This window comes from Pezoporus occidentalis, unplaced genomic scaffold (assembly GCF_034315485.1).
Source record: "Pezoporus occidentalis ecotype Australia unplaced genomic scaffold, CSIRO_AGI_Poc_V1 ctg167, whole genome shotgun sequence".
Taxonomy (NCBI): Eukaryota; Metazoa; Chordata; class Aves; order Psittaciformes; family Psittacidae; genus Pezoporus; species Pezoporus occidentalis.
In genome coordinates, this window is record NW_026913499.1 from 1,078,693 (window position 1) to 1,217,500 (window position 138,808).

Here is a 138,808-nt window from a genome sequence, read left to right on the forward strand (position 1 = left end):
AGACAGAAGTACAATAGATCTTTACTGAAATGAATACAAACTGCACCTCATGGACAGAACAATATTAGTATTGCTTAGAGGGTCTCACGTGGCATTTCCAGACAAACCTTCCTCAAATCCATTCCAAAAATAACAAAAGACAGCTGTATTTACGGTGAAATAGCTTACAAACATGGAAGATTTTTTCAAAGGTTTCTTTTCTACCTGTGCATTACTTTATTGTTGTAATTAGACATTTTGCCATATATATTTGTTTAAGATGTGCTTAAAAATGAAATATTAAGGTATTAGGGAGAGAAACCATTATTTCAGCACAGGGATAACTATATGCCATAGTTTCAGATCTGCTTGCTTGGCAGAGGGGTTCCATCTTTCTATTGTTCTTCCTACAATGATTTACATTTAATTTTTTGTTTAAATACAAGTTAGTTTCAATCAAATTTGAAAGAGTAATGAAAATATGAAGGCCAGTATCAAAGGAGGGAGGAAAACAGGCACTATTAAGCATTGGGAAGGGTAAGGAAAGAGTGTCAAATCTTTGCTGGCAACAGGAGTAAAATAAAAGAAACACTATTACAGGACTCCATACTTCAGTTTCCAAAAAATAGCTTGATTTTTGTTCTAAAGCAATTTTTTTTTTTTTTTTACTTTTGTCTTCTTACTTCCATATTCACAAGTAAGATTTTTCACTGCAGTCTGTTGCTGTGTCACTCATGGTGGTTTTGGTTAGAGTGAAGAGCAAGTTGCAAGAGGGGAGGAGAGCCTCTGCTTGATTTTGCTGAGTGGTGGACCAGACCCTTTACTCCTCATAGTCCAGTCTCAAACCTCAAGGGAAAACATAATGACCTAGTTCAAGAACACACAATACACTTTTTAGAGCGTTATTAACCCTGAAGATACAAAAAGACACCAGAACAATTTCACATTTTTATGCTAATACACTTACAGAAGTCTAACATACACATTTAGCACTTTACTGACCTTTATCCACGTTCTGAATCAGCTACAAATGCAAGGACCTGATACAGAAAAGGCCTATCACATATCTCCTAACCATTAAATTTCAGCCAGGATTTTCCATTATTTATTTAGCCAAGTTTTTCTAAATTCAAAATTTAGAATTTGCAACAAAAAAGTTCAAAGACACCTTTAGAATCTTATCTTTGATAATAGCTTTAATGAAAGCAAAAAAGCAGAAACATAATATGGTAAATGAAAAGAATAAATGAAAGCTTTTCTGGGCACCTAACCTCAGTTAATAACCTATGACTAGGCTTTTTTTTCCTGGGTTTGAGTCTCAGGTGGAAAAGAGTTAATTCAGCTTTTCACTAAATGTAAATCTGACATGGAGAGTTATCTAGTTTGTTTTATGAGTATGTGTCAAAGAATTAAAAAAAAAAAAGCAGCAGCAACATTCCTGAGGACAAGGGAAAAAAAAAAAAGAATCACATAATTTTGGCAAAATTTACACATACATTCACAAATTTTGGTACTACATCTTATAAGCTAATACTGCACAGAAAGTTTGAGATATATTGGTGAGAGAGCTTTTTCATTTCCTTATTAATTAGGAGTAGGGAGAGGGGGGAAAAGTCATACTATCAGGGTAAAGATCACTTTCAGCATTTTGGGAAGGAGCGAGATGGAAGTGTTGTTATCTTACAAGAAGTTTAGGATACTTTTTTTCCAGAGTAACTGTTGAATTTTTGAAGTGGAGGAATTGCTGAAAAAAGCATAATCTTTTTAGAGCATAAGTCATGAAACTTCAATTAAGTACTTTCAGTCCAGTCTGAACCTCTGCAGTGGTAAGATCTGACAAGGCACTTTGGTGCAGTTACACCAGATTTTGGCACTACCATACAGTCATGCCTGAATAAATCAATGGCATTTATATTTCTGCTTAAAATTATGCTAAAGTGACTTCCCAAATAAAGCCATCATGAACAGAATACTTTGTATGCATTAAATTCATATTATAAACTATTTCCCCTTCTACCTTATTTTTAAGTCTTTATGATGCATTGAAAGTGTACAGTACTTCATCAGCCTTGATATATTAAAATGCCCTCATAAGTTGTATCAAAATAACTTTGTTAAGCATTCTTTACATAGTATAATACTGGTAATGCCTAACAATAGGTGATAGCTTGAATCATAAATGCTTTCCTAAACACGTTAGAATTGGTTTCTAATATTGGATGTTCTGGTCGGATAAGATGCTCCTGCTATAAGGCAATCAGCAGAAATCAGCAATTGGCACAAAAATTACTCTAACAAGAAATTGTGTGGGGTTCCCCCACAGTTCTCCTTTCATTATGCCTTTGTGAACTCTAAAAAAAGAGATTATAGTGAAACTTCACAACTAGGAGAGTCTTAGCAAGAAAGTATTTCCCAGCATTAACCAGAAGTACTTTTAATTCCAAGAGAGATTTGATACTTGAGAAACACGTTCAGATGATATTCTATGCAAGTCAGAATTGAATTCATCAAATATATCCTTTGCAATGGATGCAAACTCTGCCAACCTCAGTTGTGGCACTAAACATGTTCTGCTAATCCTGTTGTGTTTTTTTTTTTTTAATAAGACATATGTAGAGCTATTTACATACAGGAAAACAGAAAAATTATGACAGAGTAAGAAAAAGTTTGTGGGTTTGTTTCTCTTTTAATCCAAACCAGTTTGGGACTGTTCCATTCAAACAATGAAACCACATATCCCAAGCTAGTTCTGAGACCAGAACTGTGTGCGCCACAAGCAGTACTAGAAAGTAATTTTACCACCTACCTTGCAGAGATTTGTGTTGTTGCATATTTACTGTTTTCAGCCTTCTTGGGAGTTTGATTTGATACCCATTTTCTTACCACCATACAGGCTGCTCTTAAGGGCATCTGTACTAAGATACAGTTTTAAATTAAACTATTTATGCCAAACCTAAAATGTATTTAATTTTTAATTGCCAAATTAAACCCATTATCCCTTGTATTCTTTCTCAGAACAGATGCACAGTGCACTTACTCTGCATGCTGACAGGTTTTTGGCTGCTTGTAAATCCTGAATATATTGATCAGTTAAAAATATTCGGATGCTTGCATCCCTCAATTCTGCTTACCACAGCCTTTCTTCCTGGTCAGCTAGGAGAGAACCAGCAATTTTATTATAATGATAAATGACCCTCATAGACAGGTCACTCTTTTTTACCTAAAGCCACAATTTGCTCCTTCCTTTAGGTCACAACCTGATTTTTCAGGGTGACAGATTTATTACTTTCTTTGTGTGCTAAAAAACAAATCACCAACAATTGCTCAAAATACAGTCCTGTCACAATAACTTTGAGCACTTCCCAGCCACAATGATGCAACACACAAGCTTTTTTTCCTGTTTTCAAAGTGGCAAAATTGCTTGTACATTTACCGCAGCTCTTGTACACAGCCATTTGGCAAATTTCATTAAACACATGTCCAAGGTACTCCGTAAAGAATAAAATATTAAAAACTTTATTAAAAAACACAATATAGTCTTTCATAATAAGAGATGCCACTTTGAGTGAGGGTCATAAAAGAATAACTTCAGACTGGCACATGACTGGTCCTGAAGAGCAGCCTTTTGGGTTGAAGTAGTAAAACTAATGTTTGCCAGAAAACAACTGAGCTTTATGGGCACTTCTATCACATCCCCAATATCTGGACCACTGGGAAACTCTGGATTATTTTCCAGTAAAAGCTCTATTTTTCATTTCCTCATGCATCTCCCGGAAGGCTTTTCTGGTAGCTCTGTATAACACAACAGTTTCAGGATACTGATCTCATGCTGTGCCACAGAAACGAAGATGGGTTTTGGATTTGAGTAAAACCCACATCCTTAGTCCTCAAAACCTGGATCCAACTGCAGTTCCCCAAATTGGAAACTCATTATGACTACAGTAAGGCAGTGGAAGAGTACTCAAACAGAATTATATGAGGATTAGTGCCTCCTTTCCAGATTACACACTAAAGGATACTACACTGACCTTCCATAAGCATGGCTGGAAGACGGGTACCAAAACTGGCAACTCAAGGAACAAAGTCATGACTAGTCCTGGAGCAGGAAAGCCTGACCAGAGCCTGCCAGCATAATTTGCCAGTCTATAAGATTGACACACCCATGATCTACACTAGTGCAGGGTCAGTCAGTGTCCTTAGTGTCTGCAATGTATCCACCACACTAATAGCATTTGATTTCTTGTCTTCACCCTCAAAATATTAAGTCCTTCAATGTTCACTATTGGGGCTGGGAGTTGTATCTTACAGGAACACAGGAATGGCCAGAAAACAAGCTAGGCCAAGACTAGGAGGTTTGGCCCAAATATACCAAGTAGAACAGCTGTGACAAAAATAACACTTGTGACAAAAATTACAGCATCTGTGATAACCTTATTTAAAAGAAAAGAAAGAGCTTAAGTAGAAAGCAGTGTGCTTTTTTTTTTTAATGAAAAATCATTTTCTGAAGCAAAAGTTCTCCTGGAGTCTCACATCCATAACGGTCATTCAGATGAAGACACCACACTGTAATCAAAAGAATTTAACTACCTTCCCATCTCCTTCAGGCTTGGTAAAGTACTTATCAATTCATAACTAGCCCCATCCAAAACAAAATCATTATAGCACTTGCTTCTGCCTTCATGTCTTGGTACTGACAGCTAGCAGAACAGGGACATGGGTTGGTTTGGATGCCTGGATGCCAGTTCAACACAGCCAAAACAAAGGAATAGAACAGTACAGACAGGCACACACCTCTATTTCCTCATGTAGCTTGCAAGTAAATGAGTGGTTCTCTTATGAATCTCTTCACTAATCTGCTACCAAAAGCACTTTAATTATATTTCTCGGAGGTCTGCAACATTTGGTTATTTAAGATTCATCATCTACTCTCAGCACCCCTTTAATGTGATGCTGATAAAGGTAATTGTTCTGTCAGGAAAAACACTAAAACATTCATCAAATATCAACAGTTACAAAAATGTTCAAAACATTCCAAAATACATAATTTGGCACAGCTGAACTTTTATAGTGCTGCAACAAAACTACAACCCTATAACCTTACACAGGCAAAACTCCAACTGAGTCCAAGGTGTTTTCACATATAAAGAAAGGGGAAGATAGGCTGTATTTTATAGTCTGTAAACTCCAAAGGCTGGTCTATCCAAACATTTTACGCAGAGTTACAAATCCTGGTTAGTTCAGTTTTTTAGCTCAAAACAATATACTTTTTCTGAGCTATTGTCCTTATACTATGTGATGTTTGAGAAATCATACCATTAAATACACACACTGTAAACCTGCCGGTTAATGCATAATTTAACAGAGCAGCTTTTGATAACCTGTATGCAATACTGTAGAGTTTGTAAGGTAGAAGATATAAGCAAAAGGAAACAAATGAAACAGAACTATTTCATTTAGAAACTAGTTCATCCTTTGGAATGGCTGCCAAATAAGATCATTGGAGTGAATACCATAGCTGAAACTTGTGTAAAAAGACTCTGCAGGAGCAAGTGAGAAAAGGGGGAAAGTGAGCACTCAGAAGTCCAGAGATAAAGCAATTAAGAAAGGCTGAGAAAGAATATCTTGGGCTCAAAGACCTGCTTCAGTCTGTCAATTCAAATGTCATTAAATGCCCAAATATACTGAGCTGGAGAAAGTCCTGATTTTCAGTGAATAACTGACATTATGCCTCAGACTTTTGGATGCAGAAAGAGTCACTTTGGTCCTGTGCAGCTTTTTTATATCTGCGCTTGACTCGCACATGGGGATCCCCCAGTTTCGCACGAGATCTGGCTATAGTGCTCACTTTGTCCTACTACTTGTTTAATATGTAGTTGTTTGCAAGCATGACCCTTTTCTTGCCATTTAACAACATATTTCCCCACTCCTGAGCTTTATCTTGCAATAACCACAAGCACCATCTAGCTGCTTTTAAGGAATTCAGATTGCTCTCCCAGCTGCAGTTTTGTACATACATATGGCTGCCTCCAGCTGGCAGCCCTCCATTTCAGAAGAGCCACATAATGAACACAAGTTATTTCCATTTGTCCCTGATGGTTCTAATAAATTTGTCTTTTCTGAGATGTCTTCAACAAAAGTCTTCCACTAAGTTCCATGCGAGGTTTGTGTAGTAGAATCTTCTTGAGATATGAATGCTCAGGTACAGAGCTATCCATCAAGCTAGCTACACATACCATACTTGTACTCTTTACATGTGAAAAGTATCCTAAAAAAAGGCTAATTATCTTTACAAATACATAATGAATACTATTTTCTCCAAGATGCTTTTTGATTGTTGGTCGAAATTATAAACTTTTCAAGCCTATCCGCTGAAAGAAAAGAACACCAAGTTGGTGATGATTAGCCAGCTTTATTCTATTTACTGAGATAAGGTTTATAACTCTGATATGAGACAAAATTCTCTCAAGACAGCTCACACTAGCCTTTTAGCACAGAAAAGGCATCAAGATACTACAAGATGCTGTCCTATCATGACAGCTGCTGCAGGATAGAGAGACTAAGCAACCAAATAGTAACTAACTCAACTGATCTGTTGTGTCAGTTTATTGTCACTAGGTCACAGAATACTCCTCTTGGCAAGCAATTGTTTTGCAAGCTATAACAAGGCATGAAGTTAAACCTACTGATTTAATTTCACTTGTATTGCCCATATTTGCACAGGTCACATCTGTGACTAGATTTCTTTCACTTCTCAGATACCTAAAAACTGGCAAAAAAAGGGTCAGTTTATTAAACTTCAGATCTTTGTTTTCCCTGCCATCAGGCTAACATGTGAACACCTAAACAAGGTAGTTTAAATTAGTAAGCAAACAAGCCTTCCCACCTACAGTCACCAGAAGGAGAAAAATCTAATTACATGCAAGCTAGTTTGAACATACAAAACTGCAGGGCGCTGCTCACCAGAGTTTGAACAAGCATCTCAAAAGCTCATCTGCCAGGCCCTCTCATGATTACAAGCCGGAACATGCCCATTAGGCTCAGAGCAAAATAAAAATCATACTGTTGTACCAATACAGTGAGAAATGCTAAATTTCCTTGCATGGGTGCCAGCCAACACAGCTGCTAGAACAAAAGTTAATGTTCAGAACAAAACCACCGTGCTGTGACCTCGTTCTGAACATAGCTGCTTGAGCTGAAGGGATGGATAGACAGACAAGAAAAGAGAAGTAGCCATGGGGGCCTGCCCTGCTCCTACCTTTGCTCTGGCTGAAGCAAAACAGTACCTGCTAATTCAGATTAAAGAAATTAATGCCACTGCATGTATGGAAAAAGTTTAAAACAGATTTTCTTCAGTTAAACTTATTTCTGTAGAATTTCAGGAATTAAAAAAAAAACAAAACTGCAAACTAATGTAAACAGAAATAACGCTTAGGAATCACCTAAACACAGGCTTTTCACCAATTTAACTTGCTTAATAAAAACCTTGGGAATTACAGTCATCAGGGGAGCGAAAAGTGCAACTACAGAAACCTAGAGGCAAGGAAAACTATTGGCACAGTTGGATTTTTATTTGCTCCCAGTGAGCCTTCCCCAAAGTTTCTGGTTTTTCCTGTTGACTCTGAGATCACTTCCTTGTAAGGATGAATTTGTGTCTCTCTTTCCTTGGGAATCCAAGACTGACAAAGAAGTCACTGGTTAGAGAAATCTGGCACCCAAAATCATGGGCTTTCCTCACTGATTAGTTTTATACATCAATAAATTCTTAATAGTCTTGCTCATTGCTTCCCTTCCCATTACAAAGCTTTTTGCGGTTTAATTAAATGTTTATGAAGTTGTTTGCAATCTTCAAATCAAGGCCCAAACAGTACTATTCAGTATTAACTTCTAAGACTGTTGATGACAAGGATTTGTCTCAGTTTACCTGTTTCAAAAAAAAAAACACCTTTTGAGACAAGACAGATAAAGTTATACTCACCTCAGTTTAACAATATCAAAATAAGGACCAACATACAAATACCACACATTCCTAAAGCATGTTTTAAACTGCATGTATTGCTGCACTTAGAGTAAAATACGCAATTTGTATTTCTGCAAGAGCCCTTGCAACAGACTCGAACATAAGGGATTTTCACTCATTCTCAGCTGTGACTGTGTGCACAGGGCTACCTAATGCTTAATTCACAGCTGCAATAACACCTTAGAGCAACCCAGCTGCAGAAAATTAAGAGATATTTGCACTATGAATATCAGCTTCTACTTTTGCTACAGCACACACTCCTAGCACTCTCAGTCACCAGGATCCAGCAGGACACACACCATTTGATTGCACAAGACACCTTACATATGTTCTGTGCAGCCAGAATGGTGAAATCCCAGTAGAGAAAGATAAGCAGCAAATGGAAACAGTAGCAGATTTAAATGTGTGCATGCATAATATGAGGCAGCTTTATCAGGGAAGACAGAGGTTTTGGAAGAATACCAAGGAACATACTACTTTCCCTGATCCCAGTTCCCACCACCACCCCCATTTGACTTTTGCATGGTTTCCCTTTAAGGACCTCAGTCAAAAAATGCTGATCTCAAACTTGGGACACACAATCAGTTTCCTTCAAGTATCAAATCACACAAGATACCAAACCATCACGTATTTGCTATAGGCTTTGTGCATACATGGAGCAGTTACCATGGATCAGAAATCACAGTTGCTTATTTCTGAGATGGTATAGTCATATATATCAGAAATTTTAATTTCAGCTTTTATTAAATAGTCTAAAAATCAATTTCTCTGCACAGCTCCTGAGATGTAGCCCAACTAAGTCAAGCTAAATCAGGGTGCTCTTTCTGTGCCTAGCACACTAGTCCAACACTGGCTCCCTTCACTTGAACTCTTTCTGGCTTGCACTGTCTCCTCACAGGTGACTGAGAGCCAGTCTCCCTTTTCCCAGGCAGCAGTAGCAGGCAATATTTACCCCCCTTCAGTGTAACCCTCTCAGACTCTTCTTGCTACAAAGTATGAGTGGACATAGATAACACACCAAGCATGCCATTTTGGAATAACCAAAGAGATAAAATGCACAAGTTACTTAAAGAGCAAGCCATCCAAGATTGCTTTCCCATACCTCGAATGGCACCAGTTGCTCAGACATAATATTAAGTTAAGCTTTATTCTTGGGTCTTCAAACTCCCCCCCACCCTCCACATCAGCTCAGTAAGCACTGAAAAACTTCACACTGGGTAGAACTCTTTTTAATTTTTACCTCCTTAAATCTTCAGTTCTCATCTCTTGACAAAATCTATTTAAACAGGGCTCAACAAGTTAATGGTTAAACTTGTTGTTTGTAGTACCATTAATATAGGTCAAGCAGCACAATAGTTACAACTGCTGAGAGGGAAGGTACATAAAGACACAGTAAGCAGTTCAGGACCTTATTACAACATGTCTATCAAATGCAGGGGTACAAACAATGTGCATGATTCATCAAAAAGATAACTTTTGATGACAGTACACACTGTTCCCTGGAGTCTCTTACACATGGCTCAAAAATTAAAATAGGAAATGTAAACTACACAGACGCATTCTTGCAAATGTATGTTTCAGCACAGCGAGCATTTCTATTCAAAATACCAGATAGACAGTAGTACGAATTCAGCCCTCATTTGCATCACTAAGTACTGAAGAAATCAGCAACAGCTATGACTTTACTCTGCACTTTCTCTCATGTAACCGAGGGGAGAATTTATCCCACCAGGCCCAAGGACACACATTTTTCACTGTGGGATGCACATGCATAATGCTTACAGGAGGGATTACCTTATGCTTTATTCAAGCATACTCAAAAAGACAGACCTCTATGCCTCAAAAAGTTAGTATTTCAGGAATACTGACATTAGGTACTTTTTCAAAATTCATGGCACCGGCAAGCTTCACAACATGGATTACTTATCCTCAGCACCAGTCATTCACTGCCTGCCAGTTCAAATAGACATCATTCCTGCTTAGGCTCCCATGCTCCCTGGCCAAGGTTCCCAAACTGAAGTAAATTCCCAGATGCTCAACTGGAGCAAAACCAGAAAGAATAGCCAAGCCTCAAAACTGACAGAGCCAACCACACGTGTCACTGAGGCACCTCCCTGTTCACAATTATTTCTACCATGATAGCATGTAGAAGCATCAATCAAGTTTGCAATGCGATGTGCATCTTCCTCCATAACCTTTTCCCTGCAGCAAAACCAAACGCGATAAAGCTGGCTTTGCCGACAAAGCATTTTTAAAATACAAATAGCATTACAAACAGTTTCTCCCTTTTAAACTGAAACCCTTACAAAATCCTTTTGCTTCAGTTTATTCATACAGAAGTTCTAGCAGCTGTCATACCAGAAGAAACAGTTCAACTACTGTCAATCTGAGGTAGAGGAATACAGTTGAATTCAGCAAGGTATTTTTCTATGTATAACAAAATACATAACCAATACCAGAAAAACAGAAGTCATTGTAGATTAAAGTTATAATGTGGCTAAGAATTTCTTTCAGACTATTGTGTCTTTTCATCAGCAAAAACTAAAGACAGTTTTCTTCCAGTTATGTCACTGATATAATATTTTGCATTTCTGTGGTACCCATTATCTCTTATTTCAATGAGCTTTATGAACCTTGGACTAGTTCTTCAGCAAATGTGAATCACCTTAGCTTAATACTGACTTTAACAAAACTCTTTTGAATCACGATATCTTAAGAGTGATTAACAGATATTGCACAGTGTTGCAGACAGAAGGAACATTTAACAATAATATGACACTGAAATACAATAGATCTCAGGGGTAATGCTACTAATATTTCATGAGATAAAAACATCCTGTGGAATTGGGATTTTAAACACTGCTTAAAGCTCACCAAAAGCATTCTAACCACCTCATACACGTTATATGCTGTTACGCAGTTCTCATCTGTTTTTTTTTAGCACAAATCATGTCACACAACTAAAAATGCACTTTTAACACTTTTCAAACTAATTCCAGTGCATGTTGTCTATACTACATAACAAAGACAGATCAACAAACTGCTATGCTTTCTTATTATACTCATCCTGTATAGCAGCCCCACATAACGGTTTGGATTATGAAATAGTTTGCTTCAGCACAAATACCAGCATGATAATGGGATTTTTATGCATTCATCTGGACATTTTTTCTATTCTGTATTTCAGGTCATCTCTAATAGCTTCATATATTGCATTTCCTTTACTAGGATGAGATGTGCTTCACTTTATCACAGATGTACAAGAAACCACACTACAGAATAGTTCTCCCCTATTAACAGAGCTGAATCCCTTTTTGTATAGAAACTGCTTATATAAATTAAAACACCTTTGTCTCACACTATTGTTTTTCCTGAACACCAATAAAGATTTAGTTCATTTGATACATAAAAAGAAAAAAAAATTAACACAAATAATAATAAAAAAAACAACAACAAAAAAACCCACAACCTGTCCACAGAAAATTATGAACAAGGAATGTAAGAGTCCATAGAACACGATGTAATTGTTTGAAAACCACATGTGACATGGGAGTAAGGCTGCTTCCTTACATACTGGAGGGATCTCTCTGCCCAGTCATTCAGGAAGCATAAGGTGGAGTTGTGCCCTGCTGATGTTGAGATTTCTAAAGGAAGAAGAAAAGGGCTTCGTCTTCTCCCAGCCATCTCCATTTCACCCTAAGACTGTAGCTGCTGGATTTCAGCTGATAACACTTCATCCCATTTAAATTGAGGAAATAACAAAACACTTACAAATCCAGCAGAAATTGTAAGTCAGCCAAGCTAATTCTATTGGCCTTTCTAAAATATTGTTCCAATTCTGAAGATTTTATACTTTAGTGAATTTCCCCTTCTGTTGTTATGACTGTCCTGTTTAAACAGTTTTAGGATGGATACAACTAAAGTTATTTACATTGCTGAAGTACTTGGCAAAACTTGATAAATCGCTCCAGTTCTGCATTCAGATCTACTTAAACTGGGTTAGCCAGGATAACAATAATTTACCTGGTTTCTACTAAAACATCAATAGATACACATCTGCCAATAATATAGCCCTAGTTTAACATCACACCTCTGTAAAACTGGTGCAAATTGCTGCAAAAAACATTAGGCCATAATAAAAACATTGATATATCCAATGAAATCTAATTCCTTACTAGCAAATCTGTGTGCCCCCTTATGAAGCAGGTGGATGGTCCTGGAAATGTGACACATGCTGTGAAGAAATTCGGACTGCATTAGTAATGTCCTACCTAAAGGCATGTTCACACACCTAGTACCAACTAGGCTTCATCTCCAAGTTATGTACTTTATTAAGGATTCTCCTCTTGTGGGGCATGCTTGAAATATGATAAACCATTCAGAAAACTACAAGTAGCAAACTCTCCTTAACAACAGTTCTGTAACAGGGTAAGACAATAGAGCCTTTGTGCTCTGGAGTGACTCTAGGACGGAATCATGTCACTGTGCTTCAAAATTCTCTAAACAGCTTCTCAGAATAATGGTATAAAAGCAATTGAGGCTTAAGGAGAAGTACAAAGTACCTTACACTGCAGACAGCTTTCAACATTGTGGGTAGTGAAATCACAACAAGATAAAGTGAGGATCACCTCTTTCACTATCTAGCCACTTTGCTCTGTCTGCTTTAAAGATGGTTCTTTTTATCTTCCATAAGCAGAAAGCTGCAGGCTTACAGGTAAAAATCTGTGAAACTCAGGGTTCCCCTGTGCACACAGAGGTCTTGTGTGGAAAGCTCACGTTTCTTGGAAGTTTAATTTTAACATTTTTAACATGTATTTTCTAGTCAGCTGATCCCATAGATTGTTTGGCAGAATCAAAAACATAACCTCAGAAATTCTGGGATGCTTAGATTTTGGGCAGGTTGGAAATGGGATTGTAGTTGTTTTTATAGCAATCAAGGCACAGAAGCTGCTTCACAGATAAGATATGATACCTTCTCATAAAGATTATATAGAACTCAGCCCAATAGACCACCTCCAGATATGATAAATGTGTATTCAATTTTGAAGTTATCACAGTTACCTCCCATGTATGAGTTAGACTTGTTGACATGGCTGTCTGAGCTAAGGCCTTACTCAGTAAATTACCTTTTGCAATAGGATTAGCTTCAAATACCTTAAGAGTCCATTATAAAGCCCCAGAGCTAAAGCTTTTTAGCATTTGCTGTGGCATTTGGGTTTTTTTCTCTGGTTTGTAGGTTTTTTGGTTTGCTTTACGTTGGGGTTTTGTTGTTGTTGTTTGGAGGTTTTTAACAGGACCTTTGTATGTGGCAGAACCACTGAGGCTGTAGTTTCACAAACTGTCCTGCTCAAAGAAAGCTCCTGTGAGACAGGTCTTCCTGCACAGCTGCTTTCAGCATAGACCAGACCAGGAACAGGCCCCAACAGCCTCCAGCATCCAGCGTAGTGAGCAGGATTTGGATACTGAAACATTGTATATTGCAATTTTCCAGCAGAACAAAACTGCGGGGAACCAAATGCCATGTTGCAATTGAGGCAAAAGCTATCAAAGGAGGTGAATAAATGCATACAAGCTCAAAGCTTAAAAGCACTCCTTGTTCTTCCAAAGGACTACAGTGCAAGAATACCACCTCAGATGACTAGCATTGCCTGCTATTTTAGCATTGCACATATTCTTTACTGTACCCTTCTTCTATGCAAAGGAATAATTTCTACTAACAGGAACAATGCTAATACTGCAAGCAGCACAAAAGCGTAACTTGGGAACATCCTCAACATCTGTATTTCAGGAGGTTCGTAGTGCAGGTGCCAAGGTAAGATTTCAGATATATATGGGAAGCAGCAACCACAGGAAAGCTATCACAACAGAAGACAGTGAAGGACCAAGCAAAGACAGAAAAATTAGGTCTAAACTCAAAAGGGAGGGGGGAAATAAGATCAGACAGCAACAGGAAGAGGCAGCAAGAGGTAAAAATGAATGTGCTTGGAGTAACAAAGTGTATTTTATTCATGTTGTGGCAACATTTTAGGCTACAACTTCACTTGCATCCTGCTAGTCCTTAAGCCTGCTGGTACGACAGGATATAAAAATGCCTGACTTCCTGCCAAAATCCTAGAGTCTGTTGCAAAATTACAGAACATTTTATCAACTTTTGAAAATTCAAACAATAATGTCTCAGCTTTTGTCCCTTCTCAATATTTTATGCAGCTACGATGTCAGTGACTTGACCAAAACAGCTCTCATCAGGATAAGTTACAAAAGATCCTAATTCTTTATTTTTATAAAGAAAATGATAGAACTCTTTGGAACCTCCACCAGCTGAAGTCAGTGTCTCTCTAAATTTGTCTGAATTCTGATCTTGTTTCAGAAAGAACTTCCGCCCCATGCGGTCTTCTGTTATTCACTGTTTGCAAATTGTCTCAGTGTCCTCTGGGTAAATAATTGATCCAGTACATTTATTTACTCTAAAATTAATGGGTGCTTGCTCCAAAATTGAAAATTATCACAAGAGAGTATATTTTATAAATTTCAAAACTCTGCTGCTTTAATGAGAGCATTCTATACAGCTTCCGGAGACACAAGGTAAAGATCCAGAAAGGCAAGAAGACACTTCTTTTACAGTCAAATAGGAATGTCTACACTGGCATCCTACTCTCATTATCAGATTGAGAGCCTGCCATGTCGTTAATATGAAATGAAAAATCAATAGTTATTGTTCAGTCATTACCTCCCATCAACTGATGCATGAGTGTCAAACATGGCAGCAAGTCAATGGTAATACAAAGTACAAGGGTTACTTTTCAGAAACAGACTTAAACCACATATAACACATGCTAGGGTCCTAACTTTTCACCTGGATGAACACTCTGTCCCCTCTCGAGGCACAAGCGATCAACCAAGAAGAGCTGTGTGCCCACACAGCCACTACCTATTCTGGAGCTGGTGCAAGCTCTCCACAGGTAAGATCTTCTGAAGGTCAGTGGTGCCCTGTCCAGACACCCCAAAGGGAAAGAGTATGCTCTTATCTGGCCTTCATTGTGAGCTATATGAGCAAAATTGCTTCCCCCTTTATTAAAGAAATGAAAAATCGCAAACTACATAGGGAAAGCCATAAGACAATCAGACTGCTATTTGAAAAGACTCCACATTCTAACTGAAAAGCACACAAAAGTCCCCAGTAAGTCCCTGCATGCATTATAGAAGCAGTTATTGCCCATTCTTAGGAAGGGATAAGGAGAGTACCTACAAAAAGCTGTGAGAGAACACTGAGGGCCAGCTGCCCCCTGAGAGGAGACACACTGAGGGCTAAAGACAGCAACAGCATAAACTCGGTAGGGAACTCACCAACAGAGTATAGTCCTGCTGCACAGGAACTGATAAAGCAGAGTAGAGACAAGTCTTACTGGTGCTCCAGTGGTCATGGGCTGAAGGTAATCAGCAAGGTCAGGAAATCCAAAGAATAACTCAAGAACAAGCCTCCATGCAGCACAGCTCAGGAAATAGACGGTGTTTCCAGCTGCAACTTAAATGAGCCCAGGGCCCCATGGGTGGGGAGTAGGGACTCAGGTGAAGCTGATCAGGACCATTAAAGCCCATTAGTGACCTCCCAGCCCTGGAAAAAAGCTTCTTTTTTTTTTATCACTCTACTATTGCTGTATTGAATACTTATTACTGCGCGTATATATTTGTAACAGTATTTTCCAGAGGTCATGATCAGTTCTTCATCATAATTGTATGGTGTCATGTGGATCACTGAAAAACATTTCAGTCTAGTGGGAGGAAAACAAGAGTAACAGTTTTAGGATGAGAATGTGAGTTCACAGTTAATAAACATACCTGAACATCTGTTCATGTTTCTTGGTGCAGTAGATGTATCCAGAAGCCCTAGCCTGAGACAAATAACTGGGTGTAGGCACTATACAAACAGAAATGGATGAACAGGAGGTAAAGATTTGCATGCAACTGCAGATGCATTAACAGTCTGATTTAAAGCTGCTCTCTGAAAGTCAGGACTAGGCAGAATCTCAGGTGCTACTGTTCTCCCCAGAAGTATAGGCACTCTAATTACAGGGTCACCTGCATTTTTACTGTGGTCTAAACATATAAAACCAGTGTACTGTCTAACAAACTGTGGACACATTCTATAAAAAGATATAAAAACATTAATTAATATGTTGTACTAATCTATTATTCATGTAACTGCACTAGAGAGACTATGTTCTTGAAGGAATGAAGCATTTCTCACATCTTGTCTACTTGTTCCATTTTTTAATAGCTGCAATATTTACAAAGAGTGGTAAATAAAGCCAAGATGACTTGGAAGACAATGATAAAACTGTGTTTCTTCAGTGTTATATATGTTTATGAAATACATCCATTGGACAGCATACATATGGAGTTTTATTGTGAAGTTTATGTCTAAAGTAGTTACAGTTTGGATTTCAGCATATGCCTCCAGAAAACAACCACCTTAAATTTTAAATTGCCAAGAGAAAGACTAATGTTCTGTTTAATTATTAGTACCATAAACCAGAGCAATATTTACCTGCCTATAACAAAGCTTAGGAAAATCCACTTATCTCTCCTGCCAGGTGCTACATTTCTCACAGTTATTAATAAAACTATCAGAAATCCTTATTTCTGAATGGCCTTTACCCCATTTTTCTCTCCTGTCCAGTGTCCTTCCTAATGAAATGTCCTTCTTTCAGCTTTGAAATCAGAACAAATTCTGTACTTGCTCATTGGGAAGATAGAAGGAAGTGGAAGTACTCCTCTTCACCAGGTCAGACCCACTGCTTTAGCATGAAGCCTTAATTACTCCTCACTCCAGCTGGAAGGTGGTCCATCAAGCATACATTACTTGCTGTTGTGCAGTTCATCAGTCTCTAGACATCCTTCTATTCCTGGTTCAATGATTTTCATTAAACAGGCCCCTCTGCTTAGACATGAAATGCCACTCTGAACTGCTTTCATTTGCCAGTCTTTCACCTTTGCTAGCATTCAGCTCATGCTTACTCCATGGTTTCCAGCAAAGCCAGTCTGTGTACAGCATAGCACACATGCAGCTTCCCTCAGGGGTAGAAATTAGCCAGAAACTCAACAGAGTATGCAGACTCTTTTAGGATTTATTTTCCCCAAGTAAGACTTGGTATTCCCATCCTGCCTCAAGCTAAGGTGTTGAGGGCTTTTTGGATTGGGAATGGGTGGGGATGGTAACAGCATCATCCCTGCACATATGTACGTATCTTGAAAACAGAGAATCTAGCTACAAAATTCAAGTTACTAACTTCCACTTAAGATCCACTTTAAAACCTTTTCTTCTCTCCTTCTTCTCTGCTCCTTACAAAGTAATGTATTCCTGATATTTTATTAACAGTGCTCTAAGAAGAAACTGGTTTTTGCTCCTGAGTGCTGTGTGAGATGATGGATGAGTTCACAACACCTGTTACTGCTGCATACGTGGAAGTAATTTCCCCCTCCCTGTTTGAAAGAAATCTGTTCTTTTCTCACCAAGTCAAACACTCTGCTCCTATTTCTAGCAAATATATCCTAGATAAGCTTTGAAAAGATTCCATGAGTAACTAATTAATATAATTTATCTTTGTACACCAATGTTAGATTATTAAAGGAGATATACAAGAAATCAAAATTCAACCTACTTACATAGATAGGCAGATAAACTTGCCTAGATAGCTCTTCTCCCACCAAGAAGTAGTTTTATTTCCCCAGCACAGGGAGCTAGCACTAAATCTGTGTCCCACCAAAGCTCATGCTATTCCTTCTGTTAAGGACTCTGATCCACAAGTGTGCTTCCTTTTGCACAGAGCTGAGATTTCCTCCTGGCCAGTCCTGAAGGTTTCCTGATTGCTCATTTAGCCTAAGAAAGTACTTACAAATGTCTGTATTTACTTCCCCTTCTAGATGTTAATTTATTAGCAGAAATGTTCATTGAAACAAATTTTTTGAAGTAATTATTAGGGAGAAGTCACAGGAAGCAATTTTACACTTCCTACAATACACTATTAATCTCCAAATATGGTTTCTATTAAACCCTGTTCATCCAAACAGAGAACAGAAACGTATGAGGGACTTAAATATTCTGATTAATCAGGAAAAAAAAATTGCATTTTGAACACCCACAAAGAATTCACCATGCTTCTGCTCACCAGAGTTGCACCTGAATATGCTGAAAATCACAAGGGAGGAGTAGCATATGCTGAAATGTAATTTAATGCCATTACATTCTATTACTGAGGTGATAAACATAGCATGTAAAACATATATATGTAAGAAAACAAAACAGGAAATTTAATAGTGCAGTCAGACTGTAAGACTGAACAGGAATTGAGAATCAGCTGATGGGAATAACTTGATTAGAACTTTACATTTCAGTGTTATAATTACTTCACTGAAAAAAAAAAAAACAAAAGGTGAAGATCACCAGATATATCAGATTCTCCTAATTTATTTTACAGAACTGCTGGCGAAAAGGCATAAAACCGTATTTTTAATGCCTTAGTTTTGCATATGTAAAATAATATAAAATTCATGAAGGTGGAGAAAATACACTGAAGCATCCAAAAGAATTTTAAATGCCTGTGGTAGATCAGGAGGAATACTGGAATGACTGAAATGAAGAGAAGTTTTAAAAGAGTGATTTTCAGATCAAAGAACAGAGTTTACAAATCTTTTTCCACCTAAGCAAATCACCAGCTGAAACTGACTGGACTGGTCCCAGGACCAGACAGCTCATGCCTGGTAGGCACCACGCCAGGATCAATGCCACATTTGCCCTGGACTTTCAGTAGAATGAGGATCATGTCCTTCATTTAATGTGTTGTGCTGAACACTCACCTTTTCTGAGATCTATTGACAATAAAGCCAACAATAGCCTGCAATGGCATAGGAACACAACAAGGAACATCCTAGATGCAGCAGAGCGACATCCAAAATGTTACAGGAAAATTACAAAATCCTGACTGACCTCACTAAATTTACACCAACATATACAAGTTGAAGAATAAAACTCTTTGAAAAGGTCACTGTTCATCAGTCCATTTCCAGAGCTTGTTTCTTAACATTCTTACATGCCCAAAAGAAATGCCATTTGTGAAAATGCTCATACAAGAGCTCCTTCTGACTCCGTTTTTGTGGTAAATGGTTGCAAAATAATTTGATGTGCAAGAGTCAAATGAGAGATTGTTGCCAAGCTTTTGAAATCAAGTTCACTTTCTTTGAGGGACATTCGTCTGAGAGACAAACAAGGGACTATTTCATCATACAAGAACTGGCAACAACAAAAAAAAAAGACACTAAATGTTTTTCAATCAATTCTCTTCCTAAAAGACCTGAGACAGAAAAGCATGCATGAAATAATAAAAATACCTTTCAAAAGCCTCGTCTCACTCTCTCGAGGTGAAAATAAAAAGAAGGTGGTGGGGAACACTGAAAACCACTGAGATACAAAATTACTTTCTGTTGCTTCAACCACAATCAGGAAAACCTGCTCTGAGTCAGGTCAGTGGCTGTTTCGCCAGGGCCTTCCACGTGAGAAGCCACAGTTCACGGCAGGGGAGTTGGAACTAAATGACCTTAAGGTCTTTTCCAACCCTAACCATTCTATGATTCTATGATTTGAAGCAAAGTGTTAAGCCATAAATGCTAGTACTTAGCTTCAGTGGTACAACTTGCATGCCTCATTATGTACTTTTTTCAGCTGGGGCCCAAGCATATTGCTGCTAGACCTATCAAGCTGTTGGGTTGAACACAGGCTGATACAGGTTGTCCTGGAGTTTCCCTATGGTTTCTTTTCCCACAGTGGACTAGGTGTAAAAAAAGGCAAAGAAAGTCTGTCTAGTTATGCACCTGGCATACATTCCTCTATCCATGGAGACAAAGTATCAGAAAGGAAAAAAAGAACATTCTTCAGTGACCCTGACATTTGATACTGATGCAAAAAAAGGAAAGGAATGACAGCGTTTGAAGCCAAAAGCATGAAGTTTCTTTATATTTCCTATGATATAATCTCTCTCTCCCCCCACAAACAGCAGATTCCTTTATAGAGATTCTCGTATATGGGCCAACACTGCTCCAGCAATTCTCTGATGACACAGTGGAAAGTTTCTAACCGCAGTATCATTCGCAGCATTTCTTGTTTATTTTATCCCCAGTCCCCAAAGGCATGCTTTTTCTGATGGAAAAAAAAATATTGTTTTCATTATTTATGAATGGAATCGAAAATCTATTTGATGAACAAATGAATTAGAATAGACAAACAAATTCAGGTTTGTACGAAATGTGCTGTAAAAGCTGGCTTCCAGGTTCACTCAGTCTAACCAGATATAAAATATCAGTGACCCTGGAAAAACACTCATAGTATCTATTTAATCAGACTTGTAAATTAATTTCTTTTCCTGTAATAAACAGGAAGATACAGTAACATAGCGTGTTTTGCCTTTAAGGCATTTCATATGCATTGCAAGCCTATAATATTTGCAGCATGGCTGTGAGATAGCTTGGTACAGTTTGCTCACTTTACAAGTATAAAAAGATGAGAGAAACCTGATTTCTGGAAGGTTTTTACAAATTATAGGATTTCACTTGCTGCATGTACCCTAGACAAAATGAGTATTCACGACTGTGACTTACTAGTTGGGTGAACAAATGTCTGATTTATACACTCCAGAATATTAAATAACGCATACAAAATGCATGTGCAGTTGTTTAATTAGAATTTGGAAAACCAGGCCTTACCTCTACAGCCTGCCACCCTTGCTACGAGGTGCTCTACTGAGGGACAGTACTGCACAGACCAAGTGATAATTCAGGGGGCCTACCTGCAAGGCCAAACAGCTGCAGTTTGCCACATCAGCCCCATTTTCAGACCAGCTCTCTAGCTCTCATTCTAGCCAGGAAAAGCACGAAAAGCAGTTCAGTTTGAGCAAGAACTAACCTGTCTGCCACTTGATCATCAAAGTATAACCATCATGACAAAATATATAAAAGAGCATATGCTGCTTTACAGCCCTCTGCAAATTTGAGGAGAAAAAAACTCCCACTGACTTCAAGAGGCTTCAGATCTAGCCCACAGTGGAATAACTTCACTCCATTTTTCAAGAGACTTGAAATATCAAATATCATCTGATTATTCAGGCTTGAGTCTGCTCTCACAAAGTGTATGCAGAATTAATCTACTGGGCTACAGATGCAAAGGCTGCCAGTGTCACTGCCATGCAAGGAAAAGCCACACTGCACTCATGGTGACATGCAGTGCAGTATCACCCAGGGAGCTGTTATGCTCTTGCATTTCCTCTGAAAGCAGAACCTGGCCCACTCACAGCTGAGCTGAAAAATCATCCAGTCATCTACACAACTGCCCACTTTTGTAATAATTATTTACAGCAACACCTTCACCCATTTGACATGCTGTAAATTGGTATTGTGCCTCTCAGCCTTAGAGGTGAGCACAATATTATGTATCACAGTCCTGGGATATCAATGTTTAACCGTACTATAAAGCTTGTTACTGAGAAAGTAGTGTACGCTTTCAGCTGAATGGCTACAACCTGGAGCTAGTCTACAGCTTGAGGACTGGGGCAATAAAATGGTTTTGTCTAACAAACCACCAACAGAGATTTGCTGGTGCTGTTACTCAGAGTGTAAAACCCCAAGCGCATTCAGGACCCTCCTTTAAGGAATTAACGCTTGCTTGTTTTGCTATCCAAAGAGTGTTTACAGAAGCCAAAACAACCATGCCTGCTGTCCACTGTGCAAAGAGGTGATGACATCAAGAAGACAGGTCACAAGTCTGAGTTTATAGTCATTACACTTGCATTGGTATGGCTTTTCATCCACTCAGTATGATCTTATGACCCCACAACTTTACAACCTTCCACTCTCTAGGCTTCATAGCACCTCACCACTCTAGGTTAATCATTTCTCTGCCATTATCTGCCAAGAATTCTTATCTCTTTTGCTGTCACTTTATAACAGGGTCCTCTTATCAAGCTGTACAAAATCACGTGACAGTACCAAACCTATCACAAGTTCCAATTCTTCTGATTAGAGACTATCATGAAATGGGATACACAGTTTACAGCAGGTCACTAATGCTGGAAAAAGTACAGAGTCCACTCAGAGGCACGCTTGTTACTTTCTGAATTCTTGGATATTTTTTGTTGTTGTTGCTCATCGTGCTGACTTTCACTGAAGGTTATTATAGCCTGGGCCTCAAGGCCAGAAAAGCTTGCAGGCTGCACCTCTTTTGTACTAAATGCTGTTCACCTTGCACCCAAGGGTACTGTATATTTACACCTAATAATGTCTTCTGGTTCCCACACAGCCATCATACAGGAATCTATAAAACATGGACTTACATCAGTTGGTAAGTAACAGTTTTCTGTTTTGAAGACTCTGCATAAATATGTTAAACTTTGGTCTGTCCAAACTGAAAAACTCATTACAATTGGGCAAGCCAACAAAACTGATTAATCTGTACAGGTGTTCAGGTGAAAAAGAACTGTATGATACAACATAAAAATGTAAGAAAACATAGGATGATTCAATGAATAACAATTTTCTCCAGAGATAATATGATTATCAAATACATACTCAGATAACTAATGGTATCTTTATCTATTACAATTGCTCATAACTGTGAAATTGTGCATGTGTGAGTGTATAAACACTTGCAAAAAATAGATTTAAATTGCCTCTGGCCTGGCTATTCTTGCTGAAGAAAACCTCGGGAATGTTTTGGGGTCTTTTCTCTGATACACGTCAGACCCAGATTTTTTTATAGCTGGAAATGCAGATATACCATCATTCACTGGGGGCGGGCTGGATAATAAAAGTTGGTTAAGGCTTCAGAACAGTGAGGAAGTGAATACTTTCAGTAGCATACAGGAACAGCACCTACTCCCCACTGGAAAGCCAGGAGGCTTGGGCTGCTCTGGCTTGCAGGCACTAGAGGCATTGTCCAGCAGCTGCCCCAGGCTGTCAGGACTGCAGTGGCTGTGCAGAGCACAACGGGTGCCTGCCTCCGTTGCCTCCCTGCCCTTCTCCTCACACTTCCTATCTCAGCTTATTCTGCTTCTCACCAGACATCGGGAGTGAGGCACCTTTCCTTTGGCAGGGCAATAGCATCCCCTGCCTCATCAGCCTGTGCCCAGGCTGGGGCTGGAGAAGGCTTGCTAAGGGAAACCTCACCTTCACAGAGTGGAAGGCTGTTAAGAGCTGCAGGTTCCACATCCCGTAGTTTTGCAAGGTTGTACCTCAGCACAGCAGTTTAGGATGAAAGAAGGGAGCTTTGGCTCATGTGTGGGAACCAGGACTCACCCTCCAACTCTGGTCCCTAAGCATGTCATCACACAGCAGGCAAGGCATTCACCCTGATGCCGGGTGTGATATGGGCACCTCACCACCAAGGGAGGCTTTGAGACTGTAGGGATGAAAGGTGCAGCAACAGCTGCAGGAAGTAGATTCAAACATAGCTGAAAACTGCTCTTAATCTCCTGGGTGGAGCTGCTGCTTCTCCTGGGGAGGAAAAGGGTGCCCACTGGAAGGGCTCCTACCTTGGACCTGGCCGTGTCCCAGGCAGCTGGCCCCTAGGGATTCCCTTCTCAAGCTCTTCACCTGCTCTATACCTCCACCACAAGAAGGGTGCCCAGCACCATAGTGAGGTTTGATGGATGCAAATGGATGGCTGAAGAACTAATGTCCCACGGATCACACCACTAGACCCAGAGCCACCTGCCTCCTGGCCAGCTGTACCTGGTGGTAGCCCCACTCTGGGAGGGGCTCTCCTTAGAGAGAGTCACAGGTCACTCCAGCAGTGTTGACAAGGTATCCACAACAGCCGGAGGGCACAGGGAGCTTCCAGGCTGTTGGACATGGCTGTGACCAGGGTCAAGCCACACCTGAATCAGGAGAGCTGATCCCATCAAAGCCACAGAGAAGTCAAAGTCAGAGATCCTCTGGTGCTTATCTACAGACATGGGATACTCCTTTACACAGCTCTGACCCCAGAAACATATGGAAAATGGGGGCAAGGACAGCTTCCCAGATGGGCCTTGCTCTCTTGGGCCTTGCTCTGACTTTCCCTTTTTCTGGCTAACAGGAAGGGAAAGGTACTGGAGAAGCCTCTGGTTCTCTGCTCTCAATTGGGTTAGTAAAATAATAATACATCTCAAATATCTGAAGAGTGACCACTTAGATATGGTTTCTCAGGGTGAAAGGCTACAACGCAAGGGGAAGGAAAAATAAGACACTATCAACAAAGTAAGTGCCATTTTCATGGTTTCCAAAAGACTAGCAAGTCTGGGTTCCCTAAAACCTGTGGGTATGAGAAACAGATTGGCAGAAGACACAGGTTAGCAGGCTGCTTCTGTAACTGTACCTCCAAAATACACTTACACGTGTGCTGTATCATGGATATACCAGGACAGATGCACAAAGCATGGCACAGAACAAGGAGGTCTAAATCCTGTGAAACTCTCTAAAATCCTGTGTGCTCTGGGTCAGCGGAAGAATTCTGCCCTTGTGTGGCACTGCATAGTCACAGCCCATGGTGGCATCCCTGAAAAGCACACCTAACTACATTTCAAACTGATCACCATACCTGTAGGGGTTAAACATAAACAGCACTACCCTGAGGGCCTCTGCTTGGAGGTGGGGGAGCCAAATAGGAAGCTGGATTCTGTTCTTATTTACACTTAGAGAGCAATTCTTTGGAAGGAAAACCTGTCCTCCCAGGGTATAAGTACAATGAGCAGCAGGGCCAAGTGTTCTTAAGAGTAAATCCCATCCCTGGCTTTTCACTTCTGTGCAGTCCTTCCCAGCACCTCCTTTGCTTTTTCCTCTCTAGCAGGAGGCCAAGAAGGTGTGATTGTGAGCACCTGCTGCCACAGCCTCCGCAGCCCTCACCCCACCTCAGGCCACTTGCTGTTGGAAGAGGTGCCCTTTTCAGGGAGTGCATGCTTTGCAAAGGTGCACCCAGTGCATTCACCCATATGGGGTTAAGCCAGGTTTTGGTATAAATCAGTGGTGTGTCACAGCAAGAATGACCTAGATTTCTCCCAGCAAAGAGGACCTCATTCAGGTCCCATGAATGCAGACAAGAATCCATGATTTAAATAGCAGTGAATCTGTCACTTGGAGATGAAATATAACCAGCCTGCATTTGGAGTGTGAGTGGGCACTCCACGTTGTTGATACTTGCTTTTGGGTTTACTCTCAGACAGTCAAAGAGGCAGCTGGAAATCACAAAATCTTATTAGTACATCCTATTTCCAGATGAAGAACATCGTATGGACTGATTAATATGTTTATGGATGTGCCATGATCTTTTTCTCCTATCACATTGCAGGGCAATACAAAGCTACTTGACTAGTTTCATTTTTCCTCTAATCAGCCCCTTAGTGTCATCAGGGACACTACGCAATTTTTATAAGCATTAGTTATGTTTATTTAACAAAAATAACTGTTTCATTAACATGAAAAAATAGTTATATAAGAGGAAAAATAATCTCCTTGTAGTTTCTCACTGTGAAATTTTTCAGCTTGTAAAATGCTTACTGCCATCTTAATTTTAACGTATGTCCTCAGGCTGTGTACAGTATTATAATCAGTGCTCTTCAGTTTGCCAAGGTTTGTTTTTACATGTTGTTATTATTATCATCATTATTATTATTACGCATATATAATGAAAGTTTGCATGATTAGCAAAGGCAGCAAATATTATCTTTTAAAGCAAATATTATCTTTTAAAGCTTGGATTAAGATCTTGGCCAGCAATGATGCAGGCAAACCTTCTACAGGAGTGAACGCTTTGGGCTGACTTTTTTATAACAGTGAACTTTTTGCTGTTATTCTTTACTTTTATCAATTTTCTTTCCATTAAATACTTTTCCCATCATTATACTGCCAATGAGCTCTCTACAAAGGGGCCGTATTCACATTCACCCTCTATTTTTTCCAGTTAGTCTGATTTTAAATATCCAGTGCATGAGGCAAAGTAACAATCACGATGCCTTTAGTCCCCAGAGGGAAACCTCCAATGCCGACAAAACGCCTCTAACCACTCGTCCTTGTGGGTAATTTAAAGGTCAGCTCTCAAACTTGTCTTTAAATAGGGTGAAAGGAAAGAATTATCTGCAGCAAGAGCTGTGTTTGGCTGCACTGTGGGGAAAACCATTACAACTTCTCAAGCCAGATTGTTATTATTGTCTAGAGTTTACTCACACATTACACGAGTACATTATACACATTACCTAGATATGCAAGCTTATCTATTAATATATATGAATACAATGAACAGACATGCATATGTACGCAACCCTTATCAAGATTTCTCAGTATAAACTATGCCTAGTTTATATTCTCAGGGTTTGTTTTATGATTTTATGCTTATGTGTTGAGAAATGTTATATGAGATCTATATGTATATATGAGCTTAAACTTTTTCGTGATAAAAATCAGCTATCAAATTATTTTTAAATAAAGTCTTCCAATCTAAAAACATAATTGTTAGAGGGAAGAGGAGGAAGCAGACCTAAAACATCTGGGTTTTTGTTTTTTTTTTTCCACCAACATATCGTCAGTTGCCTCAGCGAAAAGAAAATTCATTTTTAAACCTATCTGTACAGGATAGAGATCAATTACCTCTTACGATACAGACACTAGCCCTGAGCCCTGACAGGAGTCTTTCTTTAGATATAAATATATTCGTTCTCTTCCCAGGCCAAGCTCTAGGGTTTTTAATTATATGTTCCAAAAGGGCAGCACAGGCAGAAACAAAAGAGCCTCATCAGAAGAGTAATAAACTGCCAGTGTTGGAGAGGGACTGTGGGTTCTCGGCCGAGGAGGGGAGAGCCGGTACCGCCCGCAGCGTCCCATCGGCCCAGCCCCGCGGCGACCCCCGCTGGCAGCGCTGCCGGCAGCGCGCACCGCGGAGCACAGGGCGGAGCAGCGGCTCTGCGTCTGGGCAGGCGGCCGCGGAGCCTCTGCTTTCGCGTTCACCGCCTCGCCTCCCAGTAGGAAGGGGGAGCCACCTCCCCCCGCGGCAGGCAGGAGCGATTGGAAGGAGCGCGTTTTCCCGTCGCATCGTTAGCGGCAACAGGTCCAAGCAGTGCAGGGCTAGAAGGCGTTTTCCCCGCGGAGCTCATGTAATTTAACGGGAAAACACACACACACATATCTAACAGAGTTCCTGCTTGCGAAACTGGATCTTAAGTGTCCTAGTGGGTCTAGACTGCCGCGTGGAAAAGGCTGCGGCTCGCTGCTGATGCCATTGACCAGGGAGGTCCCGTCCCCTCGGGCTCCGGGCAGTGCTCACCGCCTCCCCCCGGGCGCACCTCCCCGCTGCCTCATCCCTTCCACGCCTTCCAGGTTGTTCAGTAACATCTCTGCCGAAAAGCTGCCTCCCCGAAGGGAGCAGTGACAGCCCTCCCTGCGCTCCCGTGTGCCGCCCCAGGCCCCGCGGTGCGCCCGGGGCACCGGGCGGGCCGAGGTGAAGCGTTACCACCCCACATCGGTGATTCCCTTAGCAGTAAACGAAAGGCAATCACGGCGGTGCTTCACCACCCACTTGGCCCGGCTCAGTCCGCGCTCCGGAGCCTCCTGTAGTTTCGCACCACGCCGCTGCCAGGTGTTTGTAAGGCAGCAGCGCACACCGGCTTGCGGCAGCAGCTCGGCCGGGCGTGAAATACAGCTTCTCGGGCAATAATTGCCTGCTTGGAAATGGTTCTCTGTGTTGGGCCAGAGAGGATCGACATCTCCGTAAGGCAAAGTGAATGATTCGCAGCAGAAAAAAAAGGCAATAAGCTTTGGAAAGCGATCCTCTGTGGCGGGTGTTCTACTACAGAAAGTATTTCAGCCTAAAGCACACATTCTGATTCGCTGCCAGTGGATAAAAAAAAAAAAAAAAGAAAAAAGAAAAAAAAATAGTATTTTTATGCTTGGGATTGATTAGATTGGGTTGGGTTTTTTTTTAGCTGTCTAGAGGGGCCAGTTTGCTTTCTAAAGCCTGAGCTGGAGGCACTAACAGCCTCCACTCAAAGTAATCCTTAGGAGTTAAAGCAGTATGTCCTCGGCACACTGATGAGAGGAGTCTGTTTGCTACAGGATTTGGAAGGTTTCGACGTACTCCCCCCTTCGCACTGTAGGGGTGAGCTGTTTATAACAAGGTTCGGGGGGGGGGGGGGGGGGAGAGAATATATGAGACGAAAGGGAGGAGAGAAGAGGAGGAAAGAAGATAAAATAAAGGTGATGGGGAAGTGGGGAGGGCAGAATAGAATAGAGCTTGTGTTGGATACACTTTTCCACAGTCTCGAAAAGTTGAGTGTGAGGTGCGCGAGGTGAAGCAGCAAACTCCGGTTACGAACTTTCCCCTCTGCCGAGGGGTCCCGTCCCTGCTGCGCTGCTCCACGACATTGCCCGGAGCAGCCCCGCTCCGTGCCCGCCTGTGCCCGGGGGTGTGCTCGGGGCCATGCCGCTGCGCTGGGGCAAGCTGCGTGGCGGGGACTCCCGCTCCGCGCTCGGCTGCAGGTACCGTTTTCAGTGAGCGATTGATCAGAGCAGTTCTGGGCTGGCGGCAAATGGGAATGCCCAGCGGGAGAGGAAGCGGGGGCAGGATGCGGCATTCTCTCCTCCTTAAATACTTCCCTACAGGTCTTTTTGAGCGGCTCTGGATTTAGACTTCCCAGCAGAAAAGTTACAGCCCTCCATTTAGTTAGTTCTCCAGTTTGCTTCTGTGAAGTCTGTCTTGAACGTTCCCCCCAAAATTTCTCTTTTGCTAGTTTGCAGGGAAGATAAATCAGACTTTCTCTGACACAAAGTTAGAAGGGAGCGTGCTATTTGTTGCTCATGGAGCAGACCCTCCAAGTCGGAAATGTCTCTGCTTAGGAAAAAAGGCTTTGAATTTTGCCCAGGTTCTTTGGTCTCATTGAAACAGTAAGAAATTGGAGCTTGCTTGAAATACCATCACTCAGATCCCTACCTTGAAAACAAAGAGGTGGAAGAAGCTTCAGATTATTTAAAATTAAGCAGTGGGGTTTTTAATGTAAATTTACATACACTTAAACAGGGAAGTATAACATATTCCAGGTCTTGCTCCTTGTACTAATCAAGGCTGCCGGAGGCTCCCCGAGCCATCATGTTTTATAATTATAATTACACGCGTCAATCAAGACCTTCAGGCAAAGTCAGAACAAGGCAGGCAAACTCAGTAGAGAAATCACATTGGAAAAAAAGTTTGGAGAACTCAGTAAGGATCCGAGAAGAGATTAGAAGAAAGGGTAATTAAGGTTGCTCAAGGCAATCGTGAGAGCTAGAACTTCATGTTAAATTAAATGTAGCCACAAGGGACCAGGTATCATTTATAATACGTACTGCCCTAAACTGTTACTTCGGAGAAATGTGGATGTGTAATAGCCACTCCAAAGTATATTCATCCATAGCGATAGCTCGCGGAGTGGCTTTGCGATGCACAGTTTGAATTCTCTCCAAACTCTTCCCCGGCGGAATGCCATTAAGCCCACAAATAGGAGCGAAGAGCCCCAGTAGCAATGCGAGGGCCGTGCCCGAGGGGGAGTGCTGGCCGGGAAAGCCACCCCGGCCCGGGCCCACCCGGCTCCGACTGCGCTCGGACGGTTTTCGCCTGCCCTGTCCGGAAGCGGGCTTTCCTTCCCCGGCTTTCCCCTATAACGCGGGTGCCTTTCCCGAAGCAGCACGAAAGAGCGCGGCGGCACGGAGCGCCCCGGTGGAGCGTCGTCAAACGGCGTGACCCACAGAGTGACGAGCGGGAGGGAAGGGATCGGCTCCTGCCCCGCAGCAGCCCAGCGGGCTGCAGTACCCAGGTTTGGCGGTGTCCTGCAGATGTGTATTAAACTTCGATGGTCTGCAGTAAATGTGCTCTGACAACGCCTCTCCTGCGGGGCAGGGCTGCTAGAAGGCGAAGCTCCTCTGTGAGCTGCCCCCCGCGTCCTCTGGCCACCCATCGGGCCAGCAGTATGCAGAAGCGGCCGGGCCACAGGCCTCGCGGCCCTGACCGGCTCCTGGCGGAGCCCGGAGGAGCGGAGCCGCCGCTGTGCTACGAGCGCCGCTGGTGCTGAGCCATCCGGGCTCGGCTCAGGGCGATGCTACACGGCGACGTCTGAGAAAGGGGTTGCTTTTAACTGGTGTACCTGGAACCAACTTCCCAAGGGCTGAGAGATACTTCTGCCTAGAAACGAGGCCATTCCCTTGGGATGGCTCTCAGCCACCCGCCTTGGCCATCGATCTGGCCGCTCCCACAGCTCGCCATGGTGCTGTCCTAAAACTTATTCGTAGGCGAACTGCTAAATGTGAAATCATAACTTGAGAAATGTGTTGATACAGATTGAGTTCACCTGCTCGCCCTCCCGCTAGAAGGGGAATGGGGAAAAGGTGGGAATGGAAGGAGCCCGAGAGGTCCAAGCCTTTCTACACGTTGGGTCCATACCCAGAGTAGCAAAGCCTGCACAGAGAAGGAGATACACTTTCTGTTCCAGCGGTACTGGTGGTGAGTTGGCTCGGGATCTGCACTGAACTAAGCAAAGGTCCCTTCTTCCATTTACTGGATGTGAAAAGTTTGAAGTTCTATGAAAGAGCACGGTGGAGCCGGCTCTCTGCATTTGGAGGATTTGTCCCACGGCTGGTCACCTCACGATCGTCAGAGGTGTTTAATAGGTTACAAGTGTCCGTTTTCACAAACTTTCTCCCAGCCGATGGGAAACGCTACACCCTGCGATGGGGATAGTTCTGCGCCTCACTTTCAATCGGAAGCAATTTTCAACGCCAAATATTTTCAGCTCTTAATATACACAACGGAGACTGAAGTGTCAGAGGGGTACGGGCAGCCCGGGCGTGGAGCTCGGATGCCTTCAAAGGTGCAAATTCCACTCATCCCACACCACCGAACCTGCGCGCCGTAACGGGAGCGCAGCGGAGCCCCCGGCCGCCCTCGGCGCAGGAAGGGCAGCGGGGCCGGACAGACTCCCTGCCCCGGCCTGGCTCGCAGAGCAACTCGCCCCCCCCCCGGCCGGCCCACGCCGCACAGGGCCGCGGGGCCGGCCGGCTCTCACCGCTGAGGCACCCGCTTGCTAGAAACGACTTATTTGGGACAACTTGGAAACAAGTGCCGCTAGCTGCGCCGTGAGCCGGGAAAGGACGGCTCTTACCCAAGCAGAGGCTCTGCCAGGGCACTGGCTTTTGTGCAAACAATGCAACTGACACAGATTTCGCAAGTTTAGGGGAGGGAAACCCAAACCACCAGAATAGGTACAAGGAGCTCCAGCCCGCTTTTCTCAGGCTCCAGGACTGCGCGACGGCAACGTGGCCGCAAGGGCTGGAGTTCTCCAAGCGCTAGGGTTTCCGCTGTCTACCCCTGCCAGCTCGGAGGGAAGAAGAGGGCCGGTGTCTCCACAGCCGCCGCTGCTCGGACGGGGAGAATTGCTCCTCCGACCTCAAGGAAGCTGGAGCTCATCTGCCCTCATGCAGGGAAGAGCACCACGGGCTGGTGGTCCGTCGGGCTCCGCCGGGGAGAGGAGGGGTGGCTGCACCCCAGGCCCTCACCCCGCCCCCCGCTGTAACAACCGGGCAGGGGTGTATGCGCTGGGCAAGTCTGCGTGATCCTGTGCATGTGTGGGGCGTGTGTGTGCGCGGAGGGTGTTGCTCATCCCGCCTCTGTCTTATTGGCTGCAAGGGCGGTGTGGGGCTCCCCCCTTCGCCAGAGCCCCCAGCACCCTGCAGCCCCCTGGCTCCTGGAGCGCCTCCCCGCGGGTGCGGGGCTAAAGGTCCCGACTCGGCACCACCGCACTTGTAGAGGGGGGAAGAGGGGGAGGAGGAGGAGGAGGAAGAAAGGGAGGAGGGGGTCGGGGGTGGGAACCCTGTCTAGCAGCACCAGCGGTGGCAGAGCGCTCCTGTGCACTGTGCCGCTCCACATGGATCGGGACGCCGGGCTGCCGCCGCGCTGAGCCCCGGCCAGAGTTGCTGCAGGCTCCCGGGGTTCCTCCTTCCTCCCCGGCACCCCCCGGTCTTCCTCCTCCTCCTGTCTTCTCCACCCCCGCCGCCTGCAGCCCGACTAACGCTCCGCGGCTCCTTCAGCCGCGGACACCCGGCGGCTGCTCCCGGTGGCCGGGGCCGCTCCGTGCTCCCGTTGTAACAGGGCAAGGGCTGGCGTGGAGCAGAGGGAGGGAAGAGGAGGAGGAAGAGGCAGCGGCCGCAGAGCGCCCCTTGCTCCAGCTAAATCTGTGCTGCCGTGTCCAGGTGCTGGTGTCGCGGACGGACACGGAGCCCCCAGCCCGGCCCGCAGCCGCCTTGTCATGCTGCCCAAAGTGGAGACGGAGGCCCTGGGACTCGCACGGTCGAATGGGGAACAGGGGCAGATGCCGGAAAACATGCAAGGTAAGGGGGGAAAGGCACGGCGCTCCCACTCTGAGCACTCTCGGGCTCCCTTCAGCAAAGCGCCCCTTCGTCCTGCCAAAAAAGTTTACGGCTGCTGCCTGCGAGCTTCCCCGCCGCCACCTCCGCCCTGCCCCGCGCCCAGTCGAGCCCCTCCTTTTGTGCGCCAACTTCCAGAGTGGCTCGGCCGGGCATCGGGGACCGGGACACCAGCGCCGAAGCTGTGGCAAGGCCCCGGCCGGGAGGTGCAATCGCGGCCGGGGAGCCGTCAAGTATCTGGCTGGCGGGAACAGACGGGTTACAGAAGCCCCGCCGGTCACTGCCCGTAGACACCGGCCCTGCTGTAGATCCGGGGGACTCGGTCTAGTCCCCGGTCATGGCAAAGCTGACTCGAAGTTTATGGCAGGGGGCGTTAAGCGGGAAACTCCTGCCGAGCACCTTCGTGTGCCACACACCTCCCGAAAGGGGTCCCGAGGTCTCTATCCCGCGTGTGCGACGCCCGCAGGCAACATCACATGTGTCAGGGGCAGCGGAGACAAACTTGGCAGTAGACAGCTTTGGGTTCGCGCCCCTGCGGGGTCCTCAGTGAGACAGCGGGATGCCCGAGCTGGGATAGGTCTGGAAATGCCTCTGCGGGGCTGGACGGGGCTGTTCCCGGTGCCCTGCTCCGGGTCGCAGCGCTGCACCCTCTCCCAGGGCCGCCGCGGGGTGTCAGCTCCCTGCCTCGGAGCCGGCCGCCCGGTAAGCGGGCAGTGCCTGCCCCGCCCCGAGCCTCTCCTGGTGCAGAAATTCGCGTCCCCACTGCTCTTTCGAAACTGTCCTTCCTGGGAGTCTGCTGGGAAGCAGAGGCGGGGTGGGACGGCAGCTTCGGAGATGCTGGGGGTGGCCCGCCCACCCCTTTGCTCGCCGTGGAGGTGGCTCCGTACCAGGGCATGGCGCTCGGAAAACCCCTGCTTTCCCACTTGGCTTTTCCTGCGAGGAGGGGGGAACTTTGTCCCAGGGCTGGGCCCTGGAGCCGCGGATGCGAGCAGAGGGGAGGGCTGGGCCCTCCTCCTCCGCCTGCGGTCTCCCCGAATCCGCCCTACGCTGCTGGAAAGCGGCGATCCCCGATCCCTGTCCGCACCGAGGTCGCTCTGGAAACGTTTTCCCGGCTGCCTGCTGGTGGATCAATGTTCCCCGCTTTTTCCGGCAGCTGTCCCGAGCGCCGGGGGCAGCCCCCTTACCCTTACGGAGTGGCGGCCGGTCCGGGGACTTTGGGCGGATTCTGACTGCCCCGGTGCTCCCGAACGGCGGCAGCCGCGAGGTTACCGGCAAATAGGCGACATCCTGAGCGGTGCCGCTGAGATGCCCGGCGCCTCTGGCCTTGGCCAGGAGCCCTATGTGCCTCTAGGCTTGCCGAGCAGATCGGAGGTTTAACAGCAGGGAAGGGGTAGAAAACCAGCCCCGCGGTGAGCGTCGTGGTTTCTTTTTGGGAGTAACCAGAGCGCCTGACTGGGCTCTTTGTGGGGCAACCCGGCTCAAGTGACCGCGCTCTGTACCTTCATTCAGCTTATTTTACCTCCCCGCTCCCCCTGAAGGCCGGCTCCTCCCCGCCTTTTACCCGAGCGGCAGAAACTTCAGGCAGCCCTGGCGCGCACGTTCCGCCCTCCCCTGGTACCGGGGAACGCCGGCTGGGCAGCCCCGACCATATCCCCCGTGGCCGGTGACTCCGGCCAGCCACGTCTCTGCTGACCCGCGGAGAGCCGAAAAGCGTCTCCCCCGACGCCGCGGGAGCGGTGGCTGCGAACCCCGGGGACTCCGGCCACGCAGCCCTCACCATAGGCCCGGCAGCGAGAGAGCGAACTGCCTCCGAGGGCAGGTTGTCACCCCCAGACAACGAGTTTGGGGGCGCGGAGGGCACTGCTTTAACCGGGTTTTGCAAGTAAGTAACTTGCATTTAAAGGCGCGCAAAAGTGCTGGGTCTGTAAGATACAAGTCTAGGCTAAGTAAATATTTGCAGGCTGATATTGAAAGAAAACTTTAAAGGAAACAAACTGAGTTACTTTAAATGCACAAATGACAATCTTTTCGTTCTGCTTTTTTAAAGCTTCCCCCTGATCGTTTTCGGATTTAAATGAATTAATTTACTTGGCGATTCCATAAAGTACGGACTAGGCTAAGAGCACTCAGTAAATATAAATATTTAGAACATAAAATTGAAGAGCTGAGGGGTTTTGTTCCACTTGCTAAGTATGATGTAGATTTGCCGTTGATGAAAAGTTTCACGTCTCAATGCAAGCTATGTTTTTTAAAACTTTTTTTTCCCTCCAATCTGCATTACTTTCTCTCTACGTGAGAACAGTTGCAGAAAATTTGAGCTATTAATGTAGATTCTAATTCAATGTGCTATTTCTCCTTTCCCCAGTGTCTCAGTTTAAAATGGTGAATTACTCTTATGATGAAGACCTTGAGGAACTGTGTCCGGTCTGTGGAGATAAAGTGTCTGGGTACCATTATGGACTTCTCACCTGTGAAAGCTGCAAGGTTCTGTATTGATTACTTCATATAAACACAAGTACAGCCCCCCGCCCCCACCCCCCCCCCAAAAAAAGATCCCTAACTTTCAAATATAAACAGAAAAAATGATAGTTAAATAAACCAGATGCGTAATAATTTGGGTTCTTTGATACTTTTTTGTTATATTCATACAAAAAATTAACCATGGAAAAGCTTTAGGACTTAGATCTTGAAGAAATCTCATCTGCACAGATAGAAACAACTTGGACTGTTATGCATTGTAGTTTTGTCATCGCTTTTCAGCATTTTGCTATTGTGAAGTGTAGTTCTACAACAATTTTCATTCCTACCTGTCCCAAATATGGATTTTATGTGATTTATATACATTCAGAGCATTTCTGTTCCTGGAGGGTAAAGTACAAAAAGTATCCTTTTCCTATAGCGTTGCCAAATCTAATGCAGATTTATAAACATTTTTTTTCATCCTTCAATGTTACAAAGTGCAGTTCTGTGGCTATAATGACTATGCACTTTTTTTTCATACAATCTGTAACTGTCAGAGCTCACTTGACACACAAAGTCAAGTAACTCATGATTTGGTTTAGATTGTTCATTAATTTTGAAAATTAAACATTTGTAAATGCAACTTACCATATTGGAAGATAAATATCTGCATAGTTCTATTATTCTAAAGCGTTTAAATACTTATAATTTATGGCAGCTCAAATTTGTAATGTAAAATTTTTTCAAAGTTCTTTATGGGTATTGAAGTAATGCACTGTAAAGGAAACTCCTTCACCAAAATAATGCATTTAAAAGTACCTAGCTGCATGAAAAACTTAACTTTGCACATTTTATTTGCACTAAAAAATAATGAATGAGAAATGAACAACAAGCACGTATTATGCCTCTAGTGTGCGCCACTGGGGTGCACAGTAGCCAGTCGTACTCTGTATTTCTGTTATCTTTGCAAGTGTCCCTACTTATTTAATGTAAAACTCCTTTACAGAAAAGACTTTAATCATTTTGTAATGATTAAAGAATACAAAAGGAACTGGTCAACCTCACTGTTTCTGCTACGACTGTTAGGGGCACAGGAGACTAAAGCCAGTCTAACAAAACTTTGACATCAGTTTATAGAACACAGCACAGACACAAGATAATCTCCTGGTGGTTTTCTCCTGGGTATATCTCACTGTAATTTAAAATAAATTATGTAACTTTGTAAGTGCTTGAGTGGTGTATGAAAAATAAGTTACAAAGATTTCCATGAAATTAAATTATGAAACACACTATTCAAGTCAAACAGGCTAACTTTTCTGTCTGTCACACAGGGATTCTTTAAGCGAACAGTCCAGAATAACAAAAGGTACACATGTATAGAGAACCAGAATTGCCAGATTGACAAAACACAGAGAAAACGATGCCCTTACTGTCGATTTCAAAAATGTCTAAGCGTTGGAATGAAATTGGAAGGTAAGAGCTACAGTCTTGCTGTATTTTCAACTATACTATAGATTAATTTTGAAAATTATAGGATTATGTATGTTATTACATGCTATTTTGTGTAATAAATGGTATGTATTTATCATCGGTTTAAAAAGATAGTAAAAGGTGAAATTGCCCAGTGAAATTGTTCCTTTATTAAAAACTCTGACTAAAGAGTAAATCACTAACAAGTAGTCAAGACCATAATCTATTTTTCCATAAATTTATGTAATTTAATATTTTATAATTTTAGAGTTTGTGAATGAATGGATCTAGATACGATAGCTTTGTATCTTTTTGAAAAGATTTAATTTAGATTAAACATGAAGTATGCAAGAAATGTCCAGATTAGGGAAAAAAAGTCATTGCTATGGAGAGCGACCTGATTTTATTTATGTTTTATCTAGGTTTGTGTGTATATATATATTTATATGTGTACATATATGTGTGTATTCTCCTGACAATAAGGCAAAAAAAAAAAAAAGGAAACAGAGAAAATGAAGGTTTTTCCTCACACCAACTTGCCTTTGAGATTAAGGAACCAAATAATCTCTAAAGTTGTGTCCTATATTCTTGTGATGCTACACCTGAGATGCTATTACAAATGAAAGAGAATAAGGCATTTTGAAGTATGCTTTTTGACTTCATTTCATTTTCTCATGTACAGAGAACAATGAAAAGTGTACAATACCCTTTGAGATAACTGAAAGAAAATTATCAACTCAAATTTGAGAATCATACAGAGTTCATTCTAACTTTGGTATATAAAATATTAAAACTCAGACATCTCAGCAAATAACATTTCTGCTTCACCAAGGACAAGCTCCTAAATTCCTTAGCCTTACAAATGTACTGAAATGGCATTCACCCTAAATGCTTAACCAGGAAAAATCAGGCCAAGGAGGGAAACCATAAACCACTAAGGCAACCATAAAGGATAAGACCCAATCACCTGAGTCTGGCAAAGGAAAGCTGTTGATAAAACTGAAGATGAACAGAAAAATCAGCCTTCTGCAGTTTGATGGATTCAATACTATTCTATTTGCCCGCAGAACTGAGCTATCACTGACACACTGCACTACACATCCTGAATCACTCCATGGTCTTCCACATTCAAATAGTATAACAAGACATTTGAAATCCTTTTCTTATTGTTGCCATTCAGAATAAGGATAAAATACATTTACCTAGTCCTACTTAACTCCTCTCAACTGCTGACAATGATATAGGACCAAATTTTGCCTTCTGTTATTATACACAATTCACCTTAATTTCTATAGGAGTTGTGCTAAAGCATTTACTAATCCAATTTGGTTCACAGATTTTAACTGCAGAATATCTGGAGGGATATTGTTTAAAGTTAAGTGTATTTACTAGGATGGTGATTTAATGAATTTCCTGCATTTTGCTCAAAATCAACATTCAACAGCAATATTAGCAGCAACGTTTTTACTATAAATTTAAGCAAAGTGCTTGTAGTTTTAAAGATACTCTAGAAAATGCACTTTAGCTTCCTTATCAACACACATACAAATTCTTTTCCTTTGTTTAGAAAATTGGAAGAACATGTGCTTCCATAATTGTAAATACTTGTGACATTTATATGTGTATTTCCCTGATAGTGATATATATAGCCTTAAAGCCTAGTTCATAAATTACCATGGACCAGAAAAATCATTAAACGTTAAAGTCCTTATGATAATGTACAGTATTATGCGTATCTAGCATTCATAATAAATTTTTAATGTTCTACTAATCCCTAAGATAAAAAAGCTCAAGAACTTAACCTCCAGCAATCTCAGCAGTCTCAACATGTCACCAGGCTGTCAAAGGTTCCTCTTTCAATCTAATTGCCATTGGGCAAGGTGGGCTTGGAGAGAGCTCCTTGCTAGTCCATTACATATACACCATGGTGACAGACACTTCTGTGACAGAGACCACCAGTATGACTCCCAAGGCAGCTGTTGAGGTGGATTTGTTTTAATTATTTCTAATTCCAGAGATATTACAAGCCGGAACAGTGTCAATAGTTTCTGTTTCACTTCCATCTTCTGTGTGGAAAGCAGCAAGCTGACAGCTTTCTCTGCACATTCCAACGGCAGCTAAACATTTCTATAGAGCTGTTCACCTCTCCAGAAATCTCTAAGTTTTATACCAACCTGAACAGAATCATCCAAAGGAAGTATTTCCTTTTTGCAAAGAAAAATGTGTTCCCCTTTGTGACTACTGAACATACCACAATTTACATTTCAGATGTTTTGCTGCGGTGGAAGGCAGTAATGGAATGATTATTATGAGACAATGTGGTCCACTGGATACGTCTCAGACAAATTCTGGACATCAGCCCTTGTTTCTTAATGACATAGTAGCTTGACATAAAACTAAATATATATTGAGATCTCCACATGATCCCATAGCAGGTGTGAAATTCCTGTAGCCAAGCATTGTGTTTGTCCCTGTGTCCTAATCAATGTAAAGAAAAGTCCTTTTATGTTAGTAATTTATGCATGTGATATTTAAATTACCAGAAAAAGAGTGGCATTTGTTAAGTAAAAATAAACCTTTTTCTTTAGGAATAAAAGCGCAACTCTGAATTTGGGGAAAAAAAAATTAAAAAAAGAAAAAAAGAAAGAAGAGTTACATTTTTTACATTTCTGCTCTGTCCTAATGTATGTTCCATTAAAGGATGTTGATTCCAAGTTTTAATTGTGAATTACTTCCTCCTCCCCCCTGACAGCTGTACGAGCTGACCGAATGCGTGGCGGTCGAAACAAGTTTGGACCAATGTACAAGAGAGACAGGGCACTGAAGCAGCAGAAGAAAGCTCTTATCCGAGCAAACGGACTTAAACTGGAAGCCATGACTCAGGTGATTCAAGCAATGCCGACTGACCTGACAATATCCTCTGCAATCCAGAACATTCATTCTGCCTCCAAGGGCCTACCTCTGAACCATACTGCCTTGCCTCCTACAGACTATGATAGAAGTCCCTTTGTAACCTCTCCAATTAGTATGACAATGCCACCCCATGGTAGTTTGCAAGGTTACCAAACCTATGGCCATTTTCCAAGCCGTGCTATCAAGTCCGAGTACCCTGACCCTTACACTAGCTCACCAGAGTCAATAATGGGCTACTCATACATGGATAGTTATCAAACAAGCTCACCAGCAAGTATTCCACATCTGATATTGGAACTCCTGAAATGTGAGCCAGATGAGCCGCAAGTCCAAGCTAAGATCATGGCGTATCTTCAGCAAGAGCAAGCAAACAGAAGCAAACATGAGAAGCTCAACACATTCGGGCTTATGTGCAAAATGGCTGACCAAACCCTCTTCTCCATTGTTGAGTGGGCTAGGAGTAGCATCTTTTTTAGAGAACTTAAGGTAGGTAACAATCTTACATTCTATTGTAATTCAATCAAGAAAAAGATTACCATTTGTTACAATGTTGTACTTCAAGGAAAAAAGCATGGTTTTTCTTCCATCTGCCCCATCTCATTGTTAGTCTACTTAGCTTGAAGTAGGCAGACTATTATGAAAAGAAACTTGTAGCTATCTTCCACCTGAGCCTGTAATTAGCTGTAGCAGAGAGATTCAAGTTTCAGTTCAGCTCTTCTGTGCTTTACTATTTATCACAACTGTTATTAACCTCCACAGAGCCTTGCATAAATTTTATTCCTCCCCTGTCAGTACTGCTCACTGTCTGGTTTGCATTCAGAGCTGTAAGCATGCCTCTTCCATCGTTCTACATTAATTTATGTAATTATTTCATTACTTCATTTACCATGGGGGGGGGGGAAGCCATTTCTGTCCATCTCTGTATACTCATTAGACAAATCCATATTTGAAATATTTACTTTCTCAATGAGATACTATTTTGTGCATTCTTGTGTGTCTAGTTAACCGTGAATGCTGAATACTAAGCAGGGTATACACAGAATAGAAAACAAGGAGGAAGAAGAAACCTTAAAGACTCATTTTGGTTTTCATCACCATTGATATATGGGGGATTCCTTTAGTTTAGGCTGGCTACAATGACCTTTAGGTTCTTAATCTTGTTGAAGCACCCAGAAAACACCTATGCACAAGGCTCTGGTGGCCAGAATTCCTCCTATTTACATTTCTCAGATTTTTTTCTTAAGGCAATTTTGTTGTGTGTTGTGGTCAGGTTTGAAATTTTAAGCTAGAAATTTGGGATTGGACAGTAAGAGATAAACTACCACTTTTAACCACTCTCTTGATACAGAAATTTGCTTGGGAATTAATAAAATATCTGTCTCAAAATCCCCTCAAGATGAGCTCATATCACATCTGAATTTCCCTATTATATTGCTAGTTACCAAATCTGTGTCCTACACAGATGTTGTTGTCACGACTCTTTCCTGCTGAAATCTATAAAGTTTTGTGACAACCCATAATTTCTTGCTGACTATTGTCAAGCTAAGGGAAAATAATACAGTATCCAAATACAATTACTGTAGAAGTTCACTGAGAATTGAGTCTACATGAATCGTGAGCACAGAAGTGAGATCCCATTAAAAAGCTGCAGTCAGGATGCTTGTCACAACAGTATTTCTGTCACAACCATAATGATACAGACACATGAAATAACCCCTGATTACAAGAGTATGTGTTGCACACACAACTCAAATTTCTCTCCAGTTTTTCATGAGAATGACCATAGGAACGATTAAACAGTCTATACAAATACAAAGAAGGGAGAAGCTTACTCGGGGGTGGGGGAAATGGATTGGAGAGAGGAAAAGAATGTCATAACTTTGCTATCTAAGTTGTTTACAATTTTATAGCAAGCTATAAGTCATGCTACTCATTTTAAATAACTTAAAAGTTAAAATTTACAATAAGCTATGTTCTAAACAGATTTTTCTACCCATACACTGGTGAGTACTTTAGTCAAGAGTAACCATGTTAAAAATCACTGAGACTTGCAAACCAAGATACTCTTAAGTGTAAGAATTTTGAAATTATCTGCCTTCAAATGCTGTCTCTGATTAAAGTGAATATATTAACAGATATTCAAGCAACATTTACTATTTATGGTTCCATGGCAGATTTTATAAGCATTCAGCATCCTATACTGGGAATAGTTTCAGAGATGGTCTTCACCTCCAACCTCAGCCTGGATTATGTTCTTCAACCAACATGTGTTTACTAGTATGGACACAAAAAACTGCAGAAATTTACTTAAGGAAAATGCTGACCAATTCCTCCTGGCTCTGGATATATATAGACACTACCATGTACATAGAGACTTCTGGAAATATATATATTCTAGAAATCCACTACATATAGCCTTTGGCTAGCAAACTCATTTTCACATATTTTTGGAAGGCATTCTTTTCATCTCATAGTATTTGTACCCTTTACATCTTAGAAACTTAAGAGTTCATACAGTTTCATACGTTCTGGCGTACCCAGATTATTATTATTTCTGCTTAATTGGACAAGATCAGCTAAACTGCATGGTATTCCAGAACAGTAATAAGACACTTGGAAATCCATCTGTGTCTAATATTTAGGGACCAGATTACACAGTTAAGAACTTTAAGCTTCTCAAATTCAAAAAGTGAGGTGCTCAAAGCATGAAAAAAGTGAGGTGCTCAAAACATGAAAAATGCAAGGTGCTCAAAACATGTTTAGCTCAGACTCTACACTTTTAACAGCACTAGGTAACACCATCTCTTTGCAGCTGAGAGGATCACAATTAAATAAAGGGTTTCCAAACCTTTCCTGAACACAGCTCTCTTCTATTCATCCATGGTTTCAGCTCCTTCCAATCAAGGTAGCAAAAGCAGCTATTTCAGGTTGCTACACAGAACATGAATACCTGTGGCAGAGGGAAAAAAACCCAAACACCTAAGGATATGACAGATTTTAAATGCAGAAGAAAAGGAAGAAGTAATTATGATAAAGATGCAACTAGATTTTCAGAACAGCTAAATTTGTTCCCTGCTGATACACAGCTGAGAAGCCTGTATTTGCTTGAGAAGATATTTTTCCTATTATTCCTACTTGTTTAAACTTAACAACTGATTATTGACACATCTTTCAGATAAGACAGGTGCATTAGCAGATCTCTGGGACTAAAATTTTAAATTCTCAAATAATTAAACACTAAAGAATTACAAATGTGTTTTGTATGAAATTCATATTGATTTTGTCATGAAAAGTGATGCCTTGCACATTCGTCTGTGATTTACTAAACGTCATCTTTGCAATGCTTTGCTGTACCTTTTTACTTCATTTTAAATCCAGTCTTACACGTCTCTTTAATTCATATAAAAGAGCAAAAATTTTCCTTTCTGCTACACCTAGAGATTTCTAATTAGCAGAGTTCAGGAGGGACTGAAAAGGAGGACGGCATGACAGCCAGTCCATCAGTGGTTTAGGACACATGTACCTTACAGCTAATAAAAAAAACCCACTAGTTTTTACATTTTCTCTTTTTCTTTTCATTTAGCGGAAAACCCGATTTTTTTCAAAGAGGTGTCAAGTAATAGCAAACATGGTTAGAAACTTTATTTCATGAAGCTTTTATCAACTTATGCTTATCACAGTCTTTTCACTTGTTGCTCTACAAATTGTCAGTGCCTCTTTTGGAATGTGTTATATGTGTAAGTACATAAAAGGTAAAAATATTGACTGAGCATAACTGCCAACAGCATGAACTGCATTTTACAGAATTTGACCTGCGTATGAATTTAAGCATGTAATTTAAGTCTAATGCTCATCCTTGCTGAGGAGCAGATCCTCCCATCTTCCTATTGGATATCAGAAATTAATGAAAATATGAATGTGGAAACCTAGTCAGGATTAATATAACATCAGAGTAAGATCCAAAGCAGTCAATTGCAGCCCACTGAATTTGAATAACTTTGAATTTGACAACTGCTAAAAATCTCAAACATACCTATTTGTCTTGTGAAGTCAGAATACTTTGTAATTAGTAATTGTCATAAATTCACGTATTACTTGCTTATTCATATGCGAAATGTTTCTGTATAATTCTTTATACATAGATAAAGTAAGAATACAGAGATAATCTCCCAATAGACTCACGATGACACTAACAGTAATAGTAAAGAAGGCCTTTGTTTGCTATTCTGGAGTTGCTGAAAGCTCAGTAAATATAAAAGTAAGATATATCCATCTTATCCTCAGCTAAGAAAACTCAGGAATGCCCTGGGGATGCTAGATTTGTAGTGAGCTGTCTTAGTCAGGTGAAAGGTCTTTGTACAAAGCTAAAAAGAAAATATTGCAGGAGTTTCTAGAGTTCAAAGGTTACCTGGCCCCAAGCAAGGATGCAGACAGTTTCACTGGACTAGTGTTTCCTTATGAGCCCGATCAGGGAAAATTCAATAACTACTTCCAAAGCTAAGTGCTCCTGAACCCAAAAAAGAAAGCAGTCTGCTTGGAGCAGGAAGAAAACAGAATCTGCGCTGTAGAACAGTTCTCAGAATACTTTTCTGGCTGAGGATCAGAAAATTAACTAAATGTTGATAGTTACAGAAAAGGCACTAAAGGACTTGTGACTCACAGAAAGTACTACCTTGACTTACTTGGCTATTTTAGTGAGGATGTCATAGGTCAAAGTACTATGTGAGCACAAACCCATTCAGTGAATTATTGCAGGAAAAGCCTGTGTATTTCATGTTAAAGAAGCTCATCCTAAAACTATTCACTGTGTTTGCAAATTTAGGCCGTTCATTGATGTCAGACAGTACCAGTTCTGGGGCAGAGTTTTTATTATAAGCATAAATTTGTCCATGCTTTCATTAGCTGCAAATGCAGTCTTCAAAGAAGCAATGGCTCTACCAGGCATCTCAAAAGGACCCTATCTATAGAATATCTACTGTACTTGGTAATACAGATATTTTGGCAGCTAATAAGCTAATAGAGGCTTAGTTATGTAGTACATATTCCCGATAATGACAACTATAATAGCAGAGTTTTAAATTATTTCTCAAAGCAATGCAAACTTAGTATCAGTAGGATTAACAGAATTCCTGAAATCTCTTAATCTTTTTCTGTAAAATGTATTTAGATAGATACAGTAATATAATACTCAATAAGGCTTTAATTTCAAATTACAGTCTGTATGTAATTAAGTATCAAGAAATGCATATAAAGAATTACAGTACAGAAATCCAATTATTAAACTGACAACACAGACTAGGAAAACTTGGGGGTTCTTTGAGGAAAAAAAAAGCAGTGGTGGAACACCTCAAAAGTTCTTCAGGGTGACGAAATGTTGATATTATTTAGACTTAAGTCATCAAAGACAATTTGATAACTTGAAGTGCTTTTGGACTTTGTAGTATGGGTTTATCAGGACAAGAAATGTAACTAACATAGCTAACGAAATAAAACTTCTGGAGCGCTCTTTCAGTCAGGGAAGCTGCAAGAAACTGAAGTCCAGGACTTCCCTTAATATCAACAATCAGATTATTTAATATGTTGTCACATGTACCTGTTGGTTTTTAGTCTGGTTTAAGCGCATCTGGATCTGAAAAAGAATATTTTTCAAGCATTTTAAAAATTTTGGGGAAAAGGAAAAGTATTTCTCTTACACAGCCACATAATTCTTTGCTGTAGAATCATTAGTTTAATTTTCAAGCAGTAAAATCATTGCTATAGAAAGAAGCCTCGGCAGAGAAACCAGGGCTTAATGAAGATTATATCTGTCACCTAGCTGAACCTCATAGGGGAGCACTCTATTAGAAGTTAATTTCCCAATCTTCTGGTTCTCCTGTGAACAAAGGATGTGACTAAATGCTGTATTTTAGCATGTGGGCATGTCATTTTGCAGCTTTTCTAAACAGTTTGTTCGGTGCTAAGTCTCTGGCACTATTTCTAGGGGTAAGAAAGATGACATTCTTTTTTCCTATTCCTGTCAGAGCTGGATCCTTTAGTTTCACTCTGCCAGATGACAAGATCTCCTCTGATAGCAGGAGACTGAGTTCAGTCAATATGAATTTAGTCGTTTTTCCATCTCATACCCAGTGTTGAGCATCATGCTGAGGCAAAGAATTATGCTACAGTTAGTAGTGGAGACTGCCGCTTCTACACTTCAATGGATCTGCATTCACCAGTTCACTGTAGCAAGTTTACCTAGGTTCCCATGAGTAGCCATGGTGCAACAGCAATGTTTTATTAGTTGTTATTAGAGAAAATTTGAATAAGTAACAATTCCAAAAGCTGTTCTGCCCACCCTAATGCTAGTGACAAGCAGAGATATAATCAGCTACAGTATTGACATGAGGAATTACATAGCTATAGCCACTTCTGCCACATGACCTGAAGCAGACACTGCAGCTTTGGTGGGGGGAAAAGCCACATTTGCATGTTCATCTGTGATTCGGAGACATTTGATACACAAAACAGAAGTTTATCATAACAGTTTGATTTTTTCCTTTAAAGTGTAAGTTTCCAGTTTAAGCTTGACAATTGTCAGCAGTGGCAGTAGAAAGATTACTTGGTTGCATTACCAAGAACGCATCACATTGCTGTAGGGCAAGATGTACTCTTTAGATCTTGCCTGGTGTGCCTAGTCCAAAGTGATATCAAAGTGAATACCAAAAATTACTGCTGCACTGGCCAAGAAACTGAACAGTGAATGCTCATCCATGTTAACATTACCTGTTGTATTTCCAGACTATTTTTTAACTGCTGTTTTCTGCTGCAAGGATTTGCTCTTTTTTCTAAGTGATGGAGAGAGCATTGCACATTAAAAATTCAAGAATTCCAGTCTCTTGGAAAATTGTATATCTATTTCCTGATTTTGCTTACTGTTTTATTGGAGAATGACAGATCTTCACTAATAAAGAACCCAATTTTTTGGAAGTTTCTGTCACAAAAATGCCATTTTTTTCCCCCTGCAAATTTGACATTTCTTACAATCAAGCAGTAAATCTTACTATAGGAACAGAATGTGTTTCCTTCAGATCCAGAGTTTTTTCTATGATACCTGTATCATTCTATCAGACCCAGCACTTGTGTACAGTATCTCTATGATATTTCTGTTGTACAGGATGGTTCACCATTACAGTGAAAGTTTACCACTATAACAAGGCTGTTCAGATTTATGGATGTTCCTCTGTTAACCTGTAGCCTTTAGGATCACCTACAGTAAGAATGAAATCCTAGCCGTACTGAAGCTAGACTTCCTATCAGACACTGCTGAAGTCCTATAATATAAATGGATGTTCCTCCATACTTTTATATGTAGAGGTAAACTGCTTGAGATTAAGGGATGATCTTTCTACATACAGGACTGTGGAATCAATAGCTAACATAATCCACTCAGCAGTAGGGCTAAAAAAAGCTGACAAAGTACAAGAAAAGCAGGAAAGTGTGATCTACGAAGAAAGATTAAGAAATCTGAATATTCAGAGCTCGACGAAGCAACAAATACAACCAACCATGGGGCAGCCATGCAGATGCACAACATCTGAACAAAACAAAGATCTTGGAGAGTGAGGAATTGTGTTCCACCTGTAGTGGTACCAATAATATGGTTTCCACAACATTCAGTCATCAGACCCATTATTGGAGAAAAGGCATAAAGCTGAGATATTTCAAACTCTGCTGTAATTTGTAAGATCACTCAGAACATGCTGGACGCGCTATATAGCTATATAGGCACAGGAACATACTAGAGGACTCAAGTCTTTTCCATTTCAAAATTTAAAATTATTATAAAATGGAGTTTCAAAAAGAGGCAGTAAAATCAAATGGCAAACTCCATTTAAACATCGATCTAGTACCTCTGCTTCCAGATGCTGGCCAGAATGCACTAACAGGCAGATTTTCAGACTTCTAAAATAGCACAACCATCTATTGCCAGGGAAGAATTTCATCTTATGCTAGCAAAAAAATTGGGTGTAGTTTTGTGTTTTCATTTTTGTTCTGTTTTGGCTTTTCTTTGATTTGGTTTGGGTTTTTGTTTGTTTGTTTTTTTCATGCATTAAATCTAGCACACTTTTACTTCATAGTCTCAAGTTACAAGGCTACTTATAAAAGGAAGCAAAACAAACTTTCATGTGCTGGAAACAAAATTCAGTTGCTTATTTCCCCCACTCCCTATAAGCCAAGATGTAATAAATAACAACTTCAAGAAAGTGTATTTTAGTACAAGATGAACTATTATTTAAAAAATTACTTTAAATTTAAGCGCAATTCAAGAAATATCCAAAAAAATGATAAACATTTGGCTTGAACCCCAGCAAATGTGAAGACAGTGGAAAAGTACAGTATCTGGTACTTTACTAAATGACTGCAGTACAGATCTTTTAGTAAAGTGACATATACAGCAGGTATTTAATCCTTCCCACTTTTCCACACCTGTCTGGAAAGAGCAATTAAAAACAAGCTGCTATGTAACCACTATATCCTTACGACAGCCTTTACATGTTTTTTGATTTTTACTTATTTATAAATAAGAAACCTCTTAATTATAAATTTTGCAACCATTTCAATTCTGAATAAACATGTTTTATTCAGAGTTAATGTTGGCTAAATCACAACAGGCTGTCTTACCACATTATAAAACTGATTTGAAACATCATGATTTGAATCTCCACATGCCACAGAAACTGACCGGCACTGAAGTCCTCATGGCTTCAGCCCAACTGAGGGGCATGGGCCTGGCACCCCCATGGGGCAGGCCTCAGGGACATCTGCAGCACTGTCCCACCCTACCGCCCTCATGAGCCCCAGGGACATTTGAGAGGACAAGGCAAAGGCATGCACAGACAGTGAGGGAGCCTTACCTGTGATGCAGCACAGAGAGCTGGGACCTTGGCTGGAGCTTCAATGGCGTCATGGGTGAGGGCCAGGTGTGGCCATTAGGGCCTGCAGGTGTCCTCAGGGCTCTGCTGGGTCAGGAAGAGAAGCTGGGCTCTGTGTTGGACACCAGCAAATAACTGTGAGCAAACCCTAAAACAACAGCTAACTCAAGAGCCACAGCTCTGCCTCTCTCACATGTTGCATCTCTCCGACCTGAAACTGACTCTTTTTTACTCCTGTGTAAAATGGGTAGGGGAGGCAGACTGAGGTGCTGCACAATGCTGGACTCTGTCCCCTTAGCAGCCACTCTGTGACCCGTGTTTCTGCACCCGCATGGTACTCAAACCCTCTGTAGGGCAGGGTGAGGTGTGCATTGGGGTTGTGCCATCATTAGGAGTAGGCTGCCACGGCTGCTCTGCCCTTCACTGGTCCCACGAGGCAACACTGCTGCGTGTAAAATAGAGACACACAGGCATCAGGGCACCAGCGTACTGAATGGGCTGGAGTTGCCTGGGTTTGTCCTCTGCAGGCATGCAGCACCCTTACTTCAGCCTGTGCATGTCTGAGTGGATGGCAGCTACCAGGGAAGAATAAAACATTCCTGCTGACAGGTGAACCACCAGTCGGTCTCATGCTTTGCTTCAGCATTTCTTCACATCCAACAGCTTTCAGTAGAGTCTAAAGAGATCCACAAAATTTTCCCCCAAAATGCTCTTTGTTTGTTGTTTTGAAATAGGGACTGAAAGTTGCTGCTATTGGCATCACTACGGGCACAGTTGTAGATCAACTCCAGAAGAAATAAAAGGTCAGATAAGAAGGAATTAAGAAAAACTAAGAGAGAGATAAAATACGTTGCCAGTAGGAAAGTGAAGCTATAATTTCAGGTGGACATCCTCAATGTCTTTTTTTCCGGTTCAGTAACTGTAGAAGTTCAGTTATAGGTGGTTAGGTAAACATAAGGGCAGAATGGGCAAACAAATACTTAACACTGTGTCTTGGAAACACCCCAGTCATTAAAAGCAATTATTAAAGACAAAAAAAAAAAAAAAAGATACAGTAAATTAATAAAATAAGATATCAAATAATCAATTGTGGTGAAAAAAAAGAAATCTCATTTTGTCTAATTCTGGCATCATCTGTCATAGCTATCACTTGCAGAGGGAAAATAAATAAATCTGTTTTCAGAAATTCAGAAATAGAAAAATCCTTTTTCCATCTAAATACCGCTCTTGCATTTGTTGAAAGAAAAGTTACTTTGATATTTGTTGCTAAATAAAATCTTGGATCAAGTAAATTTAATTAAAAAAAATAGTTAAGGCAACAATGAACACAGGAAATATACATGAATAAAGTGTTCTAAAAGCCAGGCAACTCTTTTAAGACTATAAATATCACCTAAGCAAGGCCTCTATAATTAGCAAAGGGTGAACAAAAGAAGACATCCAGAAATAGATGGGGAGGGGGGAGGCTGTGAGGGTGAAATATCTTGGTTAACCTTATTTGCGTGTTCTTTCCATAGCATAGGAAATGGTTCCAGCTAGCTCATGAGTTCTGTTGGTATTAACTGATTTTTTAAAAGGACATTTCCATGTTGTCTGTATGCCAAGGAAATTCTTTTACTGGCATGTTTGCTGAATACAGGAAACATCACCCTGGCTAAAGTGTGACACTGGATGTGATGAAGAATTGTGTCTTTATTCTGCTGTTACAGTCAGCACCGTCTGTTTTATCTGGATACCTTTTGGTATTTATTGGGGAATACTTACTGGAATCTTGCAATTTGTCCTGAGTAATGAGCAAACACATTTGGTGGTGCTGACTCATAATCCCTCACCACTCCAGAAGCAGCTTGCTGCAGCCCTTGCGCACCAGATGATTAGTCTGAGAGCTGATCCAGCACTTCAGGGAAGGTAGGGACAGGGCTATCTAGTCACCCTTAATCTACTTCATCTTTCTTTAAGGTAGGCACAGAAAAGACTTAGAGAAATCTGTGAGCCATCCTCATCTCTATGCTATGGCCAGAATTTCCTGTACAATGAAATAAAGTATACCTACAACTACTTACTCTCCTAAATAGCTGAACAAGTCAGTCTTGCATATAGTAATTTTCAGTGTAAGTCAGGTTGTGTTTATAGGCCCAGTCTTGTACTGCTTATCAGAAGAGAACTTTACTAAAGCCAATGAGAATTTTGTCCAAATAAGAAGTGCAAGTTAAGATCCTGAATTACTGTATTCCCAGTTTCACTAACAGCATCTGCCAGTTTCCTGTTCTCTTCTGTAAAGCTGCCTGTGTCAAGTGTTTAAGTTTAATTTGCTATGTGTTATTTCTAAATGCTTTTTTTGTTGTTGTTATTATTTATTTTCTCTTCTTTTCCTTTCTCTTTGTTTGGAATTGTGTTAGGGCCACAGCCACTACATAGGAGGCAGTAACTACAGTTACTTGTGACTCCACTGACCTATCCCACAAAAATGTTCAATAGCAGTCAGTGTGTTTCAGTGACAGCCCCTTAAACTCCTTGTGCACCCTTTTGGGAAAGGTGGAAATCTTTGAGAAACAGGTTTGGAGTGAGTGAGCTGGACAGGCCAGCATCTTGCTACTCCTGGAGCTCAGTAAAAATCACAATAAAACCACAAAGATTGTTAATCTAAACTATTATTTTTCCTTCAGAAAACAGCAAAACCGTGTAGGGACAATAAAAGGCGACAATTGCTCAAAGTCTCCGGTTCTACTTCCATTTGTCTGTGCAGTAGTAGGGCATAAGGACTCTGAGGTTAGAAGGAACTGTGGGAGATGGTGGGAATGTAGTAGAAAGTCTGCTGGAGGCATGAAACTAAATTAGGTGGTGGTACAAAACACCTGGTGTGCAAGTGGAAGTCAAGACTAATGTGTAGCTCATAGTTTCAGCTTCTTTTGTAACCACAACCACTGGTCTTCCTTCTATCTACACATGGAGAGAAGAGAGTGAGATAGAAAGCAAGCCACTCACAAACAAATACTATTGGAGTATTGTTTTGGGTAGCACATATTACATACATGAAAAGCAACATCAGACAATTTTCTGCATTTGGGGATGAGAGCTAGAATCTCCTAAAAGTATTTTGAGTATTGGCCATATTGCTAGGATTTTACCCAGACTTTTCAGTTTGAAAAATCTAAAATTGCTATAAGGGGTAACATCAAAAAACTGTCTTTCTGATGCAGAACTGGGAAAACAATGGTTCTTGCTTATAAATACAGTGAGTAAACCACAAACGTATTAACAGCAATAATAATGTTAACAACTTTAAGCAGAAATAAACACATGGCAATTACTTTGCTTTGGACCTGTCACTCACAAGATAGGTTTTCAGTCTGCAAGTGTGGTGAAGGACGTGTTCTCTCCCAACTCTGAATGAACTTTCAAGGGGAGTGTTCCCAGTAGGAAGGGCTAGGCCTCAATGTCAGTGTTTACATGACTAGCTTATTTGGTAACATTGAACAGCATTTATTTTTAATTTGCATGCCTCTCCTTTAAGGCATTCCCTTCTCTGTTTGACTTCAGTGGGAGCTCCACATGTTTTGCCTTTGATTTTGCTGCATGTTGGCAACTCTAATTAGTGTTAGTAGGAGTTTCAGTGGAGCTTTTCTCTCTCTTTCTCTGCTAGAGAGGATAGTTTTCAGTCGTTATCCCAGCAATGACTGGTGTTTTTACACTTCAGGAGTTGGAGCTTTATCAAACTGGCACATGGTGCCTATCAAGTATGTATCTTAATTTCTTCTCTGTCCCTGCCAAAGCATTACTTTACGTTTTCCTCCTGGCTGTATAACAAATGGTTAGAAAACTGACATTGATCATTCTAACTCCCCTCAGTTTTTAAAAGATTGCTTAGTATTGTCTTTGAGATTTTTAACAGTAATAATTTTAGTTAGTTAACACAGCCTTTCTCAATGTTTTTCTATCATAGTAACTGGGTGCAATAAATATGAGTTAGAAAAGATCGTTTCTTTCTTTGAGATTGATTCTAGGGCTACATCCTGCAACCTATACTAAACCTCAGCCTACTCTGCCCTACAGAAACTCTTTTCAGACTTAATTTGTATAGGGACAGAATACATTACTGAGCAGCAAGACTGGGAGAATCTGGTCCTTTTAAGAAGTGCTGCTGGTTTTATTAAAAAAAACTTCCCCTGCCCACCCCGCCACACACACTTGTCATCAAACCTTGCATATTGAAACAGAAATAACAGCAATACGATTCCATTTAGACTTGCATACCTGCATGTACTGCCAGACAAAATGAACAGGAACTGCTTTTCTCCTTCATAAGAACTAAGGCATGTGCATGTGGCTTTCCGTGCTAACATAACCCTCTTTCCAAAATTTCAAAAGACACAGACCTTCCCAGAATGATGATAAAGTTTTCCTGTGTTCCAATAATAAAAGTAGAATGTACCAGTAATTTCCAGTTCCTCTGTGGTCGGGCAGCCTGTGAAGACTAAATCTGAAGTACCCAACCTGCAATATCAGTGTGGGAGTCGGAAACAGATGTTCACTGGACAATACAATTTGTTGTCACTGTCGATACTACATGGCACTTTTCCCAACAGAAATTGTCTGTAGCTGGAAAAGAATGTAAGGAATTATTCATGCCCCAAATTGCTATTCTTATTTTTAAATGTTAAATACTCCTTGTTATCTTTTGTTTTAAATGACTGAATCAGGGAGGTGTAAGCTCTAAAAAATACAATTAACTGGACTTGTAGTGTCTGTATAATATATCAACCAACTAATTTAAGGCTTTTTCCTCAAGACAAGACACTATGTGAAAATCAACAAGAGTCAAATTCTGTTCTTTAGAATCAGGGTGCTGTAACCCTTAATCTTAAAAAATCTTTGATGCTCAGTAGGTATTAATACAAAAATTGCATCGTGAGAAGTAAATGGTACAAATAATTTCATGTGTATTTGAGTGTGCATTTATAAAGATTATGATTTATTATATTCATATAATAGTATTATTGTACATATAATAACATTTTAAGTAGTTTCTTTATGCATTAGGTATTCTAATAGGCCATTTGAGCATTCAGAACTGATCAAACACTCAAATTAGCAAAATCCTCTATTAGAGTAGCATGATGCCTAGCCTTGATTTCCAAATTTCATGAATATTACAAAAGCAAATGCACTAGATCATACTCACTATAAAAGCCAATGGAGTGAGATAGGTACTCTTTAAATTAAATATTATTTTTTTTCAGGGATACATTGAATATATTAAAAAAAAAATCTAAATGAAATCAGACTTAAATACAAATTAGTGTTACAGATAAAGGTGTCAAAGAGAGCTAAGGATCTGACTGTGAGAACAATTGGATATATCACCTATATTTTACATGAAAAAGCAACACTCTAGGTGTTTTCACAAATGATGACATCTGGGATTTGAATTGGAGTTCACTGAAACCAGTGACAAAACTCGCATGTAGTTGATGACTGCTCTAACTCTGGCAGGCTTTCTTTACAGATATTATAAGGAGGAAAATGTGATTGTAATCACATGGCCTGAACAAGAGCAAAAGATTTTAGCACTGTAAAATCAAACAACTGTCTTATATTTACAAATGCATGTAGTAACACTTCACAGTAATCATTCTGTAATAGTAATTTTGCATTTACTGTGTTTACTGTTGCAGTCATCTGCAAGTCATTTAATCCCACTGGCTAAAACCTGCTCTACGTCAGGTTTTAGTCAGTGGAAAACACAAAATGATTTTCAGTTGTTCATTTCTTTATAACCACTGCATAATTTAGTGTTAAGTTCAACTTCTTTTATGCTTTTAGATTTTGTGAATTTAGATATATTTCCATAGTGAAATATTACCTTTTCAGATGATTTTGCATAAGAGCTTGAACTCCACAAAATTTTCAAAGTCAGCATGTGATAAGACAGAATGAAATAGGTAATGGGATAATGTTTAGCATGCTTGTGTATGTGTGTCTGTATTTGTGTATTTTTATATACACTCTTGGGTTAAACTGATTTTTTCATCAACTAGGTGTTAGCAAGTGCCAAAGTGATTTAGGATTAGAATGGGATTTAGGCTGATCTAGCTACAGTTGTATTTCTCATTTCATCATCATGCCAAGGATACTGTGACAGTTGTGGGGTTTTCCTTAATTTATGAAATAGACAAAATGAAATGTCCATACCAGACATACTGTTAGGTTATGGGGAGTGAACGAAAAGCACTGCATTAGGCCTTGTTCTTTTGTCTGCACCCAGCAGAGATGTCCTGAATGTACAAAACAGCTGGGAAACTTCCTATGTAGCGCACAGCTTGAAAAATGCATTTAAGATTCAAAGAAAAAAAATCTATCTGATTAGACTTTGTTTCAAACAACTGTTATTCTGGTCCTGTAGTATATTTCTTTGTAAAATATGAATCAGTACAGATGTGTGTTATCTGGCTGCATTGCATCGCTTTTAATACCAACTCTCATTTTAACCGTCATGACAGTTGAATCCAAGTAAATGTTTTAGACTTCGAAGACTTCTCATTGCAATACCAGAGACAGCATGTTCTCAAAGTTTTAGTATTACTTAGTATTTTGAAAATTAGTGGATCAAAACAGACACATTTGCAAAAGTGATTATTCTATCATTTTCAGTGATACTGCTTTTTCTATGTTTTTATCTGCTGAATGACGTTGTCTCTTCTTGTCAATTTAAATGCCTTTTTCAAAAAATCGAGGCTTCAGGAGAAGTCAGATTTTGACATTCAGGTTACAGGAAAGATTTCCAAAGAGACAACAGAAAAAGAGGTTACTGAAATTATCAGGAGCAGGGCCCACCCGTTAGCAAGCGGAGCAAGCAGTATTTGAAAGAGAGGAAACACTTGGCCGCTGTGTAGCATGGCTGTGTACACCAGAGTTAGTTAGAGTGCTCTGAATCTCATCTTTTGATCTCGGGCGATATTTTTCTCTGTTATGTCACAGAGGTCACCTGGCTCATGTGTGACAAACTGCCTGCATAAGTCACAGTGCCAGTGGCAGAGATTTGTAACCATGTCCCTGGTCCATTGCCTTTGAATTATTTCGCAGGCCCTCTGCTTTACATTTACACTCTGTCGGAAGATGAACAGGGGAAGGGAGTAAAATCAAGGGCAGGGTCTCATCCTGAAGGACAAGGGGAAACAGGTGGAAGGTTAATGGCCCTGGAGCGTATCCACAAGCCTCTCAGGCTTGATATATGGGCCTCAGGCCTAAAACGGGCATTGGCTTTCAAAGATATATTATTTCATTTGAGGAGAGACATTCTGGAGTTCCTGCATTTGTCTGCTGATAGATGATCCTCTGTCCACAATTGGTTATGGCGTGTGAGTTTTCCTTGGGCCTGCTCCCGTACATAAAAATTTTGCTGAGCTCTCCAACCTTTCGCATGCCTGTGAGAATGGGACGTGTGCGGACCTTTTGGCAGGCGGCTGGATTTTTGTTGCTGCTATTTTTGTAGTTCCTTTTGAAGCGCCAGGCAAGTGGGGGATGAAAGGCACTTCTGTTCATTCATACGCGGCTGGGCAGGGGCAGCCTCGCAGCGATGAAAATGGGGGAGAAGAAGATGTCAGGGATCCATCACGTGTACGTGTGTCTGCAGCCCAGGCGGAAGACACTCCGTCTAAGCCCATATTTTATACTGGCACATGCCCACAGAGAGATAAAAAAGGGGAAATAATTTACATAATTTTTACGACCTCTCTTCTGTTAGTGTATTTTGGTTCTGATAGGCTTCCCAGCTCGTGGGAAAAAACTGGAAAGATTACATTTATTGGGGCCCTACTTAGAACAGTTTACCTCAAGCACCCCATAAAAATGAGACACTACTGCCTACATCTTAGCAACGTGACAGAGGACTTAGAGCCAAATCATACTTTTGCATGTATCAGAAAATCTCTCACTGGCTCAAATATATAGGGTTAGATTCTGTCAAGTGCAACAGGATTGCACTGCGGGCAGGGCAGAGCATTGGCAGGATATGGCCCCTGCTCCATTTGCTGTGCCCAGCTGGAGGAGGCATCAAGGCATCCACAGAGGAGGCGGGTGGCAAAGGCCTTGTTCCAGAGAGGGAGCAAGTGCTGGATTCACTGCCACACTGGCATTCCCACAGCATCTTCTGCCATTGTATAACTGTCCTAAATCACGGGAAGGTCTGTTTAAAAAACAATTAAACCCCTTAACATATATTGTGGTTTAATGTAGCCTACTTAACAGCTTGTTAAATTGTTATCCTGATTTTAAAAATATACTTGTAGTAACTGTTACAGCATTGCTTTTCTAAGATCTATTACTCTATGACAGTATGATTTAAAGAAAGTGGGATGTATATTTTTACTATATAAAGCATATTCATTTAGATTCGTTTTAACAACAAATAACTTCAGTTTCAGGGGATAGATTTTTCCTGAAAGAATTCACATTAATTATACTTAAGTAACTCCCAATTTTACCTGTTTTTTTTTCCTGCGCAACTAAAAAAGCAAATTAAGCACAATATGTATATCATAAGTTTCAATGTAGTTTGTTTGGTTTGCTTTTGTTACAGTAAAATTTGTAGTTATTAAATAGATTAGTAGCTTAGTGAATTCAATTTAAGCCTAACTCATGTCTCGCTCTGAACTTTTAATTGAACTGTTATATCAATACTTTGTTATTTGAGTAATTAGGACCTGGCATTACTGTCACTGAACTCAATTGCTAAACTCTCAGCACTCTAGTGTGAGAAGGATCAGGCTTATCCTGCATTTCAGTCAGTTCCTGTAGAAAATGTCCTGTTGTAATGCAATTATTCACTCTCCCTTTAGTGTCCTGCAGAGTTTGTTAGACAAGTGAGCTAAAGCCCTGAGAGACATATTTAGTGTCTCCTGCAGCAGTAGGAAGGAAATCTGAGGACTTGCTAAAAGGAAAGATTTAGAAGCAGAAATTCTACAGAGAGAACTGAACAGAGTATTAGCAGGCAGGAGGATCTGCTTTTCCACTTGTTGCTTTGATAACAGATAAAAGGCTGTCATGAACTGCAGGCTACCAGCTGAGAGCAGATAGAGTAATCCTGGCAGAGGGCTGGCCCAAAACTACACAGGCATTCTTCTAAATCTTCGAGACCACAGGAAAGTTGGTTTTTGCCTACTATTGTCACCATTACTCATGATCATATTTTTGACCCCAGTTTAACATGTTGGTCTGGTAAATCTACTTAAAAATACTTTTCTGTTTGAAACAAGCAAATAGCATGTTGACAAAAACATTTCAGTTATTTCAACCAACTGCTTAAAGATTCACAAAATAAATTCCAGAAAACTGGCTCAGGCATAAAATTCCCATACTGTATGAAATCTGTCTTGGCTGATAGTAAAGTTATATTGTGCTCGATGTGCAGATAATCATAGAAACAATTTGTAAAATATGTCTTCCTTGTAATCAACACACTTGATAAATGAAACCTAGAGGATGTATTACTTGTAAGAGAATAGCAACAGAATGTCATTCGTTAGAAAACGAGCCGCAGTGACCCCTGTATGGTACAAACAAGTGCAAACAGAATGACAGACAGAGCCCAGCACACCCATGCACGTCTAGCTTTGCTGGTGAGCATTGTGCCACCAAGGTCATATTACCTACATGCTTAGACACGTGCAGGATTGGGCCAACAGCATCTGTTAGCATGGGCACAGATGCTTGACAAGCTGTGTTGCTTCAACCTGCATTATTGCAGAGAAAGAAAAAGAGAACTTATCTGATTGTCATGCTATACAGTTCATTTTAATGATATATTTAGGGGCCTAGCTTACTTTGTATTCTTATGTGCAATTACCCATATAAAAAAACACCACTCATTAGTGTTCTGTTCCACTGACTTAATTATACTCCTTAATTAAATCTTGACTAACTGGGGGTCACTGCAGTGTCAGTGGGATTTGTTATTGTTTGTCAGCAGGTGTCTGGTCACATCTATTTCTGGTTTCCCTGTTAGTGTATTCTGTTTAAGAGTCTGGTCTCTCCTAAATGGGAAGGACGATTACGCATTACCTTACTATGTTTTGTACCTTGCAAATTAAACGAAATATCAGTGAAGCCATTCTGTAATACTAGCACTCTTCCAATCCTGACATACAGAAGTTGGGGAATGAAGCAAATATAAACCTTTTCAAACCATAGTTAATTACCTCTTCATTACCTCACTTGTGCTCCTTTTCAAAGGCTTCTTTTTCCTGCACTCAAAAGCCATGTTCGTATTAATTTATCAGATAATCTTGTGTTCAACAGGCGTAAAAATATATTGCAAATATCAATCTAGGGATATTTGTCCTTTCCCCACCTAAACATGAAGTGAATTTGAAACATGACCGGCAAGAGTGAGCTAAATCAATATTACATGCATAACAAATACCACATGGCATGTGCTGCTATTGCTGTGTCGCTCAGAGTCAGAAGACCGAGGCTCCTGATACAGTGTTTCCTGAATAATTCAGTGGGAGTTCTGCATGTGCAATAAGTGCATAATAGTACCATTTCTTTCTAGTTCAAATTTGCATGTTTTGGGTTTGTTATTTTAAAAAGTTACTTAGGGGAAATATAATTCCCATGTTTCTACACATAATAGGCACCTAATGTTCATCTGAATAATTGATTAGTCAAGTCAGGCTCTCATAATTAGCTATTGGCCTTCCAGTATAAGCCCACAAAACACTTGTCAATCTACAGACGTATTTAATTTATTAATATATATCTTATCAAAAGAGCTGCAGTAGTTACCTAGAAAGCATTTATTATTTATCCTGTCAAGGCTGAGGAAGCTTTTCGATTCTAGACATGTATTTTCAATCTATTGTAACTTTCCCAGAAGATTACCTTTCTGTTCTGAAAGTTTTCATGAACATTCTCTGCCTGTAAGCACTTGCTTACAGTGGAAATTGGAAAGAAGTTTGTTTCTTTCCCCGCAGCCATTCCTGTGTTACACACAACCTAGTGACATGATTCATTGATTATAAATACTGTGTACCACTTATTTGTACTTGGATACCTAAAAGCCACCTAACTAAATGCCCCTAGCAGATATCCCTAATGCAGCCATAGATTCTGTGACCAGACAGATGCAGCTAGCATGTGCATTGATAGCATGTGTGACAGTGATAGCACAGATATGAGTTGTGGAGCTATGTGGTAAATTGTAGATTTATAAGGTCAATTGTATTTATCATTAATTTCATGACCTCATTTGAACTCTGCCACTAATCTGTTTTTGCTTTCTCATGCTCCTAACCAGTTTTCAAGTGGTTGTTGTTAAAGGAAAAAATATCCCCCTTACTCCAGAAACTGCATTTTGAGCCCATGATATGAAGTCCATAAACCAAGATATTTGATAGTGAAATCCAGAATTAAAATTGTTCAATTATTACTAGAAGTAAGTTAAAAACTAAACATCTGATAAAACGATGGGACTAGAAATTTTATGGTTTATTTTATCAGGAAAGAAACTTCACATTTCCATTGGGAGGCAGCATTTACTTCTAGCACTTGTTGAGTGTGAAACACTGAATTTAAAAAAGATGTTGTTATTTATGGAAAAGGTATTGTAGTTCTATATATGCTATAAGTTTACTTTCCCTTGCCCCTGTTCAGAAGAATCGCCTTCATTTTAGTGAAAATATATAAGCGTCTGCTTCCCATCAGTGAGATCAGGAGAAATGCTTCAAGGAATTTGTAAAGTGCTTTCCTGAATCAAAGTCCTTCTGAAGCCTGTACTATTGGGTGTGTTTTAAGTTCCTTGCTTTATAAGTGGAAAGATACAAATATAATATCAAAATTCTAAAACCCTTTTAAACCTAAACCACTTCTATTATAGAATAGCTGGTTTAGTTTGTTTGGAAAGAACATGATGTAAAAACCACATCATAGAGGTAGAAAAAAACTATGCCCATTTTGATGGTGTGATTTATTTAATGGTGGTTCACCACTATGAATTTTGTGGTCTCACAAAATTCACACAGGTCCTTGAGCAACACTACAGCATCCGGTATACCATACACATGTATGTATTATACATACTTACTCAGTTTCTGCTTAAAGATACAAGAAATGTTAGAATCCTTCTCTTTATAAGAAGCTTAATAACACGCCTCCCATTGAAAAGTGCAAATACGTTTCTAAAGGTGTCATTATAAAGTCCCTCCTCCACAATACATGTATCATGTGTTAATATAAAATTCCTTTATCTGTTTTTATATCTATTGCAAAATAATAAAAAAAATTAGATCTACATTGCAAAGAACACAATACCTGTGAAGGATTCAGAGCCAAGTTTGCAGCTGCTGGTCTAATTTTCTATATAATATTTTCTGCATTATTAAAAGTTCAATCGCTGTTATACTAATATAATGATTTTCTATTGGGATATTTTTAAGCATAGGAGGCTCTACCTGGGAAGTATTTATAATTTAGGCTGGTGTGCTAATTAAGGATTAAAACTGTGTGAGCATTAAAATGTTCACATTCCCACTATTAACGTACAAAGTTCTCACCAGTGCCCCTATCTATTCACCTAAGAGCTCAGAAACATTTCCCAGTGGTATTGTACGGCTAGCTCCATTTAGACTTTGAAAGAGCATTGTTTTCAAATGTGTTTTACAACTGCAAATAGATGTATCTGCTAAAGAGATTCATGTTTTCATGATTAGACAGGTGATTTGATCACAGAGCGGAAGAGAGTTCATATACATAAACAATGAAAAAAAAACCCTGAATAAGATGGTTAAGTCTGTTTTTCTAGGTTACAGCTAAATGAGAGCCATTATGTGGGCTTTCAGATAAACTCACAAAGCTCTTATCTGTATAAACCTGATAGATCTGCCATTATCCTTAGTGACTAACAGAAGTTATATCATTTACTTTCATTAAAAAAACATTAATCCTTTTTTAGTAACCTTCTTCTAATTCATTGACTCAATTATATAATGAACAATAAAAGTGTTTGGTATAATAAAAACACAGTATTAAAATGTGTTGTATACATAAATATTTCATTGCAATGAGATTATTCAGTGTTTTAAAAATATTAACAATATTAATGTTATGCTCTTAGACAACACACTGTACGTTTCTTCAGCATCTCTGTGACTATACATAAAAACACCTAGTCTTTAAAATGAGACATCTGAAATAGTTGTGCATAGTATTACTTGTGGCCACTTGATGGACAGATTTCCTGTAAAGTTTGTGACACTCACTAGAGTAGGTTGATTAAGGGACAGGAAACTGTTTATGGATGTATGCACATATTGCTCCTAAATATTGTGAAGCCAGTCTCCTCTAATGAGATCAATTTCCCCCAGAGTTGCTGGCCTTTGGCCTAAATGAAAACAGACTAAGACTCCTAGGGTTGGACCTTGAGCTGATGCAAGTCTTGGGAACATTTTACTTGGAGGGTGGTGTGCTCAGTACACGTCAGCATTGTGAGCAACTTGCACAGCAGCGGCAGCTGCTGCAATCCCACTTACACCAGCTAAATAATTCAGATCACCAGAACACCAGTATAGCTCTTGATCTGGCAGTTCGCATGAACTGATTGGAGTAATTCACCCAAGACTTTAATCGATTTGGACAAAGCTAGTACTTGTTATCATTTGGCATTCAGTTATTTTTATTCATTTTTGTGGCAGGAGAACAAAATTGCATTGGTTGCATTATACATGTTACCTCAAATACCGGTCCCCAGGTACAGCTGAACAGGTTTCTGTGTGGAACAGTCGATGTTACTGGTTGCTGTGAAAAGCTGGTGTGATTTCTGCGAGCATTCCTAGACTAGAGAAGAAGAATGCACTTCATATTTTCATCAGTCATCCCGTTACAGATTTACTTTTAATTCTTTCAGCAAAGCAGATTATTAAAAGCAATGACCTGAGGTCTTCATTCAGATATCAGACTTGCAATCCTGTATAATGTGTGCCACAGGGCAGAGGTCACACTGACGAGTCTGTTAATGTAGTCACTCTGGGATAAGATCAATCTCCATACTTCACCATATTGATCTAATAGCTCATTGGCACTTCCCTCTTTGAATTGATTAGCTCATGTGTGAAAAGAGATTGATGGGTTTCTGACCCTGAGGAGTCTGTCAGGGGCACACCCATGGCAAGAGAAGTGGATGTTTTCGCTGCTTCATTTGGGTGGCTCATTATGTGGATGTCTCATGGGGAATAAGGGTCATAACATTGTTTTATGAATTATTTACAACAAAATAGCAGGATTTTGCTTCATTTGATGTTCTACCTTTACTGAATCCATTCTAAACAGAGCATGAAAAAATACACATGAATGGCCAAATGTACCAAATATTTGTGTAAAGGAAACCACCACCTATAAGTGACCTTAAAAAGCAATTTTACTAATATAAGGTAATCATAATAGATATGAGGGTAGGAATAGACTTCATGGGTCATCTAGTCCATTCCCCTTATGCAATGACAGAATATTGATGATATTTAGAAATGAATTACATTTTAATTGCATATTCTGGATAAGTACTTACGGTGAATCTAGTTCAGACATCTCATGGAACTTCACAGTGCACATTGCACTGTAGAAAGAAGAAATTTGCCTTGCAACATATGAGCCAAAAAATAAACTATGCACATTTCTCAGTTGTTAGAAGTACCCAAAAAAGAAAACCAGATTCAATTCCATTTATCAAACAGTCATATATTTGCACAATGCATATATTTGACACAGTAGATTGAATTTGGTGCTGTGTCTGCTCATGCAAAAGGAAATGTAAAAGAAGCTGTCGCCAGAAGCTGAATTTAGAAGTTGGCTTATGTTAGGCTGCACTTAAAAAATGTGTGCATTATCAGAGCATTCTCAGATATAAAGCAATAATACTAAGGGCCAGCTCCTTAAAGTCTTCTGTTGAAGTTTTTTGTATTCCTCTCTGCATATGAATCGTGAAATCAGTCTCAAAGATACCTGCAATGAAATAATTTCTTATATATTGTCCAAGCTGAGGATACTGTATAATACCATACCTAGGAATGTGTCACATAGCAAGTCAGGTTATATGGTCATACCACGGTATGAAAAATATTAAGCAAAATATTCTCACGGTGTTGTTAAGCTGATGCTTATATTTCTGTAAGGAGACAGTCTGCTTCACTAATATCTTGTTGTATTATTTAACTGGACATTCTGAGTTTATTTAGGGGCTGGCAGTTTAAACTGAAAACCAGATAATTTTATTTGCAGAGAAGTGTCTATGCAGCCAAGCAACCCTTTTTAACTATTAGATTTATGGTAGAATAAACAGGTACTGCATAAAAACAAAGTAATATGTAGTCCCCTTCCTAAAGACCTTATATTCTAAAAGAAAAAGACCTCAGGCAGGTAAGTTAAAAAAAAGAAAAAAAAGAGAGCTGAGGAGAGAATTCAATCCACTACCTGTTAGTGAAATGCTGCTGAATATTTCTATAATCTTACATTCATTTATAGGTATAAATCATTCAAGCTATTTTATGTACCAGGAAAATTGCCCTGTTATAGACTTCAGTAACCATATTATCAAAGTTTCAATACACCTCAGAAAAACATACCAGAGGCAGAATTGTGGTGCACTTTGAGAAGTCTGGGATAAATCTGGGATTCATAAATAAGTCTTCTTACATTTGGGTATCAAAGTTATATTTTAGTCATGGTAAATGTTAAAAAATAAAACTCATATTTAACTTACTTAAGAAGAAAAATAATTAATACTCAAACGGAGGTTAATAGTAGATTGCCAGACACTCGAACCCAAGGTGTACAAAAAATTATTATTTGAAGAAAATATTGTCACTTTATTAGAAGCTCTTGCCCAATGACCAAGTTTCTGCATGTGGGTGAACACTAAGGAATCAGAGCAACCTGATTTTGCCACTCATTGCCCCAGCTGTATGCGGAAATGAGCTAAGAAAAAACTAATTAGATGTACAGAATGTCTCCCTTTTCCCTAAGTTCACTGCTACACTTCTACTGTATACAGATATGAAGGAACCCAATTTAAAGACTGAAATTTTGATACCTGTGTTCAGCTGTGCCAGCAGAGAAAACCAGAGGCTGACCGAGCTGTCACAGTCCACAATAATTTTTACATGTAAGGCTCCTGCTCAGTCAGTGTTTTGTACTGCAAAAGCTCCTGTCACCAACATAAAAAGCAGCCCAAATGAAAAGTTTCTTCAAGAATATTTTAAAACATTAATATTAATCATAACTACAGTTTTAATGTCTATGTGGGATCTGGGCAGAGTTCTTACAACCTTAATTTAATGATACTTCAGAGATTTCCAAATTAGAATACAGGAAACAGGAAGTGGGAATAAATGAAACAAAGCCAAATAAAAGGATAAATGGAAAAAACATTTTAATACACAGTTGCCTATTCCTTAAACATTCATTCAATCAACACTTCCTGTGATTTTTTAATAGCATGTCTCTGCTCTTTTACACTTGACTTTGTCAGGAAAGGAGCTGATTTTTTGAAGATTATGTTCATAGTTGAAAGAATTTATCTGGATGGTAGTTGCTGCATGCTGAGAGCCTCCTGCAATGCTTTTAAGATATAAAGAGAAATACTAAGTCTGTTGGATGATTCCCATATACAGTAACTCATTGGATCATGCATCACTGGTTCTCACTACCTCTCCACAACCTTCTTGTGTGACTTGGGCTTCCTTTGGTGGTGTTTTTAAGCAATTTTTTCTATCAAGTCGGATGGATATTGGTTTAATACATGACAACCCCCATTCATAATGCTGAATTTTCTTTCACTTTCTCTGTACCATTGGGTCTTCTTTCTCATTTAGTCCCTGTCCCAGTGACTCACTGTTACTGCTGCAGTCCCTGGGATGCAAGACAACTTTCCTCTATTTTTTTTTCATCAGTTTATCATCTCCCTTCACAACTTGAATGAAGATACTGTTTCTCATGTTTTCTTACCACTTTTGCTGTGGCTTTTTTTCTTTGCTGTTCTATTACAAAACAGAGGAAAACATAGTGGAATACATTTCTATGGCGAGTGCAGTATTTTACAATAATGCCAGCCTCTGTTGCCAAAACTGTATTACAGGTGACTTTCTGTCCTGTTTTGCACACTATAGCTCCCAGTCTTGAGACTTCAGATAGATACATTTCAGTGATTCAAGTATGATCAGAGGAAATATCTGCCCTTACATAGCTGGATGTTTGTCAAAACTATTAAGAGGATTATGAAAATTAAAATGTAAACCAACATATTTTAATTCCCCAAAAAGACTGAAATGCTGTGCAATCAAAAGACAAAAAAACATTTAAAATACAAAACTGCTGATTTGATGATATTTAGAAATCATATGGAATATCCAGTGTATGAGATTTTCATGTGGTTTGTCAGTGTCCAACCCTGGCTATCACTAACACTTACCTGGAAAATTAGTCTTCTCTCATTGACACCACTGTAAAGGAGTAACTCCTTTTTAGTCATGGCATCAGATTACTTATATTTTCCCATTGGTATAACTGCAAATATAGTCCAAAACTATATACACAAACCAACCTTTGTAGGTGTAATCTGTTGAAAGAGTAAGGTTATATTTCTCTTATGGCTTGCCCTTTTCCCAAACTCCACACTCTCTTGAATAGCTGTACTGGAAATGAACACAAATCCTATTAAAAAGAAGAGTAACCACATAGCGTAATTTAAACAAGAGCCAATGTAAGTAACTCTAGTGTTCATGCATGCAAAAACCAGTGTTCTGGAGCATGCAGCCCTTGAAGAACAGGACCGTAACTGTGTTGAAAGATTACTCTGCCTGCCTGTTACCATATTAAAGAACCTTCCCAAAATTAGCACGTCTCTTGTGTCACAAGTTAAAAATATTTTCAATATTATACTTAGGTGACTGAGTTTTAATAGAATATTTATTTTGTGGAAAATAAATGTAGTTCTTACCATGACTTTGTTTTTAATATGAACAATCCACCCCTGTGTGTTGTATTGATCCGTGTCAAAATATGACATTGCTGTTTCTTAAGTAATTTTACAAATTAGACCTAATGGAGGAGCCAAAGTTCACCTATACTCTTAGAATAAGTGTCAGCTGCAAAAATGGTGTAGCTGTAAGAAAAATAAAATCATAATTTATCCAATAAATCACAAAACAGGAAAGGAACATTGCATATTCGAAATCATTTCATATAATACTAAAATATGTGTGACTTGGAGAAGACAACCGAAACTTTAGTTGATGGCTGCTGTAAAATAGAGTGAAATCATTTATTCAGTATATTTAGAATAAATTCAACAGCAGTACCATAAAACTTATAAGACTCAGTGTTGTCTTCTGATTCCCCGGAAGACATCATTGTGTATCCTAAAAACCAAATCAGACCAACAAGGCTAACAAGGTATTGAGTGGGCCTAATTTTAATTTTTAATTTAATTGTTCATGTGGAAGTCAAAGGACTCGTGTTCACGCAAGTTAAGAGTATGGCCCAGCACATTTTTGCAGTTCATTTGTTGGCATCATTAAAAACAGGTGTATTTCCAGAGTAATTCAAGGGAACCAGTTTTAGTATTAAAATTGCTACACAAACTACGTAGCATTATCTGATTTTTTATTTTTAAATTGTACACCCTTTATGCATAAGCTTATGCTGTACTAACATCAGTAGAGATACTCACAGGAGTAGGATTTTGAAGGTCAATTCTATGGGTTCAGTCTTGAAGAAGGCACCTTCTTCACCCTGCAAAACAGGTGCTGAGGAGAATAAATTTCCTCTTTACTTCCCTTTACATTCACCTTGAGAGGGAAGAAACAATGCATTGTAAGCAAAATTTTCAGTTGGGACTAAAAAGAAATCTTTTTCTTATTTTCAGTTAAAATAACCCACCCAAAAAAGAACCTAAGGAAAGCACATCTATAATTCATCAGAAATAATGCTGACTGTGAAATACTAAGTCATTTTCATGCAGTTTGCACAGATATAAATGTGAAGAAAAGGAGAAAAAATAGGAGTGTTACATATTTGACTTGACACACTATATAATATCCATATATATACACACACAGAGTTTTGCAACAACCCTTTCATCTAATCTTTGAAGAACTGAGATTTGTCATTTACCTTATCCTTAATGGAGGGGGAATACTCTCTAGAGTCCAAAGATTCATAAAAGAGAGGTCTTATTCTGTAGCAGGATGACCATCTGCTGCTTGCCCATACTCCCTTCAGCAATCTGAGGCCTCTAGACTCATGCACCTTGTGTTATATCCATGCAAGAAAACAGGATGAGTGTGACCTGATGCTCAAGACTGCTTTTATTTATAGTATTCTGAACTAATGGAAGACTAGCACCGAAACTGGGAAAAGGTTGGTCACTGCTCCTTTGATCCCCTCTTCTGCAGTGATCTTACACAGAGCTGTCCAGGGGCATGCAAGGGGAAAAGCTGTTACAAAGCCATATTTCTCCCCATGTGTGTTTGCTAAGCGGGAAACACCACATACCATTCAGAGCATGGGCAACACATATTCACATTTTGGAACAGTGGCGATTTTTAAAGGTATGATATTGCTTGGTGCTATAAATTTCTTATCTGTGCCTTATAAAAAAAAACTGAAAAGTGGCTTGATATTCCAATTGCTAATGGATGCATGAGGAGGAACTTAATGAAGCATTTTAGTCCTCTTTTCCTCTCTGTAGGTTCTCTGCTGTTGAATACAGGGTGAGGGTGTTAGTCTTTCTTTCAGCGTGGTACCCAGCAGTTAGTTACTTTCCTTTATCTGGATACCCATTCACACAAGGCATACATAAAGTTAGTATCTTGGACGGATGAACTCCCTTCTGAAATAAGCTGACAGTGACTAGTGGATTCAGAAGTCATTGAAGGAAGAGGGATACACACAGATATGCAGGCACACACCAAATATCATTGCACTGTTGTAACAACCTCTTTACATGCTGAAAAGGCGCAGGAAAAGGCAAACACTGAAGTATTTCTATATTTCCTTTCATTTTTAAATCATGAAAGAAAGGAAAATGCTACCAACCTTAGGAAGATTTTATACTCACTTTACACTAGAGCTATATGGCAACAGGGCAGTTATTGAACCCAACATAGGCTTTTAAAGATCACTCCCTTTCTTTACCTAGAAATTTTATGTAACACACAGGTTTCTAGTTTACTAGAGCTGGAACGATCATAGTTAATATTAAATCATTTTTTCTTGAACTTTGTATCATTTTATTAGTGAGGTTATAGGTAGCAATCACATTTTATTAGGGCATTCACTGATTCTGAAAGTTACGTGCCTTTACTTTTAAAACTGCACTGGCTGTTAGGAGCAGCTTTTTGATAGCAACCTTGCACAGGAGGTTTCCCACTATTAGCAGTAACCCATCTGGACAGTCCAAATCCTTCTCTACCTATGTAATGATTTAGAAACCGCATATGCATTCAGGAGTAAAAATTAGCCTCTGGCGCGCACTACTTCTTATAAAACTTTTATTTGGGGCTATTTGCTTCACTATAGCATAAAAAAATGGAGTAACAACTCAAGCTATATGTCTGCAATGACTTTTGAGTGATCTCCTAACTACATTTGAAAGAAAGTTCAACCATCCCTTGAACCTGTATGCTTCAGGCTGAACAATTCAGACAGATGTTTAATCACTTCACATTCACTAGGAAATGGCTATTCAAATGGTCGTAGAATTTAAAAGTGGCACTATGAGATGAATGCTTGGTGTTATTTCTATATTGGCATTCCCTTTTAGAAGCATAAGTAAAAGTAAGTCAGCTGAATCCAACACAGTTTTATCACACAAGTTTCCATTATCATTTTGGGTTTTTTTTTTAAATCATTAGATACCCTTTTAAATTTTTAGTCCAGAAAATCCCAAAGCTATAGTGTGAGTAGATGCAAATGAAAATAGATGAAAAAGGATTCACTAGCTTCTCAGAAAGGGAGGTGTAGACTGGTCTAAAGGTGAGTGCATTGTTTAACTGAATCTGCAGCAATAATTATAAGGAAAATATTTAACTTAGAGCAACACAAAAACCCTGTGACCCTGAAACTTTTCACAGGTAATTCATCAAGTGTCAGGCTGAAAATACCTCTTCAGAAGAAAAATTGTAGTAAATCTGTAGTTGTTGGTTACAGTATGCTAAATACTGTGAAACGCTTTCCTAAAAGAAAGACACAGTTTTGATAAGATTAAGGTGCATTTCAGCAAAGCATACACATTATTCTTCATTTTACTGTTTGGCAATTTCAATGTTCTTCTTCAGAGAAAACAAAAGTTTATAATGATTAACATTCTGTGCCGTGGGAAGCATACAGTCTACAACAATACTACTCTTGTGTTGCACTAGCCTTTCTCATCTATAATATAAGCACAAATAGTTTTTCAGATGAGTAACCAGCATTTCTGAGATAAGTCCTTCCTTTAACTACAATTGATAATGCATGACTGTGTATTTCAGTGTTGACAGAGGCCTCAGCGAGCCTGACAAACTTCCACTGAGTCCTATACCAAAAGCTCAGGACCCAGCTGAGTGGGACTCTAGAGTTTAGCAGGTAAATGTGATATTTCCATCCCCAGTCCCAGACCATGGTTTTGTCCTGCCAAGATATAGTGTGTCACTGCAGTACCCAGGATTATACCTTTACACTTCAAATTGAGAGCTTCCTCCCCTCCTGGAAATATCCTATGTGGCTTGCATTATACTGATAAGATAAATGATGCAAACTAAGAATTGCATCTAAATGTATTCTTATGCATGCCTGTTTTCTAATCCTTGTTAGCAGAGAACTCGGAAAAGTGATTTAAACTCATATAATTCCAGCTGACAGTGGAGGAATTTGGGCATGCAGCCAGGGAATTCTGTGTTCAAACCTGTGTTCAGATATTTAACAGTATGAAGTTCCCTGTGCAGATAAGCAATACCACGTGAATCTTTCATGGTGAACACAAAGAAGTGTCACAGTTCTACCAGGCTCCAGGGTCCTATTAAACCCCTGGGAAAAAAAGGTCAATGGACTCAGTGGAGGGGGCACATCTTTGTCCCTTTCTTTTCACAAATCTGATTTATTAAAAGTTTTAAATGGGGAACACTATTTTGTAGTGAAATTGAAGAGTAAGCTAATATAGGGAGCACAGTGACCCTTCTGGGCTTGGTGCATAGACTCTCGTACTGCACTGTGACCCACCTTCATCCATTCCTGTTCCAAGACACATGAACTCCTCCTGACCCAGCCATACAGCAGTTCTGCTCTGGTGCTTTACTAAGAAGAGCTGGGATGGCCTGTGGCTGGGACAAGAAGTGCTGCAGCAAATAGGCTGTGCAAGTAGTGACTCCTTCCTGAGTGGGGAAGAGAGAGAAAGCATACTAAAGGTTTCTTTCACAGTGGTCAAAGTACTGAAATATCATCAAATAATACTGACGCTGTGCACATTTCTACCATGAGGTTACTGAAGATGTTTTCACGTCAACACAGGAAGGGCAAAATCTTAAAACCTTATCAGAATATAGTGCATTACATCCTGCCATTTGCCTGTACATAAAACACCTGTCTGTGGATATTGCATGGGAAAAGTGACTGCACAGTGTCTCCTTCACCATCTTGATCTGTTTAGCTGTCAGCACTCCTGATGCTGGAAGACCCTTTCTGCATCATGAGCTATGTTCTTACATTAGTTTATTCTGGCTAGGCTGGTAGTAGGCAGCACAGTGGGGTGGTGCTGGGTGATTGTGTCAATGACCATTTGTCTTTCAGATTATGACTTGGGAAATATACCACAAGTAGTCCCAACAAGCACGAGATACAAGGTTATGGAAAACACCAAATTCTGACATGCTTACTTTGTCCTTGCCGTAAGCATATGTAAATAGGATGATGGTACAGGAAATAGGATTTACCTACTGCCATGTATTAATGCTATCAGAAAGCTATCCCTTGCTCCATCTTTGTACCCATACTGTTTGAGAAAGTAGACAATGCACATGTGCACTTTCACCTCTGGGATTTCTCCTGCCTGTGCTAGTGACAATTGCTATCCTCTGCTCTAAACACAAAGTGCTTGTTCCTTCTTTGTGCCAGCAGCATTGCTTACTGTCACACAAACCGTTTAAGTCTGCATCTCATCCAATCTCATCATCCTCATGTTCAAGATTTTTACCTGACATTCAACTTCCCTTATGTCTTCTCTCACTGCACTGCCTCCCTGTTCCCTTCTTTCAAAGCCTCCTCCTAAGCACTCTGTTTCCCTTGTCACTTAGCAGCAGTTCTACAAGTGTGATGTTTTACTCTTCATACTCATAACATTATTACTCTTCCATGCCACCCTGCATGCTAGAAATGATCTCTTATTTCTTTTGAGTCACACACCCTCCCTCCGTATCTTTCCTTAAAAGACATTTCTTCAGCAACAGTTTCCAGTTATGCTATCCCCAGTGGTATGTCTTCATCTGAATGCCACTGGCCAGAGAGAACCTAAATTTAACCATCTAGGCACAGTATTCAGTCATGCTTTTCCTTGAGGCTAGGTAGCTGTCAAATCGGTATCTCATTTGACAATTTGCTTAGGTAAGAACTGGGTTACACTATCTTTATGTCAACTTTCTGTTATGGCACCGAGCAGCTGCAACTTCGGGTAATATTCTTGAAGCAACTGGCTGTTGACTGTATGATGGCTAACATTTAGTTACAAGCATTCCCTATAGTTGAGACAAAGGGCGCTTTTTTCTTGTTGTTAAAGCATTGATAATACTGGTAAAGACCTCCGCAAACTGAAAAACCTCAAAGTTTAGCCAATAGTTCAAGTTTATGAGCTTGTTCTAATTGAATGTATACCACAGTTGAAAATTATATTGATTATAGCTAAGACCCAGGCTAGAGCTAAGTTATCTTTGTGACAAAATCTTACCTTTTCTCCTGCTTACCTTGTTAATGGTGGACTGGAATGTTTTGACTTTGGAGCCAGAAAGCTGAAGTCCAGAAGGAGCTTTTTCTGCAGAGGACCTTCCTCTTCATGACTCATTCTCCACTTCAGCCACCAAAACTTAAGCCTCTTTGCCTACAGGGTCACTTTAAGTCACGTACATGTTTCAGTGAAAGGCTGATTTTTTAGTTTTGCCAGATAATATGTTTCTGCAACTCATTTATTGATATGCCACAGAAATACAAAGGTGTTCCTGTTCTGGCTGAAGTTACACACGTTGTAAGATTTACCAGCTCATTCTAACATAAGAAGTGATGTGTTACCATTTTCATTCCTTGTGATCTAAATTGTTTTCTATTTTTCACTTCATATATATTAGCAGAGATAAAGTATGTTTTTTCTCATCTACATGTGTTTCAGAAGTAAGCTGGAATTGATCCCTTGGATTACAATTTAGTAATCGATGACCCTCCTTAAAGTCATCTCTGTTTCCTCCTAGTGCAAACTGGGAGAAATTCTGCTGCCCCACCAGCTTTTGTAAAATGGCAAAAGCAGCTGGAACCAATAGTCTTCTGAAGGCAATACTGTGTTTCGGATGTGCTTTTTATGCTGTCTGTTTTACAGGCTTTCACAGGTTAAGTTACAGTGAATGCAGAGAAGCAGGTTTTGTGAACCACTAGCAGATGTTCGCTGTTGCTAGCTTTATGAGTCTTGTCAACCAGCAGGAACAGACCATGTGCAAAACATTTTTCTTATGATTTTGCCATCTCTTACTGTTCTCACAGCACTGGCTCGGTAATGACATGATAAAGCTTGGGAGGTAAGCTTTGATTGCAGACTAGCTGCTGTCGGGACCTTCAGAAAGCCAGACCTGTAAAGCTCAGTTTGTTTTCAAAAGCCTGTGGCTAAGACGGATGGGTTAGCTGGAAATATGTCATTTATAATATAATCAAATGCTTGACCTCTTATTCAGGTATTAGTTGTTATGACATGGATGCTGAATGTTTAAACTGTCTCACAGTTTGTTTCATTCAGATGGAAGCTGTGATAGCTTTGTGTGAAATGCTAATTTCGGATGAAATTATCATACTAGCATGATTTATTTGATTTTTGTAACACCTTGTTGTACAGAGGAGGAAATTATCACAGAACAGCTTCATGTAAAAAGCAAGAGTATTAGAATCTGTAAGTTTTAAATATTTTCTTCAAATAATGCCTTATTTAAAACCTGTCCCAAGTTTGGTTGACACACTATCAATATGGAAATTTACTGTCCTCTCTTGAGCTAACAAGTCACTTGGTTGAAATGGTTTTGTAGCTAAATACATGCTGTGGGGAGAGAAAGAGATCTTTAATACAGAATCAGCCTTGCTCTGTGATCTGAACAGAAATGAATTATCATGGGCACAGACAGCACAGGGATGGAGCAAGGCTGAGTCCGTGACAGCACTAGCTTTACTTGGACTTAGTAATATATCTATCTACAGAGTCCACACCTCTTTCTTTCCTCCATCACTATTGCCAATGGATACGTAGCTTATAGGAGTTATCTGAGCATACATGTATTAAAGGTGATTGTAGGCAGGTGTGATAGGTTATTCTTTATACAGGAAAGCCAAAGCATGCAGCATGCAAAGCATTTGAAATACCAGAATTGAGAGTCTTTGCGCAATACTAATTCAGCCTTTTTGTGTGTTTGTATTAAAAGCTGTTATTAAAAAATGCAGATTTTATTTTTTTTTAAGAGCAAAGGTGGGGATTTTAAAATAAAATTAAAACTAAAGCAAACCCCATGAAAATTATATCATCCTGTAGGTAAAGCAGTAGTGGAAGGAATGAGTTGCACAGTCTTCCAGCAGAGATACCTGTTGCAGTCATGGAGCAGGCAAAAGAAAGAACTGAGGGTCCTAGTGCAGGCTAGGCAGGAGGATGTGATCTGCTGCACACAGGTTCTTCTGCCCTTTTCTCCCCATTGGCTTTCTCCCTTTCTCTCCTGATCTCATTTGCTTGCATAGTCCAGCAAGAGGGAGTAATTTGAGACAGATACCTAAAGGAGAGAAACTGGGACAAGAACATCTGGGAGAAGACTGAATGGAGAGAAAGGAAGTTGAGGAGGCAGAAAGACTTTGGTGTTTAAGATGTTGATGTCTGAACTATACGGCAAGTGACTGGCAAGATGCGGACAATACTAGGTAACTTTCAGAGGTGACACTACAAAAATCCATCAGTAACAAATGTTACTTCCTTCTCTACTACACAATCAGGAAACAAGCTTGAAAGAATAAAGTTCAAAAATCTGTTAGGTCATAGCTGATAAAATTTGACACCCTCTGTTGCATTATCTAATTCAGCTCATGCAAGTTTGCATTATGATGTGGCTTCCTCCACATTATGAAATTTAGTTCTAAAGCAAGTGATATTAGAACTCCTGAAAAACAATTTTAATAGTTCCACGTCCCAGAAATTTAATTTCTCCACTTTAAATGCTCTCTTTGCTAATTTATTATTTAATTTTACACATTTTAATTTATAGCATTTTTAATCCGTTCAGCAATTGCCATCTATGTAGGTTCTTAGAGGCCTTTTAACTATATACATGTTATTAACACACCTGCACCAGACACTTAATTGTAGCAAGGCTAATGTACACATCTCTTAACTCTTTCAGGACACGTCTGAAGTCAAATACATTGTTTGATTTTAGGAAGAAGTCAGTAAGTTCAGTAAGAACAGGCCCAGAGGGTATTGGTACTTACCATGACTAAAATTCATAGTTCTGCCTTCCATGGAAATGGCAGAAAAAATATCACAAATTAGTGGAAACCTTAATTATTTTTCAGTCTTTAAAGGGATTAAAACTGGAGACAACCCAGTTGTAATAGGGACAGTTTAGTTACATACTTTGTTGTCCTATCATACGTACGTCCCAAATAACAGTGCACAAAAACTTAACGTAGGTTGCTTGTGCTGAGTGCCCAGTACGTTTCGTCTATGACCTAATGCATTATACGCCTTACTGCTCACTACTGCTTTACTCCACTGGTGACACCTGAAGCTGCTCAGCTTCCGTTTATGAAGAAGTTCTCTTTTTTTTTCATACTACCACCACAATCTCACTTCACTTTTTCCTTTGAAAGGGACCTATCTCTGACATGGACTTGTTGCAGCAATAATGCTCTTAAACCCACAGATACCTTACTATTTCCAGAAGCTGATGTACAAGGATGGAGATTATGGGAAATTCCACATTAGCATTATTTCTGTTCTTGTTTTGGGTAAAATAATATCCCATTTCCATGAGCATAGCATAAATATAATGTTCTTACTACTACTTTGCATAACAAAACTGTAGTTCTGCCTTCCTAGAATGTAATCAGCAGTAAATATTCTTTACATTTCACAGATAAGGGCTTCAAGCAATGCCCTATTTATTCAGCTGAGAATAGCAGTTTTGTGAATGAATAATTTTTGATAGCATTTCCGTTCTCATGACATTAACTAGAGGAAGGACTGACTCCACAATGTGATGTACAACTTACTCTCTGAGTGATGTCACCATGCTTGCTTTACAGGTTGATGACCAAATGAAGTTGCTTCAGAACTGCTGGAGTGAACTCTTAATTCTAGATCACATTTACCGGCAAGTGGTACATGGGAAAGAAGGCTCCATCCTTCTTGTTACCGGGCAACAAGTGAGTATGTGGTCTCCGAGAAGTATTGATGGCTTTTCAGTAATCATTTTCAAAATAGCAGGAGTTTAACTAGGTCAGAAGCACTCCTGTGTTCTCAGAAATTCTCCACAAATAATGTAGATAAAATGACTTGTGCACTCTGTTCCTAGTCTGCTGATTACAGTTAAACTTATAAAAGCAGATATAATCATAAGCACTTTGCTTCTCAAATATATTTGTATACCTCAGTGATTGAGAAATAGCAGATGAGAAGTGTTTCTCAAGAAGTTGTACTTTGTTGGGGCTAAAATGGTTTCTGACAGCAACAACAACACTCCCAAACCTTATGTTTTAGATCTAAGCAATTATAGCTGATTTTCCAATCAGAACTGTGGTTTACTCAAAAGAAACAGTAGCTAGGTCAGAAACTTAGAGAACCTGCAACTACTACCTCAGAAATATCCTGCTTTTAGAGAAATATGCACATGTATGAGAAACTGGGCAGCTGAGACATCTAATCCCCGGAAATCTATTCAGTCCATGGGATACAGAGGCAGGTATTGTCTCAGGAGTGGTCCTAGGTATGCAGCCTACAGTTTCTGTACAGCTTTCCAACGCTTAATTTTCTTCAGGTGTCAGATGCATAGATCTCCTAAAATACAAGAGCACTAATGTGGCAAATCCTAGGAAAACTGTGAGAAACCCCAAAGGAAACAGTTTTGTCTCCCTCATACTTCCCAAAGCACAAAGAACAGGTCAGTAAAATAAGAACCTTATTCCTGATTCTTAATAACTGAAAAAAATCCCACAGTATCAAAGAGAAGTAAAGTGTGCCTGTACATTATGTTCCTGATTCAAAGTGAAAACACACAATGGCCCATGGGTACTTAAGTAGCTGCAAATTGAACCTGCCTCCATTTATACAGACATGGGAAGGAACTCCTTTTAATAAGATACTGTCGTGGTTTAAGCCCAGTTGGTAATTCAGTACCACATTGCAGTTCTCTCACTGCCCCCCTCCCCTTCCTCCCCCCGCTCCTGGAGGGATGGGGAGGAGAATAGAAAGAATGTAACGCCCACGGGTTGAGATAAGAACAGTCCAGTAACTAAGGTATAACACAAACCACTACTGCTACCACCAATAATAATAATGATAAGGGAAATAACAAGGGAAGAGAATACAACCGCTCACCACACGCCAACTGACACCCAGCCCGACTGAGCAGGGATCTAGCCCTTCCAGGTAACTGCCCCCAGTTCTACATCCTGGGCATGACGTGCTGTGGTATGGAATAGCTCTTTGGCTAGTTTGGGTCAGGTGTCCTGTCTCTGCTTCCTCCCGGCTTCCCCTCCTCTCTGGCAGAGCATGAGACTCAGAAAGTCCTTGGTCACACTAAACATTACTTAGCAACAACTAAAAACATCAGTGTTATCAGCGCTGTTCCCAGGCTGAAAGTCAAACACAGCACTGCACCAGCTACTAAGTAGGAGAAAAATGACTGCTACTGCTGAACCCAGGACACATACATAATTTGTGTCTGCCTCTTGAGGAATCTGCTTACAGCTTTAGTTATAATTTTAAAACTGAAGCTATTTCTTCACACTAAGAACAAGTGTTTATAAGAATGAGAAGCAGAAATAACTGTTTGCATTTATGTTTAAAAGGTGTACAGTAGAAGGGAGAAATGATTGACTTGTCTAAGAAAGGGAGTGGGAAAATTGAAATTCTAGCTATAGAACTTACTCCTGCATCTTTGTGGAAAGTCACTAACCTATCTGAGATAAAGTTTTATTGCCTAATTATATGAGGAAAAACTAATTGCATTACTCTTCATTTATATTTCTGCTATTTAGAAAAAGACTGATCCCCTTTTCATTTCATCATTTCCAAAACATGGATGATTCTGGCAATTATTTTATATGCCACACAGGGCGCTTGCTTATTCCTTTGTTTATAAAGCTAAGTAAGTACACTAACAATTTTGTGTTCCTGAGAGAACTGCTAAATTAGTGTCTCATTTGTTATGTGATTAGCTAGTTTTTAAAGGTACTGAGCACCTAAGGCCCACTGAAATCATTAGAGACATCTAAATACCCTTAAATTCTAGCCATTGTCCCTGTTTTTCCACAATAATAATTCTTACCTCATTAGCCACTTTTATCTTTTCTTGCAAAAAAAACACAGCTGTACATGATCTCAAGGAAAAGCAGAGCATTCCATCACTGTTGGACAACAGGTAGCAGGATGCTTATTAAATGTACTGCTTGCAAATCATGAGCTGGTTTTGGACGCTATGTATTTCCAGGCAGAATTAAAGTCTCTGACTACATTAAAACCTGTCTAAATTGGACTGATTGCATCCATTTTTGCCCCAGATTTGTCATATCCTCCTTTCAATCCAGTTTCACCTTCCTGTGCCAAAGTCTGTAATTTTGAAGTCAATGCAAGCACCCCTGAGAATCTCCCATCATCTGTACACCTGTGCACTTTGGCTGCTTGGAGGCCAAGGAGCCATATTATAAGAACAGCAAACAAGAACACTATAGTTAGTCCCTCTCCTTATGGATGGACTTCTTCCCATTTCCCACTTAACAAAGGCTGGAGTTTTCTTCTCAACTTATATCCAGTGCTGGGCACTGTTCTCCTTGAGCCCTGCTGCAAAGCACAGTCTCTCTGATATCTTGCTAGTAAAGACTGAGGCAAAGGCGGCACTAAATACCTCACACTGGTCTGTGTTTGCTGCCACTAAACCAGCTGAATCCAGCAGCAGTCCCATGTTTTTCTTGTTTGTCTCCAAAACAACAATTTAACAACTCTTGCAAGTCTGAACTCTAGATGAAGACTGCTTTTTTTAACACCATTCCTACAGGCCTGGACAGTGTCTCTACAGTTACTTGTTCTCAGTCATTCCTGGCTTCAGCTGCCGTATACTGCATTTTTGTACTGTAGCTCAGTCATGAATTACTTGTTTAGCCAAGCTGACCCCATACAACTGCTTCTTTTCCTGAGTGTCAAGATGGACCACCTTGGCAGCATCAGCTCAGCCTGTTGTCATTCTAAGACACAACATCAGTTCAGGTGCATTTATGAAAGGAAAATTATGACTGTCTTCTCTGCATTAACTGTAAAATAATTCTGGAAAGCCACACTTCTAGATCCAGACCCTGCAAAGAGTCTTTGCTGTTGCACTAAATGCTGCATATTTTCTGGCTGCTGCCCTGATCCTCTCAGTTCCTCCAGCAGAGAAGGGAAATAACCATGCCAAGTGTCATAAAAATCAATTGATTAAGGTGTGGAAAGCACTGTGACACTTCTGATGAAAAGGGCTGTAGATGGTTTTATTTACTCTTACCAGTAAAGCACTATGAGCAAAATTACAGTCAATCGTCTGGCTTTCAAAGATATTAACTCTGAACTGAGCACCTAAGCTAGATAGCCTACTTTATTACCTGAGAGATTATGATTATTGTCACAAGTTAGCAAATTTAAGACCTCAGAAGCCTCACTCTGTGTTTCCCTTAATATATCCCTCCATAAAAGCTACTCATAACATAGTCTTTTTTGCAGCCACAATCAAGGGGGAAGCTATATGTCGCAATCTTACCACCACTTAATTAGAACATACCTGTTTTCTCCACTTTGGCTGCACAGCCTCTGTGCCTCAGAGACAAGAGTCAAACTTCATCCAGCTCCCCAGGGCCATACCACTGTCAGTTCCATACTGACACACTAAAATGGGCAGTGGTCAGAAGTACACTTGATAATTTTCAAACACACTGTCTCAAAACCCGTTACCTGTAGGCATTCCTAGCACATTTCCATACTTCTGCATTTCCCTCGAGCCACTGGCTTATGAGATTTAACTAGTGTCAATCCACTGTTCCCACTTTGATGGGGAAAAAGTGCAGTCAGCAACAAAGTAGTAAGTATTGGCCCTTGCACAAAAAAAAAAGGACTGTTTTATTTTATTTTGTTATTTATTTAGTTGGAGTTTCATAAATGAAGCTCTTCTGTGTGTATGTGTTTCAAGAAAGCACTGTTTTTTAGATAATTACAATTCCTCAGCAATTCCTCAGAAACAAGTTCTTCCCAACGCTGCACACTTTTTCTGCACTAAGTACTGCCCTTCAGCAGTAGCAATTACCATTTAAAAAGGAAATAAAGTAGCACAAATGCATTTTACAACACTCCAAATTTCATAATAGAAAACAGCTAAGAAGTGATTTGCAGTGTGATGGTTAATTGTAAATCATTGCGAATATGCTCTCCACATGCCAAGTTTTGTAGGCTTGCCACGTGGCATGTAATTTTAACATCCCATTTCTAATTATAGAACTTTAATTCCTCCAACTTGAGCACTTTCCTTTTGTATCTTCTACAGCAGCAATGCAAGCTTCCAAGCTTCCAAGCCAGCTTCCAAGATCCAGCACACACAGCATAGATATTAAAGCGCTGTACAGAATATGATTGTTCATGCAGCAGTCAACACACAACACATGAATTGTAGCCTTGGCTGCCCAGACACAAGCTGCTCATTTTGTTCATGCCGACACCTTTCTCATTGTTGCCAGTCTTCCCTCTGCTAAGTTTAGTCAAAGCCTTTCGGATTAAAAAAAGCTGCTCAAAAACGTGCCTAAGTCTCAGATTTGTTTGAGATTGTTGAAACTACTGATTTAAAGTCATCACACATATACCTTTCCACCTGGATTTGTATTCTAAAGCATAGCACAAAAGAAGAGCATGAGAGATAAACAAGATCTTGACAATATTGTGTTTTGAAGCATATCAAAATTTAACTTCAATTTAGATCAGAACTTTGTGGCTTGAACCTCTCCCATAGGTGGGATAATTTGTAGATCTTTCAGCTGTTCCTTATTGAAAGGTGGTGATATGTGGCCTGGGGAATTTTATGTAATTTCAATGTAATCTATGTTAGACTTACCCATTTGTAAAGAAGGCTTCTAGTACCCTGATGTAGGTGTATTTGCCTTTGGAGAATCTGTTTGCCCAGGGAACAGACTTGCAAGTTCAAGGAAGGATCACCTTGACACTGAAAAGGTTCTCAAGAGGCAGCAGAACTTCCAAACTGTGGGTCACAGATGACTGTATCACAAAGAAAGATCATCCTTGCAGAAGAATCACCGCAGAAAGTTATGAGTATTAGTCAAAGGAATGTCTCTGAATGACAAGAGAAAGGAGCTGGAAAACAACAGATAAGGAAACAGTGTGTTGGTCATCCTAAGAAATGATTAAAAATACATACAGTATTCATAAGTAGGGAAAGAAAATGGATAGCTAATGGAATGATGTTTTGGCATGTGGGGGCCAGATCTAGAAGTCCTTACATATGGAAAGGGAGGATTTGATTCAAGGTGGATACAAACGAGGTCAAGCAATCATCATTCTGCTGTTGAGCAGTTCTCTTGTATCCAGGTTTGCACAGTTCCTCACTCCAGTGGTTTCTGTCTGAAGGACAAGAAAACAAAGTTATGCTAAGTTGTTAAAAATGCCTCATGCCTTCTGAAGACATTATGCTAGCTGCTTTTGGGAGCTGAACTAGATGTTTGAAATTAAACTAGGCAAAACACATCAAAATCCAGTTATTAATCATGAAGTGCCATATTCAGGTTTGTTCAAATATTAAACATTTTGAGCTATGGACATACCTGTGAACAAACATATCCTAATTTACATTTACTTTGCTTTTTTGCCACAAAAACGGCTTCAAGTAGAAAATTCCCATTCCAGTAATAAGTCATGGAGAGGGCACCCAACATGAATCCTTGCACACCAGAACTGCTCTGTTTCCCACATGGTAATTCTGTTGTGTTCATAGAAAACACATTTCTTTTGTATTCTGTACACATTGCTCCCATAAAGAGACCACAAGCTATTTGCCTAGGGTCTGGAAGCATTTCTTCAGGGCTGGTAGTCCTCCACACAAGTGAACTAATTTCTCCATATAAATTCATGTCAAGTCCCATATTTGATTTTAAGCTTGCTCATATAAAAGACAAGCTGTTCAGAGACCAAACTCAAAGCAGAAAGCACTACATCAGTCTGACCCAACTACCTCTTGGAGTAGTGATACTGATGGGATTCAAAGTGAACACATCTGGTCTTCCACTGATAGGAAAGGATTTATAGTAGTAAAGTAGAAATTTGTATAAGAGGCTAAGAAGGGAACATGAACCTACATGGTCAAAAGCTCCTTAATGAATAGTCTGAGTCAGCATAACCCTTGTGATGTTACCTAAACATTCACAAAAAATCTCCAGTAAAGGTTTATCTTCCAATGCAGTTTATGGATATTCAAACTCAGCAGTGATTCCATATCATCTTGTTTCTACATTAAAAAAAAGTGCATCGCACTTTGCTATAGAAATGTATTCACATACCATGTACTCTAGGTTAGTTATATTCTGCAAATTACTTTAATGTCTTTGTGATAATAATTTGAAGAACCCAACAGGCACCATTACTAGAGTGGAAAACTTGAGGGTACTGATTAAAATAGCCATCTGCATAAAACTTAACTATACTTTTATTACTATAGGCTTTATAACATAAATATATCTACTACAAATGAATCTATATATGATCAACTACAGGGCATAGAATATTTCCAGTCTTGGTGTACTAATTTCTCTGAAACTAAGTTAGACAAAGTAAATGTAGTGCTTTGGAGTGTTACTATTTGCATATTATAGTTAATTAGCAAGCACAATAACATCATCCTAGGGGAAAGGTCCATTGGCAACTTAATTCATTATCTTCTATTATTGTGTACCTGTTAAAATGACAAGCATCTTAAGCTGTATAAGTCATCACAATTTTAATTAATGTACCCAAACCTTCTACAAGCATACCTGATGGTTTTGTCCATTCTAAGTCCTCCTCAACTTTTGTACCTAGGCATCTCCTCAAAGTGTTTCTCCATTTCTTTTACTTAGAGACATAACACAAATACTGCTTTAAATGTTTTTAATGGAAGTATTAATTATATGAAAAGATCAAAATAAGTTTAATAACCACCATAGTTGCCACTGAAATATATATTTCAGGAAACAGTGGAAAAGTAAATATTTTTGTGATAGTAAATATATAGTATGCTAAATGCATCCTTCTGAGAGAAAAGCTCATTCACCCACATAACCATATACTAGAGGCAAGTCACAAGCTCTCGGCAGGGTCAGGACTTCAAAACCCAGGGCAGGCCATTGTGGACCACTCTACAGGCTTTCAGTGCAATTAGTAACTGAGGAAGGAGCAGTGAGGGTGCAGCTGGCCAGGGTTGCATAGGGCAGAGCAGGAAGGAGCCGGATGGTCCGTTTGCTCCACCTAGGCACCCACTGCCTTCTTCATGTTTGTGCCCTAAAAATACAGTGATCTAATTTACTAAATTAAATATTAAATCAATCTTTCACTAACTTGAACTACCTTAGTCTGCTAGAACATTTGTTCATTATACAGCTACTGTATACAGCCACAGCAGAGACTTTATTCCTTACTTGCACAATTCCTGTACTGGCTGAAAGGAATGACATTCAGTAACAGCCAGTACCTCCTAACAGACATCAACAAGTAAAATCACTCTAATCCTATATTCTGGAGATTGTTTCAGGCTTGCTGAAGTATTGAAAAGGGATGGGACAGTTCCACACATTTCCACATGCCATATGACCCACTGTCATATCCTAGAAATCAAACACAATTTAATTTAGAAGAAGAAAGGAACCTGATTCCACCGTTAAATGTTAGGCTCTGTTTTGTGGGCAGAGAGAGGAGCCAATATCAGAGGCAACCACCTGACTCCACCAGAAAGTTTCCATTTGAGCCCAGTGAAACCAGGGATTTGGCTTCAAGAATCATTCATTACCATGACAAATCATTTGCAAAGCAAAAAAACACAAGTGCTCACTGCATTTCTGGCCTTCAGCCTCAGCATTTACTTAGCCCAGGGTATATTGTTAAAAAAGTTTATCTGTTGTTCTGCCTTGAACAGTATCTCACCGTGTTAAATGAAACCTTCATGTGAGAAAAAAAACTGCAGAATTAGTCACTTCCAGTTCTCCTACCTCTCTGTTTATCAGTTGAGAAATTCTTTGGCGTCTGAATACCTAAATGCTGCTGAAGTCCAAGTACTTTACCATGATATATTGTTTTAAAGTAGTATTTTCATAAACATTCAGCACTGCCCTAACTTGCTTTCACTGACATTAAAGGGATTTAGGCTTTTAAGTCACTCTCAACTGCATCAGGAAAAGGATTTAGAAAAAATACGCAGCATTGCCATGTCTTTCTGCAGTCACAATTTAAGTTACAACCCTCTTACTAATACTACTATCTTCTTTATTTCTCTTCCTCGCTGCTAGTGCCTCTGTACTGCCCTGCCCTCTCACAGAGCCTGCAGCCTCATCCGCCCAGCCTGTACCTCTGCAGGACAGCAAGCAGGGGAGGCCCGCAGCAAACTAGGTGGCAACTGTAAGAGGTAGCCTTGAGAATTGCTGAAGAGAGAGGCATGACATGAATGCTGCCTGTCCAGGGGACTTTTGTGTAGCTTTCTATTTGGGGTTCCCAGCTGGAAGTTCCCTCCTAGAGTTAAACACCAATCAAATCCTTCCTCTCCAAACCAAGCCAAAGGTCCCCCTCTTTCTGCCCAATACTCGTGATCAAAAGGTATCTATAAGATGCAAATGATTTATGTGAAGAAACTTGGTGTTTCTCACTTTCAGAAAGATATCAAATTGCTATGCTATAGCCTTATTTATTTGACCCTAGATTTCCCATACCTCAGTGGTCCCAGCCACAGGCCTGCTGAAGAAATCCTGCCTTGGGCATTTTTGCTGCCTTAGGTAGATGAAAGCCACATAGCCCATAAATCTAAGAATTGCTGTATCATGATCTGGGGACACAGTTATTTACCTCTTTCATGATTTGGGTAGTCCCGGACATGTCTAGAGGCATTTAGTTTGGCACCTAAAGGCTGTTAGAAGGTGGAGCTGTGAGGACTTTAAACACCAAATTAGGTGGCAGCAGAGCAGAGGTTTTGAGGAGCTAATTTTAGATGTAGGCACTTCAGCTAGTGAATAGTATACTACAGCACAGCCTGCACTATAGCCTTTACAGCAATAGCTGTACTAACCTTAAACATGCCAGTTTAAGCACAATAATGGTGAGAATATGCAGCAGTGTAAATTTTTCAGTGTTGTTCTGTCTGCATTGCTTTGGTACCAAGCTAATCCAATTAAGAGTCTATCATTACTTCATAATTACTATATTCATTATGTGAGATAGCACTGTGTACTGGTACACGAGGAATTCGCACTTCCATTTGTCTGTGCATCCGTAACTTTATGCCTGGCATTTTACTTCCAAATTAGGTTATGTGGAAGCTTCACCAAAGCTTCTGATTTCAAAATGCCAGTCAACATACCATCTTCAACATCAGAAACAACTGTGAAATGTAATACTTTTTATGGAAAGCAAGACTAATTTATTTCAGTTGTGGATTTGATTTAATCAAATCAAATTATTGGTACAATATAAAGTAAATGCTAAGACTTCAGTGTGCAATTAAGCATTTTGCTCAAGATTCAGACTGTTTTAATCTTTGTCCTTGAAAAGTATTTTTAGTCACGAATTAGAGGGTAAAAAAAGTCATACACCTTTTAGTATCAATTTCTGCATAGAGAACCAAGCAAGCAGGAGAGCATACTCTTTAATGTGACCATTTTTCAGAATATACACTAACTGATGCTTTTTCATGCACAGTTGATTTAGTATAAACTGATTGACACCTTTGGGGGTCATCTTTCCACTGACTTACAAATTTGCTCACTCTTGAAAAAAGCCTCCTGCACACCCAGTATTCTCTAGTTAAAGCTGAAAATTCAACTCATCATATTTACACAATAAAAAAAAAAATCCATTCTGCGTCGGTTTTAATTGCAAATCCTACCCAAGGGACCAATCCTCCTGCTTAGGAGGCAGCCCCGTGCCTTCTCCTAGAGAACCAACTGCAGTCAATTATGGTAATGAAATGTCAATAAATATAAAACTTTAATACAGGCTGCTCTTGGTGAGTGGCAGATGAGGACTTGCCTCCCAGACAAATTTGCTGGTGCTGCAAATATTAAATGCACCTGAAAGAGTAGCAGGTTGCCTGAGAGCTCTCCAGTAGAGGGATGGTGGGAGATCCAGGCATCTACTGGGTTTTACCATTATGGCATAATCACTGCACTAAAGCCACTGATATTCCTGACATCCAGACATCTTAACTTCTTATTATGAAGTGAGTAGCATATTTCCCCCACAAGACAGAATCTCAGTGAGGGATTTTGAGATTTCCCACCCCACTCTTAGCAATTACAAAAGGGAAATTAAGTTGTGAAAGCTGCTATTTTTATGTGACCAGTTTCTTAACATGAATTCGTTGAATCAGTCACTATATTACACTGTTCTTTGAATAAAAAGTATTTGAGATATGTTACTTTTCTTATTAAAGTATATATATGTACATATATATAAAGAAATATGTATAAGTATATAGACAGAAAGAGAGAGAATTAGCAGATGAACTAGAAAGTAGTTTATGAAAGATGGTTTGGCTGGGATTTCCAAAGACCAGATCCTACTTTTGTCACAGATTTCTTTGGCCCTGAGTAAGCGATTTAATGTCACCACTTCAGTTTTCCCAGGTGTAAGAGAGAGCAATAAAACCTACCTCACAGGATAATCCATTGACTTAATTGTAACATAAGCACAATTTTAATTCCTTTGCAGAGCTGGTGTAGTATTGTTCTTAACATCCATACAAAAAGTGTAACTTCAGTTTTCTTATGCAGTTGTCCCGGGAGCACTGAGATTACATATAAATAAAATATCTTATTAAAAGTCAGTAACCTATTGATTATATTAAGGTCATCACTAGGAGAAGTTATATTTAGTTCCCTTCAGTTACAGCTCTGTCTTTCCTGGCTGAAATTTTGTCAGGTTTAGTGTTTCAGGTTTGTTCTTTTTTTGCTTGCCTTACTGCTGTTTATACTTCAACAAAACCAATTCAGTAGTTTTAAAATCAAAAAGTATATTTCTAAATACATGTTCCTTAAAAGTTCTTTTAAAAAATAGATTTTAGGGAATCAGTGCATAGAAAAGCAAAATTTCACAGTAGTGGTCTGTTTCCTCAGGTCATTCTTTATTAACTACCTTATTATAGGAGACCTTAAAGATGGGATTATAGCACTGATACTTTTAAACAATTCATTAACCCCAAGTGTGTACTTACCATTGTGCTTAGTCTTCGTTTAAAGCCAGATTTCACTTACATGTGCTTACATGGAGTCTGGTTAGCAATTTCCCTCTTGTTATGGAGGCTCCTAAAAGACAAAGGTGTTGGTAATATTAGAGCAGCCAGGCAAGAAAAGGCACTTTGAAAATGCGTCAATAACCAATTTAGGTCTCAGCCAGTTGGCTGAGGTGGTTCATCACAGAAGTGAGCAGCCCACCTGGCCCCTTCCTTGGGACAGTGGCACTTGCAGGGGATAGCTAGCACTCTGGTGAAAAGAGGGGTAACTGAAGGTATTTCAGCTGAAGTAGCTGCTCTGGTCACCCCTGCTCCATTCTGCTGTCACTATGCTGGAGCTGCCCAGTCTCACCAACCATGTCTCTGAGCCAGCTCACCCCAGCCCCTGCCCTTCACTTTCACATCACAGCATCCCTGTAGGCTGCCATACTCAAGCACTTCACTGGCCACCCTCCCATGACAAAGTCCACACATCTTTAGAGTGGCAGAGGCTGGTACAGCCATCTGCATAGAAATATCCCTTAATGGGAATGGCATTAGCCAGAAAATTTTCAGCATGCAAGCAATGGGTAGGATGCCCGAGATTCAAGTCTAGCTGGGGGTGTGTCAGCTATGACAGGCTTTAAGCATGCTTTGCTTGTGCATATTAAGTTTTCAATGCAGTGTATTAATTCTAGCTTTCTTTTGGATATCTATGTACAAGTATCACTTCAGAAAGCTCATAGACAGGTCAGCCTACCCCAGAGAACAAATAAGCACATGACTTGGGCAGCAGACCCCCAGAGAAAGCAGTTCCATGTGCTGCGGTTACTGCTTGGGACAAGGCAAGTGCAGCTGGCCTGTGTGTCCGGCACTCTGCTAGCAGGGAAGGACCCGCCAGAACAAGTCCATTGGAACCAACTCCAGTGAATACCAGGATTTTGTGTAGCTAAGGAGAACAGAAACTACCCACACAATGCCTCTTTCCTGTGGGAATACACCGACATTTCTAGGCTTGAATAGATGTTTCTGGCCAAGTTATGGACACTGGACCATTTCTCATGAATACAGTTATGTCCCTCTGGACTAATATACCCAGTGTAGGCACAAAGCTCACTTCATCAGTATTTCTTCGTATCATACAATTACAATGAGAACAAGAGACACCAAATGAATAAAACAAACAGATATGGGGACAGCTATCATGTCATAAGCAGTTCTCATATATAAAGCTTCTATAAAAAGCTAATACAGACAAACCAGCATTGAGATTGATGTGACATACCATTAAGATATGTGGTTTAATAATATTTTTGGTATATACCACTGTGCTAGAATCAGTTTATGTATAAAATCATCTTGACTTAATAACATCATTATATTGAGAATGATTCTTTTATCCAGGAGTCTCCTGGTTGTATGTGACTGCTTGAAACATCCAAAAGTGATTCTGTGGGCATGACAACAGACAGAAATACAATTCTCTTTTACAGGTGGATTATTCCATAATAGCATCCCAAGCTGGAGCCACCCTCAACAATCTTATGAGCCATGCACAAGAACTAGTAGCAAAGCTTCGCTCCCTGCAGTTTGATCTACGAGAATTTGTATGTCTCAAATTCCTGGTGCTGTTTAGTTTAGGTAGGTACACTCTACTCTTCATATTTGAAAGTATTATTATTTTTTTCTGAAAATATTTATAATATTTTTCTTTTCTTATTTTTTTTCTGAAGAACACAAATTTGGAATCTATTTCATGAGGTTCACAGTAATCTGAGGATTATTTTTTAATTATCTTTTGCAGGAAAACTATGTATACCGATTAAAAGTGGGTTTCTATGGAAATTACTCCTAAAACCTAGAGGGTTTCATAGAGTATTACAAGCTTTCTGTATTTCTATATGTGATTTCTGAATATTCCAGTACAAGAAAAAAATTCTATTAGAAATTCTAGAGAACAGGGGAAAATACAGAGTGCCATGTTTCCCTATGATATTGAATGTAGTTATGTAAAGCAGATGGAGTGGGGGTATGGTTGAAATACCCCTCTTTTTCAGCAGCATCTGTGGTAAGTATAAACAATCTTCTTTGCATATGATGGCTGTCACATCATAACCCATAAATCAGGAATGTATCTCATAGGTTTTTAAAAGTGAAAGGAACTCTAAAAGTGAAAATTAATGATAATAGCTTCATCACAGATCTAGCTAGGAAATAACCTCTAAAGGGGAGATTGTTTTGTACTAGTGGAGAGGACAGAATGGGAGATACCTATGCAAGACAAATTAGTTAAACCAGTGCCCTCCAATGAATCAGTCAAGAAAAATCACCGGTGTCAGGAACAAGAAAGGGCTTAGGGAGATGGATTCCTATTGACTTTGTAGGAATAGATTTTTTCTGCTTGTCCTCTGTTTCACGTTTGCACTTTGTTGACTTAAAACTGGTCTAAATAAACTTTGGCCAAGTGAATTTTTATTTACTGGCAGGTAACTCAAAGGAGAGACTTAAAAAAACATAAATGAGGTCAGATCCAGTCTGATCTCCTCCATAGCCAAAACTCCTATTTTACTCAAAAGGTATTTTGTCTACAAAGAGAGTGATCAGCTGAGACAAGCACAAGAATGAAATATCAGCAGTGCTGACATTTAGTAATGTTTTTCTTTTATTTTTCAGTTTCTAAAAAAAATCTTCAGTAAAGGAATAAAATTCTATAAATTAATTACTATAATACAATTGCAATTAGACTCAAGCGAACAGTTTTGGTTACACTGTAACACATCAGTTTCTTTCTTAAATATGTCCGTCCATGTGGTGTTTCTAGAATTTGAACCTTCTTTGGTTTTGGTTTTCCTCTCTGTAAATACAAGAAGCATAAAACATCAACACTTCAGAGGTATAGAACACAGAACTTGTAGGGGAAAAAAAGAATTCTTTTTAAAGACACAACAATGCCAACAGAATTGACTGTTATGAAGTATGTACATTCTGAAATCTAGGAAGAGATGATGGATTTCTCTGCTATTAACATTTTGTATTCAGGGCTTCATTGCTTTCTGTCTCTTAGATTCAGAGAAGGAAAAGCAAGCCATCTGTTGCAGAAAATATGTTTTATGAATTAATCTGATGAATAGCGAGAATTCCGATTTCCTAATTCCTAATAAGTAGGTTTTTCAGTCATTAAACATCGGCACAGAAATATCTAAACAGACTGCAGCTTTCCTCTGACAAAATATTTAGAGAATTCATCCCCATTCCATGATATTTTAAATTAGCTGAATAAGTGAAGTGCATTTGGAAAATTCTCAATTTTAGGTGACCTTTTTGTTTGATGGCTTTCATCAGCTCTTCTAGTACTTTGCAGTGATTTAGGAATTGTTCTTGCACCTTTAGCTCTTCCAATTCTGTCAAGCAGTGTGCTCAGCTTCTGAGGCAGTTGGGCAGGAATACCTTGCAAGCATGCACCCAGCCAGGTTATCCAGTTTTAATCTCATTTATGCTGCTATAAAAATGGCTAATTCTGCTGCGAGTAGGACCCTTGTAGTCACATCACTTGCATATGAAAGTTGATGTAACTAAGAAAGCTTTAACACCTTTGAAACCAGTTAGTTCATTATTTAGAGCTATTTAGTTCTATATAGTATTACTATATGTAGCATTATGTAACTTTTAAATTCCCTCCATCGGTTATAAAAAACAAATGTCTTTACAGCTAGGTAGTTCTTACCTCTCTGTATATAAGCCTTCTTTACTGTCCACAGATCTTCATACTTCAGTGATTGTCCACCATTAGTGCTTCCTCATGCCATCCTTCAATCCAATCACTGCCAAACTTTGGAGAGGAGCAAGTCCATCACACCTGTTCCTCTCAGCAGATAACCATTTCAGCTGAATCAGTCCTTCAGCATTTGTGCTCCTGCAGGTTAAAAAGCCAGAGAACGAATCAGTCCTTACACCCAGCACAGTCATCATGATTACACTGGAGTTTATCATCTTGTGCGTGGTTTGGACTCAGCTGTATTTTAGATTAACAAGAACCTTGACTCATAAGGACATTAAAGGACAAGCAGAGACCCCTTCCTTCACAGCTTCACTGCACCATCACTGGTCAGTCAGTTACTCTGTCAAGACATCGAAAGTTTGGTGTAATTTGAAGTCCATCACATTACTTTGATCTGGTTACATAATCTACTGCATTAGTCCATCAGGGTTCTCTTAAAGAATCACAAACTCTGTGTAAGACAGTTCTCTGTGGCAATTCCCTCAGTGCCTACCTCCTCACTACATACAAACAAACATATGTTGCTTTCCTCTCTTACCACACACAACAACAACATTACACAACTGCACCAGTCTGATACCTGAGATCACAGTGAATCAAATAGAAACAGATATTGTGATCGAAATTGCCCTTCACAGTTTTTGGTTGTGTAGCCTGGTATAACTGCTAAGGCATTTTCTAGTCACTTTTCCCCCTATTTGATCTCTGATGGACATGTCTGAATTCTGTACCAATGTCTGTCTTTGCTGCAAATGGTACACTAGATGCTGATTGAATGTTTTATTTGAAGATGTGCTGGACTGCCGAAGCTGAGGCATTTTATCGGAAAGGAGCAATCCATCCACCAGGGTGATTTATTTGAAAGAAGTCTTCTGTTTAGGTGGTCTAGAAATAGCAACTTCTGTTATGAATCTCAATTTCAATTATCCTGAGCTATTATCTTGCTTTCAAGTGAATCAGGACACCAGTTCTGACAGCAATTATCCTTGCTCACCTTTCTTTGACCTAGGTTTACATCATATTTGCAAACCCCAAAACTTGTGTCTTCTGGGGCATTATTCCTGTGTTTTCACTTGTAGAAGTGTTCCCCCCTTGATTCTAACAAAATGAATGAATCACAGAATCATTATAGAATGGTGTGTGTTTTAAGCGACCTTAAAGAGCATCTACATCCAAGCCCCCTGCCATGGGCCCGGACACCTTCCATTAGGCCAGGTTGCTCAAAGCTCCATGCAACCTGGCCCGAATGAAGGCAATCAGCATGCCAAAACACAATTTAACTCAGGTATATCAGCCATTTTTTTTCCCCCATGATCTGAAGATGTATGAATAAAAATATCAGTAGCTCAAGAGATATGTAAACCTGGACTTTCTTGACTACTGAGTTGCACTTGGCAGGTTTCTTTCAAGCAAAAAGAAACAAGACAGAGCCATGACAATTCAACAACTGTAATAACACAGTTGATGGAAAGATACCGGCCAGGCATAAGTCGCAAAACTGTGAAATAAAGAAATCTTTAACAGATTGGAGTGTTAAACCTATTTTTAACACTGCTTTATGAACTCATGTTCAAAATATAGAAAAACATCTGAGAAAGATGATGGTCACACAGCTGTATAACAGTTCATCAAATTTACCACTTAATGAAAGCAAACTTATCTGGCTTTCCCAAAGCTAGCCAAATTGAGAATAATACAATTTCTTTACCCTAATCCCAGAGTAATAATACCCCCAATTTTTCTATAGCATATAACCAGTATAGTCCACAGTACACATTATCACAAAGTAGTTTTAAAAATAAATACAAATTGTTTCTTTGTCTTAATGATTGCTGGTTTGAATTGAGAAACACTACAGATAGAAAAAGCAAATGTGTCAGTTTATCACCCTTTTTGAATTTTCACTACCAAATTTGACATTAGCTTGGAAACTCTTTGTCATAAAGCAGAATTAAAAATTAAAAACGAAAACTATCAACAAAATCAAACTGTCCCCAAATATGCTGCTAAATTCTCTAATTCTGGGACTGAAATGGATTGGCATGCTCCACTGGGCTGAAATCTTGGCCTCACTAAAGACAAAGAGAATTCTAGACTGTTTCTAGTGGAGCCAAAATTTGCCTCACTGTTTCTTTTATTTGCTTCCTACCACAGAATAAAGTTCAGATCATTTTTTCAGCAATTAAGTGTGCTAAATGACTACATTTAAATGATGCTTGAAGAACCAAAGGAGTACCTTACACAGGATGCTTTCTATCATCTTCTGACACAACAGATCTCTTCATTTTACCATCCCCTAGCTTTACAGACTGGTCACTTAACCTGAAATCAGCCATTGTTTTCTCTTTATCAAAACTTCCCATTTGTCCTGCTAGTTTTTATTATCTGAACTCAGCAAGGATGATTTGTCAAATCTCCCATCAGAGCACTTTGTAAAGTGAAATGCCAATAGGAAGAAAGTTAGACATCATTTGACCCAGGCCAGGCACTCGTCTGCCTGTGGAGCTAAATGCTAGACTAGGCAGCAGCTGACTAGTACCGCTCCCTTATCATTATCAGAACATAGACAAATGTACTTCATTTAAGAAATGAAGGCTTTATCAATGTACAAATAATTGGAGAGCCACTATTGATCCCACATCTCACTTAACATGAGACAAGAGGGTCCTGTAGAAATGGTAAACATTTAATCGCTCTGGATGACAAAAAATGGGCTCTTGTTTAAGCAACAAGAAGAAATAAAAAAGGAACTCAGTTTTGAAACCACAGCCGTACTTAAGGGTTCAGCAGAAATCCATCTGGATCTGCAACACTCCCTTCCAATTTCTCTTGAATAAGAGGGATATTAGCAAATTAATCTTTCCTTGCTTTTAGACTTCCTGAAATATCAGAGCTCACCGCTCACAAGACTTGGAGTTTTCTTCTATCAAACACGTGCCAAAGGAGCAGCAGCACAAAACCAGCCTGTGCTCTGTTTCACCTGGTTTCAGTAACTCACATCAATGCAGTTATGCAACATTCTGGAGCTGAAGGGGAAAAAAAAATTAAATTAGCTATTGTACTTTTTAATATACTTCATATAACATCATTGGTCTATTACATTTACAGACTAGCCAGAATCTCTGCCTCAGTGAGCTTGCAGTCTAAATAGACAGAAAAGATAGGAAAAGCAGCAGCAAATGATGAAACATGGGGCTGTACACATCTTCTCTTCAGCTTCTGCTGAGGGTTCAATTTGAGGCATTGTATATTCAGATGGGAAAATAAGTATATAAGCATCAACGGGAAGTAATATAACAAAGACTATTGATTAAGTTTTTGTAGTAGTCATGATGCTGAAGGGCACACAACAAAAAGGAGAATGAAATGAAGGAATTAGTAAGGCAGGAGGTTTTATCAGACCAAAAAGAAAACAGAACAAGACTGGAAAATTAGAAAACAGACAATGCATGCAGTATTATAGATGCCTAAGTGCAGTACAGACGTAAGGCATAACCTAGCAAATTTTGGCATGTAGATCTCTATTGCAGCCTTCCTAATAATGATGTTATACTTTCAACAAATACGGATCTGCCTTTCACACTCTGTTTAATAAGGCCGAGAATACACTAGCTTTTCAAAGCACGGTCCATGAAACATGGAAACTTGCTAAGAACAAGAATTGGCCAAAAATCTTCTGCATCCTGGCACCATACAGATACTTCAGTATCAGAACAAAACTAATTTAGCTAGTAGGTGACTGGCTCAAAATGCAAAAATTCATTCTTCAACACAACATATTATCCAGCTCTGGCACATCCAAGATGTAGAGGATGCTGAAAGTTTTTGTAGTTACAAAAGTCACCTGGAGAACTTAACAGAGGGAAAATCCATTGAAAGCTATGAAATATAAAAAATGCTGCTCCTGGCTGTTGTTAATTTCCAGCTGCTGGAGCCTGAGTGACTGCTCCTGGAAGGTAGCACTCCATGCTTTTCTTCTTCTTACACTGTTCCCTAAGGCATCTGCTCTTGGTCACTGTCAAAGGTAGGACAGTGGTCTAGAAGATCCAGAGTGTCAGCAAAGCATTTCCCATGTTCCCATAGGGTAGGCACAAGCCATGTGTAGTTTTCAGAGATGCTGTTCTCCTCCCTGTAAAGTGGGCCTGGTGGTTATCTGGCAAGACACCAAGAAGCTCACAGATAACACTACTTTGTCTTCACAAAGCACCTTCAGTCCCAGGATCTGAAGTAGGTGCTGTGAATTTGAAGCAAAAATTATCTCACATGGCAGTCTTCCTTGGCAAGCCAATGCAAGTCAGTCATGGAGCACTTATCCAGTGATAGACTTGCCATCACAAATGTGTTGACTGCTTACTCACACTGCCAAACAGTACTTAGGGTTCAATGCAGTGTTCTTCAAAAGTGGTCATTTTGTAGGTTTTTTATTTTTTGCAGTTTTTAAATATACAACTACTTTTACATCATCTTTTAGATGTATGTTATTTATAATTCATATATATATATATGGGCTGTTATTATAAGGTGTTTTTATTAAATCAGTTTTCTTATATTCATCCATTCTGTTACCCAAATGTACTTGTAGGATATTGTACAGGGTAAATACCAGTGAGCAGTAAAGGGGTTCTGTTCAACCAGGGCTTTCAGGCTTCCCCACATTACATTTGAATTTAGAAAAATACTTACTGCACACTTGCCAAATCCAGTCTCATATCTCAACACTACAGCAAGAATACGAGAATATTGGCAGAGAAACATTTCCTAAACTTTATGTAATCATTTGAAATTCAGGAAGGATTGATTAGTATTCAGGAGATGTGACTGCTCAATATTTATACCACAGAGACTTGGCAGGAGCAAATAATAGCACATAAAGCTGATGCTTGTCTTAATTAAATGCAGTATAATAGGTGTTAGGGATTTTTTGTCTTAGTGAAGAGAGCAGTTTAGCAATGATCAGATATAACTCATTCTGAAGTTTGGAGTTTAAAACTAATCAATATATATTTATAACAAGGGATGGACTGAATACAACTTATTATTAGTTGACAGCTGACTAATAGATAAAGCCAAGATTTATTTAAGTATGTTTTTCCACAAAATATTTGCCCCTTTGATTCTTGATTATTTTTTGCTGTACTAACAATATTTCAAATAGACTTTTTAAAATGAACATCTGATTTGCAGATAGGCTGGGAATGAAATCAGAGATGGTAGAATGAGACCCCTAGCTGGGATGATCTTTTCACTGTGACAAACTTACTAATAGTAACATTTCCAAATTCCCTAATGGCAGGTGATATTTTAAAATCCTTCTTTAACGTATACAATCTACACAGGGGATGATGCTGACCAGTACTGACTAGCAGACAATACATAGGTGACAGGCACTATTCCAGTTTGGAAGACCTCACCTCTGGGTATGATGGAGGCTCTGCTTCTTGAAATCTGAAACCAAGATGACCACTTCTTTAAATCAATATGATGCAGCTCAGTCAAAAGTTATAAACTTGATGTACAACTGCTGGATGGATATCTATAGTTTGCATTGAGCAGAAGGCTGAAGGAGGTAATGATGATGATTATATCAGTCCTTTCTTGTACCCAAATCAGTGAAAGTAAATTTCATAGGAAGGTTTAGCACGACTCTCCTAATTTCACAGTTTTCACAGATGTTTCTTCATTTGCCAAGTTTGAATTTTATGACTTCTAATGTGGGCAGTTGTCAGCAATTTATATAGTCCCTTGCTTCTGCATGTCCACATCACCTTGGAAACTAGAGACAAATCTCTTATTAAATATGAGGGCCAGGAGAATAGTTAAATAGCCAGTCTGCTCCTGGAACATTTACCTCCTCTCTGGATCTCAAGCACAGCAGCCAGGCTACTCCACTCTGCCACTAGAAGAGCTAATCCACTTTTCTACTGTAATCCTCTGGGAAAGCAAAGCAAATGAATATGGACAAAACCTCATTTAAGAATCATCTCATGAGGGATGCCCTTCTTTCATGGAACCAGCATTGCCCAATAGAGAAATCAACCCTCTTGTCTCTAATTCTGCTTCTGACTCTGTTACCAAGGAGCTTTGAAGTCTCTTAAATGATATCTCAAGAACCTTATCTGGTAAATGGAAACAATAGTTATCTATCTTTGTAAACAGTAGTGAAATCCAGAGTATTAAAGATACTATACCCACATTGAAACAACTGTTGTTTCATTGTTGTTTAAAATATCTACCGATAACATAAAGCCCATTACAGATTACTCAACTTCTGAGTAGTTCCTTGGTCTATTTTATATTAGGGTCCAATAATTTGCAAAGGATTTTAAAATTCTTTTTTTGAGACACTATTTTTAGAAGTGAATTTTAGCATTTTAGCACATGCAGGACAAAGTAGATTTTCTTTCACCCTATTCTTCAATTTCTTTGCTTTTTCTGATTTATTTCTAGAGAAATTAAAGCAAGCATCTTCCCTTCCCTTATGTCAAAAACCACAGCAAAGCCAAATGATTAAAAATCAGTCTTTAAATTCCTTATAGATGCTAAATGATGATGTATGGAGTGACGACCTTGATAAACAACCGTGTTCTCCTGTGAACACTTTTTCGGTGAGCTGACAAGTTTTGTCCAGGCTCCCATCCAGGTTCCACACATCCTGCAGGCAGTATGAAAGAAAGTAGGGCAGTGTTTATCTCACAGGTATCTATCGTCATGAAAACTCCAATCACTCATTCCTGTGGAAAAAAAAAAACACCAACAAAAAAAAAAAAATCCACATAATATAAAACATACAGGTGTTGGAGTTATGAGCCACAGTTAAGAATTTAACCATTATTTTTTTTAAATAAATCTTTACTCATTCATCTCAGCCCTGGATGTAGGAGCAATGAATGATAAAATTCTTGCAGGAATTCCAGAGGTAGCTTTCTGTTTCATGGCTGATTGGGTTTTTTGCATAAACTACACTAAATTATAGAGGAAATTTACTAATCACTGTTGATTTCCCCGATTTTATTTCATGAAATGCAATGAATATTGCAAATTCATCTCTAATGTAACTGTTGAGTACAATGGCATGAATTTGATCCGATCTGATCATTACTGGGTATGTTTTCTGCTTGTCTGACAGCTGGGAGCCATGGAAAAAATAAAGCTTCCCTGCCTTCAGCAAGTACTTCTTTTCATGTTGTTTTTTTCTAAAATGCATACTTTACAAGGTTTCAAAATAACAATAGGATTAGATGCTTGAGAGAAAATTAGGTCATATATTTGTTAGATACAAATCTCACAAGTAATTAGAAACATGGGTATCAAACGATATTTGTATTCTGTACTGCTGCCTTTGTGTGGAGACAGTGGGGATTTCAGAATAAACCAATCAGTGTGCTCCGCACTTTTCCCCTCTCTGATATGTTTATACAGTACTAGTAAGTATGGCTTTTTAACAGCTCCTGTAACGGGGAAAAATTACCTGAAAATAACCCGCATTTATATGTGTCTCTACTTTTGGAATATTTTTGCAACTTCTGTCTCATTTTTAATATACATTTTAGACATTTAAAGTGCAAGTTTGAATGTATTATATATGTAACAGAGGAAGCATGCGATTATACAGAATTTTTTAGCTGCTATTAGCAGAAATGTTTAACATCGGTGGTTACTACTGTTAGCCAAGTTTCCCAGCATAACATGGGAATAAATGGCTATATACTAAGATATACATAAATGAATTAATATCCTTAATCTTGGAGCAGTAAGGCCATCCTATGGTCTTAATTTGAACATGTGTTTAAAAGCTTCACTGAATGAATAACATGCTAAAGGAATATGATAACTAAATCTAATTTGTAGTTGTAACAGACAACTTATTAAATACTTTTTAAACCAGAATGTATAGACTAAAAACTGCACCTCATATATTTCTACTTACAAAAAAAAACACATTGCAGAGACTCTTACATGAAAGTTTTTGTATGGGTGAATGCTGGCCATTAATTGGAGACACACTGTAGAGTAGGCCAAATTCCCCTCTTTCTCTTCTCACTTTGCTGCTTATGCAAGATGGGCCACTGGAAGAGAAACAAAAGCAATGTCTGTCTCTGAGGGAGTTAAAATAGAGAGATGAAATGCTGTAAAGAAACAATGACAAGAAGTAGCAGGAGAATTAAACAGGAGGCCAGGGGGAAAGAAAGTATCTGAAAGAGTGATGGGAAAACGAGTGGCAGAGAAGAGGATATGTGGGCAGAGCAGGAGCCAGGAGTCGTAAATGAAAGCAAGGGATAGCAGTGTTGTGGATCAGAGGAACAGAGAGACTGGATGCCTTGAGATAGGAAAGGGGTCAAGAAAACAGGGGGGAAAGGACAGGAAGGAAAGAGAAACCATGGAACTGTGATCAAAGCCAAGCCAGAGGTGGAGAGGGAGGAAATAGAAGCAAACAGGAAAGAAAAAATGAAGGAAAATTCAGAAACAAACTTTATGGCCCAGCCTTGAACGCAGCTGCGATCGTGAATTGGGAGGCAGAAGGGGACTGCGCAGAAACACTCTTTCCCAAGTTCATGGGTTGGATAGTGTCCCTATGTCTTTTGCTGGCAGGAAAGTGGAGGGAAGTGAAAACTGCAAGTCCTTAGGCTCTGTGTTGCTCTGATCCTGTGCATGTCCATCGATCATGGGACAAACTGAGAGTAAGCACCAAAACCGTATGGGCTGGCAAAAGTTTAATATGTACGTGGCCATCTTCCTAAGGACATTTTAAGAGCTCTTCTGTACAAGATTATTCAAAGATTAATAAGGAAACTCCTACATTTAAAACCATCTCCAGCACTGGGAGGGATTGATGTGCATTCTAAACATATTGCACCACACCTTTGCTTGCCAGGAGAAGGAAAGTCTCATCTGAAGAAAGAGAAAGATTTCAACATCAGAATGGGGAATGATACTACAACGGCATCTTTCCTCTCTCCCAACAAAAATTGTAATAGAGATCAGTGAACTGCTCAAGACAAGATAGACGACATTATCCAGTGTGAAACTCCATAGCCTAGCAGAACAAATGATGCATACTGTTCTCTTCTTTAGAGAATGGAGTCACCAGCAGGGTTGTAAAGGACAGGTATCAGACTCACATCACCTGAAGAAGTACTGGAAAACAATATGCACAGTGAAAATATTCTTTCAGAAAGGAACATTGTGAAGAGGTTACTGTGGGAGTGGTGTCATCTAGACTGCACACTGTTCTCCAGCTAGCCAGCTCCTACCTGCATTTCTTCCTCCCTTTCCTTTTGAGACAGGGAGAAAAGACCCTTACAATTAATTAAAGTCACAGATAAAACCACCAGAGATGAGTCAGGGAGTAAAGAGGGAACAAAGCAATTAGAACATTCCTGCTAAAAATTCACCAGACATACTGTAAAATTCAGAGATCATTGTGCCCCTCAAAAATGCATCAGAGAGAAGCAGACACTTAAAAGAGCTTTCAATTACTTACGTGCCTTTGGCTCCCTTTCAGGATGCTGTGGAACTGGAAACAGCTGTGGTAAATGTATTTTCTCTGCATTTGCCTTTCTTGACAAAACAGCTCCAATATTTTGATCTCAAGAATAATCAGCTCTTTTACATTTCCTTTTCAACTAACTGCAGATTTTTGCAAGTTAAAAATTAATGACAACTTCTCTTCCTCTTTTTTTTTTCTTTTTTTTTTTTTTTTTAACAAATCCTCCTGTGCTCTTTTTTTTTGGAAAAAAATAAAATATTCTTTTTCCTACAACTTTCAGCACAAGTCTAAACAGTGTTCAAACCACTTTTTTTCCCTCCTTCTGCAGTAACACACAAAACGAATTCCACCACAACAAAACAACCTGGCTCGTGGAAACCGTTATTTTGAAGATAAAACATTGTGTTGTGTCCTTTACCACTATTACAGGCAGTCAGTCTGTTAGAACATATTGGGCGATTATAGGCTAGTCTTTTCAGAGAAAGCCATGGGTTTCAAGTTAGCAGCAACCATCTATCAATTCTTGAGATTATGCCATGATTTACTGTAACAGCATCATGTATTCTCTGATTTTCTGCCTCCTGTGAAACATTGTGCTTTCCTTTTCTATTGATGTATCAACTATAATGGTTACAAGCAGCCACAGAAAAATCAATAGCGAACTTTCATTACTGTGCACATAAAGAGTACCATGCTGTGAGAGCACCTAGCTGTTAAATAGTCACCAGCACTAAGGTACACTATAAATGTCTGTTATTTTGGTCTAAATGAAGGATGTCTCAATCGGAAACAACAAATATGTAGGATTTTTGACATCACTGGATTCTATGTCAATTTTTCCACTATGTGATTTTTTTCCAGGTGTCAGGCTTGATTTGTATTTTTTAAACCTGAAGCTGACACAGGAAACTAATATCAAAATAAATAAAGTATTGCTGGCCTGTGCTTAACTATAAGATCATTAGGTTTGGTTGGACAGAAGTGGTAAGAATGGTGATAATCTTTGTTAAATTAGTCTATATTTACTAGTCAAAGTAATCTGATTAAAGTGAACAGACCAGTAATCTCTGTGTTAATAAAACAGAGGTTAAAGAGGTACTACAGTTGCATTGCTGACACAGAGAGCACTCCTAGGACAGTGCACTAGGAGAAGCAGTGAATTGTTTTTCAACAGTATTTGGAAAAAAATAGTGTATTTTTTTTGTCTAAATATATGTATTTGCTTCTGGGAACACATTAACTTCCAATTAGTGAATATAAATGAAGAAGGGCAAGAACAACAGCTCATTTAGAGCTATAAATGAACTGTTTATTGCTGAATATCTTAGATTTGAAAGCCTGTGAATTTCCATGAAACTAAAGCACAAGGATGCTTATGTGTACTTACATGAATTCTATCCTGCCAATACATATCCCACTGTCTGCTGTGGCAGCAAGGCTACAAGAAAGTACTCTCTTGGCCTGGGCATAACTTGCAGCAAAATTAACCTTTAAGGTAAGAAATCCAAATGGCTTTTACAATTTTCAGAGTACCAACACATATAACTTCTATCATAAAATGAAAAATAGAACAGAAATTCCATTCCAAATGGTAATTCACAGTCCTGTCTGTAAAAAAGAATATGTATAGGTGGGGAAACACCCCTGCTTTGAAGAGTACAGTGAGATCTAGCTAGAGCCAGCCTTAATCCAATGAGTGTTGATTTAGGCAGAGGCAGATCCAGAATTATAAATCCTTCCATACTTTCATCAATAAAGGCAAAATTCACAGTCTAATTCAATAAAGACAGCATTAAGGAACTCATCAGACCACTGCTGGGACCCTGAGATTATATATGTCAGTGGTACAACAAGCCTGGTCAGGACAGGAAAAGTGGAAACCTCAGTTTGCATGAGGCTCTCTCGTGCTCCTGAGCCCGTTTGTGGACCATTACAGGAGACACTCTGCAGTGCCAGAGGTGTACTCATTTCCATCGTCTGGCTTGTGGCATCAGGGGATCAAACTACCTCTGTCCCTGTGCAGGGAACATGAGTTTTTTTGTCATCACATTAGGGACAGCTCCAGCCAGAGGCTAATGGGAACTTGAAGACCCTTAATTCATGCACCTCATGTTAAATCTATTACCACAGTGTCTATGGAAACATCCATACCTGACCAAACATTTCAGTCTGAGCTGAGCAGTGAGCACAAATCTGGAGTTTGCGTGACTTATTTCTGCTCTTCCTTAGTGAGTAAGTGAAATGCTACCAATGTGCTGAGGCACTACCTTATCTGAGAGTGTCCAGCCCTTTCTGATGAGGGCTTCTTGTCGAGAAACCAGAGGCAGCTGAGTGTCATGGTTTAAGTTGAAACCAGGACACTAAGAAATAAAACTCTTCCAAGAGCCTCATTTTTGAAATGCCGGTGTAAGAGTATTTTCTTTATTCCACACTTCTCTACCCTATCTATCTGTTTAACTGATGAGTAACCATGTTGACAGAGGGACTTTCAGGTGGGCTTTTTAGTGTTCATATTTGTATGTTTTAAAGTGTAAGCAATGAGGACAAAGATCACTGGTATACACATCAATGTATTTCAGAAAAGAGTCCAAAGACTGACACACATCTGGGTGCCCCTCCAGCATTTCCTGCATGCCAGCACTGACACTTGCAAAGTGCTAGTTGCAGATGTCCCCATCTGGGCTTCTGTCACTCTTGTTTGCCAAACCACTTCCACAACTAAGCACTGACATATGCCACAACAAAAAATGAAATTTGCAACTTCCACTCGCATCAGTAGGCAATGTCTGAAACAATATGTTTTGAAATACTGCAGTAGAAAATTACTTCATTGTGCTTACTGTCCATGAAAACGTGACTGAAAATACAGGAGAACAAAGTGTTTCTTTTTACCACCACCTGCAAGAAGCCCAGCAGCAGCCAGAGGGACAGAAGGACAGGGCAGGAGCCCTGTCTGAGGGCCACCAGTTCTGCTGTCACTCAGTGAGGAGCTCCAGTGTATGATGAATTGCATTTAAGCTCATTCATGGGCTGTTGCAATGAGGTGTGGTAGTGATTTGATGACTGATACATGCATGTATATGATGGGACCAAACTCATTGGCACTTTTCATCTAACCCAGCAAATTTTTGGTCAGTGCTAATTTGGTACAGAATTGAAAGAGCTGAGACAACGGCTTCAATGTACCATCAATGGTCTTGTGAGCTACTTTTATATAGCCAATAATTGTAACTACCCAAGGTAGAGTCTAGCTCTTCTAAATAACAATAGTAAAATTCAGATATTTGGCTAATAGGAGTCATATTTGTTTCTACTGTAGTCCTACTGCAGTGCTTTTAGCACTGAACAATTAAATGAATGCATTTTGCTTTATATTATTCCAACAAAATTCTATAAGGAAACAGGGTTTTTACTGATTTCTATTTCCCATACCTTAAACAGGCAGAGGTGATTATCTTTTTCATGATATTTCTAAATTAGAATCAGCTTCCACCGATACGTCAGTGAAAAATAAAAACCCTGTTAGTGCAAATATTGACACATAAAACTAATAAAATCACATATTTAAAAGTCTCAAGAAAAAGGAAAATCAGGTTTTTGAAATCAAAGACTTAAAACTCTTAATTACTTGTCAATTACACTGATATCAAGTCACCGTGGAGTACTGTTCCTCTCAGATCAGCAGATCACTAAAACACCTTTGCTTAACTATTTCCTTCTTTAAAAGAGAATATATTCTAACAAGTTTTGTACCTGTGAGACTTTGGATCTAAACAAAAGGATAAAACCAAACAAAATTCACCAAGTAATAAAAAAGTTGCACGAAGTTCTACCCTTGTCTGAAAACCACTATAAAGCTGTAACTGGCTGGTCTAATATTTTTAACCAAGTTCAAAAAAGTTTGAAATACAATAATTAAATGCAAATACAGTCCTGATCCCAAAGACCAGAAGAATGCCTTTAAGCTAGTATTTATAACAAGAGCTATTCGACTGAGCTCTCTTGTAAATTTTATCATACCTGAGGCAGTTTTCCTCAGTCGATTAGCTGGAAAGCTGAATATATCCTGAGGCAAACTAGACATCTAGTACAGGCTAAATTCAACTACTGGAGCTTAAATTTGGCTTAATATATCCCCACTTGGATCTGCCTGTTTAATTCTCTTTCATATGATAACGTTGGTTTATTCATAGTCTGGACTTGCCACCTGAACAAACTGTACCTCATATCTCATTCTAATGGAATAAGAAAACTTTGCAAAAAACACAAAAGTTCCTGACTGAAAATCAAATGCAAATTTGGGATTAAAAACTGTTTTGTAAAGTGACTACAAGATTAGTACAGAGAGATTTTCCCCTGAGGAGTACTGCTTTTTATGATCATGCATTTTTTATACTCTGCAGAGACAGATGGGCTTTATAAAAGGATACAGCCTGATGCTCAAAAGGGTTTCAGTGGCAGCTGCACTTCTGTGTTTTAACCACAGTAGAAATTTATATTCAATATTTTTCCAGAAAACGTTTATATTTCTTCTTTCAGGACTATATCTGCCCTTGGTATAGTTCTAGTGGCAACAATAAAAATACCTCTGAGATTAATTTGTCCATTATTCCCATTTCAAACAGTACTTGAGTAGTAGGAGAGGAATAGAAAGGGAAAGAAAATGTGCAAGCTTCTCCTGAGTGCAATAAATCTAATCACTCAGAAAAGTTGCAAATGTCTAAGTGAAAGCAGAGCAAATATTTTCCAGATAAAAGCAAATCTTTCAAGATTTCCCTTCTTTTTTTTTTCTAAACATCCAGCTTCATTTCAGCTAAATAATAGATTGTTTCTTACTCCTCTCCACATTATACCAAACTGTCTATTATTACAAGTTGCATATAACACCCCTTCTGCCTCAGTTCATAACTTCAAGGATTTTGTATGATGTCCCTATCACCATTCCCAGGAACTTCATAAATATTTATGACAACTTAAACTATTCACACCCTACAAATTGTAGACAGTGACAGCCAATTCCCTTAAAACACCAACAGTCCTGTACTGTTCATGTGCTATTGAAGATTAAAATGATGTTTCAGAAATTAACTAGGGAAAACATTAGGTTCAACAAATTTACCATTTATTCTATTAATTATTTTTACTCTTATCAGAAGCCTAAATTCTGCTTTATTTAATTGTGATACTTTTTCTGGTAACTGTAAGAGTGATATGAGCTAGGGCTACAGCTGTAGATTTGCCTGCATCTAAGCACATATATATATATTCAAGCCTGCTGATAGCATAGTAATTAACATGTTAGTTTTCTTATCTATGCTTATTCCAACTGAATATTCGGAAGACAAACGTTTCCAGCCCAGACATATAATACGAACCTGGGATTAGTTGAGGAGTTTTGACTCACGTTCTTTCCCAGTTTATCTGCAAGACCTTCGCTAAATCACTTGTGCCCCCGTTTATCAGCGTGTGCTGGCATACAAATATGACCATGGCCTCAAAGGAGAGTGGTTACACAATTTTCTCCTGAAAAAGAGAGACTTGGATTGAGATATTTTTCTAGGATCGATCTGTCACTTACCTTAAGCGGTCCCTAGGTCAAATATATAAACAAACATGGAAGCAGGAACCAGAAACCCACATCAGCTCACCTTACCACTCCCTTACCACCAGACTACAAAGGCAAGCTATAAATCTATGCCTAAATCATCTTAGGTTATTTTTTAGAGTGCAACAGCAGAGCTTCAATGCAGACACTGGAGCCCACTTTCACTGAGAAACAGCCTGTAGCTAGCAATAGCTAAGACCACACACTGGCATGGTGAGAAACTCCAGTTGTATGGGGAATTTCCTTGAAGACACAACAGAGCAAGTGCTGCTCAAATTCCAGTTCCTTTGTCACATCTTCAAAGAAAGCAGCCGCTATGCTCTAGTGTGAAACCTAATCCTATCACTGAATGCTTAAGCATGTATTAAGATACCTACAGAATAAGCCATGAGACAATAGACGGCCTGTGCTCGGTCCCAGATGAGCAAGAGACAAGCAGCATGTTGCACTGCTCACCCAAAGCAGGAGCAAGTCTGCGGGACATCAGCAGGGACATAACTCCAGGCATGGATGAAGCTTCAGAAATTGATAAAAGTTACGTGGTACTAGAGTTTAGGCACGGCTAGGATGAAGTGCCAGCCATGGAACCACTGCTTGGGACATGGTGCCTGTGGTTCTGTCCAGCATCTTCTGGGATGGGCCATGGTTTCATCAGCCAGCTATCTCAACCAGTTCCCCACACCCCTGGCTCTGTGTCTGTACCTGCCCATGCTATTCCCTCATGATTCTCAATGAGAAACACTGGACTTTGTATTTAAGGGCGTAGCTGGCTGTGGACTTTGGGCCACGGCTTGTGAGCAGCTCTTCCTCCAAAGAGGCCTGGCTGCATCTTATTTTATTGTGTTTCAATTACCACCATATCACATATTGACTCACTTTGGTTTGCCAGGGTGGAGATTTTGTTTGTTTGTTTAACTTTCGAGTCAGTAAATTCAGGCTGAGCTGTTGAAAGTCAGCCTGGTTTATTTTCCTAAGTGATGACTCAGTAATTACGCCAGTCATAAAGATTCAAGAAGTAAATTAGGCTTTGCCGTTTGTCTATACTGGCACTGAAAGAAATGAGTCAAAGAGAGGAATTCAGCTTATTTCCCCACGTCTCCCTTTCCATTGCAGAACTAACAGTAGCAGAAGCAGCTATAAAATTCTTCACAAAAGTCAGTAGGAGTGATTCTTAATATACATCAGGACCTGATTTTCTCAGTAAGAATCTTTTTGAAATAGAAAAATACATTTCAATATTTTAAATAACAATAGAAAGAAGCCTACTACTATAAAACAACAACAAAATACGTTTTAGTTGAGTCCGAGTTGCTCTGAAACAAACCAAAGGTCCATCAGGATTGAACACAGAGGGAATGAAATAAGATTCAAACTAATATTTACAGCTTCTTCTCTCATAAGTATCTTATTCTTAGTTTAAAAAATATATATAATTTTGCCTAATACTTAGGTATGTGTCATGGTTTAAGCCTAGCTATGCCTGAACCCAGGACAGTATGAATGAAATACATTTCTGTAGAAGAATTTAATCAAGATCTTTAAAACAATGTGTTCATTATCTGATGCTATGTTCAACTGAAAATGAAAATTACTTGATGACCCTAAAAAACAGTCAGAGATTGATCATAGCAGTGATCACTGCTTAACCACTTCCAAAATATAATCCTTCTAAAGACAGGAAAAGTTTTCTATGCATTCAGTTTGGACTTGGAAGTCTTAAGTGATTTCTGTTGTTATAACACAAAGGTTTTTCAGGGTTTGGAAAGTGCTAAATATAGTGCCTTACCACTGCGTAACAAAACACATCTATCGAGAGTTGTTTCCCATGACTTCTAAGTGAATAATATTCAGCACAACCCTGCAGTAATAAAATTGAGGGGAATTTTGCAGTAAGGAGCTTATCTTTACCATAAATCTTCCTTCATTATAGCATTTTGTCTGTCAAAGCTTAGCTATAGAATGGCATATATCTGCCTTCGTGACAGATGTGCTGTATGGAACCACTGTTGTTGCTATTAGTTTCAATGAAGGAGAATTGTGGGTAATTTTCAGAGATTGGCACTTTATCAACCATTACTACTCTTGCCGTCAAAAAATTTTTTATCACATGTCAAAAATCTACCTGCATTTTAAGTCCTGTAACCCACAGGATTTGCAAGGCTGGCAGAAAGTAGAGGTAGCAGTGGGGTGAAACAGGAAAAAGCTTGAATAGAGGAAGGTTTGGTAATGTCACCTAGTTCTGAGTAATCCCCATTCTTTGAACTATGCTTGGAAAAGTCTTCCTCAGAATTAGCATACTCCATCTTGAAGGTCAAATGGGAACGATCTCACACCAAAGCCCCTGACAGGAACCTCAGCTTTGGCCTGAGGAGGCAACTTGTATCTTTCCCTGGTAAAACAGCATGTTTCTAAGCAGAGGAAATGCTGCTTGTTAGGCCATGTGGAAAGAATAGACAAACCTCTGGGAAGGTGAGCCTGAAGGCCATCCTGGCCAAAGATAACATCACTAGGGTTTGGAAGACATCATATTTTATCTACAAATTTAACAGTAATTTCAAAAAGCTGCTAAGTGTTGGGTCCACTGGTCATCAATGAAGTCCTTAAATGATGGGGTTCGTCAGCCCATTCAGGGTGAGAAAGCTCAATCCTGGGCTGGTATCATGTACTATTTCAAGGAGTATCTGTCACAAGACTGTTTCCAGCTTTGTGAAAGGGAGAAATTTCTCCCCACAGAGGAGCCTAAACACAACCTTATTTCATCCTTGCAATACACAGGACTTGCAGTGGTGGAAAATGCAGGGAGGCAGCACAGCTGTCTGTCTACGTGCCTCCTGATTGCTTCATGTAGAAAGAGTATCTGATGAGGGATGCAAGCAGTAAAATTGAACCAGCTTTCTTTGGGAAATATTTACGCTGCTCCTAAGGAATTACTGGTTTTCAAATTTAAATCTCTCATTCTCTTTCATTTTTCTTTTCGAAATCCCCAGACCAAGGGAAGCTCTCTACAGATTAGTACACCACCAAATTTTCAGTATTTCATGTTTGGAATATGAGAGGGAGAAAATCTCTCTGAAACCTAAATATTTTTCCCCTCTAAAGACCAGACCCATTTTGGGGGAAAATATGCAAAAGTGTTCTTTTCAGGCTGAATTGTGTTTGCATTTTTAGCTTAATGCACAGTTTTTTAACAGATGCAGAAAATAATCAAAATGGGGGGATTTCTGGGAATACTGGCAGATCTTTACTGTGACTGCACAGAAGATCCTGACATACTGTAATTCTGGTTTTGTCTTAATTGTCAAAAGTAAGCTATAGAGAACAAAAATTCTTTGTTTGACAGAAAAGCAATTGCTACTTCTTGTAAAACACATAATATATTCCAGAAGACCTAAGGGTTTACTTTCCAATAAGGATAGAAAAAGATGTGCGCCCCACTGTGAGCCCAGAGTAAGGCTGTTTCATGTAAAAAGTTGGTAATTAGTCCCTGAGTGAATAAAATAGAAGAGCTAAGAGACTGATACTTACTGTAGCAACACAAAACACTTTTTCTAGCTGCTAGGTTCTAAAGGGTGTGTGGGTGGTAGGGGGGGAACCCATTCCTCCTCATTTAATTTACAAGCATCTAAACCTTGGAAAATGATTTCTTGCATTAAGCTTAAACATGTGTACTTTAAATTGTTACTAACCGATGTAAAGATTGATAAGAGACGTTTCAATTCTAAACAGCTGACAGGAATGGAGAATTCTATGAAAGCATGAAAGACTTGTGCTGTACACATCAGTAGCAGCTTTCACGCTCATTGTACACCACTGCCTTCAGCAGACTTACACAAGCATTGCTTGATGTTTTACCAAGTTAACTCCTTAGCATTCAAAGGATCTTTATCAAAAAGGAAATATTTGGAAAACTAAAGCATGTACCTTTAGCCAACTATATAATAAATACAGAGAACAAAACCAATCCCAAACCACAGGAAAACCATCAACTTACAAACCAGAGTTATTATCTAATAACATTTGTATCTCTATGAGCTAAATGCGAAGTACCGGAAGTGACAACTCTATAGCATTTCTTGTTCTACCTGCAGAAATTAGAGCTACTGGAAATAACTTAATATCCACATTTTTTCTTTTGTTGTTATTCATCCATATAAGAGCTAGAGGTTTTGATTCTCTCTCAAAAATAATTGTAATTGTAAATTATATTGCAATGATGTGTTTGGCAAACCTCTTTTTTAAGAATATACAAAACATAGATTGAGACATGCAATGGAGCTTCACAGCACATATCCTCTGAGTTTCATCTCTCTGTTCAATTTGTCTTGTTTTACTGTAGCATTTATTGTTAATGTACATGACATGAGAGCACTTATCAAAAGTCATATCCAAAAATCTTGGTTACTTCAAGATGACTCACTCCAAAATACATAACCAGCCATCAGGTTGCCTCTACATCCCCGCTATTATGACTGCAGTACTGGTGAGATCTACACACAGATGAATAGTGTAGTGATGTCCTAAACTATGATCATTTGGACTATGAGTATCTGATTCAATATGGAAAGAGTCACAAAAATTCTATGTATTTTCACTAGTTATCTAATAATAACTTGTTTACAAGCACTGAACTTCACCACAGATATCAAGATTTTGTGTAGTGGAAATACACTACAAGTATTTCCTCAGGCTGTAGATGTGGAATAGAAGCCCCAGAACTACTTTTTGTTTGCTGTTAATTGGACTTGTTTTACATCTGAATCCAGTGTTTATGTTGCCACATATGAGTATTTAAAGAACTGTCCTCTGTGAGGAGAAAAAAAACCCAGTCAACACAGACCTTCTTCCCCCGTAGCTCTGCAACATCCATGCAATTCAGCCAGGCCACGCAGCTGACAAGCATATAGGAACACACAGGTACACCTACTGCAAGAAGCCACGGATCTTGTATATGGGAGTAATATAGATATAATATGATGACTCCATATGGAGTGTGGTCTCAATACAAGTGCAGAAGGAATGCATATCTAAAATGCATGCTGAATTCACCACTTTTGCAGAAAAATACTGAAACTCTGCAATTCTCAGATATTGTTTCTTCTTGATATTTGTGATGTTGCCAGTAAACATGTATTCCATGCAGTAACATTTAGACAAAGAGCAAAAATGAGAATGAACCTGGTTTTCCAAGAAGTCAGCACGATTTAATCTCATGGCACAATTCAAAACAGAGACAGCAACACAAAGATGCCCTTTGAATTTAAAGGGGGATGAATCAAACAACAGTTTCTAAAATTTCCTGATGATTAAAGTTATTTTTAACAGAGGAGAAAAGTTCAAAATACTGATTTGGAATTCATTATACATTTTATCTTGTTGTTTAACACTGTATAATCTCCAGCATAGTCCCTGTTTTCTGTGGGAATTTCTTATGTTCTGACAATTCATTCATGATTGTATTTTGCATCTGAAAGCAACCTATTTAAAATAACTGTGATAGTTGATAATGTGCCCTTCTTAACTTTATAAAAATATGCTTAGAATGCCCAATTTATAAACCAGGTTACACTCGCTACAAAATGCCTTGGGAGTTTTATGCAGGTATGGAAAAATAATAAACAGCTATACTTTGTGTGAGAAAATGTCCAGTGTAATACATGAAAACATGATTATCCAACAGATCTCCAGAGACGCTAGCAAAGAGACTTTGGATAAATGAGTTTGAATAGCTAAGGGACCAGGCATAGCAGCTTTGAAGTTTCCAGTTCTCCTCACTGGGTAATACCAAGTTCAGATGATTCTTGCTGGACAGCCATCAGAATTTAAGTATTGATAATGAGCTCCTTAAGACAGCTAGCAAAATTCAGATGGAGGTCGTGTCCCCAGCTCCTGAACAAGCAGCACAAAACCGAGAGCTACCTGTTTCATTTCCACAGTGAAATGGGGAAAGGAAAGAGGCAGTCAGTAGTGAGCACAGCGGGAAACATTCACCACAGCTCCTGCAAGGGTAAACATGAAGTGCACCTGGCAGCCAGCATGCTTCAGCTTGGCTCCTGCTTAAAGCATGTAACAATCCCTGGAGGCTGTGCATGCTACCCTGGGCTGCCATTGGGATCCTTCCTACACTCTTGTCCTGAAAAAAATATTTGCCTCCTCCAACCATTTCCCTCATTTTCCAGCACAGAGTTATGTGGAAGAGCCGATATTTGCTCTGTTTAAAGCACCCTGTAGGAAAAGGTGCTGTGAAACCCAAGCTACACACCCTCCCAGGCTGATGATGGATTGGGGGAGCATTGTGTGATCCTGTTTTGCAAAGGAAAACACTCTTTTCCCCTCCAGTCAAAGGCTGGCATTTACAATTAACCTAATTCTGCCGAATTCCCCATCTCCTGTGCTCCAAGAACATCCATAGAAGTGCAGATTTGTCTCTAGTCGAAGTGGATCGTCAGCATAGCTATGCCCAGTATCACTATGCTTTAGCATTACAAGAAACTGCAAGTGGCAGTACACTACTGATGGTATAAATGATCAAACACCAACCAAATCAAGTTCTTGCAGCAAGAGCACTTCGATGGCTTCACTCTTTCTGCATTACAGCAGCACTCTATAAAGCAAAGTTTATAAAGCATCACTCTATAAAGCTTCAGAATAGCTTCTGCAGTCTTCAGACATGTCAAAAGATGATGCCATCAGAGTAATTTTTACACAGGAAAGCAAATAATGAGGAGTTAATATACTAGCATTTATCTGTGACTAACATTTCCAGAGCTTGAACTTGCTGTATAGGAACAGAAGATAATCAACAGAAGATAATCAGGCAGAGTGAACAAACTGTACCTGCCTTACTGATGTAAATGCCCCTGTTGTCCAATACCAAAAAAAAAACCCAGTCTGTGTTGGATTTCAGAAACCATATTCAGGTTAAAGGGCACCATTCCTATCTGGTATTCCACCCAAAGGACAATGATTTCATTTTATAAAGATCATTAGTCAGTGAAATATATATTTTAGAGAGTTTCTAGTAGGGAAGATTATTTTGGCAGTCACTGGAGTGTACCAGATGGTTCATTAACATAGGCTAGACAAGTCAAAGGCTTTCAGAATCATTTAGAAAATGTCAAACAGAAACAAGAACCCTGTCACTTTTTATTAGAATTAACTACATCATACCCTGGACACAGATTTCACCTTGGGTCAGAAAAATTAATACAGAATTATATGAATTGTGTAACATACTAGGTTAAAGATAGGGCTTCCTCTTGGGACTCATTTGCTAGCAATATATTATGGTCTTCTACTTTAGGAATCCTCAACCTTTCTTTTTGTAAGCTATGAAAAGAGCTGACCTTGCTCAGACTCCATTGGTGTCTAATTGATTTGAGGTATATGCAGAATTTCAACAAGACACTCTGCTAAAGCTCTTTTGTGATCATTTTCCCAGGAAAGTTGGCAAAAGGGTTCACTGAATATTCAGCAGCTTGCAAAGTATGCTTTTGTCAGGAGGAAAAAAAACACATCAATTTAGTGAAACACTGCCTCCATAACCAGGAATTAAAATGCAACTGAACTTTTACCTTTCTTTTGTTTTTTATCATTCAGATGTCAAAAATCTTGAGAACTTCCAGCTTGTGGAAGGCGTTCAGGAACAAGTGAATGCTGCTCTGCTGGACTACACAATGTGTAACTACCCACAGCAAACAGAAAAATTTGGGCAGCTTCTCCTGCGACTACCAGAAATCCGGGCCATCAGTATGCAGGCCGAAGAATACCTCTATTACAAACACCTGAATGGGGATGTGCCATGTAATAACCTTCTCATTGAAATGCTGCATGCAAAGAGAGCATAAATTATACCCATTAGAGCTTCTGCTTTCAAGGAAAAAGATAAATATATATATATATATATTCTGAACTGCTCCAAGCAACACTAATTAAAATGTGGTTTTAAGACTTCGCAAAATGGTATAATAATCAAATACTAATAGTAAATAAGTGATGTATCAGGGTATTTGTATTGCAAACTGTGAATCATATGCTACACACACATCCCCAAAGGAATCTATATAGGACTTTATACTGGAGTGAACTTACCAAGTGGATACTCTCACCAACGTCAACATGGAAAAGGACAGACTGATTCTTGTATATTTAACTCTGCTGATTGCCAATATGAAGAAACTTAAGAGAAAAAAAACTGATGTGTATTATCAAGCTAAGACAGTGGGGAATTTGAGCACACTAAATTCCTTCACTGTATAGCGAGACTTCTAAAACAGTTATAAAAGATGCAGAGTTGCATCTATAGCATCTTCTGTCATCCTTCCAAGGACCCAACACTTACTACTTCTGTGATAAATGATGTGGCATCCATTCAACAATCTGTAAGAGAGAGACCATGTGCTATGTAGTATCGCCACCAAATCCTAAGAGGCTGCTTTTGACTGTCGGCCTCTCAGGCCTGCAAATCGCTAATATGAAGAGTCTGTTATCCAGTTAGCTTGACATTCTTAACTATGTTCTGAAGTTTGTTTTGTCACGTGTTCATGTTGTTCTATCAGGCAGTATCTCTCTTCTACTACCATTACCAGATAGCTATTAAGTAGCTAAGATAAAGACTCAAAAAAAATTTAACCAATTCAACTATATACTTAACTAGGGCAGTGGCTGAAACATGGCTTTGTTATGTATTTATGGCCATTTCAAACAAAGGAAATGGAGATATTTTAGCCATCACAAACAATAGTTTCTTTGACAAAAAAATAAAAAATAAAATATAAAGACAGCAAATATTGATATTTAAAAAAAATAGAATTTAAAAAAAAATGCATTTAGTGATGCAAGAATACACAAATGAAATCTATGACCTGATAATAAATGGAGCTTATTAAGAAATTATCTTTAAAATTGCCAGCAATTAAGAAACTAAATTTCAGCTCAAACATCCAATATCTAATGAAATTTTTCCCTTTTAAAGTTAGGTAATACACATCTTTTACGCAAAGAAAGAAGAGTGATACTGCTATGTCTGTGTAGGCCAAAGTCTGCTGCAGAACAAATATTGGAGAAGAACAAACAATTCTCTCTCTGTCCAAATGAAGATATCAGTATTAACATGTAGTGCCACAGTTAAGTCTTGCCTTATATCATTATCCTTAAAGGTAACTGTGCAGGTGTGGATCAACATACATTTAAAATAAAGTATTAATCTCTAACATTAACAAAAACATAGTGTTTACATTCTTTAGGTCCTGTGGGGAAAAAACTGTGATAAAATTGCAGAGCAGTGATTTCCTTATTATTTCTTTTAAATTGGTAATTATTTTACCAGTACTTAATTACTGTATGTCGTGAGACACTAAAATCAATAGGGGTATTTCATTTTGACTTTAATTTTTGAGATTATTGGCTGCACAATCACTTGTAGAAACTGTATAAAATCCTAATCCTTTAATTTTTTTTCATGAAGATTGCTGGCTTTTGAATAGTTTATTTATATTGTATATGATAGTTTTCACTGTAGACAATTATGATGCTAATTTATTGTTCTTTGGTTTCATCTTTATATAAGATATAGCCAGAATGAAGAAGCCAAATATCTGTGTTTACTGTAGCATGTCTTCAAGTCAGTGGAACATAGTTCAGGGACACACAAGGGTCTTTACAAATTAAAATCATTCACTTGATTAAATGTCTGTAAATCTTCATAATCTTAAATGTAGTTTATTTAAATCTATTGTAAATTATGTGAGTTCTAGCTTTTCCTGTTTCATGGGAACTTGAAGAGGTTCATTTCTCTTTTTTCCAAACATTCACACATTATACACCAAAGACATTAGTTATTACATATGCATCAGTACAAAGAACACTGTTTTAATCACCTGTATTAATCAGCTCTAATATTCTGTCCATGCACAGGGTACAAACACAACAAAGCCTAGTGTCTGCAGCTTCTAGATGCCTGTCTTGTATCACAGAACACACATACTGTCCTACGGACCAAAAGCAAACCAAGCACCGCTCCCTTAGCCATCCCACATGGCAGACGTGCAAGAGTTATTTAAATAACAGCATTCTACGTCAAAAAACCTAAATTAACGGAAAGCAAGGTGCTGGTGGCAATTGCCGGCAGCTGTGAAACCCATGTGTACAAGATAAGCGTGGTCATCCTTTCCTTTTTGAAAGAAAAACAGAGCACATCTCAAACGTTTGCATTCTGTATTTTCTCTTTCTTTCCTGTTGAGATGCTACAGTGAATCTCACTCAATATTAAGACAAAGCTTTAAAAAAGTGTTGCTAACTGTATTCACGGCACCATTATCTATGTACAGGACAAAAGAATTAAAATAAGGGTGTAGAAGAAAGGAACAATTTCCTGTACATTTTAATGGAAACAATCTCAGATAAACTAACACATATTTGCCCGCATCTGTGGTTCCAAGAATCCCAGCAGACTGCCCAAAGTACACGAACAAAAAAAAATACTAAAGAAAAATAAATAAATCACCAAACTTCCCCCCCATGTTGTTAACTACTTTGTAACCAGACATTTATTTCTGACTGCCTTATTGATTACAGGACATATTAGTAAAAGCAGACTAAAATTCAAAGGGTTTGGCTTTGGCTGGTTTATTATAGTTGTTCCGTGTTTGTAAACAGACAATCCGTAAAGTCTGACTATTTGTATTACAGATGTTCTGCAGCTGCCTTGGATTTAAATCCATGCAACTCTTAGAATGTGCAGTGAGTTACTTGTTGAAGTTGAAGTTCTCTTACTGTATTGGTGAAATACATATTGTCATGTCAGTTCTTGCCAGGAGTTTCCCATCACCAATGGAGTTATTTTTTTTTCAGTATTTCAATAAATATTGATATGCCCGTGCCGATTACTTTATAATTGTCTTTATAACAACATCATTCCACTGAAATGAAGCACCAGTCAAAAATCTGTGACTCAGAAGAGGAGAGTAAAAAGCAGGAGAAATAAAGAGCATCAAGGAGAACTTGACGCAGAGCAGAAGACACAAATGTAGAGAGCAGTGCCCTCGAAAGCTCAGACAGAGATGGTGAAATTGCCTAGGATAAAGCCAAATAATTACAGCTAAACAGGTTAGAAAAGTTTAATCTCCAATCAAAAATGAATTTACCAGCTAACACTTTCAGATTAGTACCTTTCATCCCCCACTGCACACTTAACTTTTGCTTTACATGTTACACATAAGGAGTTAAGCGACCAAAGCATCAGAGAGGGAAAATGACAGAACAAAAGAAAAACAGGTAACAGGATCCAGCGAAGCTCAGGATAACCTCTCAGCAATGTAAATACATAGCAGGGCCAAGGGCAAACCCACAGCTTCCAACACAAGTGCCAGTGGAGGCTGCCAAGGAGGCAGATGTTACTGCTACTAGAGAAAAACAGTTTCCTAAAGTTGCCCTCTGGCTCATCTGATTGCCATTTCCAGAGATGGAGCTGAAGTGGTCCAAGAGAGCTTATCAGTGGTACCCTACTGTTTAGAGACAGTCCACCGCTTCCCCTCAACTGTCTGGTAGTTGAAAAGGCGCTGCTCTCCAAAGTGCCAAATGTTAATGTTTCCAGGGGAAAAAACAGGGCTATAATTAGTTATTTACAAATCCTGCACTTGAATGAAGCAAAGTTGGTTCAGAGTTGCAATAAAAACAGAATAAAACAAATAGCGTTAGGAGGCTGACAAGTGAGGAAAGATTATTTAACTTTTAAGAATCATAACTGAAACCTATGGCTTTGCCTAAGACCCAGGGGAGATTTCAGGGTTGATGTATTCTAGGTAGGTTTCCTTATGAGGTATATTTTGGGGTGATATATTTAGCATATACACTACCTGTTTAAATAATGAGGGGATTTATTTTTAACTGAGTTTGACACTGGTTCTGGAACAATCTGCTGTATGTTTTTATTGGAAACATGGAAAGAGTGAGTTCAATGTAATACAGGTCAAGTCAGTACAATACTTAGTGATCTTGACAATTTCCTGGAATACTGAAAAACACTTTTTATTAACCCCTAAATTTGAAGCCCATAGTCTAGGTACATCACAAAAGTTCCAATAATATTTCTACCATCTCCAATATAGTTGCTGTTGTTTTCCAGGGAAATTCTCTATAGGTGCATCTGCTGGAATTTGGAATGACAGACAGGGAGCATGAAACTAACAGGAAGACATGAAAATTACAGATAAACTTTTAGGAGCATCAGATACTAGAGCTATATAAACCTGTGATGCTGGCATAAGCCCAAATATTTCTGTGCAAGTCCAGTTGCCTGCAAGCCTGTACAGAAAAGGTTCATTTTCTGAGGGCAATTTGCCAGCAGTATGAAAAACCTTTGCTAAATGACAAAGGCAGAAGAGGGCCTGACCCTCAGATGAAGCACAGAGATGCCTACCCTGATGCTACTGGACCCAAGCTGAAGAGAGCAATGCTAGAAGCTACTTGAGAGATACAATCTGGTCCAGCATACATCACTCGGATAAGACAAAGCTTCCCTTAATCAAACATGCTTTCCAAACCTCTTTTCTCCTCTGTAGAACAATACCCTCTCCAATTTATGGACTTGCAATACTAGGTGAGTTTTCACCATTGCCGCAGGAAGGTTCTGACCCCTATTCCCTATCCTGTACATTCCTTGAGTCCTAGATTGACTACCAAACCTATGGCAGCTTCTGCTATGAACATCCTCTGCACACCCAAATGGATAATTCATGCACAAGGTAAAGCAAGATGGTGGAATACAGACTTCTGATGCTGTCTATATTCATGGTGACTCAGGTGTACTGCCTTGCTCAGACCTTACTGGTGCCCTGCCTCAGTACAGACTACAGGTTTTAACTTTAGTTAGTAATAAAACACAGGCTGAAACAAACAACAGAAAAACCTAGTGCTGGAGTCACAGTCTTGCCCGTTCACATCTTGCACTTCCTGTGTTTCAGAATCAGTGAATTCCCCGTAAACAGGTGAAGTCACTCTCAGTTTGAGATGCAGGATGTTAGGGCCCTTCCAGTAACACCAACTGTTTGTCAAGCTGCCACAAACCAAAACCTTCACAGAGCAAGAGCCTCCGTGTGCAGCATTCACATCAATCATGCCGTGACTGATGCTGCTGAATGTTTGCTGGATTCTACCAATCCAGGCTGTCAGTTGTAATTATATAGTAAAACAGGGACTTTGCGCCAGAGGGAATAAAGTGTATTTGTGGGAAGGACCCCAAACAAGCCACTGTTTGTACAATAGAAACTGCTGACGGCCATTTAGTAGCTGCTGGCAAGCCTACAGACACATGCACACAAGCCACATGCCACTGATGGGAATTCCTAAAGCACATTCAAACATCCAGTACTTCTGTTCCTATATAAAATACTTCATGAGGCACAAGTCCCCAGGGACTGCAGCCATCCGCATGGCTCGATTCCTGGTTGGCAGTGACATCCTTCCGCTCGTGCAAGCAGAGAAGCGAGGCAAGCCTTTCTAATCAATACTGTGGTGTTTATACCTTGCCCTACATCACTATAGCTATCCTGCTTTTTACAACTTGATCTCAATCTACATGTATTAAAGAAGGAAAGTTCTTCCTATAGCAAAGCAGCACGTTACAACTGCATGTTAAGAGGACTGCCTGCATTGGAATTCCACAGTAAGAAATATGGAGTATTGTAAATGTCTATTATCATCAGCCCATAAACCACAGTAGAAAGTCAGAGATAACAGGGGAGGAATAGCTCCAAAATAAAATAAAAAGTTAGTACATGGACATGGAGGAGACAGGAGGATATTTGTGTCTCATAAATACTTAATCTTGATTAACTTTTAATCTAAAGGAAAAAAATCAATAAAATATGCTGGATTATTATCATTGCTTTAAAGTATTAACAAGGCCTGAATAAATTAGTATTTATGTATTTTAGAGACCTGCCACAGTAAGTGATATTGGTTTTAATAAACATAGTTTCAGTTTACCATGTGTATAAATTTCAGATAAAATCCATGGCATGGAATAATTGATTGAATATGTTTTATCAATACATTCAACTCATGCTGTGAAAAAGGATGCTTATTATTGGAGTATGGTTTTATTCAAAATCAAACACTGTGGCTGCCTCACAAACCATGTCAAATTGTTTTGCACTTTAGCAAATTCAGAGGAAATAATCTACAGCAATGCCCTACTCTTCCTGAGAAGACATTCCATGAGTCCCACAACACCTGGGTTTCCAACTGCAACACCCTGGATGTCTTTGCATACAGAACCTCAGATGCTGAAGCTGAGGTGCTGGCCCTGGGAAGGTGGGACTGGGCCACACCTCATGATTTTGTTTCTTCCTTTTAGTCTTCCTCCTCTGCTCACTCACATTACTGAAAACCCAGTTGAATCTCCCCAGTGACAGCCCTCATTCTTCATGTGAGCCCCTTGCTGCCTTTCTGATCCTTTCATACCACTTGGATTCCCTCCACCCCAACTCATGCTACACATTTCTGCTTTAATTTTCCTTTCTATCACAAACAAAACTCACAAGTCAGCTTTACCCAAGGCATCAAGATTTTTGGGAGAGTTACCAACATGCTGGGGAGGGAGAACAGTCAAGGACACAGTACTGCCTGCATGTTTTGAAGCTGCAAAGTGACCACAACTGTCAAAACAGGAAAGCACTCCTGGACCTAGACAGACCAAGCTGAAGAAACCCCAGCCAAAAGCAAGACAAGGTCACCAGTTAGTCCACTATGCCTTAGCTTACGGTGACCAGCTCTACAGACCTAAATAATCAACAATTCTTACCAAACATTGTTTTCAGAGGGAAAATAAGAAACATCCAAGAATTTCAGTTCAGGAAGAGCACATAAATACTAACAGTGAAACCTAAATAGAGGAGCAGCACCAGGGCTAGGATTAGTTTTTTAAGACAATTTTGCTCCAACACACTTTGCAGTACTCAACCAAGAAAACAGCCTTTGCCAAGAAGAGAAAATGGAACAAAATCTCCCTTTTTAATATTTTTGTTTGTTTATAGGGTTTTTCTAATGTATAAAACTTGGACCCAACTTTGCCCCTTGGGAGTCCTGTAGGGAAAAAGAAAACTAGAAAGAAAACCCACTGCATTTTCTCAGGTGACAGATCCAAGACACCTTTCCTTGCTGTCAGCAAGACCGGTTGGTACCTCACCTGCTGTGCCAGGATCCTGAGGAAGTCTGGTGGAGCACCATCAGCAGTGTCTCAGTAACATTTTGCTCAGCATGGAGCAACAACTCCAAGGAGGCAACAGGGGCGCTTGCTGCACAGCCTGACTGTGTGATAGATAGAGGTAGGTTTAGTGAGACTGCTGCTCTAGGACTATTTTCCCCAACTAATATACTTGGAAGTAATTAATAATGCAGAAACACCGTCCATTTATTAAGTATGAGAGTTGTGAAAAAACAGCAGAACTTTAATAACAGATATTTTCAAATAATTAGACTACAAATGATTTATTAAAGGATCCGTGCACTGATGCTATGAGCTTCACCCAGACTCACCTCTCACCTAATTTGTTAAATTTACAGTTTGGCACTGTTCTGAGGCTGATTTCATGTGAATAACTTCACAGAGAAATAATATACACAAAACAAGAAAAAAGCAATAGAAAGGAAGTGATCACTTTAAGGTGATAAAATCGAGGCCAAGGACACTAGAAAAGCCCTGTTTTCTTCCTGGTAATCACTTTGTAGTTGTTCTGCTTTGTTTTAGTGCCTTCTCATGAATGCTGTAATACAATACACACTAGTGTAGCCAGGAAGAAAATGATAATTTGTTTGGAGTTTAAAGAATTATTTGAGAAAAAAAAAAAGATGTACAGACATACACACGTGTTCCAGAAGATAGATAATACAGCAACAAATTTTAGCCTCATAGAAAAAAATCTGTTCTATTTCAATAGGTCTGTTAGTCATGAGGCATTTGAGGCTCAGATCAGTAATACAGCTTATATTAAAGATGCTTCCTGGAGATCCAGAGCAGACAACCCAGGAATCCCTAATTCTTTTCAGTCGCAAACTCCTCTGTAATCCTGAAAAATCCCCAGGATGCGCTGCCTTCATCTTCCCACCTATAACACAGCCAAGGCTGACCTACATCCTGCGCTGTTCCAGAAACATGATTACCTGTCACAATAACACTTAAAACCCATAACAAACGTGAGAAATAGTTGATAAGTGCCATCAGGACGCAAGGTGTTACTGGTGGGAGACTTCCTCAAGAGCACCCAGGCTGCTGCAGAGGGGCAGCCTTGCAATGCTGGATTTAAGAGGCAGAAGGCAGCTTTTGTGCAGATCTCCTGCATTCACAAACAAAGCCTGGCTTTGGGGACGGTGCTTTATTGACAGACTCCCCCTGTCCCAAGGTACTAAGGAAGGAAAGAGAAAGAGCTGAAGAACAAGGCAAGCTCCCCTGGGAAGAAACACAAAAGAGGACAAATTCCCTCCTTGCGTTTCAAAGGATTTTTCTTCAAGTTATTTGATATCATTTCAAACGCAAGCAGAGATTTCAACATGTTTCTTCTGAGAGTATTAGCCTTTCTAACAACTCTCGGTCTCTCCCCTCTGATTTCCCCAAACACATGATATGCAGTCATCAGCGTGCTAAGTGAAGTGTTCCTCACTCCTCCCTTAAGTCATTATTTCCACTTTTTAATTGTTCTTTCAGCCTTCTGTAGTATTATTGTTATCCAGATTGTGTTGGTGCTGCTTTCCAAACACAGATGAGTAACAGTTCCTGTCCTTAAGAGTGTATATTCTCAAAACAAACTTTTCAGATTCTCCACCCAAGACAAAACACACCAATTACAGCTGTAACGGTCCTCAAAGGTTTTTCAAACTCTCTCAATATGTATTTCTGACATGAAGCCAAATACACATCTTTGATTAACATAAAACTAAGTGGGGCCTTTTCCAAGAAACTGATCTTGCTACAAAACTGATTTTAAGGATCTGAACTTCTCCAGAAATAAAAATCTTGTCAGACCTTTGCCATGCCTCATCCCTGTAGGCACCATATACGTCAGAAACTACAAAAGGATCACTGCGTCCCAGCCCAGCTTGGTTTATGAACAGTGCATACCTGGCATATGTGTGACTGGGAACAGCCAACAATACATTGCTGATGGAAATCATCCTCATTTCTTAAGTTGAGCTGTTAAAAGGTAGCTAGCAGACCTGTTGCACAGATAAGATAGAAAAGTTAAAAGGTAAGGCTTGTGGAGAAGCCATACAAAGCTACAACAGAACTGCAAAGGAATTCATTCCAATTAGAGCAAAGAAAGAAGCTGAAAATGACTGAGTAATTTCAGTTCACTCTATTGCACAAAAGACTTTTTTCCACAGCCCATTCACATAACAGCGTATTTCTGGTTTCTGGTCACTGTAACAAACTGCAAAATGTAAACTTCAGAAGCTAATCAATCCAAGCATGTGTTTTTCTGCAAAAGCTAGGAGGGAGAAGGGTTGCATGGAATCATTAAAAAGAAAACGGAAAAAAAGGGGGGGGGGGGGGGGCGGGGAGGGGGGAAGAAGAAAAGCAAGCCAGGTATAACTGCATTTAGGAGAACAATCACTTCCAAACATAAAACTTAGCAGTTAGTTTAGGAGTTGGTCTCATTCTGTATTTGTTGAAGTTCTGAGCACAGGCATGTGCTTAGCAATATGGACACTGCAAAACGTCTCTTTTGAGCACACTGATCTGTGATTAATACCTGTAGGTTTGTAGCCTCTGATTGTTGTGATGTTTTTTGCTACCGTGTAATTTCTTCTAAGCTACACTATATATATAGGTAAAAAAAAAAAAAAAAGCCTACTCCAGTCACGGGAGGACATTTTCAACAGCACTTGCGGTGCAGAAAGTTTTACTGCTGAGCTTTCGAAGGCATTTAGCTCATCATGCAGATACTCAGTCTATTGTGCTGCTGAACTGTAATAAAAGACATCATTAAGTGAGACGTTTGATGGAGGTACTTGGTTCATTGGGTCAGTGCTTAGAGTTACAAGGAACTCCTTGTGAAGCTAATAGACAAAAAAATGAGCTCTTTTGATTTCCAAAAGCAGTCTCTCTTTTTAAAGAGAGATACATGGCAGTTTCTAGTAATACATGTAACAACTTAAGGCATTTTCAGTAAGGCCACATGCTGTCACTGTCAGAGATGCAATAATACTTAGGACATTGGCATGTACAACCAGCACAGGCATCAATAAATTTATGTTACAAAACTTGCAGGGACCTGCAGTGTACTTTTATGACGGCAATGCTGAGTTTCACTGATTTTTAGGAATTCACTCTCCAAATCCACTGCCACCTTGGAGTCAGACAAATCCATTGAGACATACCAGTAACACAATTTCTTTCCAAAAGTGAGATAATATCACCTATAAAGTTACCAGAAGTTTGTGCTTCTCACTTTTCCTCTAACCTTTGTCCTATTTATTCCCCACCTATCTGTACCCCAGACCCTCAAGTCTAGCTCAGGCCTAACTCTGCAGCTAACAAGATCACTCTACTTTGATTTTTCAGGCCTTACATGGAGCATAGCAAGCACTAGAAAACTGGGTACTAGCTGGCCAATGCGCAAACCTCAGTGCAGCTGCTGACTAGCTATTTCATTACTACAGCTACATCTCCAAGTAAGGAGTCACAGAGGCCACCAGCCTCTTCCCCCTATCCCACCTCCTCTGCTCTGAAACTTCCCCTCAAAGGACTGGCTGCCCTTGCCAGCACTGGTCAGGACAGTGAGCAGGAAATGACTGCGCCCAGCTGCAGCCAAGAGCCATGGGTGGCAAGGAAGTTACCACAACAGCAAATGTTTTAGAAACATGAAGCCTGTGAAACCAGCATGAATGGTGATGGGTTGGTTAACAACATTTGAAAAACAGGTGTTGACAATGTACTAACTAAATCCAGCTGCAGAAGAGACAGGGTCCTGGAACACAGCTTCCAACTTTCCTTGGAGAAAGGAGACTAATCTGGATGTATACCCCTAAGAAAATCCTCCTTTGGACCTCAGCCACAGGTAAGAATGAGTATCCCTTCTTCTCTGACACTACCAAGAGTTTCCTGATGAACTAAGCCATGAGGAGGGTCCCCACATGCTTTACATTTATTACTTCTTCAGACAGGAATCTCCATTTCAGAGGGACACTTGACATTTCAAATACACCCATATGGAATGGATCGACCTCACTGGTGGTGTATCTTTTAGTAAAGCAACAGGGCACAGCTCCTACAGCTCAATTACAACTTTTTTTCCCCCTCAAAGTAATAAATTTCAAGTACTGAGAACAGTGCGCTCACACTCCAGCGCTGGCTGATACAGTACATTAAGAGTGAAGAAGCAACATGCAATGTCAAATCATTTCTATGAGTTTTGCTATCACCTTGCCTTAGCAGTGAATGTTTTTGTGTTCAGAGAGGTTGAAATACAGCATGCCTACAATACTGCTCTAGAGAGATACTGCTCTGTAATAATATCACTGATGTTATCTATACGATAGTGGTGTTTTGGTTTATATCAAATTTTATTCATTGGACAGGAAACTGTATGTTTATCACTAGCATGACAAAGTCCTGACCTGACTGAGTACTTAGTTACTACCAAAACATGTGTTTGAAAGGTTTAATGCTTAATAAGGGAATAGCAAGCAGGACACAGCACTGCTCTCATACTTCTCTGCTACTACCCATATGAAAGAGTTTAGTTGCTTCATTGCCCCTCAGTTTTTCAGGCTCTGTTACTTTCATTCTTATGCCGCCTCCTGACTTAATTTTAATCAGCAAAAGATGATTAAAAATTAAGCACTTCTGTATCAGTAACAGACAAATCCAGCAGCAAAAACCTTTCCTAGGACCTTCACCCAATGAAATGCTCCTCGAGTATTACACAGGTCAGTAGAAGACTCTCACTGTTTCCCAAATTAAATACAAAGAAGCCTGTGGTATAAATTCCCTTTCTGCTTAAGGGAGGAGGATGTGATGCCCAATGTATCAGCTAACTTCCTAGTCCTGAAGCTGGAGCACAACACTGGAATATCAATTTCAAAAATACCAAAAAAGTGACAGATGAAAAAGAATTAGAACCATTTTTTTAAAAGTAACTTTGCTCATCATATTTTTCTTTCCTAGACAAATTACTTCTCACAACCAGATTCCCAAAATTTTCTTTAAGCTCTCCATCAAGGCTTTCATATATAAGACAAAAATGTTATGCAAAGTCAAGGTATGGTCTTAACACTGGGTACTGCTGGGCTTCTGGAATGGCAAGAAGGAAGATGGGGGCCACTGAAACGAGAAGCTTTGAGCATCCTCCATTCCCCCCCCCCCCCACCACCAAAATCAATGCCATCTAGTGGTCAAGATAACTGTGATGTAAAAAAAATGGGTAAATTTATGCAAATATTGCTCGGGGTGAAACCAGAGAAATACAGCTTTTTATACTGGATATTCTACGCCTCTCATCACAAAGAACAAAAGAGCAATTTATACTGGAAAAGCTGTTTTTCAGTACCTGGAAATACTCCTGAACTTCGTTCTCAGTGGGTTCAGCAAAGAACGGTATATTACATGTGCCTTTGCATCCTTCTGTTTTTAAATATTATAGAGGAAAAAATATATCAATAATGGGCAAACCCTGCACCCAGCTGCATGAATAGCAAAAATGAAATAAATTAGGTCAAACACCAATATTTAGATTTAGTAAGTATGTAAGACTGAAGCATTTGTGAGCTGGATTTTCAACAAAACCAGGCAATAAATACAGTCCATTTAAGGACATACATGCAGCCAATAACATCTGTAACATCCGTCACATTACAGTGCATTTAAAGAAGTTGAGAAAATTCATAAGGATAAATACACACTTAACACCTAAAGTCTTTTTGTTAGAAAACAAGCAGATGAATATTTAACATCATCATCAGTATTTAACATGTTTTGTAATACCTTTTGGTCCAGTCTGATTTCCAGTTTGGTGTGAGGGGGATTTTTCAATTTGCTTCAGAATCCTTCTGTAAAGGTCATCCAAAACTGGGTATGTCTGAAAACGCAGTAAAAACAAACCTTGCTGAAAGAAAGCCACTCCTTACCAGAACCTACTCTCCTTTCCTTTTTGAAACCAGAAATGTCTGACATACACAAAGCAAAAAAGCTGTTATATCTGCATAAAACCTGTTCAACCTAATTTTCCCAGAAAATAAGACAGCAAATTGCAAGGTATAGGTAAAACTGCAAAAAGTATCCTAAAAAAAAAATCATGTCAAGACATTTGGGAAAAATGCTGAACTCATTCATGTAAAATAGCACATATGCTGTTCTTTGAAAGAGAATGAAAACTTGCCATTGGTTTCCATAGTTTCTCCTCCCCTTCCCATATTTGCTGTACATTCAGATAGCGGTTTTGCAAGCACACAGCTCTGACCTCAGTCCCCACCTAGCTCAACGCTCTCTTCAGAACCCCTTGGTGTTCAGATCTTCCTAAGTTGTTCTTGCAGATGCAAAACTTGAAGTTTTGCTGTAGTTTTATGTATAGAAACACTACTTCATACACACAGATGCTTGTGTGCTAACCCAACCACTTGGTAATGTTTGGAGCAATGCAGCATAAGAGCAATGTCACCTTAATGATGTATTACGTTAATACATCATCAAAGCTTATGATATATTAGTTTAATACATCACAGCATACTCATTTCATGACAGCAATATAGAACATAGACTCATACTAGTGAGCTGTATGTTAAATTACTACAAAGATTATTTGCAGAAGGACAGAGGAAAAGTCTTAAAAAGAGAGATCTTACACCCTGTTCCAGTTCCCTTAGGATAAACTTTAACTGATCATCTGTATCACATGTCTTTCCATGATATTATAAGACTTCAGTCAGTAACACCAATCACAGGCAATGCTTGGACAAATAAATCAATCTAATTTCTCTGACATAAATTATTTGCATAATCTGCATTCCACTGTTCATACATAATATGTAGGTTTCCCCTAGACGTTTTCTTGCATGATTGCCAAAACCACACCAAAAACAGCCTGACCAATGAGTCTTTGTATGTCTACAAAGGAAATCAGTTACACGTGCATGCGTGACTTAGGAAGGGATATTTTGCATATGTTCTAAAGTCAAAACCGGAAGACACCCTGGAACATAACAGAAGAGAGAGCACAAAAGCTAAAATAAATTACTGGCTGTAAAATACAGGCAGAAAGGAGAAAACAAAATTATCATCTGGAAACAAACAGAAAAGAAAACAAACAAACCAACAGCCAAAAACCTCAACACAGAAATAAAAGAAAAAGACTCCTCCCCAAAAAAATAAACTGAGGGGAAAGTGCCTTCCTCAAAAATCTTTCAGAAAACCTAAATCCAAGCACTATCAACAACGGAACATTTCAGACCCATGGTTCTCCGTTGATGTCCCTCCTCTAGCATAAGCAAAAGCAGAAACTAGAGCATGAACTTCCTGATGCTTAGAAGCATCAGTAATGGTGAGCACTGTATCTGAAGTTTCAGACAAGGTCTTACAAGATTTTAGGTATTTTGATATTTGCTTCCCTCTACTCTGAGGGACAAACTAATCCCTTTTTAATCCCTCTCCTAATAGACCTTGCAAGGCATCCAGACTGTCACAGGAGGCAGCATAGCAGAAGCCCAAGACCTGTCTCAAAGACTGGCGGCAGGAGGGGATTCCACACAGGGGCTGAACAAGGAAAGGTGCCCGTCACTCCACAGACTAGTGCCCCACACCCTGACAGACAACTGACTGTGCAAATTACATGGTAAATAAAGACATAAGATTAATGAAAGCCACTTGATTGCTCTTTGGGGCTACAGGGCCTTACACACAAAGGCTTCCAACAGAAATCAGTGTTTACAGTTTCCTGAGTCTTTGGGGTTAACTGCATCCCAAGTTCAGAGCTCATCCCTTGAATCACTGCCTAAAGACAAAAACACTCAACCCCTATAAAGAAATCCATTTATACATAAATAAGCCAATTTTATGAATGTCAGCTTGTTTCTTGTAGTCTTATCTCTAAGATTCTCTACATTACTATTTTCCAATGGTATAATATAACCTTTAAGAGACACTGCTTTCCCTGACTAACAGATCAACTCTAAGTCTGAAGAAAAAACACATTTCTTATTGTTTGCATGCAGAATAAAATATGCCATTACTAGGCTACAGTTAAGTTATTCTCAATTAAATTACACTTGTACACATTCTAATAATTTACAGGCAAATGTGAGTCTGGCTTCAATTTTTATTTCCCTTCATTTGAATACATCAATATTATTATGTTTCTTTGGTACACAGCATTTTATGTTTTCCCACAGTGCTGAATTCTTCAGAAGCATAAAACATTAGTCATAATATTACTGGAGGGGGGATAAATGCTACTTGCACACATTTGAAAATCACAAGTCTTTGCAGAGAAGGAAAAAAAATAACACACATTAGCAAAATGAGAGATTCATGAGAAAAATGTATCCCAAAAACCTCAAAAAGGGCTGCTCAATTTTCAAAGGGTGGGAAAGGCCTCATAAAAATAACTTTTCTTATGTATAAAATCAACTGCTATATAACAGACCTGAAAAAAAAACAGTGCTTTGCATATGTACAGTCCTTCTCTCCTGAAGGTCCCAAAAATATTTCTTTTAGGTGAATCCCCGCTTAACAGATAGCAGGGTAGGTGGAGAGAACAAAACCTATCCAACCTGAGTGATTTTGCGGAAAGCTATGGAGTAACTTTGGGAGTGCGGAACAGAAATTAACTATTTTCATTAGTCCATTACTACCTAGTCCATTATTCAACACACATCACAAGGCTGGGTGGTCCATAGGACCCTGCCCTTCCAGCTACCCCTGAGAGCAGAGCTGGAGCAAAGAGAAGGCAGCAGTGAAGACCTTCACTGTCCACCCAGCAGTGGGCAACAGAGCCCTGTTCTCCATACCCTTTTCCTGGGACCATGCCAAGCTCAGAAGATGATTTTAGCTTTGTGAGCCACTGTGGCTTGCTGACATAGCTGAAGTATCACTCTCTTCAGGATGATGAGTTTTAAAACCCGCTAACATAAATACTCTATCAGAATAAATACTAAGGGAAACATCATCAAGACTCACCTGCGTGAAGAAAATGTAGAACAGATCAGCTGCTCAAGTACTAACAAATTACAGGGTCTTAGTAGCAACAGATATGGCGCAAAGATGTAGAGCCTGACATACGTACTGGATAAATTGAAATCACATGAAAACATATTTTAATTATGAGATAGTAATTAGAAAATAACAGCACCTAAACCATTGCTGGAGATTAAGACAGGCAAAGGGAATGAATGAGCCCTGGGGTACTTCAGAGTCAAGGACCAAACCCAGGTTTTGAATCCTTGTGCTGTTCCCTCCTTCTGAGCAGATTGCACTGAGTTCTGTGGAGTTCAGTGTAGAGACCAAAAACAGACAACACACCTGCCAGCAGTGGGAAGAGGCAAGTATTAAGCATGGGAGGAAAGAATAACATGCCTCCTGCTGCTGAAAAGAGAAATAAGGACAACCAGCCACAGAATTCCCAGGTGTAACCCCCATTCCCACTGCATGTCCTCAGCACCTGCACCACCACACCACCATTGCAAGGTATGGTGGTGCAGCCCCAGAAGAGAGCTGTGACCACCCTTCACACAGCCCCTCTTCGGCGGGAACAGCCTTTGTACATACAATAAACATCCTGTTCCTCTGCAGCCTGCGAGCTCAGGGAACAAAGTTAAGCCATAAAAAGGTTTTGCTGCTCATTAAAAATTCATGTCCTGAGGGACAACTTCTCTGCCCGCAGTCTTCGGCGCACAGCTCTGGCCTGCAGCCACGAGCATGGCAGCAGCGATGTGTCACAGAAGGCCTCCCCACTGGTGGTCAGAGCTCCCAGAGCAGCACAGAGGAGGGGATGGGATGTAGGGACAACCTCCAAGCACCTGGAGAAGCTGCTGATGCTTTCTGCAGAGGTGTTTTCTCTATATTAAGCCCATGGAGCATCTGTAACTGGTGTACCACCGGCTGCATTTTGCCCAGATGATTTTTAAACATCATCTAACTTGCACTGCAAACAGCTCAGGGATCAGACAGTGCCCTGGACTTGGTTAAAAACTGTAGCACAGCTGGAGCCTCACCTGATCTGAATGCATTCATGCAATGTTAGCCAACTATTTCAGAGGAAAATGAGCAAAAAAGAAACTGTTTACTCACATGTAGATCTGAGGTTTACTTTTGGGGGGAGTGATTCAAATATTTTTCTGAGATCTGCTGTCTACTAAAGCAGTTGCATACAAATCACCTGTTAATAAAACCAAAACATAAAAAAGGAGGGCCATGCAATGTTATAAATCTCATCACCTGAAGTCTAATGTTCAAAATTATTAACAAAAAAGTTTCAAGTCCTCATTACCCTCTGTATAATTCAACATGTATTTAAAATCCTATGGTATCAGCTCTCCCCACTAAGTCTTGTTCAGATCACCGCAGGAATTTATTGCAAATTTTGCAATGCTTTTGACCTGTATCATCTTATTAAACTTTTATGAAAAATCAATGGAGTTCAATCATGTTATGAGCTGTTCTTCACACACATGCCAGTGGCAAATGGGAAAGTCTATTTATCCCATTGTCTACAGTTGAATTAGATACAAGTCTCTGACCATATGTGCATGGTGCTGATGAATTTTAGAGTACAGAATTAAGAAAATAAGAGATATGCAACTTTGGAAACAAATATGATGCTGAGGTCTTGAAATCAATGTTTGTGAAGGAGGGGTGGGTTAGAAGTTACAGAAATGCAAATTAAGTAATTGCGTTAAAAGAATGTTTTAAGTAGACACCCCCTAAGGAGCTACATTCTGATTCAAGTGGAAATAGACAACTTGATCACATATTCATATCACTACCATCACTAGGAGAAAGAGAAAAGATGGAAGCATACTTTCACCTTTTCCTTTATACTAGGGTCATTTTGAACAGCACAAGCAGGGTAGTGAGGAGTTGGTGGTGCTCTTCTCTGGGCTGGTGCACTCAGAGAAAAGTGCTCCCCTGACACACACTGCACTCCTGCATGGGAGCAGGAGTGCACCGTAGTTCAAGCACATCAAGAAAGACTTGACAGGAGAGAGACCTCAGACTTTGAGGGTACAATGAAGTTATACATCCAGACAACCTGATATCACCTGTGCCCGCCTGGTGAGTCCCATAAGTGCCAGCATCTGCAGGGGTACAAGAAAAATGAGTTAATAAACAGACCACATCTCCATATCAACTATCACACCTTGAATATGGACTCTGGGATGCAAGGCTACACTTGCTAGTTTACTGCTTTTTTACACATATTATGGACACACAGGACTAGTTTCAGCTTCTAGTTTCAGGAACACCACATTTCCAGTTCCAGAAACTGAAATAACCAGGAGCCAAATTCTGCAGAAACTCTCTCAGGGATGTTTCAATACTTTAAGCTCCAATATATTAAATAACCAATGCACATCACATTAAGCTTAACAGAAAAGATAGTGCCTCTTGCTTGTTCTATTTCTTTATTTTTCTTACCTATAGTTTTGTTTTTAATTTCCGTGAGTAAGCAGTATTGGTATCCTGCTGGCTTCCTGCTAGCCACAGGACAAGGAAGGGGAATTTCTGCAATAATATAAAAATACACTGAAAGTATGGAAAGATTAAAAATTCTAGGACAAAAAAAAAATAAAAAAATAAAAAATAAGCTAAACAAAGGCAAAGCAACCTGACAAAATTAGCCTTTATCAAATAACCAGGGATGAGAATTTTACAAAGAAGAGTCTGGTAAAACTGGGTCCTTGGTAAAAATACAGTGATGATATTTTAAAACAAAGCTGTGAACATAGCTTGTTTTGTTTGCCTTGGTTTTGTTTGTTTGGCTTTTAAAGTAAGATTTTGAGTGGTCTCCAGCAAAGCATGCCAAGGTGCATGAAAGTGAGATTACTATTTACATATATCAAATAGAGGCATAATGCAATATCCCACTGCAAATGGAAGAGAAATGTTTAGACACTAATGACAATTTTTCTGCTTATTATCTTGCCAAATCCACAGGCTGTTTGCTTTTATGCCAGCCACGCTTGCTTGGGGCTCTTTTTCTAGGAAAATGCAGCTGATGTGCTTCTAGTAGGCAAAATGAAAGAAAAAAAATTAGTGAAAATCAGAAGAGAGAAACAAATACCACATTTTAAAATTTTCAAATACACAAATATTTTACACCAACTCTTTCACCTCCTATTACATTAACTACTAGTTACATTAACTAAAACACCTGTAAAGGCTATTTACATGTGTTCTGCATTTAATTAGAGCCCAAGACCTTACATGCTCAGCCCAAGACCTTACCTTAGCAAAGACTTGCAGTTTTACTCAGCTGGAGTGGACAAGGGTCAACAGGCCAGCTTCAACCAGCAACAGGTCTGAACCTAAGCATTATACACAACAATGCAATTTGCTAACTAAATCTGTGTTCTGGTACTTCCTACTGTACCTCCCTTTGCTATAGCAAACTGAAGTCACACTGCAATATATCGCAAAAAAGGAACTAGTCCCAGGCCTTAGTCCTTAACAAATGTTGAGTTCATTTTGTTGCTGCATCCTCTGAAGGGAATTCTGTTTTGCTGTCTTCACCCTTGATTACTGTGGGGAAAAGACCTAATGGGATATTCTTTTGGCCTGATGGACAAAACATGTGTGTTGATGCATCTCACAATGTGAACATGGTCATCAAGGGAATTGCTGCTTAACCATTCTAAAGTTAACTTGGGTACTGCAGAGTGTTTTCATGATCTTTGGTGGACTGAAAAGACAATTGAGGAAGAGGTTTAAGATGCAATTTTCTGCAATTTAAATCAAGTACATCTATAATGTAAGAAGCAAACAATAAATGATTATAAGAGTAGAAAATTATAGTCAAACAATACTCACTTTACTCAAGATATAAATACTCTCATCAGTTGTTATTTAACAAAATTTATAGAGACAACAGGGAACGTCTGGAAAGAGATTCTGGCCACTGTTTTGACTTCAAATAATGTAGGAAATAAACTTGATTATATTTAATGATTAGTTTAACATCTACTAAATCCAAATTTCCAAACCTCAGCTCTACTCTATCATTAAATATAATCATCCCTTGGGAGTAAAGGAATTCATTCAGTTGCGTATATGAATGATATTTTCTGTAATGAGTTTTCCAAAGCTGACTTGTGGCTTCAGGTGGTTTGTTTGAGTTTTTCTTTTCTCTGTTGGAAAGGAGGGAGTTTTGAATGGGGACGAAATTTAGAACACAAGTGTCAGCTGTGAATCTTTGGTACTTAATTTGTAGGGCACGTGGCTGAGGCCACCTCAGAGTTGGGACTGCAAAAACCAAGGCCTTGGTCTCAACATGTCTCAAACAGTCTTACATACTAGGTTACACAAATCACTACATGAAGTTTCTCAGTTTCAGTCTGTAAAATGGGAACAATTAGATTTTTCTGCCTCATAGAGGTATCACTAAACTAAGACCCATTAATTCTTGGCAAGTAATTAGATACCATGCCAATATAAACCATATTAATAAGCAAAGATAGTGCTACAAAGTTTAATTGAGTTATTCACAAACTATTGGAATAAGCGATCAAAGGAAGAACTCAATTTTCATTACAGGCGCTTACATAGTTTTGTCAGTCTTTGTCAGTATCTCATAGGTTATATTCTTTGATAGTGTAAAGGGCAAAATGGCCATTAACTTTAAAGCTAGGCCAACTAACCCCAGCTGAAGATCATATCCAATCCTGCTCCTACTGAGTACAGTGAAAATATGACTCCTACTAATGACTCCAGAAAAGCTGCAAAACGCTCTTCCTTTTCCTTGTAATTATGCTGGTTCGATATACTTGGACTTACTCTGCTCATGCCATATATCAGTTATTTTATGGGAAAGTCTGCTGTTAGATTAACAAAATCCCTTCCAATTTCAATGTTAGTTTTATATAAACCAGTGTAGCATGTGTAAGGATCTAATTTCTAATTACAGTAAAACAGGAAAAGAGGTGGAGGAAGGAAAATGTAGTTTCATCGTCAGACATTTTATCAAATAGCTTCCACATTCGCTTGGAAGTAAGCCTTAACTGGCAATCTTCTTCCTCAGTAACTACCCTCCTTTAGCTTTTAAGCCAGGCATGTAGGTAATTAACAGAAGCTTTTTGCTACCTCTAAAAAAGCCCATTAAATTTAGTAAAACTTAGCTTTAAAGAAAGGCATGAGCTAGCCAATGCAGAAGAAATCTTGACAGGGTTAACCTGGCTATTAATGAGATTATTCCTCACTGTGCTCCAATTTAAGGGGAAAGGACAAAGCTCCGTGAACTGTCATATGTGTTTCGTTTTCAGTTGTTTGGTTTGTTTTTTTCGTTTTTCGGGGGGGGGGTGGGGGGGGGGGGGGGGCGGAGGCGTTAATTTTTTTTCTTTATTGAATGAGGAGATATAAAAAATAAACCAAAACTACTTAGGAGCTATACTGTTGAACAACAAAAAAGTCCTAACAATCTCTGTCAACAGAGGAACTCCCTGAACGTACCAAGCAAACCGCTTTGCTGAGAATGTCACTTTATAATGCAAGCATGTTTAATTAATCTTATGAAAGGTGAAATAATGTAAATATGCAATATACAAAAAGCTTATTTTTAAATTACTAGACCAGGTTTTAATTGCTGATAACCTCAGGTCAGACATACAATAGGCCAAGCCTCTGTGAAGCAGTAAACTTGGCATCAGTTCTCTACATTCAGGCACAGTCTGATCAGACTTTTCGTTTGCAAAGGTCATTTAATTAGTAGTATCAGTAACTCTTACTACTTTAATATTATCTTCCTTGAGCTAACGATACCATTTTGCATGTGCTAAGTAAAACAGGAATTAACAAAATTCCAATGGCTTACATAAATGATAAATAACAAACCATTTTAAGGAAGAAATCTCCTAGGGAGTGCGGAAAAACCTGCAGCTGAAGGCGAGCGAGTCAGGATGTGTAACTCTGCACAGGCATAAACAGGAAACAGAGCAGCTTGCATTTGGATTGACAATCTGGCTCCAAATGGCTCATCTACAGCGGGCACAATGCTTGACCCCTGTCAAACATGAGAACTGTGGTTTTGTAAGAGTCTTCTGTCCTGATACCTTTCAGGGCTCCTTTACATAAAGTAAAATCTTTATCATTCCGTATGGTCAAGAAAGGTGTCATTTTATTGCAAAATATTTCCCCCTGCATCTGCTTCCTATCATTTTGGCAGTAAACGTCCCTGGATTGGAAACATCAGAAATTAATAAATTTTTTGATTAATAATATTTGGTTCTTTTGTTGTCATGTTCCAACATAACTAACTTTATCTTCTAGAAAATAAGCCTCAAATACTATGCCCCCCAGTGTCACCAACTCTACTTCTGCTATAGATTTCATATGTTTCTGACGCACCGACCCCATAACAATTAAATATTTTGTAAGTTCATTGTGTAATACCTTACCCTAGTGTTTCTAATGCATGTGTCCTGCAAGCCAAGTTCACCATATTGCCAGGAGATGATATCCATAGAGAGCAGTGCTGTATACCTGTTCAAGGATTTGGTGGACAGGAAAATGACAGAAAAACTTAAGACAATAAGGTGAAAAATAAACCTTTCATGACAGATGTATCACACCCTTTCCATTACATTGCACAGATAAAGATGCCTGTAAGGAGCCACTTCATCTCTGAAAACAATGTGGGCATGGCTGAACTCAAAGGAAATTACCAGAAGTAACTTTATTCCTAAGGATGTTTGCCAAGCCAAGAATTTGGTCTTTGTACAATAGACACAGTACTAAAGAGATTTAGCCATGTAACCAGAAAAATAATAGTGTGAAGAGCATGAAAACCCTGGGAGTTTGTTCTGGTTCTCTGCAACAAACAGAAGTCCACAAACAAGACTGTCAAATCAATAGCTTAAAGTTAAATATTTTTTTAAAGATCAGAATTAAATGGAACTGACTTGGAAAAGTTATGCATAACAAATTTGGACCTGGGAACCTCATGTTCAAAGCTTCTGAAAACAGGAATTGGTCTTGTATTCAACATAATGATTATCAGCTAGAATGTACAAGGAAAAAACCACTATTTGCCACATCACCATCTCAACTAATATTAAAACCAGAGATTAAATTTTAGTATTTTTTATCTTACACTATGCTCCCATATTGTTGTCAGAAAGGAAAATAGCTCTGTAAAACATTATAAGTACCTCTATTTTATAAGATTTTAAGACACACCAAGCAAGACTGAGACAGCTTCAACCACTCATATATTTCTAGAGACAGCTAAAATCATATCATATTTTTCAATGCTAAAATAAAAGTCTTGCAGTATCCGAACTCTTACATTCAACACTGCAATAAACAGGCTTAGAGACTAACAACCACTGTTTCTAAACAAGAAAAAAAAATATATTCTGCATTATAAAATTACCATTTAGAAAAATATTAACGGCTTATTAAAGAAACCTCCTGAATTCAGAGTGATAATTTCCCTAACCACTTTGTAAATGTGTTAACTCTGAGAATTACAATTGTTCTTCAATCATCTTCTGCATGGTATAAAAATCGTAGAAAGAATATCACTAGGATACTCCACATAGACCTTCGGAGCATGTTCACAGTAGCTCTGTTTTGATGTTGCAGAGCTCTATTTATTCAAAACATACAAAGTGTGGTACGATTTCTCCCTCAGAAAAAAACATGCATGGTTTTGTCCATTTTATGAAAGTTAGAGCTATCACTAACAAGCAGCTGAATTACACATGCTAGGATAAATACAGCTAGTATTATAAGGAAATAGTGAATGCCAATTTTTAGATTTGTGTGGTTTAAAAATGTTTTTCGTGTTCCTTTTTTCCCCATTTTATTACTCATACCATGGTGACCAGTAATAGCTAGGTCTACAGGTCACAAAACACAGAAAAATGTCCTTACCTGAAAAAGCTAATGGTTCAATACAATCTTCTCTAAGACCTTACAATCTAATGTTCTGGGGAGGTGCGAGGGCTGGTTAGGTTTCATTTTAAAATTGAAAAAAACAATTGATTTGTATTTTGGAAATAAACACTCTGCAGAAAGATAACAGCTTGCATGTGATCTTTCAGTCATATATTTAAAGAAATATTATATCTCCCACTATTTAAAAACAGTGCAATTAATGGGGCTTTTAGTGCTTCAACCACCTTTGGTCATTCTTTCAAGAATGCTATACAATTAACCAGAAACCATGCTTGCAAGATACAGCATTGTTTTGGAAAGATTTCCTCATTCAGTCTTCCTAAGAATTTCATTGCAGCTTCATGAAAAACAACAGACTAAGTTACGCTTGTGTCCCTAAAATTAATTTATTTTAGCAAGGAGGCGTCAGGAATCTGAACTCTCAGTAAAGTGGATACCAGGAACAAGGGTCAGAGGAAGGAGATGTAAAATGCCCATTTGTCACTTCCACATCTTAATCACTAATAAGACAGCAGTAGATAGCTCAGAGTCTTCCAGGGAAGAAGGCAAACTACGCTATGTGCAAACACCCCCATCAGCTGGCCAACGAGCACCGGTGGCACTCCCTGTGCTAAGGCAGCAGGGCAGTCTGGTCCAGCAGCGATCAGCTCTGTGCCCAAGCAGCCGGCAGGGCACAGTGCATGCTCGACACGTGTTTGGTGGG

At 39.4% G+C, this 138,808-nt stretch overlaps 1 protein-coding gene and 1 long non-coding RNA gene across 2 annotated transcripts; one reads left to right on the forward strand and one right to left on the reverse strand.

Annotated features, from left to right (window-relative positions):
- The first annotated feature begins 22,065 nt into the window (after positions 1-22,065).
- Positions 22,066-116,901, forward strand: NR5A2 (nuclear receptor subfamily 5 group A member 2). Its single transcript, XM_062613447.1, has 8 exons — positions 22,066-22,379; positions 32,279-32,416; positions 34,818-34,936; positions 36,244-36,385; positions 39,135-39,781; positions 75,757-75,876; positions 88,634-88,781; positions 113,607-116,901. Exons 1-8 carry the CDS (start codon positions 22,316-22,318, stop codon positions 113,852-113,854), a joined length of 1,626 nt encoding a protein of 541 aa, XP_062469431.1. The 5' UTR covers positions 22,066-22,315; the 3' UTR covers positions 113,855-116,901.
- LOC134160969 (uncharacterized) lies at positions 69,807-81,318 on the reverse strand. Its single transcript, XR_009963762.1, has 3 exons — positions 80,795-81,318; positions 79,482-79,577; positions 69,807-70,604 (listed from the first exon to the last, which is right to left on the reverse strand). It is a non-coding gene; the product is annotated as an uncharacterized LOC134160969 (long non-coding RNA).
- Positions 116,902-138,808: the final 21,907 nt, after the last annotated feature.

What these genes read in the sequence shown, in the direction of transcription:
- NR5A2 (XM_062613447.1), top strand. Translation starts at nt 22,316, where the DNA reads ATGTCTTCTGGTTCCCACACAGCCATCATACAGGAATCTATAAAACAT. An exon ending in GATGCCGGAAAACATGCAAG is followed by an intron (nt 32,417 to 34,817) that starts GTAAGGGGGGAA and finishes TCCTTTCCCCAG; the next exon opens with TGTCTCAGTTTAAAATGGTG. An exon ending in TCTTTTTTAGAGAACTTAAG is followed by an intron (nt 39,782 to 75,756) that starts GTAGGTAACAAT and finishes CTTGCTTTACAG; the next exon opens with GTTGATGACCAAATGAAGTT.